General features: G+C 35.0%; 3 protein-coding genes, 2 long non-coding RNA genes and 1 other non-coding gene across 10 annotated transcripts; 4 read left to right on the top strand and 2 right to left on the bottom strand.

Annotated features, from left to right (window-relative positions):
• Positions 1–33,242: 33,242 nt before the first annotated feature.
• On the bottom strand, positions 33,243–35,347 carry LOC145613943 (uncharacterized). The gene is made up of 3 exons (XM_081668975.1): positions 34,714–35,347; positions 33,393–34,573; positions 33,243–33,311 (listed from the first exon to the last, which is right to left on the bottom strand). Exons 1-3 carry the CDS (start codon positions 35,345–35,347, stop codon positions 33,243–33,245), a joined length of 1,884 nt encoding a protein of 627 aa, XP_081525101.1.
• Positions 35,348–52,636: 17,289 nt separating this feature from the next.
• LOC145613941 (uncharacterized) lies at positions 52,637–75,432 on the top strand. The gene is made up of 11 exons (XM_081668974.1): positions 52,637–53,174; positions 54,618–54,685; positions 54,920–54,990; positions 55,244–55,513; positions 55,880–56,040; positions 56,148–56,203; positions 56,481–56,533; positions 56,644–56,773; positions 56,898–57,004; positions 57,130–57,197; positions 74,844–75,432. The coding sequence occupies exons 1-11, from the start codon at positions 52,936–52,938 to the stop codon at positions 75,430–75,432; spliced, it is 1,812 nt and encodes a 603-aa protein (XP_081525100.1). The 5' UTR covers positions 52,637–52,935.
• Positions 75,433–77,326: 1,894 nt separating this feature from the next.
• On the top strand, positions 77,327–85,601 carry LOC145613368 (endo-1,4-beta-xylanase 3-like). Of its 2 annotated transcripts, none has more exons than XM_081668466.1 (10): positions 77,327–77,768; positions 77,868–77,936; positions 79,422–79,774; positions 79,854–80,004; positions 81,460–81,818; positions 81,890–82,040; positions 82,225–82,574; positions 82,805–82,982; positions 83,112–83,648; positions 84,397–85,601. In XM_081668466.1, exons 1-10 carry the CDS (start codon positions 77,703–77,705, stop codon positions 85,501–85,503), a joined length of 3,321 nt encoding a protein of 1,106 aa, XP_081524592.1. In that variant the 5' UTR covers positions 77,327–77,702; the 3' UTR covers positions 85,504–85,601. The 2 variants fall into 2 exon arrangements, with proteins under 2 accessions (XP_081524592.1, XP_081524591.1); XM_081668465.1 differs by having other exon boundaries at positions 81,457–81,818.
• Positions 85,602–109,197: 23,596 nt separating this feature from the next.
• On the top strand, positions 109,198–109,303 carry LOC145615855 (small nucleolar RNA R71). The gene has a single exon (XR_014107433.1). It is a non-coding gene; the product is annotated as a small nucleolar RNA R71 (small nucleolar RNA).
• A 15,350-nt stretch (positions 109,304–124,653) lies between these two features.
• On the bottom strand, positions 124,654–128,051 carry LOC145615477 (uncharacterized). Of its 4 annotated transcripts, XR_014107283.1 has the most exons (8): positions 127,882–128,051; positions 127,550–127,616; positions 127,100–127,204; positions 126,403–126,695; positions 126,049–126,207; positions 125,390–125,522; positions 125,211–125,267; positions 124,654–124,854 (listed from the first exon to the last, which is right to left on the bottom strand). It is a non-coding gene; the product is annotated as an uncharacterized LOC145615477 (long non-coding RNA). The 4 variants fall into 4 exon arrangements; XR_014107284.1 differs by having other exon boundaries at positions 125,390–125,530; positions 127,550–128,051; XR_014107281.1 differs by having other exon boundaries at positions 127,550–128,051.
• A 405-nt stretch (positions 128,052–128,456) lies between these two features.
• LOC145615665 (uncharacterized) lies at positions 128,457–129,329 on the top strand. The gene is made up of 2 exons (XR_014107312.1): positions 128,457–128,596; positions 128,997–129,329. It is a non-coding gene; the product is annotated as an uncharacterized LOC145615665 (long non-coding RNA).
• Positions 129,330–144,179: the final 14,850 nt, after the last annotated feature.

The following is a 144,179-nucleotide window of genomic DNA, read 5'->3' as shown; positions in this document are numbered from 1 at the left end:
CGCTGCACTCTTTTTCCCTTAACCATGGTTTTGTTCCATTGGGTTTTCTCGGTAAGGTTTTTAATGAGGTAGCATCTCAAGCGTATTACGAAGAATGTTGTAGTCTTTTTCCTTTTGTAGACATCTACTTTTGACCTCCTATCCCGACATGAAGTGCTATGGCGATAAATAAAACCATCTTTGTGTTGGATCAACCTGAAGAACGCTTATGGACAAACTGGTTCCGTCACAAGAATGCAAAATGACTAGACTAACCCAAAAAATCAAATGAATTAAGGTCCTAACTAACTAAGCCCGATCATAATTAGGCTCAAGCCCTAGATTAAAACCTAATTATGACGGATTAAAAGGCGCCTAAGTTAAAAAAAAATGTTGTCGCAGAAAAATCCGTGCGCATCTCATTGAGTCGCGCTGGTCTGGCTCGCGCAACTTATTCAGTTGCGCGTGACACCTAGCGCAACCTCTAATGACGCGCTTGCAGAAGATTCAGTATTTCATAAATATATAAAATCGAATCTTGCCATAATACCGCGCGCAAGACGTTCAGTTGGGCTGCCCATAGCAGCACATCTAAATCACTTGCGTTGGGATGTCGCGCCCAACCCATTCTGATGGACCTGACACCTACTGCGGCAGAATACTCAAAACCCTAAACGCATCCATTCCCTTTAAATAGAGGCTTAATTCGAGACTTAAACATACATAAATTATCCCCAAACAATGGCAGAAACTTTGTGATACTTGTGTACTACCAACCCTCTTGTCCTAAACACTCACCCTCTTTAATACTTGTTACTACGGTGGAGGTTCCCGAACAAGAAGGAATCCATAAGTGTTCTAAATGAAGATCTAGCAAGGCCAAGTGGTAGATTCCCGAGCACTTTGATCAATCACCTTTGCTTTTCTTGTTTAAATAACTTTTAATCAATTAATTAGTGTTGTTTAATCACTTTAAACAAACATTTAATTAATTTATTCCACATAGTATCTTGCGTTAAATAAAGAATAGAATTGAATAATTAATTGTTGATTGATCACCTAAGTCAAGGCGAATCTTGTTTATTTATTATATTGCTCTTTTCACGAATATTGATTAAATAAAAATAACGACTTTTGCAATGTAATTCCTACGTGATTGACGCGTGTAAATAAAATCAACTAACTTAGTTTTTAGGTATCACATTTCATATATTATTTGGTGATGAAATTGTGAAAAAGAAAGAGCTAGTAGAGGCCCCACTAGGGCTAGGATAGCGATATCCCCCTAAAGGGGACGTTATCTTGGTACCCTCGCTCCCGAACTCATTTCTTGTATACATAGACCAATTTGGGTATGAGTAAACTTACGATTTGTACTAAATATCCCTTGAACTCTACTTGGGAGAAAGGCATGAACGAGGTTTATGAGTTTTCCTAAAATTCATTGGCGACTCCTTACTTGATTCTTACAAAAAAGCGTAATAGGATCAACTCTAATTCAAGGTTCCTCAAACAATCAAGAATTCAAATCCTAATACACCATAACAAGTGTAAAGTCCTAGGCTTTTAAAGGGCTATGGGCATATAAGGAGAAGGATCCCTTAAGATGGGGACACCCTCCTTACACCTTCACTAGGTTTTTATCCCATAGGCTTTTCCTAATAAGGTTAAACGAGGCACAATCTTCAATATGGACATCTAAGGCAGCATATATGACTATCTGCACATTAACATCATATAATTTTGGATAATGGACATCCAAGGGGTGTTATGAAATATATATATTAATATATGTCCATTATACCTATGTAACCTATTTAGCTTTATTACTTCACTTTGAAACCCCCGTGTAACTCCCTTAACCTTATTATATTCCTTTGTAACTCTTCTCATAATGGTGGCATCTTATTGTCATTAGGAAGTTACAATTCCAATGAGTATATATATTTTGTATGGAAAATGAAATGGATGATCAATATATTCGCACTACATCTTCATCTTTCATTCTTTATTTTCCTCTATTTTATAACAATTATTGTGATGATGATGATTGTAGTGTCAATTATACATCGCTTGATTATTCATGATTTATTGTTATTGCTTGATCACGCCTTTTCTGCAGGTTCAAAAGGAATTTGTACTTGAAATCAAACTTAATAAGATAATTAGCAATTTGATTTAGGTTAATATGATTTTAATTCAAGTGATGGCCAATAATAGATTTATTTGTGCATTAATAATCAACCACTATAGATTAAATATGCTTTAGGATTAATTTATTGTATGTATGTTGATCGGAAAGCGTACATGAATATCATAAGAATAAAGTAGAGGCCTATTTAGGGCGGGTTCAATCTCTTTTAGAATGGATTCATATCATCATCCCAAAATATTATTGTTGTTGTTGTTGTTAATAATAATAATATTATTATTATTATTATTATTATTATTATTATTATTATTATTATTATTATTATTATTATTATTATTATTATTATTATTATTATTATTATTATTATTATTATTATTATTATTATTATTATTATTATATCTCAAAAACAAAAGTCATACAACCTACAATAAATTAGTGGGAAGCCGAGATACAATCTGAGCCCCCACTCCTCTAGCTATAGCAAATCCTACCCTAGTGAAGATATGAGCTGCAGCACGAGCCCCAATGTCTTGCGTCGTCGAGAACCTCTGAATCCGCTTCAGTAACGCAACAGCCTCCTTCTCTAATTCTCCAAGCGAAGAAAAGGAGAAGGGAATGAAACCATATCCAATCGCCCGACATCGAGCTTCATACTTAACCCGCTTCCGATGAGCAGTATCAGCCACAACCCGCCCAGGAATAAAGTCAGATAGCCCTGACTGTGTCAAAGGAAAAGACCCTGTCAAATCAACACAGACATCGCGACCACGATCCCATGAATAAAGTAACATATCCGCAGGTCTGAGGGCCTCGTCGTTCCCTCCAGCCAACCCAATGTCAACCTCTTTTCTCGCTGAAATCCCAGAACGATAGCAAACATCAACAAGGGTATCCCGAACAACATTATGCCGATGTTTAATACCCACAATACCAGCACAAGACACCGCGTGATCACCGAAAATATCTCCAGCAAAAACCCTCGAACAAGCAGAGCATGACGTCGAGATAGTGAACAATGGAACACCCAACCGATAGGACAACACACAGCGATAAGTCTTGGCGTTCATCGTTTGACCTAACCCCGAAATAGGAACCGCCCGAAGTCAAGCAGAGGTGTGATCACCCTGCTGTGATTTCCACAATGCTGATTGTCGAGGAGTTAAAGAATAAGCAGATTCTGCAGAAGCGGTAATATTTGTGAAATACATATCTGCCAATTTCTTCATGAGTTTAGGGGCAGCGACCTCACTTGGATTACTCAAAATGTCAGACTCCACTGTTCCATTAAACAGACACAACGCATCCTCAAAGGCTCGTCCAAGACCAACAATGCTAGTATGTCGAAGAAGCTGTGTCTGCAACCCAGCAGACTGCAACCGAGAAGCAAGAAAAGCATAGTGACGAACATCACCTGCAGAATAAACACCAAGCCCTCCAAACGCAAATGGTAAGGTGGCAAGCCGCCACTGCCAATCACCAAACCCAGGTCCCGAAGCGGTAACAATACGCTCCAAGGAAGATCGAAGAGCTCCATCAAAAGTGCGCTAAGCTACCTCAAAAGTACTAGGAGGACAAGTACGTAATGCAAAGTAGAGTTTTGAAACTCCAGTACATGCCCTAAGTAACAACAGTTCACACTAAGGATCATCTAGCATAGCGACCTAATCCATAAGGACAATGGTCTTGGTCACCCTCTGCATCACAAGCTCACCACTGAAACCAGAATCAGAACTAGCGGGAACTCTAAGCAACCTAACACCACGCAAAGGTCGAGCAATATTAGGCGGAAAGACACCCACCAGCCTGCTTCGAGGGTCTTCCATAGGCCAGAAAACTTCAGTTTTTCCACGTTAAGACATAACCCAGAACGAGGTCCTTCCTCCATAATCAACTGCAGAACTTGCCCCACCACCAAAGTGTCTCCAATAATCGTGCCGTCATCTAAATATCAAGCCTGAAGACATACATCAAAAGTCTCTCTAATTTTACACACTAGGGGTTGTAAAACCAAAGAAAAAAGCAAAGGACCAAGGGGATCACCCTGCTGCACCCCTTGAGATGACCATAAGGTTTGGTCCCCATAGTACAACCTGGCTGGATTAGAATAGCAGAATTCAACCCATCGCGAAATGCCCGGACAACGGCGATGTACCTCACTTAATATGACCGAACGATCAACCAGATTGAAGGCATTTTGAAAATCCACCAACAACATAGATAGACCCACATCAGAACCACGATCCTCAATTAACCGATTCACCGCATGAAGAATTGCCTCACCACCTGAAGAAACCCCAACACCAAATTAAAGGCCATCAAAGTAACTCCCTAAAGACTGACCAACCATAATAGCACCCACCTTCGAAACGAGACGCCGCCAAACCGTACCCACAGCAATAGGACGGATACCACCACCGGGCTTGACAAGTGGCGTAAGAGGAGCACTAGCAATGTACTCTCCTAATTCCATAGGACATCTTCCAGCTAGAAAGAGATTAACCACCCCGATAATAGAGTCAACCAACTCATCTGAGACTGCCACAGCTGCACCACTTAAGCAATCCATAAGATGTTGAGCACGCAAACCATCCCTACTACATGATGTGCCACGAGGGAAGCTCTGAATCCGATCCAAAACAACAGCAGAAGTCGTAACGAGATGAAGGTGATCAATAGGTATATCAGGCAAGGATGGAGCTGGAGATGAAGGGTGCTTGGACTGTAAATCCGCAAGAGTGGCGTCATTATAAGGAGCAACGCCTGAAGAAGAAAGAACCCGAACTGCAGCAGTGTAATGGCCATCGCAAATCTTCCTACGACACTGCTTTATATTACGCTCTTCCAAATCAATGTCCTCATCATCAACCGCCGACAAAGTAGGAGACTCCTCCGCCAAAATTTCCCCCACAAGCTGCAAATTACCACCCGCTACACTCCAAGAACAAATAGCACGGGAAATACTCTCTTCCTGATGCCGACGTCTTACCGAAGACCGAGACTCACGACTACTCCGCGGGCGAAAGATTTTAAGGATGCAAAGAGGTAACACCAACAAAGAGACCCAATTAGAAATGTCATCAGGCTTAGAGATCACCTTATCAAGAGCACCTTTCAGGACCCGAGAAAACCCCAAACGACACTTGGGAGGGATAGACTTAACAGTGCGAAACCCCTTAGAGAATAAACAATCAAGGAGAGCCACATCAAAACCACCGTTATGATCTCGCACCTCACCATCCACATGACCAACTCGAGCAGGAGAAGAAGGAGCTTGCGGCTTGGTGAAATTACAAAGCACAAAACGAACAATACCATCTCCTTCATCAGGGGGTGACACATCCTCATCCCTATCATGACGACACTTAGAACGAAACGTGTGCGTTTTATAGCAAACTCCACATAACCAAATCCCCATACGCCTAAAAGTAACTTCTGCCTCATTATAAACAGCCAAATTAAAAGTAAGAGAATGTCGGGTGATATCTCGCGCACCGATACAACAATGACGATCACTAAGATGCCTAATTAGAGAACGTCGAGTAAGGCCATTTCCACTCCCATCTTGACAACCACTAAGACCCACAAACGGAAAATGAAACTTCACAACGACTCCCGACATAGGCTGCAAATAACCTCCCAAGAGACACTTGGAAACTGCCAATTAAACCCCTATAAAGCTGCCTGAAAACTACACCCAAAACATACCAAAAACACCACCAAAACGCACCAAAACAACTGCCCAAAAATGACCAGAAAAACCAGTCCACAACTAGACTTAAACCAGATCCAAAACGCTTGTAAACTGACCTGAAATACGCCGGAAAATGCACCAGAAACAGACCATAAACTGCACCCAAAAGCAGGCGAAACTAAACCCGAAACTTCCACAAAACACAGCCTAAAACTCGAGCAGTACTAACCTGAATTATGCCACAAAAACGAACATAATTTTGCCAGAAAACCAGCCTGAAAACAGCCCGCAAACAGCCCTCAAAACTGACCCAAAAGCCGCCTGAAATATGCACTAAAATGCTCCAAAAACGCACCCAAAAACACGACTGAAAACAGAGCAGAAACAACTTGAATATTGCCTCAAAAACGACCAGAATGACGCCTGAAACCAGCCCGTAAAAAGCCCTCAAAACAGACCCAAAAGTTGCCTGAACATTGCACCAAAATCGATCAAAAAACCCACCCAAAATCACGACTAAAAACAGAGTAGACCACGCTTGAAGCTGTTGCCGGAAAACCGTTGAAAATGGTCGTTCAACCTCTCAGAAAAAAGCCCCGAAACTGCCTGAATTTCGACGGAAAATAGCAAAGTTGTTGCCTGCTAAGAACTCAGAAAACGCCCTTTGCCTGAGACCTAACACTTCGCCGGAGAAGAAGCCGGAAAATTGACGTGGAAGCCGGTGATGAAGCCTAAAACTACCCAACCCTAATCGCCCCAAACCGAGAGAATTTTTATTATTATTATTATTATTATTATTATTATTATTATTATTATTATTATTATTTAGGATGTTGTTACTTTTATCACAAAAACAAATCAAAAAATTATTTTATACCATCAAAACATTTGAAAGTTTATTTTACCACCCAAAAAAATAAAAAATTGTTATTTACAACATGTTGTTAAAAATCTAACGGAATTTTTAAAATTCTTTGATTTTCGTGCCAAGTACATGGTCTTCAGGGGTTTGGGGGCATTTTGACCTTTGGGTCCAATTTGAGGTCAAAATTGACAAAAAATGATCAGAAAAGCTTCCATTTACATTTTTAAAAATACCTCGATTTACTTGAAACATGTAAAAGGAGGCATTTGCGATCATTTTTTGTCCCGTATGACCTCAAATTGGACCGAAAGGACCAAATTGTCCCCCTAAACATATGAATAACATACTTTGCGCACGAAAATCGAAGAATATTTTTTAAACCGTTAGATTTAACAGTTTTCTTGACAGTAGGTGGTAAAAAATAATTCTCAGAAAAGTTTTTAGTCGTAAAATAAAACTTTTAAAGTTTTGGTGGTAAAAAAAATTTTTTTTGATTTTTTTTCGGTGGTAAAAGTCAAAAAATCCTATTATTTAACATTATTCTGTTTAATTTCAATGCAGGTTCTAATTTATACTGTTTTTATTGGGAATTTGACTATAATTGGATTCAGATGATATTACGACATAAACTATTAGAATACCAATTTCTTTTATTGGGCCAGGCTCTTTTTTAAAGCCTAATCTCGTTTTAACTGGAGTTATTGGATCAAGTGGGCCGGGCTCTATTATAGGGCCGAAATTGCCTATAGTGCCAGGCTCTATATATTAGGCCGAAATCTAGGCTAAGAAACAATTGAATCACTCCCACTATTGTGCCGAGTGGTTCGACTATTGCGCCTAATTCTCCTACAGGGCTAGGTTTTCGTATTAGGCCAGCTGGAATTATTGGACCTACTATTGGGTCAGCCTCTTCTGTTTGGATTCAATCCTTTATAATACAAGACAACTTTATGCATGAAGGGTTACCGCACTCTTAAAGAACTTGGAAAAATGCAATTTTGCTCTTGGAAAGCACGAGTTACAACCACGTCCATGAAATTGAGCTCTAATGGTATGTTGTGTGTATTTTACTATTGTTGAGTCTAGTTGTATTTTACCCAAATCTCTAGTTGTCAATACTCATTAGGCATTATGTAAATACTATGTTGGTCTGGTTCATAGCTTATTTACGTTTTGATAATACTAGTCGTTGTAAGAATTCTCAAAGATAACCTAAACCTTGATATCTTTGCGATAATACTCAAACTTTTAATCAGAGGAGTCAACTTAATTCTCACAAATAATAATAATCATTGAAAAAAATTGTTACCCTCAACCAAAATATACATATTTTCAACGGTCACATTCTATCTCAAAGGCAAAGATTTTAAAGTTGGTTTTACTCCATTTATTTTATCTTCATATCCAATATTTAACCTTAACCATTTGGTCCATAGTGAAAAATAAACTTTCAATATTAACTTGATATTTTAAACTAAAACTTTAGTACTAGATTCTCACTTAAATTAAATTAATTTTAGAAAGCTTATATACTAATTAAAACTTAACTTTTATGGCTTGCTATTACATTTATTTATTGAAATTACTATTTTTATTAACGAAAAATATTGTGTAGAACGGACTCATGTGAGTCCGTTTACTTACAGGCCCGCGCGCGGCCCGTTTTTTAATAGTTCGGCCCGCGCGCGGCCCGTCTATTAAATATCAATGATTTATTGATTTTTTTTAAAAAATAAAAACGTCTTCCAACGTTCCGCCTTTCTCCTCCTTCTTCTTCCCCACGTTTTCTGCAGTTACGCTCCATTACACTCCATTACTCTCAACTTAACTACATTTTCCCTAAAATTTCGCATCACTCCTTCATTTTCTAGCTTATATTTTACTTGGATGTACTTAATTTTTATTTTTTTTTACATAAACCCTAATTTTCGTCTTCCTCAACTACATTAATGGCTGACCTTGCTCCTGTTGATGATTCTCCTTTAAAAGTTTATATGAAACGAACTAAACGATCATCAAAACAGCCTCCGAAGATAGTTGAAATGGCAGAAAGGTTAATAAATTTTTTAGTTATTTTTTGCTTATTCGTTTTTTTTTTTAAAAATTGTCAGTAATTTATTTTTTTTATTCTTGTTCTTGTTTTGTAGGGATGATTCACAGCATCCTAAGAAGCGTGGTCCTAAACAAGGTTCTAAACGAAGTCGATCTGTGAGGTGTGATATTCGAAATAAATTCTTTTAAATTTGGAAAAATATTGTTTGTATATTCAGATGCACGCCAGGTGTTCGATAAAATGTAAATTGTTGTTTTTACTTTGAATATTCTTGTGTAGGATTATGTTATTTTTGATGTAATTACATTTGTTGTAATTTTGATTATTTTGAGGATTGACTATTATATAGTCAGGAATTATATTATTTATATCAGAAATAAGCATTTTATTATATTATCTTTAATTGTATTATTTTATTTTGATAATAGTATATGTTTTTCAGGATTTAGATTTTTTCATCAGAATTTAAGTTCTTGTTGTCTATATTCAAATTACTTCATTAATGAATATTTTATGTTATTTTTGATAATAGTTTATGTTAGTCAGGATTTAGATGATTTCCATCAGACATTAACTTCTTGTTGTCAGTATTTTATTACTTCATTAATGAATAATGTATCTTCAATCAGTATTAAGTTTATTTTGGTCAGAATTTAAGTTAATATTGTCAGGAAAAAGATAAGTAGTCTCATAAATAAGATTGCTTTTATCAGGGATAACATATTATTATCAGGATTAATATAATTTCTTTCGGAAATGAAGATATTATAGTCAGGAAAAAATATAATTTTGCTCAAAAATAATATTATCTAAATTAGGTCTAAGATATGTGTTATTACTTTTCATATTGCTTTCATCAGGTTTAACATTATGCCTGTAAGGAAAAAGATAATTATGCTAAGAAATAAGTTTACTGTTATAAGGGATAACATAATTTTTATCAGGAATAAGTGTGTCTTATTCATCTTTTTTATTTTTCAGTGCTCTTACTGAAGATGATAATTCAGACCTTGAAATTGGTACTAAATCTGGTCCTAGTTATCTTTGTATAATTATGGAAGATTTTAGTGATGAGCAAAAGAAGGATGTTATAGATGGTTTTGGTGGATTGCTTCATATGAATTTGCAGGAAAATATCAGTCATCAGTTGTACAACTATATAGTAACTCATTTTAATCCTCATGCTAGAAATCTTATTGTTGGTAAAAAGGAACATGCAATTCATATTGATAGTTCTGATATTGCTGATGTGTTGGGTATTCCTTTTACTGATATACCTGTGAAAGAGATTTATAAAAATAAGAAATCAATCAATCCTGATGAATATTTGAAGATAGAGTGGAGGAGGTTCTTGGGTTTGGATTTAGAGGATGACTCTGAACAGGGAAATGAAGTTGAAGCACAGAAGCAAAAGAAGAGGAAAACAGTAGAAAAAGCTGTTCATGGTAGGAAGAAGAAGAAGACATATGTCAACCTTATTACTTATAAGATGCTGTTTGAGAAATATAGAGATGGTGGTGCTGATTTTAAAAAGCTGTTTGTTATGTTTGCTGTGTCTACATTCCTGGCTCCAATTGGTGATAAGTCTCCTAATTTTAATATCATCAAGTCTTTAGAAGATGTGCGTTTCATTAAAGCTTTCAACTGGGCTGGTTATGTTATGGACTTCTTATGTGGGTCAATAGCAAATTTTCAAGCCTTTGTTTTGAAAAAAAAGGAAGGAAAGGAGTTGAAAACAAAATCTAAACAAGTAAATGACTGTCTAGTTGCTTTTGTAATTGCATTTTTACAAAAGTTTGAGTTTGGGACAACTTTACATCGCAAGCCGTTTATTTTGAACTGGAGTTGTGAGAGTTTGAATCAGAGGATTAAGTCTGTTGCTGAAAATATGGATTATGGTACTGTGAAACTGTACCCTGCTGCCATACCAAAACAATATGCTGGCAAATCTGAACAGGCTCTTCTTAAAACTTTAAGGCTGGACTGTATTGAATTTAAGATTGAAGACAATGATGAAGATGAATATTTGGATCAAAAAAAGGAACGAAAGAAGGAGGATCAGGTTGTACAATCTACTAGCTTTGAATTGAAGGATATAGATGACAAAGCTAGATATGTAATGTACAAGATTCCTAAAGAGTTTCCTACTGATGCTGAGATTGATAATATGGATATCGACGTAAGTTTAAACTTCCATCTTTTTATTATATTTTTAGATTTTGTGTAATTTGCTTTTATCAGAATCAACATTATAATTTCAGTTAGAAATTAGATTACTATTATCAGCAATAATAAACTGTTAGTCAGGAATATGGTAAATTTTGTCAGGAAATTAAATTAATATATTAAAGTTGTTGATTTGATAATATATTATTATTGTCAGGATTTAACATTATATTATCAGGAATTATGTACTTTCTATCAGAAATTAGCATTTTCTAATATTATCCTTAATTCTAATATTTTATTTGGATTATAGTATATGTTTGTCAGGATTTAAATTCTTTTCATCAGAAATTAAGTTGTACTTGTCAGCAATAAGAAACTATTAGTTAGGAATAAGATTAACACCCTCATAAATTAGATACTATTATCATCAATAAGAAACTATTAGTCAGGAATATGGTAAATTTGGTCAGGAAATGAAATTAATATATTAAGGTTATTGTTGATTTATTTACATTGCTGTAATTTGGTAATTCATTATTATTGTCAGGATTTACTATCATATTATCAGGAATTATATACTTTCTATCAGAAATTAGCATTATCTAATATTATCCTTAAATATATTATTTTATTTTGATTATAGTATCTGTTTGTCAGGATTTAAATTCCTTTCATCAGAAATTAAGTTGTACTTGTCAGGAATAAGAAACTATTAGTCAGGAATAAGATAAACACCCTCAGAAATTAGATTACTATTATCAGCATAAGAATTATGTTATTTTCTTACATTTTACTAATAAGAAACTATTAGTCAGGAATAACAATTATGTTATTTTCTTACATTTTACTTATTCATTTTTTATTTTATTTGTTGATTAGCCTGTGAAGAAGAAAATGATGAAATTCGGTCGAGACTTGAAGATTGTATCAGAGAACCAAATAGACTTTGCTATTGATTTGAAGGATGAAGCAAAATCATATTCCCAAGAATCTCAATCTCAAGGAGAGGATGATTTCTATTCTAATCCTGAATTTTTAGCAAAATTTGATGCAATAGTTGAAGCTGCAATGCAGACTAAAACTTTAGCTACTGATTTGGATCAGTTTGATAAAACAAAACTTAAGTCTGATGCAATTGTAAGTTTGATTACATTTATTATCATTATTTTATACTTAATAAAATCATATTAGATATATATCTGATATTTATTCTTTATTTTGTATAGGTGAATGATGTTATTTCTGATCTTAATTTGCAAAAAGATCTAATTGAAGATGCAGAGCAAAATTTAGAGGATGCAAACCAAGGAAGCAAGGAACCAGAGAATGAGGCATATGATCTTGGTTTGAATATTGTTCAAGGAAGTGATGTTGAAGGCACAACCACAGAACCAGAATTAGTTGAAGGCACAACACCATCAGAAAAAGAGGTGCATTCAGTTAGTAATGAAGGTCTACTTAGTTCCACATCACCTCCAAGAACACCAAAGAAACCCAAGGGACTCAATGAAATTTATTCATCTGCTATGAATGAGAATCAGGCTAGGCTTGTGCAAGAAGGGAGGAGTTTCCTCAAGGGAGATACTTCTTTGCCTAGATTTCATTTAATTACTCATACTCCTCCTACTTCTCAAGATACACCAGTATCCCAAGAAGAAAATGCACAAGTTACTGAAAAAGAAGTTCAAGAAACTTCTGAAAAAGAAAATGATAAAAACAAGGAAGATGACAGCACATCTAAGGTGTAATATTTCTATTTTAACTCAATAATTTATTTTAATAGTTATTGTATTTAACTATCATATTTATATAAATAAATGTGTTTATTATTCTATATTATTGTATTTATTTTTATTTATATTATTCATATGCTTTCAGGTTTTTACTAAATCTGATGATGTTATTCAGTCTAAAGCTACAGAGGAACTTCCTTTAGCTATTTATCAAGGTCATCAGGTAATGGTTTTTGTCAAAAATTATGTATTTTTGTAAGGAATACTGAGTGAATTAGAATAAGATTGAGTAAGTCAGGAATAAAATTGTCATTGTCAGGAATTAAATTACTTTTGTCAGGAATTACATTCTTTATGTTAGGAATTTGATTGAGTTAGTCAGGAATAAACTTGTTGTATTCAGGAATTATATTGAGTTAATCAGGAATTAGATTGAGTTCATCAGGAATAAACTAGTCACTGTTAGTAATTAGATTGTGTTAGTCAGTAATAAACTTGTGGTAGTCAGGAATTAGATTGAGTTATTCAGGAATAAACTTGTCATTGTTAGGAATTAAATTGTGTTAGTCAGGAATAAACTTGTGGTAGTCAGGAAATAGATTGTATTATTCAGGAATAAACTTGTCTTAGTCAGGAATAAACTTGTCATAGTCAGGAAATAGTTTTTGTTAGTCAGGAATAAACTTGTCATAGTTAGGAATTAAACTACTTTTGTTATGATTTATATTATTTAGTATAGATTATTATTGTCATAATTTAGAAGACTTATGTTTGATATATATATATTTTTTCCTTGTAGGAAGCATAACCTCAGCCTAGAGATGCATGTGCAGTTTTAGAATTGCTGAGGAATAAAACTGTTGCTGCTGAATCTATTCCTATTCCTATTGAGTCTATTCCTATTGAGTCTCCTACTGCTACTACTGGTGACATTATTTTAATAGATAAAACTCCTGCTCCTCCTAGTATTGATGATGATGAGTTTATAGTATTAGAAAAACAGTCTCCCAAAACACACATTGAGTTAATTGATGTTGATAGAACTCCTAGTCCTACAGATGTTCCCGGTGAATCTACTATGATACCTGATGATAAATATTCTGGAAAAAGGGAGAAGAGATTTCATGAATTAAGACAAAGGCAGGAGGAGAGATTGCAAGTTAATTTGGTAGCAGTTGGTGATTCAGATTGGGTTCTACCACCTATTCACAAGATTCCTATTCAAAATAAAGATAAGATTGTGTGTAGGAATTTGCAAGAAAACAAGCCTTTGTATCAAAGAAGATTGACTGAACATGAATTATACATGTGTGATTACTTGTTTTTTATGCATTATTTTGAGCAGCTTGAGTTAGATCCTACTGGTGAAAATGAGAGAGTTAAGAGGCGTAACAACAGTCTTTATGTAGAAGATGTAGTTACTGTTATCTGTCAGTTTCCCACTGAAGATCCTGAACACAGTGATCTTATTTTGGTAAAGGAGGAGTTCTGTTCCCTACATCTGTCTAAGTGGGTTAATTCTGCTATTCATGATGCTTGGGCTACTGTGCTCAACATTGAAGAGAGTAAAATAACTGAGAGAGGAGTTTTTCAATATAAAATATTTGTTTTTCAAACTGAAGTTGCTGTAAGTTTTTTTTTTCTTTCTTTACTTCATTCAGAAATAAATTTAATTTATAACATAATGTATTTAATATATTTTTTTGTTTTGCAGAATCTTACATGGAGATACTTAGAAAAGAGGGCGATTTACAGAAAAGAAGTTGATAACATAAAGAAACAGGAGGCAATTTTGAAAACTTTGAAAAATAACCCAGTAGAGTATGCTAAGTTTAAAGATGATTTGGTAAAAATGGATCTTGATTGTCAATTGAAAATACATAAAGGTGAGGAAATTTATGACAGCATTTGCAAGTGGGTTAAGCGTTTTCCATCGATCAACATAGCCGAAGCCGATTTGGTAAATTTTTAACTTTATTTCTTCTTTGTATATTGTATATTCAAGAATAAGCTAAACCTAGTATGATACAAGATTTTATTAGTCATATTTTATATTATTTTAAATTGCTTTTATCAGGAATTAAATTACTTTAATCAGGAATTACTTTATTTATGTTAGGAATTAAACTGTGTTAGTCAGGAATAAAATTGTATAGTAAGGAATTAAATTGTTCTAGTCAGGAATAATATTGTTTTAGCCAGGAATAAAATTGTTTTAGTCAGGAAAAAAATTGTGTTAGTCAGTAATAAAATTCTGTAAGTCAGGAATAAAAATGTTTTACTCAGATATTATGATCTTTTAATCTGATATTTGCTTCTTTTAGTCAGTTAATAAATGTGTTACTTATTGTGTTTTATTTATTTTGTAGCTAATCTTTCCCATTGCGTTCGATAATCATCATACTCAGCTGGTTTTCAATTTCATTGATGGTATTGGTCCAAGAATAGATTGGATAAATAACAGGACTGATATTACTCGAGATAAATTACTTGGAATAGATAGAGTGCTGGTAAGATAATTTTAAATTAAATTTGTGAAAATTATACTTTTAGATTCTTATAAATTTATAATTTATATATTTATAATTACAGATTAGAGCTGTTGGTATTTTTTGAAAAAGCATGAACATCCACAAGGTGACACAAATTTGGAACATTTGGAATGGCATGAACCTAAGTTTGCATGGCAAACAAGCCATGAAAATGAGGATTATGGGCTTTCTACATTAATGTGCATGAAAAATTACAATGGTGTAGTTGAAATATGTAAGTATTTTTTCTCTTTTGTTTTTGCATTTATACCTATTGTTTTTTAGTATTCTTATTTTGTTTTTTATATAAATTTATAGAAGCAAAATCGGAAGATATATAGATGCAATCTTGCTTATGAGATGGCTACTAGAGAAGAGAATTCTTTGCGGAAGAAATTGTGGAATGATTGCATTGAGTTTTCAATTAACAAGCACAAAATTTGGAAAGCTCAACCTGCAAGAAAGAAGCTAGAGGCCCAATATGAGAAAGCAAAGGAAGCCATTCGAAGGGAAAAAGAGAGGCAGTGGAAGTTGAGGCAAAAACAACTAGAAAAAGAGCAGCAGCAATTTGAAATTGATCAACAACTTCAGCAAAATGAAGACGAAAATTAGACTTTTTTTTTTAAACAATTAATTTTGTATAGATATTAGTTTTTTTAAACAAAATGTATATATATATATATTTTTTGTAGTCAGATATTAGTTTTCTTTTGTATAGATACTTATAAATTTTGTTTATATATGTTTATATTTTCTATTAAATTTGTTTTCTTTAATAATTCCAATTTTTAATGTTGTATATGTCTGAAATTAAATTACTTTCATCGGTAATAAAAACGATTTATTTGATCAGGGATTAAAAGCATTATATCAAGTAATAAATTATATCAAGTAATAAAATGAAGAATATGTTTCTCATAAATTAAATTACTCTTCTCAGGAATTACATTATTTATGTTAGCAATTAAATTCTTTTGGTGAAGAATAAAATTTTGTTAGTCAGGAATAAACTTGAGTTAGTCAGGAATAAACTTAATTTAGTCAGGAATAAACTTGAGTTAGTCAGGAATAAGATTTTTTAAGTCAGGAATAAACTTGAGTTAGTCAGGAATAAACTTGAGTTAGTCAGGAATAAGATTTTTTAAGTCAGGAATGATATTGTGTTAGTCAGTAATAAAATTAGTTTACTTAAGAATAAGATTCTGGAAGTCAGGAATTAACACTCGGTAGTCAGAAATTAAAATGTAATAGTCAGTAATAAACTTGAGTTAGTCAGCAATAAGATTTTTTAAATCAGGAATGAAATTGTGTAAATCAGGAATAAAATAAGTTTAGCCAGGAAAAAGATTTTGGCTGTCAGGAATAAACTTCAGTTAGTCAGCAATAAGATTTTTTAAGTCAGTAATAAAGTAAGGTTAGTCAGGAATAACATTAATCTAATCAGAAAACAATATAATTTTTTTCAGAAGTAATAAAACTATATCAAATCTCCAAATGCCAAAATATAGTATTGTTTACAATTATCTTGAATAATAAAATAAAAAATTTGAAGATTGGCCTCATGATAGAAGAAGGCAGCAATAGGGATGAATTAAATGAGTTGTGGATTAGGAGTTATTGTTCCAAACTCATTTGGATCTCTTGTTGCTGTTCTTCTTCTTTCAAAATGTCCTCTAATTCTTTTGTTCTTCTTTGGCCTTCCCTTTGTTTTTGGTTGTTTTGGATCTTTTACTGTATTTCTTCTTTCTTCTTCTTCATCAAGTTCACGAATTTTTTCTTTATTTGTTTGGAACACTTTCCTTACAGATTTGTACATTTGTTCCAAAGCATCATCACATATTTTTGATGCTTCTTCATTCCCTTGACATATTGTCACAAGGTTGTAAAAATTCTTTGTTATTGATTGCCTCCAAGGAGTGTTTATTAATGAATGATCTGTAGTTGAATTTCCTAATCAAAAAAAAAAAAAAAAATAGATTACTACATTTTTGTTAGTAATAAGACAATTTTACTCAGAAAAGAATGCAGCTCATGAATAATGATATAATTTTTTGCTTAAATAATATTATAATATCAGAAATAAAATTATTTATATCATGAAAAGTGTAAGAAAAGTCAGCAACGAGCTATGCCATAATATTTTTCTTTTCTGTTTCAGCCATAAGTTTTCTGACAAAATTGATTTTATTTTTGTGTACTTTGATATTATTCCTGATAAATTTTATTTGTCAGAAGAAATATCAAATTTTTCAAAAAGAAAAATTATGTTGTTGAAATTGATACAAATCTGAAAAACTAATTTATTGCATTTCTGAAAAAAGTCATACAAAACTGAATAAAGTAATTTATTCATCATTGAAAAGTCATTCTAATGTAGAAAAAGTAATTTATTGCATCATTAAAAAGTCATTCTAATTTGACTGAGGTTATATATTTTTCTGTTAAATTACAGATTAATTATTGATGTTCATACATAACTCTTTTCTATTTAAAGGCTGTTCTAAATTAATTTTTTTCTATTAAAAGAGTTATATTATAACAACCTCTATTGTGTTCTATAAAAGGTGCATTCTTGTAACAATAACTTATATTTTTCTTCATCTAATCAATCATCAAAATAATGGCTGATTTCTACGCAAATAAGGAGAAGTGTACTATTATTGTCAAACCAATTGATCGCATTAGTATGGTAAATGTATTACATTAAGTTTTAAATTTATAAAATTGTTTTGTGTTTTAGTAAAGATTTAATGATATCATTTTTTTTTTATTTTATAAAGATTGGAAGTTTTTTCTTCTTAAATTCAAGAATTTTGTTAGAGTCTTTGCTGGGAAGAATGGCAGAGAAGATAGATTTTGGGAAGTAAGAGTCATAAGCATACCAGAAGATACAGGTTGTGGTGGTATGTTGATTGATCGTGAATGGGAAAACTTTGTAGCTGCGAACAACATAGTTGTTGGAGACAGACTTGATGTTTACCATGATCATTATTCCATTTTTATTAGAATTTTTAATGTTGATGGTACTAAAAGGCTTCCTAATGAAGCAGGAAGTGGTACCAATGTATAAGTTTTTTAATATTAAGTTTATGTTTGTAATAAATCTGATTTTATATCAGAAATAATAATATATGTATCAAATATTATAATATTTTTTTCTTGAATAATAATATTGGTATAACATTATAATATGTTGTTCACTGTTCATTATGTTCAGGAATTAGATTATTTTTTTCATTTATTAGATTTGTTTTGTCGGGAATTAAATTCTGTATGTCAGGTATTAAATTTTTTTGATTACATAGGAATTAGATTGTATATTTCAGGAATAAAAATGTTTCAATCAGAAATTAGTTATTATAAATTAGAAAGGATCAGGAATAAGATTAAGTTTGTCATTTTTAAGATTTCTTTGGTTAGGAGTTAAACTATGTATGTCAGGTATTATAAATTTTAATCAGGAATTAATTTGAATATATCAGGAATTAGATTGTATACTTCAGAAATAAACTTGTTTCAATCAGGAATAATATTATCTTTTTCATGTATTATATTTTTCAGATCAGACATTAAGTTTTCATCTATGTCAGCAAATTATTTATGACAGTAATTAAAATATTTAGCTCAGGAATAAAGATATTTTTATTTTATACTAAATAAACAAGTAATAAATTTTAAAATAACAAAGTATGTACGTACCTGATTCATTCCGATCCCAAATGTTTGATTTAGCAAGCTTGGTCCAACGTTTCAGAATGTATCACTCTGGTATAGCATGTATGCTGTACATTTGCATTATCTTGATAATGTGAAAGCACATCAATCCAGGCTCTGTGAAGCACATCCAAGAACACATAAACTCATTGTTTTGAGTGTAATATATGACTTGATAGGTGTGCATATAATCTTCATCAAGAGAAACATCAAAAAATTTGACATATTGCATTGAAGTGGCTTTTTCTCTTGCATATGCTGCAAGACTTGTTTCAAATTCCAGCCTAAAATCCTTGTATAAGTTTAGAGTATAAACTTCAGCTGCATGTTTTAATATCTTTGTTGTTGTTCTTGGTCTCTCAGTAGTACATCTGAAGTTGTCACTCTTTTCAGTGCTTCTCCATCTTTTCACAGTAGCCTCAAAAATGTGAAAGAACTCCAAAAGCTTTGTGGTTTTGTTGGCCTTAAATAAAATTGCTCTGTTTGTTACAACTACCCTTTGAGATGAAAGAATTCCAGCTGAGAAAATATCCTTGCTCAATGATGTGCACCATTTATCTCGTAGACCGTATAACCTATCAAGCCATTCTTTTTTCTCTAGCCCATGTTTTTGAACCATCTTGTGCCAACAATCTTCAAAGTCAGATTCAGAATCACATCCACTTAAGAATTTGTGAAACATATTTTTGAATTCAGGATTGGTTTTTAGAGTTCCAAAGTGTGACACAAAATTCTTTTGCAAATGCCATAGACATAGCCTATGTCTTGAATTTGGATAAACCTGCAACAAAAATTAAATTACTGTAGTCAGCAATATGACTATTATAATCAGAAGTTAAAAACATTTAGTCAGGAATTACATAAATTATGTAAGACATTTGTATATTTTTCTCAGGCATAACAATATTAGAGTTAGAAATTAGCAATATGATTATTATAATCAGGAATTAAAAACATTTAGTCAGGAATTAAATACTTTTAGTCAGGAATTAGATAACTTATGTAAGACATATGTATATTTTTCTCAGGCATAACAATATTAGAGTTAGAAATTAGCAATATGATTATTATAATCAGGAATTAAAAACATTTAGTCAGGAATTAAATAATTTTAGTCAGGAATTAGATAATTTATGTAAGACATTATGTATATTTTTCTCAGGCATAATAATATTAGAGTTAGAAATTTGAAAAATGATTATTATATTCAGGAATTAAAAACATTTAGTCAAGAATTATATGATTTTAGTCAGGAATTAGATAATTTATGTAAGACATTATGTGTATTTTTCTCAGGCATAATAATATTAGAGTTAGAAATTTGCAATATGATTATTATAATCAGGAATTACAAACATTCACTCAGGAATTAAACTATTTCAGTCAGGAATTAGATAAATTATGTAAGACATTTGTATATTTTTATCAGGCATAACAATATTAGAGTTAGAAATTAGCATATTTTAGTCAGATAATAGATAATTTAAATCAGGTATAAATATCTTTAAGTCAGTAATTAAATATTTTTAGACTTTTTATTTAAACTTAAAATCAATATATTTAAAATCAACATATTAGTCAGATTATCAGTCAAATTAATCTTCCACTGTAATTCTGCCATTTGGGCCCCAATAAACGGCTAAAAAACAGTTACTTTTTTCCTTTTATAAATCATTTCCTTTATAATTCAATTTTGCATCTTAACTTCAATTTCTTCATAAATTACACATATTTGAGCTCAATTGTAACTGTACAAGCAACAAAGAAAAACTTATTCTAGAGTTTTATAAATCACTCATTTCGTTTCAGGTAAACTCTTTTTCTACAAAAATAATTTTAAAATTTTTTCTCTGAATATTTATTGGATCTTGTTTTTATGTGTTGTTATTTATTTATTGTTGGAATTGTTGTTTCAGAAATGGAGGAGAATAAGGTGATTATCAGATTTAAGTATTTGAGTGTTGTAATTGATATTGAATATGAGATTGGGAAAAATAACTTGCAAGATACAGCAATTGCATTTGAAGATCAACTTCGTGATATGGATGATCCAATAGAAGGATCAATTGACCTTCTGTACCCTGTATTTCAGTATATTTATAAGGGGAAGTATAGGACATTAGAGGATGATGGTGATGTATTCAAGATGATTAGGAGGTTACCTAATCAGAATATATATAACATACATGTGGGGAGCACAGATGACCCTAGTTTTTGGCTGAATGTTTCATTGAGTACAGGATGATGCAAAATGGGACTTGGCCACCCCCTGGTTATCCTCATTATGGTGCCCAACCACCACAATGAACAGGTCTGCATGTCTAAGATGTGAATAAATTATGTTTTGTTGAATATTGTTGCATAAACTAACATCTTTTATATGTTACTGTAGGTTACAAGGTGTCTTAGAATAAGTCATCACCCACAAACAAGATGAAATGCATATCAGGAATATATTTATTTTAATCAGGAATTAGCATATTTTGTTCTGATTTTAGATAAATTATGAAAGGTATTAGTATATTTTGGTCAGGAATTAACAGTCTTATAGTTCACTTGGAGTTTTGGATGAGGACTAAAAAAATGTAATAATCAGAATTGTACTTGAGGTACTGGATAAGGACCAAAAAAATGTAATAATAATAAAAAGTAATATTTACTCATACATTTTGCATGTTTTTGTACTTTGGTATATTCTCTCTCCTAAAACAAACTTTTTTTCAATATTCCTCAAAAATGCAAAACAATTCTCAGTCTTCTACTTCATCAAACGATCCTCAATATTTCTCAAATATGCAAAACAATTCTCAGTCTTCTACCTCATCAAACGATCCAGAAGAAAATGCAATTGATAACTTTGAAAAAAAATTAAATGATCTGTTGGATAGAAGAGATAGAGTGAAGAATGGACTGATGAAGCTCTATGAAAAAGTTGAAAAGAATGAAATCGAAGAACTAAGCAAGAGAAAGAGAGCACAAAAGATATGGCAGGAAATACAAAACAAAAAGCAGAAAGAAGAAGATCAACACAAGAAGGAAGAGAAAGAACAAAAAGAAGATCAAAAGAAAAAACAAGTTTAATATCTGAAGAAGAACAACAAGAAGATTATGATTTTAGGGTTTTTTTCTTTATCTTTTTTTTCTGTTAATTTCTAATCACAATCAATCAATCAATCAATCAATCAATCAAAGCCTTAATCCCAAAAGTGGGGTCGGCTAACATGAACCAAATTTGATTATTCCGTGTAGTCATCAACATAAATCTTTCTCCTCCATCCCTTACGATCCAAAACTTCATCCTCACGTAAATCCATGCACTTCATATCCTTCCTCACTCCTTCCAACCAAGTCATCTTTTATCATTAAAATATATGGAAAATATGATATGCTTTTATTTTTATGTTTCTGCATTTGCTGTTTTTATTATCAAAAGCTTTATTCAGATATGGTTTAAAATGATATGGTTTTGTTGGTTTTTATTCAGATACTGATTTTTTTTTGTATTAATAATTTTTCATCAGGAATTATATTATTTTAATCAGGAATTTAATTTAATTTGTTATATACTCCATATTTATTTCAGAAATAAAATAAATTATCACAATCAGGAATAAGAATATTTTACTCAGTAATTATAACATTTTGCTCAGAAATTATATGGAAAATATGATATGCTTTTATTTTTATGTTTCTGCATTTGCTGTTTTTATTATCAAAAGCTTTATTCAGATATGGTTTAAAATGATATGGTTTTGTTGGTTTTTATTCAGATACTGATTTTTTTTTGTATTAATAATTTTTCATCAGGAATTATATTATTTTAATCAGGAATTTAATTTAATTTGTTATATACTCCATATTTATTTCAGAAATAAAATAAATTATCACAATCAGGAATAAGAATATTTTACTCAGTAATTATAACATTTTGCTCAGAAATTAACTTGGAATTAAATTTAATACATTTTTAATTAGTAATGACTTAATTACGATCAGGTATTAGAATACTTATATCAGGATTAAGGATCTTGCTATCATGAATAAGATTCTGTCAATCAATATTAAATAATTTGAACTTATTAATATATCTTAGTCAGGTATTGCCTTTATTTTATCATAATTAATATATTTTTGATCAGGAATTATATTACATTAAATTATGAACATGAAACATATATTATTAGTCAAGAATTAAACAGATATTTATTAGGAATTATATAATTTCTGTCAGGTATTGATCTATTTTTATCAATTATTAAGTTATTCTAATCAAGAAACAATATATTATGAAGACAAATTCTTACCTCTGGTATGGCGTTACTCATTGCAAGATCCTGATCAGTGAAGATTGATTTTGGTTCGATTCCACACATCGACTTTTTGAAAATTTTAAGAAGCCAAACAAATGTGTCAGTCTTTTCGTCACTTATGAATGCACATCCAAACATTGTTGTTCTCCAATGACAGTTTATACCAACAAATGGTGCACATATCAACCCATATTTGTTGGTTCTGTATGTTGTATCGAAGATTAAAACATCACCATAGGCTTTGAAATCTTCAAGCATTTGAGAGTCACGCCAAAAATAGCTCACCACATTGTTTTCTTCTCCAAATTTCAGTCTATAAAAGAATGAAGGATCATTATCTGCTCTCTCTTGAAGGGTATCCAATACATTCTGCATGTCTCCACCTTCAACCATACTCATTTTCACCCTTGATACATAGTTAAGGTGGTCTCTCTTAGTATGACCTACACATTCTTCTCCTCCAGCTTCATTGGTGATATAATTGTAAGCATCCATTAGTTTGATACCACTTTCAACCATGCTCTTAATTAGTTCACCCATTGGTGCTGATATTTGCCTTTCTGATCTTAGATGATGACGTTGAACTGCTATAACCAATTCATGATTATGCTCCAACTCATGTGTAACAGCTTCGAAATTTCCTTCTTTGGTTTTCTTGAAACGAATATGAGCTTTGCATACAGTTCTTGTCTCATTTACCTCCCTATCTTTTCTCTTTTTTTCATCAGTTTTACCCAACATGGGTATTTCCACTGAATTTTGTTCTCCTGCCATCTTCATTTTACCCTTTGTATGCCCTTCTTTAGAACATCTAAAATAAAACTCATACAATTTATCATTATTATCTCTTCTCTTTGTTGATTTTCTGACACTGAAACCAACAGACCTTGAATGAGCTTTGTATAAAACATATCCCTCATTGTAGTCTGATACAGTATATCCTGCTAGACATTTACTTATGTTTTCATCCTTGTCATATTTGTAATAATCTGCAACAAAAGTATATATGAATCATATCATAATTTATTTTTGTCAGGAAATACAATATTATACACAGTAAATAAATATTTTTTAAATTTATAATACTTAAGAATTATCATGTATTAGTCAGGAATTACATTATTTAAATCAGGAATTACTAAATACTAGTCAGGAAATAAATAATCTCAGTCTGAAATAATATTGGTCAGGAAAGACTAGTCAGGAAATAAATAATCTCAGTCTGAAATAATATTGGTCAGGAAATAAATAATCTCAGTCTGAAATAATATTTATCTTTAATCAGGAAACAGATAATATTGGTCAGGAATAAAATTATATCAGTCAGAAATAATAATATTTGTATCTGATTATAATATGTTGTTCATTATTTTTTCAGCAATTAGATTATTTATGTCATTTATTAGTTTTGTTTTGTCAGGAATTAAATTCTGTATGTCAGGTATTAAAATATTTTGATTAGGAATTAATTTGAATATATCAGGAATTAGATTGTATATTTCAGGAATAAAATTGTTTCAATCAGAAATTAAATTGAAACAATTTTATTAATCTAATTTCAGTCACAAAAAATAGTCAAAATATTACTCAAAAAAAAGTCAAAAAGTTGTTCGAATCAGAAATTAGATTATAATAGTCAGGAATAAAGTTATATAAGTCAGGAATATAGATAATAAATTACTTAGGATATAAATGATATGGTCAGGTTTAAGATAAAAATAGTCAGTTAGATTATTGCATACAAGAATTAGAATTTAATAACTCATGACCTTCCCTCTTCCCTTTTCAAAAAACACGTAAAATCATTTACCAGACATAAAATTAATTGAATAAAATGAAATGAATTTACTAGAAAAGAGGTTATTTATAAATGAAAAGACATATTTGAAAAGGCATGACCTTCCCTCTTCCAAAACACTGCATCAATTCACATTCTAAACATTATATATAAAAAACCATAGTGTACAACAAACTATATTCAGAAAAAAAAAATCCATATAAAACTATAAATTGCTTCACTTAGAAATTTTAATTAATTTTATAAGAATATAACTACTGCTATTACAGAAGGTATATTTTTTTCGTATTATGATTATACCTTTGTTAGTGTTGTTTAATTGAGTTTTGTTATGATTTATGTTTTTATTTTGTTTTGTTTAGATGGCTAATCAAATTCCACACCCAATTGATGCGTTAGAAGATGCACATCCAGCACTAGCAATTGAAGAGATATTGTGCATGCATATTTTCTCTAGGTGCACCTTCAAAGCCCAGGGTATGACTAACTGTACGTGTAAATATTATAATGAATTATGGTATTATAAATATTGGATTCCAGAAACAGTAAGAAGAAATCATAATTCAAATGAATGGTGGGTTGCATATGACATTATGAGGCATAATGGTTATGGGTTTCATAATGGCATGGTGCAAGACTGGGCTGAATTTCTGAATGGATTACGTTTAGTTTTTGCTGAAGAAGAAGCCAGCAAAAGAAAGAGAAAAAGAGAAGAGGCAAGCCATCCATGCAGAGAGGCAAAAAGAATTAAAATTGAGGAAGATGATATCAGTAACTTATTTTCAATGTTTTGTACTTTATTATAACTAAATAACATTTCAGTAATATGTAAATTTTGGAAATTTAGTTGATGTTATTTTATTTTTGGAAATTTAGTTGATGTTATTTTATTTTTTATTTTAGTTGATGATATCAGTAGCTTATTTTCAATGTTTTTTGAAATTTATTATACTCAGGAATTAGCATATCTTAAACAAGAATTAGATTTTTTAGATCAGGTATTATGATATATTATTCAGGAATAAAATTAACTCAGTCAGGTTTAAGATAATATTAGTCAGGAAACAGATAATAATAGTCAGGAATTGTAATACCAATATTATGTGCAGTAATTAGCATATGTTAGTCAGGAATTAGATAGTTCTTGTCAGAAAATAGATATGGATAGTCAGCTTAAGGATAATAATATTTAGATACATTATAACTCAGTCAGGTTTAAGATAATATTAGTCAGAAAATAGATAATAATACTCAGGAATTGTAATATCAATATTTAGATACAGTAATTAAATGTTTTAAAATTTATAATACTCAGGAATTAGCATATGTTAGTCAGGAATTAGATAGTTCTTGTCAAAAAATAGATATGGATAGTCAGTTTTAGGATAATAATATTCACATATATTATAACTCAGTCAGGTTTAAGATAATATTAGTCAGAAAATAGATAATAATAGTCAGGAATTGTAATATCAATATTAGATACAGTAATTAAATGTTTTAAAATTTATAATACTCAGGAATTAGCATATATTAGTCAGGAATAAAATAGTGCTGGTCAGAAAATAGATATTGATAGTTAGTTTTAGGATAATAATATTCAGATATATTATAGCACACAGGAATTTGATTTTAAAATAATGATAGTCAGGTTTAAAATAAAATTAGTCAGGAAATAAATTATGATAGTCAGGAATTGAAAAGAAAAGAAATAAAATTAGTCAGGAAATAAATAATGATCGTCAGGTTTAAAATAATGATAGTCAGTTTTAAAATAATAATAGTCAGATTTAAAATAATAATAGTCAGGCAGGGATACTAGATTTTTTAATGCAGTTAGAAATATATTGAAATTTTCAGGAATTAGATTATTTTCACTAATTTTGTTTAGGAAATACGTTCTATTAATCAGGAATTATATTATCTGCAATTACATCAATAAATTATAGAGTATACTTTTACAGAACATTTAATTATCAGTATACCTATTATACTTGCAGCATCTTCATCTCTTTCTGCATCATCTCTTTCTTCATTTATATTTTCTTCTAAAATAACATTATCTGCTGCATTCATCATTAGTGTTAGTATATTTGAATTTCACTCTAAAATTATCAAAAAAATGGATTCAAATGAAAATTAATTTTCTGCGACAATTGTAGTTACACATTAAAATAGCTTTGCATGCAAATCATAAGTTGAAATTAAATTCGATCGAATACTAGAGTAGACTTGATTTCAAAATGATTAGTTGAAATAAAATGTAATTGAAAATAAATTAGGCCTGATTTCAAATTATAAGTCGAAATTAACTACGATCTGAAATTCGATTGGCATTAATTGCAAATAATAAGTAGAAATTAACTCGAATTTAAATACGATCTGATATTAAATCGAAATTTAATACGATCTTATATTAAATCGAAATTTAATACGATCTGAAATTCAATTTGGCTTGCATGCGAATTATAAGTTGAAATTCATATTTCAAAATCACTATGATACAATCTGAAATCATGCGAATTATAAGTCGAAATCAATATTATATGAAATTTGAAATTACATGCAATCAAAATTATGAACTAAATTGTACCTTTTTCAGCAGTAATTGAGCTAGAAATTGATTCTATAGGTGAATCAGAATCTCCTTCAATCATCATCCTATTGTTTGATTTCTCCATGTTTTTATGAAATTTGCAGATTTGATTTCTATGAAATTTGCAGATTTGAATTCTATGAAATTTGGGGAAATGAAGTGGTTGAATTTCAGTGAATGACGGCACTCGAAATTTTATGAAAATGATTAAAATGATAAAAACGAAAAATTCAGACAATTTATAAAATGGCGCGCGGGCTTTGGTCGGGTTGATCAGGCCCGCACCTTTTTAATTAATGAGCCCGGACTCACGTGAGTCCAGTCTCACGCAAAACGTTTTGTTTTATTAATCAAAACTTATTTAATAACTTATTCTATTTTGCTAATTTTAAATTATTTTTACTGAATAGTCACTACTCTTCTTAAACATTATTTTATATACATGGATGACAATAGGACTTTGGAGCTCTAACGTAAGAAATTTTTTTTGTTTGTTTAGAGAAAGTTAAAACTCGTATATATAAGTTGTTGATGTAGCTAAGAAATTGCATGAGAAAAAAATAAATGGACACTCATCTATGTCTTATAACTTATGCATGAAAGAATTACAAACTTCTAAATATCTTCTATTTGTGACGAGAAATTATTAATTATGCATGCTATATCTTTTCCTATAATCCTATGTGGCGAGTCACACAAGTATTGTGGTAAAAAATATCACTAAATTTTGAAGAGATGAAAAACTACAATGTTTAATAAATTTTTAATAAATTTTTGTTAGGAAATAAAGACAATTAAGGGATAATGTAGATATCTTTCTTAAGCTTTAATGGAGGAGATTAATCTCGGAGCATGCTGCAAGCCTTCAATGGATAGATTAGATAAATGGAATGGAGAAAAAAGAATGTACGCAAAGGAGCACCAGAAGCTAACAAAACCCCGGAAAATGAGGAAGAGCATAAATATGATATTGAGAAATTGTGGTGTTCAGGGAAAGCAAGAATAAAGTATCCAAAGAGGAAGTGAAGGTTGGACAGATTTTCACATGCAAAGGGTAAATATGAAAAATCAGTAAAATTAGAGGTAGTGAGGTAATAGTGCCAAATTTCATTGTTCCTAATGAACTGAAATTATAGGGCCTTACTAAGCACAATGATTTGAATTGCATTTTTTTTTTATAAAGTATAAAGTTCTTAGAAGTTAGATTGTATAATCATCTCTCTATGGATTCAACCCTACTTATCCTGATGAAGAACCCTACTGAACTGGAACCTCTCATAACTAAAGCCAGTCAGCTCCGCAAGTCAATGCTTGAGAGACAAGAGGGAGGTAAGGGAATCCCCTTACTCCCAAGTTTGCTTGAAAGATTAATTTAAGTGATTGTTTGTCTGGCAAAAAATGTAGACTTAGGGTTTCATAATTTCTCTAAGTATCTAGAGTACCACACAGGTATTTTCGTCCGTACGACTATGTATAAGTGGATCTTAAGCCGAATTAGTGCTAACTCACATTGTATTGCTTCGGAAGAAGTTTTTATTATTAAGACTATTGTTGATCGAATCTACAATGTATTTTGTTTTTTGGTGATATATTTTTGTGTTGGAAGTTTTGATTTCTTAAGAATTATTTGCATTATAAAGTGTCGTTTGGCTATATTTTATCAACGAACTCCTATTTCTTGTAAAAAAAAAACAAAACAAAAAAACAAAAAAAGCAAATGCAGTGGGTGGGAGCTCAAAGTTACAAGGTGAGGGCCACCAACTCCACCAAGCTTACTTGGATCTTAATATATAGGTATTGATTATTATAATATAATCTTGTCATAATTAATATGTGTATTATCTAGAACAAAGTATAATTAGTGACATCTATATTACTTCATATGCTCCACAAATATTGCAATAATGATGAAATTACGCATCCTAAAGTACATTTTATATGTTAAATATCTATAATTATATAAGAGCAAAAATTATAAAAAAAATTAATATTGTGAAAGTATTTTACGAGACGAATCTAACAAGACCCTGCATAACTATATTTTACTTTACATATAAATCATAATATGTGGTCAAACAAGTATGATGAATAGTGTAAAAGTCTAATTGTTTCAATATTACTAGAATGGAGGAAGTATATTTAAAGGCGTTTATAAAAACGTCCATGTACCACGTAGATCCTTTTAAATAACACTACGTCACATTACAAGCAATTCATTAAGCCACATCACCTACCTATAGAGAATATTTCAAACTCAACTTTGAGCTCATTGTGATCATGCTTTTAGGCATGGTGGCGTCTAAAGGGAAGAAAGCTAGAGATAAAAGAGTCGCCAATAAATTTTAGGAACTTGTAAACTGTTCAAGGGTGTGAAGGTTACACCCCATTCACGATTACGAAGATCACTAACTCCATAGTGGTCCAGAATCATGATTGGATGTTCGTGGATGATAATACGAATCCAACGTAAAATAGATTGAACCCTCCCTAAATTGGCCTCTACTTAATTCTTATGATATTGATGTGCGCTTTTTTATCTACATACATCCATCAAATTAATCCTAAGTATATCTAATCTACATTGGTTGATTATTAATGCACAATGAAATCTATTATTGGTGATAACTTGAATTAAACAATATTAAGCCTAAATCAATTATTAATTATCTTATTAGGCGTGATTTTAAGTACAAATTCCCTTTAAACCTGCAGCAAGGGGCGTGATCAAGCAATAAAATAAATATCATATAATCAAGTAACATAATAATAGACACAACAATCATCATCATAATAATGCCAGCAAAACATTATTAGTAATATACTAGGCATGATACTAAACTGATTAATAACAAATCCTAGCATGTCACTAATAATAAAGACCAAAGCTTTAATTTAGCCTAAACATGATACTAAAAACAATGATATTAGAAAAATTAGTTAACACCCTACACATGATACTAGGAATCAAAATCAACATCCTAACATGATACTGGTCTGGGAAGTAAAATATACCCTTACATGATATTAGGAATTAAAATAAGATTCTTAGTATGATTTCTATGTCAAAAGAATAAAGAAATCGAATTACTCACTTTGATGCCTCGTATCTCTTTCCATCAAAAGAATACACACGTTATTAAACTTCAAAAAAGATTAAATCAAATAAAAAAATCAAACAAGAACTGAAATATAGATTTGGGACCTAACCCTCATAGAATCAACCTTTCACGTTGAGGTTAAAGGCAACTTGCGAGCTTAGCTAGGAGTATGCAAATTTCGTGAAGGACGTATGGAGTTTGATTATTTAGGAGAGTATCAAGGATGTGTGTTTGGGATGTGTTTAGGCTAGGCAAAGAACATAAGGAAGAAAGAGATAAATTAATAGAGAGGGGTGTAGCTTGAAAAAAACCAAATCCAGTGATGAGTACCTTTCACATCTTTTATTTATCGAGACTGGTGAAGAGTCTTGTGAATCTCTCTTAATTCCTAAACATTTCTAACACTTCCTTAAACTAGGGTAGCCAACGCGCGCGTTGCGCGCGAAGTAGCTAGCCATTGCGACCTAATTTTTCTTGTCTTATTTTTGCACTTCACATGAAAAAATAACAAATTGGTGAAGGAATATATCTCTATACATTGCTTAGGCATTGTTTATTTGTTTGTAGTCGTAAATTGAATGATACGTGTGAAATAACTCATATATTAAATTAAAATCTCTACTCGTATTTATTGTTTGATGTATATAGTGATTCACTTAATTGGAATTAATCTCTTGGCAAAGTTTTTATTCAATTGGAATTAATGTACAGAATTTGAAAAGAATTACAGTTAATTGTAAGAGTTAAGCACACAATTAGGTACTCAATTCTTTAAAATTTCACCTTTTAGGTACTCAATTCTTTTTACTTTGCTTTTGGGTACTGAGTTAAGAATTCAATCCAAAAAAATTAAATCAGCCAAAGAATTGAGTACCTTGGGTTAAAGAATTTAGTACCCTTGGTTAAGTATGTGGGCCCCACCCGTTTTAAAAATTCGCGGGTCAACCCATGTTTTTTATTTGCAACGATTAGCATATGATGAGGATTTTTAAGTCAAAATACTACCTAAATTTTATTTAATTTTGAGGGGAAAGTGCAGTGACTGCTGTCTTAGATAAACAAAAGAAAGTATACTCGTACTGTATAGTACTTCGTATGAGTTTATTGATTACAAATGGTAATACTGTAAAAGTAACTCCACATCTCATAAACATGGTTTATTTAAGTTGAGATCATTCCTTGACAGGTATACCTTCTAAGCAATCATTTACAAATTCAATTTCAATCATTATATGTTGTCACCTGAATCATTTACATATTTCTACAGACTTTCCCCAAATAATAAGAGACCGAAGTTGATGTCAGATGGTACAGTAGAGGCACTTCACACTTTCATAACCATTCATTTGCGAGTTGATTAAGCATCACATTATAGATGCTTCAATGTCGTTAGTGCTAGTTTAATGAAAAAAATGTACTTGTTCATCACAAAGTTGATCGTTCCTTGGGCAGCACGCTCCAATAAAACATTCTTGGCCTCTACTGCAATTCCTTCAGGCTATTATAAAGAATAATAAAATTGTTCAATAACGGCAAGTTTAACAGGAATGATTGGGAAGGGGGAAGGCATGAAAGTGTACGATTGAAGTTAAGTATTTGACAGTAAAGGATCTTAAAGTATGTACCTCTTCTGGAAACCATACTCTAGGCTGCGTACTACCCTCTAAGACTACAAGGACAAATGCAGCAGTAGATACTCCAACTGATCTGTGAACAAGTAAGACACTAACGGTGAAGCAAAATTTTTTAGGAAAAGTGCCTTAAACATCCTTAACATCTGAACTCTTAAGCTGGAAATACAATATTGCAAGTATTAGGTGAAAAGTATTCCAAAACAACAGCAAAGATGACGGCTAGAAGGTTCCTGGTAGATACAGCATAAGTCCTTAACTAAATTCATCACCAGGTAGTATTCCATCAATACTAAGAACATCATACCAAAAGTAGGGTCCTACCTTCTTACATGGATTGCGTCTCAGAATAAATTTCCACTCCCAGTATATAGTTCTATTTTCTTTAACAGCATATTGATTTATGTCAAAGTATCCTACACCTTTATTAGAAAGCATTATTAGGACACTGCAAAAGTCCATAAAATATTCTGAAATATCTGTTTTTAAAATCCAAAAGATTCAAGCAATGCTGCTTCTAGGAATATTTACATAAAGTGCAGCAAGCGATAAAACACAACCATCAAGTCAAGCAAGCAGCTGCTTCTTCTCGCAAGCCTGAGCAGCTAATTGAACCTCGTCAACAAAGATTTAATACTTCCCTCCAAACTCCAACAGAGTAATCAAATATAAATTGTATATCCTCGTCAACGGAAAGGCACATTTTCTTTGATGAAATAACGAAGTCCTAAAAGGTTTTTGTAGAAAAAAAAAATAAAAATAAAAACAGAAACAGAAGGGTTGCTGCTCTGCCTTGATGCTGGTACTTCAACTCTGCTACAAAACCAGAGACAAATTTGTGAGAATTACAAGTGCATATCAAATCCTTGTTATATTTTTTCTAATTTTTGTTGTTACTAGCTTGAGTGTGTGGGGTGTACCTTCATAGTCTTGTAATGGTTTCAGTTGTAGTAGTTGCTTCAGAATTAGGCTTCCTTTTGTTTCCAGTTTGCTACAGCATTGAAAATGTAATGAGAAATTGAAATTGAATGAAAAAAAAATATAAAATTAACTATAATTGAGCTTTACATACCCATGACTGTCTCTGAAATCCATTTGGGTAGGTGTATACACCAATACCTCTTTCATGCATAGGCACATAAGCTTGAGATTCTTGTGTTGGGACATGTTGCCTTGGTGTTGAGGAACTTCCTCCCTGACTTTGACTTTGAGACTCTTGTGTTGGGATATGCTGCCTTGGTTCTCCAGTTTGTGTGCTCCTCTGACTAGGCTGTTTTGGTGGCCTTATACAAGTTGTCTTCTTGTGACCAGCTTCTCCACAGTTGCTGCATTTGTGGACAACACCCTTCTTGCCTAGCTTGATTCCCTCTGCTTCTCCCATGGAAGGCCTTCTCTTTGTAGTGGGTCTGTGGTTCACTTTCTTCAACATAGGGGGAATGATGGGAACTTGTGATGTTTGAGGCCATTCATCTGGTCCATTAAGAGGCTCTAATGGACATTGGTAAGCCTTTAAGTAAGTGTCTTTAGTGAACCAATGGAAAACATAATGCTCAGGTTGCTCCATGGCTTTCCAAATTGCTGTGACAGCATGGTGGCAAGGAACACCACTAATTTGCCAAGCATTGCAGCTACAAGTCCTCTCTAGCAAGCTCACCACATACCTTGTTTGAGTTCCCCCTTCCCTGACTCCATATGAGAAATGACCATCCCAATATGCAACCCAACCCCTTGCATCAATCTTAACTTTCTCAAGTTTCTTCTGAATTCTAGGGCAGATTGCAATGTCTTTGCCTTGTATGAAGTTCCTTTTTTTGTGCATCCTCTCCATCAATCCCTCTCTAATGTCTTCAAGCATAGTAATAATAGGTTTATGCCTTGATGCTAATATATATGCATTAAAGACCTCATTCATATTATTGTCTATGCTATCACATTGTGATTGTGGGGTGAAGAAAGCTCTCACCCACTTCACATAATTCCTTTTCCTCAAGTCTTGGGCAGCCTTTGTATTGATCTCAAAGAAGAGCTCCATGTTTGCCTCAAATTCATTATCTGTTGTGCTCTTTGCAATCTTCCAAAATCCTCTCCTATATTGCAGCCCACCCCCAAAGACAGTCCTGAAGTTGCAGTACACATGCCTTGCACAACATCTAGTTTCAGCTCTAGGGAAGATAAGTGAAATAGCCTTTAAAAGTCCCTTTTGCTGGTCAGACATGATAGTGTATCCAAAGCCATCAATAGTGCCCAAGTCATCTGCCAAAATTTCCAGAAACCAACACATGAATCAGTGTCTTCCACCTCCACTAATGCCCATGCAATGGGATACATTTGGTTGTTCCCATCTCTGCCTACAGCCACCAACAGTTGGCCACCAAAAGGCCCTTTCAAAAAACAGCCATCAATCCCAAAGAAGGGTCTACATCCTGCTAAAAAACCATTCCTGATTGCATCAAAACAGACATACATTCTTTCAAATTTGCCAAGGCCCATTTTGAACTTCACAGTGTTCTTAGGATTAGACCTAAGAATTTTAGCCGCATACCTGTGCAACAAAGAGTACTGCTCCTCATACTCACCTATAATCAGTTCTTGAGCCTTTCTTCTAGCCTTAAGAGCCATCCACATGCTGATTTTCACACCCCACTCAGTCCAAATAGTATCCACAATTTCCTGACATTTCAAATATGGATTCACCTTGAACTTGTTGTGATATGTTTTTGCAACCCAAGATGCCCTGATTTTTTTAACCTTTGGCTGCCTACCACATGAATGCTTAGGTATCAAGGTTTTCACCACCATAGTCTCATTTGCATTCTTTTTTGAAGCCCAAATGTACCAAGGGCAGCCCTTATCAAAAGATTTGCACTTAGCACCCATCCTATCCTTAGCATTTCTAGTATACACCACATCCCTCCCTTGACTAACACAGTAGTTAGTGATTGCATTTCTGAACTCCTTAGCATCCTCAAATTGCTGCCCCAATGTGAAATGCTTTCCATCATCATTTCTCAAATTCACACTTTGCATATGCTTAGAGTGTGTAACCCCCTTCTTCCTTTATGCCTTAGGAGGTGTCGCTATGAGATTGCCACAATACTCCTCATCTTGGTTTTCAGCAGGGCTACCAGGGCAGTCATCATCACTGTCACTTCCAGAACTCTCATCACCAAAACATTTCTCAGATGACCTATCCTTAAGCCTTAAGATGGACTCTGTTTCAGCAACAAGGTCTTTCTCTGCTTGCTGACTACTAGAAATCTGTTCCCTAGCAGTTATCACCTCCACATCTTCATTATCACTCCCTTCATCATCATAATCAATGTCATCCACCACTGTCATCTCTCCCACCCTAGGATTAGATATTTCTAATAATGAAGTGAAACTCCCCCTACCATTAAGTTCATCCTCACTTTCTTCTTCATGTTCAACAAACACATCCATAACCCTATACATGTGGAGTAAACTCAAAAACTTCACAAAAGTGGCATCATCATAACTTAAAAACCTCATTCCTTCATCCATCCTTTTCACCGGATCACAATAGTGTAACTTACAAATGTCACCATATCCAAGCGAGTCAATCATGTTCTTAAAATAAGAGGCATTCACATCATTAGGCAGTTCATCAAATATCTTAGTAGTCCCACCAACATAAACAACGGTAGGAGTCTCTTCCCATGACCCTCCACAGTGTACAATTATAGACATAGGAATGTCTTCCATCTACAACCATTATGCATAAAATTAACACAATACATAAGTACGAAAAACATAAATTTAAACTACTAACAACATATTTATATCCAAAATATTTTCATTTCATTCATTGTCAAATATTTACAAAATGATCATGTTAATGAAGATGACATAGTGACCTTAATGCATAACAACAACACTAAAGCACAATGTCATCCAAAAGAATGTGACTTCACATCATTAGTCACCTAAACACAATCAATAGTGACCTACCTAAATACATGTTAGGATCAAAATACATCATACCTCACCTGAAGGCTGAAGTTACTGAGAGAAAGCCAAGAACGACCCAAACAAACCCGGACAGTTTGAAATTTACCCGTTTAACATTACTTTGTACTGATTTTCTATTATAATTCTCTTTAAGAAAACTGAATTTTACTGAAGTGAACTTATTTTTACTGAACTGAAATTATTTTTACTTAATATTATTTTTTTAAGGTGAAGAGAACAGGGCCTTACATAGATATTAAAATTGCATTTTGTACTCATTATATTTTCCTAAACAAACGTGCAGCATTTATGTGTAGTATTTATAATCTATTGAAATCTACTCCATATGCATTCAATCAATGCCAAATTTAACATCCTAAGATACATCCAACTTTGCTAAATTGAGCTAAGCTTGATTATATAAGTTGAAGAAAAATATGTGCAAAAATCCAGCCAACCATTATATTGAGTAATCATTGAACTATAGACCCCTTCAAATAACCATATATTTGTACCATCTATACAAAATAACCATCAGAACGATATACAATACAAGAAAAAGGAGTAGTTAAGGAATGTTGTTCAGAGACGAATTTCGAACATCCTGTACTTGTATAATGAGATTTTTCATCTTACATATATATGCCTAGTTAATTATACGATCAAACATAATTTCAGAGCATGCATTTCAACAATGGATATTACGAAACGTCAAAATCAAACAATCACAATAATTCCTCGATCATCAATTTGTTAAAAAAAAACCCCAAAATTCGAAAACCCCAGGTCGCGAATTACATCATCAAATGGGAAAAAAAAATCCAAAATTTATATCAAATTCACAACATAAATGATGAGAAATTGAGCTTACCTCAAAAAAATGGCGGTTTTGGTGTCGTTTTCACCAGATTCGAGCACAAAGAAAGCTTAAAGTGTCATTGTTCTTCAAGAATGAAGTGCGCAGCAAAGTTCCAGAAAAGAGAAAAAAAATAACTCGCAAAAAGGGGAATAAAGAAATAGAAACGAAAAAAACATGGGTTGACCCGCGAATTTTTAAATCAGGTGGGGCCCACATACTTAACCAAGGGTACTAAATTCTTTAACCCAAGGTACTCAATTCTTTGACTGATTTAATTTTTTTGGATTGAATTCTTAACTTAGTACCCAAAAGCAAAGTAAAAAGAATTGAGTACCTAAAAGGTGAAATTTTAAAGAATTGAGTACCTAATTGTGTGCTTAACTCTAATTGTAAATGGGAATAATTATTGCAAACTCTTTTAAGAAGTATTTTAAGCTTCCTATGACGGATGTTGCGCAATAAATTTGATATAACCTCCATTGAGAAGATTAAAAGTTATTCATAATCATCATCTTTATTGCCAGTTAATCATTACTTTTGATTATCTGATTAGAGAAAATGTTATGAGTGATATAGATTAAATTTGCATCCTTGTGAACATTAGTCTAACATTTTTAGCAACTGATATGTGTAGTAAATAATACAGTAGTTTTAAATCAACTATCTAGAAGGATTAGTGCTGTCAAATTTCAAACCGAAACCGTTTAACTGCCCGAAACCGACGGACCCAAATGAGAACCGAACCGATTAAAAATCGATTTTTTTGAAACCAAAAACCGACCCGAACCGTATTTTAGTAAACCCGAAACCAAATCGACCCGAATAATGTTAACCGTATAAGAACCGAACCCGTTAACAAACCGAACCAAATATAAACCGAGCTGAAAGAAAACCGAACCAAAAAAGAACCGAATCGTATCTAACCCGAAACCAATTCCAACCCGAAACCGTTTAAACTGGCAAAAAAACCGTTTACACCGGACCGTTAGCAAACTGCTACCCGTTTGCACCGAACCATTTAAAAACCGAACTGGTTATAAACCGAACCGTTTATGAACCAAACCGCTTCTAAATCGAACCGTTTACAAACTTTTTTATATAATTAAATGGATTTTTTTTTTTGACGGGAATATAATTAAATGGATTAAATATTTTTTTCAAAATAGCAAGGCAAATAATTCATTAAGGTCTTAAGGATAATCAGTGTTCACAAACAAGAGCAAAACAAGCCTCAGGTAGGGGTGTTCAAATCCGGGTACCCGAGTTTTCGGGCACCCGAAAAAGCGGGTACCCAGATCTTCGGGTAGTTCAAAAGTCGGCCCATGTCCCGACCCGAGAAAACCGGGTACATGGGGTACCTGAGTTTATCAAATCCATTCTACCAAGATTACAATTAATTAAAACAAAATTATAAAAATAATACTAACAGGAAGACCAGCAACAATTACAAAGCCATATAATCCAAAAATCCAAAAAATTGAAGGATCTTGTAATATTTTATCATACTTTATCATAGGCAAACCACATTAACAATTAATAATGAACATCTTCCTTAAAACTCATAGCTAAACTGGACCCATCTCAAACCATGAAAACATCTAAATTAACATTACAACTTGCAGTCATCGTCATGTGCTTTTTTGCGGCGAGATCTTGTACTCGCGCAGTCACCGGCTTGCCGTTGCGGTAGGATATCCGTCGGACGTCATTTGACTATGTGAGTAAGGGAACGAGGGATGATTGTGGTCGACGGCAAAACTATAATGATTTTGGGGGTTTCAAAACTAGAAGAAATTCGCTTGTCTGTCAAAGAATACACAAGAAATGAAGTAAAATTAGAGAGAGAGAGAGAGAGAGGAACAGCAAGAGAGGAAGAGAGAGAGAGAGGAACAGCAAGGGCGCGGCGGAGAGAGAGAGAGAGAGAGAGAGGAAGATTGATAAGTGATAACCCTAATTCCAAATTGGGCTTCAAAAGGGTTTCATGTAAATCTAACCACTGATTTTTTAATCTATGGTTTAGATTGGTGATCTGTGTGTGTTGTGGGAGAAAGAATCTGACCATTGATTTTTTTAATCTATGGTTGAGAGTGGTGATCCGTGTGTGTTGTGGGAGAAAGAATCTAACCATTGATTTTTTAATCTATGGTTGAGAGTGGTGATCCGTGTGTGTTTGTGTGTTGTACATTCATCTACAAAAATATTATTCCCTCAATTCTTTAGTATTTTTTTGCCCCATTTGATCGGGATCAATGTCCAAGACACGTATGAAAACATCTACTAGTATATCTTTATTTTCATACACGTAAAAATTATAAAAACGTTATATTAATAAAATGTATAAATAGATAAATTTAAAAAGATCACTAATGAGTCTATAACTTTGTACTAATATATACGAATAACGATGATACGAATATTTAACTATGAGATGGTTAGATGTCATGTGTTAATAATTTGTACATATGATCGATTGAACTAATCAATATTACCTTGTTAATTAGTCATTAGTGTTTTCTTTCATTATACAAATCAAAGCACTTTGTAATATCTTCATAATTTCATGAAAATATATAATGATAAACGAGTCATAATTATCAGTCTTGTTGACTAATCAAGTATCGAATTACCAAATTGCAAATTTCCATTTCACAAGAAGTCAAGAACTCATCAAATCATGATTATGATACTATGCGTAGTATATAAATGATTAAATAAGAAGCATATGATAACCTAATTGTAAAACAATAATACATTAATACACTAACTCTTATAATCTACTTCGTAATAAACTAGTAAAATCAGTATGACTAAACTTGAAACAGAACATAATATGTATTTATAAAATCAATGAGAATTTGTTTATAATATGATGCCTAAATAAGAAATGATTCGTGACTTGCCGACTTTATATAAAACTTGTGAACGCAAAAGGTTAGCAAGTACTATCAAATTTCAATCCAAAACCATTTAACTGCCCGAATCCAAACAACTCGATAAACAATTTATTTTTTGAAACCGAAAACCGACCCGAACCGTAATTTAGTAAACTTGAAATGGAACCGATATGAATAACGTTAAAGTGGTTAAACCATCGAAGAACCGAACCAGTTATAAACTAAACCGAAAAAGAACCGAGCCAGTTAAAAACTGAACCGAAAAAGATCCGAACCAGTTGTAAACTGAACCAAAAAAGAACCGAACTGTTTCTAACCCGAAACCGTTTCCAACCCGAAACTGTTTGAACCGGGATAAAAACTGTTTACACCGCACCGTTAACAAACCGCAACCCGCCTGCACCGAACTGTTTACTACCCGGACTGTTTACAACCCGAACCGAATTAAAACCGCTTAAGAATAAACCGAAACCGAATCGAACCGATAACTACTTAAACCGAACCAAAACCGACCCGTGAGAAAATTAAACCGATTTCAAACCGACCCGATTAACTATCGAACCGATTTCAAACCGAACCGAAACCGAACTGTCAAACCGTTTTGACAGTGCTAAGAAGGATTGTACTTTTACATAAGAATTAGAAAGTACAAGTATTATGAAGTACATTATACTAAAGAAGCTCACAGGACATCCGAGAAACCCATAGACACTGAAGTGTCTAAATTTTGAAATTAGTTTTATCTTACACTGAAGTGCTCATATGCTAAAATAATGATCCTTATAAGTTCCATAGTGGAATGTTCTTAATGATAGTCATGTTTTAAATCTATGGACTTTGCTTCACGAAATAGTCTTTTGAGCTCCGTTCAAAAAATAAAGAAAGTCTTGTGACCAATTGAACTAATTAGTTCTAGTGATTACTCATTAGTTCAATAGACATAATGAGATTTAAAAGAAGCGCATCAGCTCACAATACTTAAAAACAAAAAACCAAAAAATAAAAAATAAAAATTAAAAAAACAACAAAAACATATACAAATTTTGCAATCAAAACTTACATATTCTGATATTTTTTTTAAAAAAGAACAAAATCAAAGGATAACAAAAAAGAACAGCATCAAACTGATCAATCTCCGATGACCCACCTCCTAGAAACTCCGGCCGCCCTCTTCCACCGCCTTACTCTCTCCTCTCTCGAGGCTTTCCTGCCCCCTTCCTCTACGTGCCCATTTCTAGCTCGTTGACCGCGAAAAGGTCCTCACCATTTCTTCTTTTTTTTGCTATATGTTGGATTATTTCTTAGTATTGTCAACTTTTTTTTGCCCCAATTTGGTTTTTATTGTTTTTGATTTTGAAATTTTGGGAAGATAGTAGACGTGGGATTTAGTATTACAATGGAGATGGTGAACAAAGATGTAGAAGAGAGAGAGTTAAAAAATCTCAAAGAGTAACAGAGATGGAGAGGAGGAGAGAGAAATCTCAAAATTCATTAATGAGTAAGGAAATGTAGACAACTAAAACGTGTTAGAAAAGTTGGAGTACAAAATTACAAATGAGGGTAAGAAGGTAAAAAGACATTTTGAAGGGCAAAAAGGTCTGTGCACTATTCATAAGAACAATCTTCCACTTTTTATAAGGTAGGGATATTTTGATCAAAAATACTTCATTTCGTGTCCTCATTATAAAAACGTCTAAACCAATTTATTTAGGTCCATAATTTGGATCTAATAATTGTGTAGTTGGATGAGGCTTAAAAAGTGATTTCCAACGATATATTATAAGCCCAAATTCGAGTTATAAATAAGAAGTTATGGCAAAAATACTAAGTTGTGCCCAAACTGAGCATTACCTACGACCCAATGATCACGTGGAGGGTCCATTAACCTTAACCTCATTCCTAAACCAATTAGGATTTATTACAAGTATCTAGAATCTTGTAGAAGGTAGTTTTCAATCCTAAACCCATTAGGATTTATTATTAGCTTCTAGAATCCTCTAGAAGGTTCTAATTTATCTTGTGTTTTAAAGATAAAGACTAAAGAATTTTACATCGGATAAAACACTTGTTTTTAATGATTTTATATTTGATAAAATTAGAATACGTACGGAAATATGATTAATTAAGCCAATTTGATTGGAAGTCGGATCCTATCTTTTGACAATATCGCTAAGCGATAGAAATATCGTGTCGCGGTAAGCCTATCGCGATCGTGATAAAATCTATTTTACTCCGTGTCAGACTTTGACTCTTTTCTGATCTTTTGACCCTTTTTTTTACTTATATATAAATTGAGGTCGTTTCACCCTGTTTTCAATCATCAACAAGCTTGATCACCAACAATCATCTAATCCTCTCTATAAGCTAAAAGCTTCTTCTCTCTCTTTCTTAGCCTTGGCCTAGCCTAAACATATCTAAACACATCCTTTGATATTTTTATAAATATATACCATACGTCCTTTGCGAGACTTGAATACTCCAAGCCTTTCTCGAAGTTGCCTTCGACCTCGATGTGAAAGGTTGATAGTTTTGAGGGTTTGGTCCCAAATCCATATTTCAATTCATACTTGATTTATTTGCTTTAATTATTATTTCTTTAAGTTTACTAATGTGTGTATTGTTTTGATAGAAAGAAATACAAGACATCAAAGTAATTAATTCGATTACTTAATTATTCTTTTGATATACAAATCATGCCTAGAATATTATTTTAATTCTTAGTATCATGTTAGGATGTTTCTATGATTTCTTGTATCATGTTGGGATGTCTTTATGATTTCTAGTATCAAAATATAATGTCTTTTTGATTTCTATTATCATGTTGATTTCTAATATCGATCATGTCTAGGCTAAAGCTTTGATCTTTATTATAAGTGACATGCTAGAATTTGTTATTAATCCGTTTAGTATCATGCCTAGGATCTTGCTAATATATATTATGCTTTAACGAATTGTTATGATGATTGTTGTGTCGATTATTATACATTGCTAGATCATTTATGATTTATTGTTATTTCTTAATCACGTCCTTTCTTTCAGGTTTAAAGGGGATTTGTACTTGAAATCACGTCTAATAAGATAATTAATAATTTGATTTAGGCTTAATATGATTTAATTTAAGTGATCGCCAATAATAGAATTATATGTGCATTAATAATCAACCAACGTAAATTAAATATACTTAGGATTTATTTGAAGAATGTATGTTGATTAGAAAGCACAAATGAATATCATAAGAATTAAGTATAGGCTAATTTAGGGCGAGTTCAATCTCATTTACGTTGAATTCGTACCATCATCCCCGAATATCCAGTCATGGTTCCAGAAAACTTTAGAGTTAGTGAACTCCGTGATTGTAAATGGGGTGTAACCTTTACACCCGTAGACGGTTTACAAGGTCCTAAAACTTGTTGGCGACTCACTTATCTCTAGCTTCCTTCCTTTTGGACTCCACCATGCATGATTACAATGGGGCTGAAAGTTGAGTGTTGAAAAATTCCCCACAAGAGGTATTGTTGATGATCGTTGGTGAATGAAAAGGGGGTGAAACGACTTCTATATATAAGAAAAAAGAGGGTTGAAGGATAAAAAAAGAGTCAGAATTCAAATCAAAATACAGGTTTCATTGTGTCGCGATGGATAACAGTTTTAGTTGTTTTTGTTTTTGTCATCACTTTTGATCCAGAAAGAGAAAGAAGATAAATAATATATTGTTGGAGATATATGAAAGTCTAATTTCCAACCCAATTAGAACAAAATTGATATCTTTTGCAGAGTAAAAGATATGATCAAAATAGTGGAACGGTGTCAGTTTTAGATAGAGTTTGGTATTCCGTTCATATCTTTTTCGTTATAGTTCGGAATTGGGATTAGAATATATCATTGGAAAGATAATTTCAAGAACTATCCATCATCTAATAGTAGGATAAAAATTATGAGAACAAGGATTATCAAAAGAGGAATTATATTCAATTTCAAAATCTTTGACCTTTATCTTTCGTAAAGGATAGATTAAAATATCTTAGAGAATTCTAGGAGTTCCTAATGAATCATAATTGGTTTTGGATTAAGATTAAGGTATTTGGACCCTCACATGATCATTAGGTCATAGGTAAGGTGGACTTAGGTTCGGTTTGGGCCTGGTTTAGTATTTTGACCATAACATATTCGTTTTAAGTCGGATTTTGGCTTATAATATATCGTTGAAATTTTGTTTTAAAGTCATATCCAACGAAACAATAATTGGACCAGGATTATGGACCAAAATAAACTAGTTTGGACGTTTATAAGGTTTGGACACGAAATGAATGATTTTGACTTAAAATTCTTTATGAAAGGCTAGAAAAGGTTAAGCTTGAAGGAAACTTCACGAGACTTTCCAACTCTTCACCGAACTCAATAATCAAAGACGTGAAAGGTACTCATCACTGGGTTTGATTTTTTGGGAGACACAATGATGTGTATTCCATAGCATCAATAGAGTTTATTTAGTATCAAAATATTTTTAGTTGATTTTTTTTGTTGAGTCTTCTATTAATCGCGAGATTGAGTAACTTCAATCTGAAAGTTATGCGTGATTAGTAGGATTAGGAGTTTATCTTGATAAATTATCTTAATTTAAGGTTTTTAGGATTTTATTTTCCTAGTATAAGATCAAGATAATAATTTAAGATAGGATCAGTTTTTAGGATTTTTATCTTTTATTTTCCTATTTGACAAAGGATTATTGCCTATAAATATTCTCTTTGTCAATGAATAAATTCAGTTTTGTGTTTTGAGTTAATCATGTAGCGTTGCTATCATGGTACGTCCATTTCTCATAAGGTTGAGGCCGAGTGAAATTCTTGTAGTCGAGGCTATCAAAGTTTTCACCCAACAATCGCTATTACCTATTCAATTAATTCTTCACAATAAAATATTTAGAACCTCACTAGTGTTTTAGCATACGCAAACACATCACACAATCTAGTGTCTACACTACCCAACATCTCTTTATGCCACATCATCACTAAATTAACTTTAATCGTTACACCACGTCACCCAAGCAACCCGCATTACTTCATATAAATTTATAAGGTTAAGGGGATTCGAACATTGCACCAAACCACTTATAACAAAGTAGACTATTTAACCATCTTTGCCCAATATCAAGCATGTTATAAATATGAAAAAGAAATGTACATAAGAGCAAACCACATGATATAATTATTAAAAAAACATATTCTATAATGTCGATTTTATATTTCAAAATCCCTTAAAAAACCCCAATTGCACGATTACAAAAGTAGCAACTTGGCACCGCCCGAGCTACTCACTAGTGATTATATGAAAAGATGTATAATTCTATCCATGTGTAATTGACTAGATATATTACAGGTGAAGGTGTCAAAAGGATCAATAGGATGGAGTTTGGGTTGACCATGAATCCATTAAGGGTCAAGTCATAACCGGTTAAGGATACTCTTTTGACACGCCTTAGAATAGGTCAGATAAATATAAGACCAAATGATTTTGGGCCATGTTGGTTTTAGCTCGGCTAATTTTAATTCAATGATGAGATGATCATAAATGCAACGGTTAAAGAAGGGCTAATGCAAAGACTTTTTTATGATCGTTACAATAATTAAGCCCAATGCAACATATTTTACTCTTATAAGTCCTATGCTTCAAACATGAAATTTGATTGCATTTTATTTATGATTGTTCCAGTATTCATCGAATAATTGTAGCTAATTTGGAGTAACTTTTGACGTTTTTGGGATAACTTTAAATCTAATATGATTTTAATGTTAATAAGCAGTTATAAGTTTCAGTAAATATACTATATTTTTCAATACACATCATACCCCACCTAAAAACGCTACTCCCAAACCCTATACCCAACCTCATAAACCACCCTAAATGTATTTGTGGGTGGGGGAAGGGGATTCAGGGTTGGACGGGACGTTTTTGATCGGGGGAAATATTTTACTTTCCTTCTTCTAACATTTTCTATTCATATGTCAAATCACGAGCCACTTTCCTCTTCCTCTATTTCTGAAACAAAGCCCCAAAGGGAGCTATTAAATTTCATTTATAGCATCAGCAGAACAAATAGAAACAACCTGAGGAGGGAAATTCATCTCCCACGAATTACAACCTACAGCCCAAGGTAAACAATGAGCTAATTCATGTGCAGCTCTATTTCCCTCCCTTCCCACAAAACTCCAACGCACACTCTCAAACATACTGCTCAAATGATAAACATCATCAAGAATCAAATGCAAACTACTTCTACCCTTCTCATGTGATGAAATTGCATTAACAAGGCTAAGGCAATCACTCTCTACTACTACCTTGCGAAAACCCGCATTGACAGCTAGTCTAACCCCAAGGAAAAGTGCTTTGGCTTCAGCCATTTCTGGTATCCAACGATCCTCCACCATCCAGGATGCAGCAAGAAGGGGCTCACCTCTGTCATCACGCACCAATGCACCAGCACAACTCCCTAACCCCTCACACGTACCCCCATCGACATTAAGCTTTACCCACCCTTCATCAGGGGCCTTCCAGTGCTTCTTCTGATTTCTACCCACCCCCACCTTGCTGTCATCTTCCCCATTTAGCTCTTGCATTAGCTTATACACATACTCCATTGATCGAATTGGGTCACATTCTTCCTTCTCAAAAATCCATCGATTCCTCGCATCCCAAATCTTCCAGCAGATAGTGAGAAAAAAACCATGCTCCTTTGAAGCCAACCGAGTCAAACACGAAGCCACCATGTCCCCAAAATTACAGAAGATCCCTTGAACATCACCCCCCAACTAACTAGCACCCACATTAGCCGAGCAATTATGCAGTCTCTCAAACAATGGAGCTCTGTCTCCACACCAGCTTGACACAAAGAGCAGACCGCATCCCTCCCTGGTATTCTCTTGCTCAGCCCCACTAAGGTAGGTAATGCCCCTCTACACGCCCTCCACACAAACAATTTAACCCGAGGCAGAGTGTTTGCGTGCCAAATTTTATTCCAGAAGCTAGCTCCACCAGAGGTAGAAGCCACATTACCCACATCATAATCACCAAAAGTCGCCCTATAAGCTGAACGCACCGAATATTCCCCATTCTTCTCGAGATCCCAACAAATGGAGTCGGGCGGAAGACGGCAACTAATCAGAATACTGAGAATACACTCACATTCAAAAGGCAAAAAGAGCTCCTTGACCTTTCCTATATTCCACGAGGAGGTAGGTAAATGAATTAAATCACAAACACGAAGCTCCTCCGCTGCATTGCCCTTAGGAGATATTATCCTTCGAGATTTAGTATTTGGGATCCAAGGGCTCTTCCATACAGATATGTTCAACCCATCCCCAACACACCACCTCAAACCTCGATTCACAACCCACTTAGCCCCCAAATTCCACGCCAAGTATAACTTGGTAAATTACCAAGCTCCGACTCAAGATAATCCCCATGAGCAAAGTATCGAGCCTTAAAAATTCGAGCCATCAAACTCTCAGGATGCTGTAAAATACGCCAGGCCTGCATACCAAGAAGGGCTAAATTAAAAGCTTTAAAATCACGAAACCCCAACCCTCCTACAGCCTTAGGCTCACAAAGCTTCTTCCACGCAACCCAATGGATTTTCCGTTCACCCTTCTTTTGACCCCACCAAAAATTAGCCACTAACGAACGCAATTCATCACAAAAAGATGAGGGAAATTTAAACACACTCATCGCATAGGTCGGAATAGATTGGGCAACTGCCTTAATCAAAACTTCACGACCCCCTTTAGAAAGAAATCCCCCCTTCCACCCTTGAAGCCGTTTGCACAACTTCACACGAACCCCTCTAGTAAGAGCTCTCTTGGACCTACCAATAACCGTCGGCAATCCCAAATATTTATCATGAACCTCCACCACATTCACTCCAAGTAATTCAGCTAGCTCCACCCTTCTCTGATCCGGCACTCTTTTGCTAAAGGAAACGGTAGTTTTGCCAAGACTCACCATCTGACCAGAAGCCATCTCATAAGTCTGCAATATTTCTTGGATAATATTCACCTCCTCCGCATTAGCTTTAGAGAAAATCACACTACCAAAGAACAAATGTGACACAACTGGGGCAGTAGGAGCAACCTTAATCCCATGAATCTGACCCATACCAACTGCATTATTCAGAAGATCCGACAAAGCCTCAGCACACAAAATAAAAAGATATGGGGAAAGGGGATCACCTTGCCGTAAACACCTAGATGGAGTAAACTCCCCCAAAGGTGCACCATTTATCAAAACTGAGAACGAGACAGTCGACACACAATGTAGCACACAATTCACCCAATTCTCAGCAAATCCCATTTTTTCCATAACCGCTCTTAGAAAATCCCACTCCACCCTATCATATGCTTCCAGAGCCATCGAACCACTCTCACTATTTGAATTTTTCATATGATGAAACAATTCAAACGCCACTATATATTGTCAGTGATTAGCCTCCCCGGAATAAATGCACTTTGATTAACAGAAGTAATATCAGAAAGAAAGACTTTCAAACGATTGGCAAGCACCTTAGTAATCAATTTGTACACCACATTGCAGAGACTAATTGGCCTAAAATCCGTCATACTCTCCGGATCTTTTTTCTTGGGGATTAACACTATGAAAGATTTATTAATAAATTCCGGGGTCACAGCACCATTAAGCACATTAAGAACCAAAGTAGTCACAGAAGGGCCAACAATATGCCAATAAGTTTGAAAGAATAGGGGACACATACCATCCAGACCCGGGGCCTTCAAAGGGTGCATCTGTTTGAGAGCCATTACCACCTTTTCCTTCGAATAAGTAGCACAAAGACCTTCATTCATTTCATCCGTCACCCTACGATCAATCCCAGCCAAAGCTTCATCAAAACTAGAAGGCATCGAAGAAATGAACAAGGTCCGAAAATAATCTGTAGCAACTCCTTGGACCTCCTCCACCTCTGAATGTCGCACACCATCATCAGACACAAGCGAAGAGATCCTATTTTTGCTCCGACGCTGCGAGGATTTTCGATGAAAATAGCTCGAATTGCGGTCTCCTACCTCCAACCATAATGCCCGAGATCTCTGTCTCCAATAAATCTCCTCTTGGTGCAAAAGGTCGTTATCTCTCGCACCACCCTCCTCCTCTCTCTAACCCGAGCCTCGCTCCGCCCACCCTTGTTTAACACCCCTAATCGCTTCCTTTTTTTCCGAATCTCCTTGAAGATTTTTCCAAATTCCCTATTACTCCAAAACCGAAGCTCAGCCGCACAAGCTTCCAGTTTCTGCTCAAGCAACGCACCCCCAAGCTGCCACGATTGCGAAATCACCTCCTCATATCCCTCGCACTCGGAACAAAGTTGTTCGAATCGAAAAATTTTCTCATCCACCCTTCTATTGTCCCCTTCCTGCTCATCAAGCACAACTTTAATTGGAGCATGGTCCGACCATTCTCGTTCCAAATTAAACACCTTACTCCGAGAAAAAATATTCATCCAACTCTGATTATCATATTATTTTGCTTAATGTTAATTCAATTGTTTTGGGTTTTGATTTTGTAGTATAAAGATTATATTTTTCGTATCAAAATCATGTTTTTGATGTTTAAACTAATAATATCTTATTATAATTGTTATAATTTTCAGATTTTACGAATTCTAAAACCTAGGGTTTTAATTTAGTGACATTGTAATTTTAGGGTTCTTATGACTAATTAATTTGGGGCTTTTGTTCCTATTGGATTTCTATTGTTTAATTAAGCTAAAAACATGTTTTTAATGAAGTTTTAAGAAGTTTTAATCAAAGTTATATTGCTGGAAATTTGTTTAAGCATTAATTTGTGATTATTGGTTGTTTTCTAGGAGATGATTATTTCCTAGGAGACTTTTAGTTGATTAAAAGTGGCATAAAGGATTGTTTACATGAGGTACATACATGTCTACTTCGTTGTAAGTAGTATCATGTTTAGGTACCAAAAAGAAAGAACTTAGTTTCATGATTAGAGAACAGTTGGATGGAAATTGTTTGGTTATACATTTAATTAATTCATATACTTATATTTATGAGACATGTTTTGGTGAATTTGTTATGTTTGTATGGAATTATGGATGCAAGCATGTCTAATTATATTGGATTAATTGTTTGTATGGAATGTTGATACAAACATGTTTTTATTAGATTGGTTTATAAACCATATTTTGAATATTGAAGGATTGGAATTATATGGTTTGAGTGGAATGAATTTATTAATTATTCCACAAGGTTATTATTATTTTATTTATTACTCAAAGCCTGTTCTCATTGATTGAACTAAACTGAACTGAATTAAACTGAACTGAATTGAACTGAAATGAATATTTTATAAGAGAAGGAAATTAGGAGTTGAATTGAACTGAGCTGAACTGAACTAAATTTCAACGTAAGAGATGAACAGGCCCTCAATCATGACTTGTTAGTATGTTGAGTTAAGGTGGATTAAGCCGAATAGCTAAGTGGGTGACTATGTTCAACAATTTTGGACAATTTGAAAGTTTAATGGAATTAAATGTCACTGTGATGTGATCACCATTGTCCTAAATAAGATCAAAAGTATGTATAGTAGTCTTCTTGAATGAGTCAACTATTAATTAAATTTGTAATCATGTAAAGTGAAACATGGATGAGCAATAAAACTCTGTAAAGCGTGCACTTCTAGAGTATTGACAATTATGGGTTGGGGTACATGGTGGTAGCCCGTGGCTTTTCGAGGCTTGTTTGATCAACATGTCCTCTTTTCTTTTGGTATTTGCATTTTTATTTTATTATGAAAGTTAGATGGGATCATAGACTAACTTTGTGAGAATGGAGTCGCGCCCATTCTTGCATTGCGCTAAACTTTTATTTTAAATGGTCATTTGGGACCAAAATGATTTGGTGGATTGGACAACCTCGTCTATTGCTTACTCGAAATTAAATTAATCAATTAAATATAAAGTGTCAAGTGTTTGGAATTGGTCAGAATGTATGTTGAGTCAATTGAATTGTTTAAGTGTGGAGTCTTGATTAATGAATTCGTATTGTATGTTTATTTACTTTAATTAGTTGAACATGCTAGGTTTTGTGCGTTGCAGCTTGTATGTACTCAGCTTTGCTGATTGCGTGCTTTTGTGTGTGTTTTGTTTTGGTCAGGACCTTCGCCTTTCAATGACCTTGTGATGATCCAATTATTACACTTGTATTATTGGGGAGTAATATCGCACAGGTTAGCTTGATGATGTGAAGTTCGGGATTTGACAAACGTATTGTCAAGGGATTGGTGTGATTGAGAGTATTTGATTCTTGTGTTGAACTTATTTATGCTTTTCTATTTCCTTTATGTTTTAAATTTTGATTATTGGTTTGGTTTTTAATAAGGGCCTTAAATGGTTCCAATTTGTAAGCTTTGACTTATTCGTTTTCTAAACTATGTTATTTTTAAAGACTTATGTTTGGTGTTCCGTTGCGATACTTTGATAAAGCCTTAATGTTTTAACACGTGGCGGTAACATGCCAATGGTTCTCCACTATTTTAATTAAACTAAGTGATCTGAAAAAGGGAGAATTATTGGGGTATTACAAAGGGCGTTTCCGATAGGGGGAAAGGGTGTCGGGGATAAGGGAAGCATGAATAGGGAAAGGGGAGGGGTGGGGTGTTGTGGGTGGGGGAAAGGGACGGGGTAGGGTCATCGATGTCGTAGGAGGTAGGTGGTTGCCGACCGCAGGGGGAGGGGAGCTGAGTGGGTGGGGGTGGGGCTGGCTAGGATTTTTTTAGTTTATTTGATATACTTCGTAATATTTGATTGTTAATTGAAATAAAAGTTTTTTTTATTATAATTAATCAAAAAATAAATCTTGAATAATTTTTTTTTTAAAAAAAGATCAACCTCATAATGACACGTGTTATATATTTTACTTTAGGGTTCGTTTGACATTGTTGTGGTTTTCCGTTTTTTGGCTTTTTTTTTAAAAAAAAAAAGTATGTGATATATGTCACATAACTAATCAGAATTTATTTAAACTTATTAAAATCATGATAATTTTGAAAACTGATAATAGAAAAGTGGAAACACTTTTTTCTTGTTTTTTAATTTTTGGTTTTTAGTTTTCAAAAAGTAGAAAAATGAAAACTAAAAATGATGTCAAGCAAGCCCTTAACAACTTATTTTAAGAAATTTTGACTAATAAATTTTGAGAAATCATCTTATAAACAGACTTATTTTATGTTAATCGAAAAGTTAACTTATTTTGAGGTAACCACTCAAAGATTTATTTATTGTTGACAAAGTTTTCCCAAGATTTAACATTCAATCAAATTAACTACGAGTTAAAAAAATTCAAGACAAATTATTAATCACCTAAATTCTATGAACAACTAGAACTGTCACTAGAGCACAAAACTATACTAGTTAATTTCATTTATGAGCTTTCTGAAATATTTTGCTGCCATTATAAAAAAATTAAAAATATTAGTAACGAAATGGGAAGCACGGCCACCGGCTAACGGTCCAACTCTAACAGCTTTGACAAAAACCGCCAAAAAAAAGTTGCGTGTCATGACTCACGACTCTGCTTTTCTAGAATCCCGACAGTCGAAAATACACCATTTTCTATTTTCCACTGCTTTGTTTTCCTTCTTCTTACATTTTCTATTCATTCGTCAAATCACAAGCAACTTTCCTCTTCCTCTATTTCTGGACTTAGTCTATAATATTTTATTAATTAATCTACTATTATCCTAATGTGGGTCCACTTTCCACATTCTCTGTTTCTGCCCTGCTCCTTTAAAAGTCAATATCTTTTCTTCTTACATTTACTCCCACCCTTTAAATCATTGGTTAAATATAAATTATTGATGTTGAATATACAATGAAACTAAGGGAAGATTCCAGTGTTGTGAAAAACAGGGGAATGAACATGAAGAAACAGAGGAAATCAATGTCTTTGCCTAGATTTGGGTGTTTGAGATTGGATGATGAATCTAAAACTGTTGATAGGAAGAATCTGAATGATGGAAGTATTGATATACTGTCAACTGTTGATGATTTTGATCGTGATCGTCGTCTTCCGACTCATTTAATCGTTATGGTTAATGGTATTATTGGCAGGTTAGTTGGTCCATTTCATAATCACAGTATTTTGTTTGTTAAGTATTCAATTCATGTTATTAATGACTTTCGATTGAGATGTGATACTATTGTTATGATTAGGAATTAATAATCACGTGTACTATTTTGGGATGTTAAGATGTATTTGATCATTTGATGGATTATATTTTAAGTTACTACCGACATCTTTAACTTAGATGTAACAGTAGTTTGCTGATATTTTTAGAGTTGATAGTGGTATATGTTATGGCGGATGGTAGTGATTTGATGTCGAATGCAATCTATTGTTAGATTTAGTAGGGTATGTAATCAGGCCCCGAATAAGATTTTTATTTAATTTTTTTTTTTTTTAGAGGGGAGTGTTTTTTTTTACTACCTCCGTCTCCTTTTGATATAAATTTCAGTCCCAAAATGTTCACCCATTTGTTTTTTCCAACAACCATTAATATTAAATTTTTACTAAAATTTCCTCTAATTTGCAACAATAGTTGTGCAAATTTAACTTTCCCATGAAAATTTTGCTTTCCCATGTACTTTTATTACTTTCTCTCTATACTTTTTTGCATACCCAATGTCATTTTACTTTTTCAATGTACTTTAACTATTCTTATTTGTGTTTATTAATTCCCGTGAAAAATGCCTATAAGGGACTATCAAAAAAGGACGGAGGGAGTAGTAATTTTTTAGAGCGATGGAGTACAACTTGTACAAACACATGTTTGGATTAGTAGGTAATGAATTTTAACAAGAGGTTTCGGAATTGAGCGGGAACATTTGTTGAGTGAGATTTCTTCCGTTTGTATGCCAATGCATTTCGGCTTGAATTTGGATTAGTCAAAGTTTAGTAGGTTTTAGAATTATATAGGTGAGGTACCCTTAACAGCATAAAAAAGGTAAACAAGTACTTAGATTAGTTGATATTACTAAAAATAGAATTTGGGTGAGTTGTTTATTAGTTCAATTACTTCAATACTTCAATTTTCATCTAATGCTAAGCTGATCATCGAGAACTAGTTAGATGTTTCCCTCTCATGGATGTTTGTTTTATAGACAAATCACAAAAAAAAATTATTTTATTTTTTCCCAGATTTAAACAATGCAGTCATAATGGAGTGAAGTATGAGTGTTACTAGCTAGTAAATCTAAATTCTATAGTATCACTCCATAATTTTGTGCATGCTGTTACAAGTGTCATCGATCACTTACATTGCTTACAACTAAAATTAGACATTCTCGCGCATTTGAGGTATGTGATGATTGAGGGAGATTGGTGATCATGAAATTGTTATACCGCCTTATACTTATGCTGTATCCTTTAATGTTTTACTTTCTATTGTACACTCTTTTTGAGATTCTTTTAACAGTGTGGAACTTATTGAATCTCTAATCTTATGTGGTTTTTAATTTGATCTTAACTCAAATACCTGTATGTGATCCATGCAGTGCAGAGGATTGGAGATATGCTGCAAAGCAGTTTCTGAGGGCTTACCCCGAAGAAGTTATAGTTCACTGTAAGAAATGAATGTCGAACTTCTATTAGGAGTTAGTTTGATGCATTTGCAATCTGTCTCACCATTTTACAGTTTATCTTATGCTATTATATCCTGTATTCCCTTACTTCTATTTAGGTCGTCCCAATACAATAAGCTCTTATATAGTTTTAATAAGTTAAATTAAACTTTGAAGTTCTCAATTTTAATGGATTAGTCCTCGTTATTGTTTGCAAATATGCAATTAATGTACAGGCAGTGAAAGAAATACTTCAACCTTAACATTTGATGGAATTGATGTGATGGGTGAACGACTAGCAGATGAGGTTGGTGATGCTTTTCAAATGAGTCGATCATTTGTGTTTTTAACCTATTCTTACATAATGATCCCTTTCTTGGTTGAGAGGTAAAATTGTTTTACCTTGCATATGCAATCAATAATGACTATCCTGATTTTGCATACGCATCAAACTGCCATTACACGATAAACATATTGTGGACTAACTTAAAGCTCTTTACTCAAAAAGTTGGACTTCAGTTTTGTGCTGAAATAAGACCTCTTGACACTGCTGATTTCAGGTGATATCAGTCATACAGCGCTATCCACATCTACGCAAAATTTCATTCATAGGTCATTCTTTAGGTGGTATGATTGCAAGATATGCAATTGCCCTGCTTTATGGGGATAACTATTTGAATAGACTATTAAAAGTAAATGGAGTAACTGGAAGCAATGGGAGTGAAAAAGTATTGCAACAACAAGATTATATTGGTAAGATTGCTGGTCTGGAGCCTGTAAATTTTATAACATTTGCAACGCCTCATCTTGGTTCAAGGGGACACAATCAGGTAATCGGTCTGAATTTATTTTTTCCTTTTGCCTCAATTTTTGCTATCAGGATTCACATCTCTAGTCTCTACCCTCTCCATTTCTTGTGTAACTTAGCTATGCGTTTTGAAATTTTACTTAAAAACAGTCCTGCTTGGCATTTAGATATTCATTGTAATGGCCAAGTATGTATTATATATCTATATGTCTTGAGTAATTTTAATGTCACATTTATTGTAATTGTTGAGCTTTAGATCTTTGGTTGCTGCCAAAAGAATTCCTGTAGTTTTAAGTAACTTTTTAAGCTTATAATTATCATTTCATTCTTAAAATTATTATGCCTTGAATTGTTCTTCTTGGATGACCTGTTTTACCACCATTTCCAGGTTCCAATGTTTTTTGGCTTCCGCACATTAGAATTAATAGCACGCCAAACATCATGGTTTCTTGGAAGAACAGGAAGGCATCTGTTTTTGACCGACAAAGATAAGGAAAAACCCCCTCTTCTTCTTAGGATGGCAAATGATTGTGAGGGTCTTCCATTCATGTAAAGCTTCCTATTCTTTTTCTTCGTTCTGTTCTCAGACCTATAGTAAATTTTATCATCTGTTATTGACTTGGTTACTTTTACTGATAAATTTAATGTTCTCTCAGCTCTGCATTAAAATCTTTCAATCGCCGTGTTGCCTATGCAAATATGCGCTTTGACAGTATCTTTTATGTGATATTCTTCTTTTAAGTTGTACTCCCTCCATTTTATAGGAAATTTTGAGTTGTTCCTTTGATCCAATAAAGTGCGTTTGTATTATTGTGTGTGTGTGTGTGTGTGTATATATATATATATATTGACAAGACTTTGGACTATTTTCAAAAGTACTTTAAAAGCATGTAAACTTTAGACATAATGGATCAATGTCTAAGCATCAGTGATTATCATAGTCGTGAGACAACTACTGATTCCTTTGAAGGCCTTAACTATATCTAAAGAGCTTGTTGGATGGTGCACATCTTCAATCCGGCTTGAAAATGAGCTCCCGAAGGTAAGATTTTAACACTGAAAATTTCAATCCATGAAAGTCTTATACATCAAATAATTATTAGTCATTGTTTCTGAATTATTACATTCTAACCAAGCCTTTATTTCTTGCAGAGGCGACATATCCTGAGAAATGACAAGTATCGGCACATAGCAAATGTGGAGACAGGTGTAGTTTCTTACAATCAACGAGCCTCTACTATGGAGTCCATATTGAATGGGTGGAAAAGATTAAGAACTCGAGGTTTGTTGCTTTATGTTCAAATATATTCAGCATTTGTTACCAAGTCAATCATTTTATTAATACTTGCACTCAAGCAGATTCCTGCTTCATTACTTAATATACATTCTTTTCGGTGACTTTGCAGAAATGATGGAAGAAATGATCAAGGGACTAACCGCCGTTAGCTGGGAAAGAGTTGATGTTAAATTTGGTGGTGGTAAACATCGGTTCGTTGCTCATAATTCAATTCAGGCAAGCTTTATATTGTCTTTCTTTTAAATAGTGTATGGAGTACCTAGAAGATTTTTTTCGAAAATTTTAAAAATGGTTTTGTTTAATCATTGTTTCTCACGTAAACATGTAATCATATTTTGCAGGTGCAACATTATTGGATGCATTCATCTGGAGCTGATGTTATAAAACACATGATTGACAATTTTGTCCTGTAGTCCTTGTAGAAATTATAATTAGCCTAATCCAAAAACTTTGGAAAAAAAAAGGTGTGGATTCAAAGTGTATATAGAGAATTAGAGATAGCAACAGTACCAATTTGGGGTCTCATTATTGTGAATTATATTTTGGTCTCTGCCAAAATGTACATAATTCATATTTATGAACAATTAAGTATATGAACAATTCCCTTCAAAAAAATAAATAAATAAAGTATATGAACAATTTAAAAAGCCAATAAAAGTTGGAAAACATACAAAATTTATCTAGGGAAGCTCATGCACTTCTTTGAGTATTTACTAGTCTTATATATAAGCGGTGCATACGTCAATTTTGAAAATGAATAATTTCTTTCCAATGCCACAATAATAACTATAAATAAATATAAATTCGCATAATTGACATGATAAAATACTATGTTAGTCTAGACAAACTACTATAAGAGGGGGGTGAATGAATTGTAGTGAGTTCTAGAAAGGTTAAAGGAACTTTAAAACACGCAACGAGATTCACGAAAAAACCTTTCAAGGCCCAACTGGAATTAAAACCTTGACCCTCTACGGAATTTCACAATTCAACCTTTTCACTATATAGGGAACACTTCTAGTTATAAACTATTATACTGGCGGAACCAAAAAATTATCTTAGAGAGGCTAAGCTTTTGATACATATTAATTTTCTCACAAGCCCAAATTATTTTGGATACAGCGCGTTTTTTGTGCGGCTAGCCGCACAGTGCCAGCAAGGTGCCACGTCACCCCTCTAGTAACTCCTTAACTAACCCCTCCAGTAACCCCACTTAAATAACCTCCTAAGTAACCCCCCAAGTAACCCCTAGTAACTTCTTCAAGTAACCCCACTTAAGTAACCCATCTAGTAACCCCTTAAGTAACCCCCGACCTAGTAACCCCCCAAGTAACCCCTAGTAACCTCTTCAAGTAACCCCACTTAAGTAACCCATCTAGTAACCCCTTAAGTAATCCCCAACCTACCCATCTAGTAACCCTTTAAGTAACATGGCCGACCCTTATGGTGTGCACGGTGAGCTGTTGCTCAGGGTCCAAAATCTAATGGGTCCCCAAACTCTTGAATTTGACTATTTTGTTGCAAATATATTAAACTAGATGAAGCTCGTGCGATGCACGGTTTGTTTGATTTTTTTATTTTTATTTTTATTTATGAGCTAAAATTTGTTACATATTTAGATAAAATTCCTAATATTAAAAGATAATATTTAATATTTAATTAATTTAAACTTAAAATCTCATTCGCCAATTTTGCTTACGTGGCATTTGAATTATTTATTCTAAAAGAAATTAATAATCTCTTATTTAATTGGCTACTACTAAGATTTATAATTCTACATGGCGCACTAAGAAAATTGGATCCTACGTGGCTCTCTAATAACTCGGGAAAAAAATCCCCTTTATATATATATATATATATATATATATATATATATATATATATATATATTAGATTGCAAAGAATTTTGGTCAAATCCTACTACGTATATGTTTCTTGGTCAAATCCTATGATGATTCAAATAATTATTTTTATTTATTTTTTTTTTTTTTAATAATAAAAAGTCATCAATACATTTAATTAACTAAAAAAATTTTGTGTTCTTGCCTTTTTTCCAATACTCTTTATCAAACAACTAATTGTAATTATTTAAGATTACCAAGGTAATTACACGACATGGGTCTAATTTTGTATATTGTGTATCTTTAATATAGAATATAAATAAATTAAAGGGCCTATATTTTTCTAAATTGCACAGGGCCTTCATATTTATTGGGACGACCCTGTTAAGTAACCCCCGACCTAGTAACCCTTGACCCACCACCACCCTTAAAACGCCACTAGCCCCACCCCCAATACGCCATGCCACCACCACTATACACCAAACCCACAAACAAACATAGATCCAACCGAACCCACAACCAAATCGTTAAAAAAAAAATTAAATCGAACAAATACCTTTAAAATTAACAATGGCATCGAATGTCACTTCAACTATGGCTAAAAAGGCCAAATTCGACCATGAAAACTCTAGAAATAGAGTTTTTATGGCCGAATTTGGCCTTAAAACCTTTTAGTTGTTTTTTCGACGACAGAGTACGAGGAGCTCACGGAGTACGACGACGGGTTGGTGGAGGACAGGCGTTCTTCCTTTGTAATTGCAGGTAGTTTGTTTTGCAAGTATACTGTCCTTTTTTGGGGAAAGGAGGAGAGAGAAAGAGGAGATAGCTTGGGGAAGGAGGTGATATGGGTGGGCTAGCTAATAGGAGAAGAAGAAATTAAAAGAGGAGATAAAAAGAGGAGATAGAGAAGAGAGAGAAGAAGAATTTAAAAATTATATTGTGGCTGGCCGTACGGTGTATAAAACTTTATATTTTGGATATAGCAAGAGGATAATTTTGAATTTTTTTTTAAAAAATCTATTTCTTATATATTACACTGCATACAGAAATTCCAAAGCTTAATACTTATAAGAAAAATGAAAATTCATTTATAAATCTTAAACTCCGGCCAATAACTAATCTCTTAAATTTCAAAGCTTAATACAAAGAAAAATGAAAATTCATCTCTATATCTTAAAGCCCAATAACTTAAAACTTATGGTGATTAATACACATGGAATGATTTGAGTAGTTAAATAAGCAAACTACCGTAAGAAGGCCAAAAAAAAAACAAAAAACAAAAAACTACAAGCAGGATTCGCTCATCCAATCAATAATATTTGCAAGCTTCTCTTTGAAAAGACCAAAAACCAAGCTACAAATGACAATTAGTAATGACTTGCAAAACTAAAATTAAGCCAAGGGGGCCTCCCCCATCATCCCTTGGGCTCCTTTTGGATAGAGCGGTTGTTCGTTAGTTCCGCCCATGAAATACAAAAACCTTTCTCACAAGTTTTGAACTTACTACTCGATAGGACCCAATCCTAGCTACCTAGCCTAAGTCAACAAATTAAGTTTCACTCTGCACTCCCAGAACACTACTCATCTGATTTCTCACTAGAATGAAGCTCCCTCACTGTGTAATCTCAAATTACAAACAAATTATCTCGAATTCCCACACCCCAAAAAACCAATTACAACACAAAGACTCACTTCTAATATATAATTGGAAAGCTACACATGAAACCCAAAATCAAATTGATAAAGTTTTACCAGACAAACTTACACTTAATTGCTCGATAGGGATTTCACACGTAAACTTACACTTTGCTTTGAAAACCTTCCTTTTTGTTTATAAAGAGGATCACTAGACAAAGTAGGTTTTGTAAGGAAATGATAAGCTTATGATTAAAACAGAGTTTTCATAATTATCACATCAAAACATAGATGTGGTAAAATTGATTTTGCTTCTAGAAAACCTTTGACAAAACAAAAATATGAAAAATATATAATCAAATAAAACTAATTTTATAAAATAATACCAAAGTAAATTTTTTTCATTAACTAGAGATTTTCTTTACTAACTATCCAAATTAATTTGTTTGCCAAACTTTATCTGATTTCTAATAAGTCTAATGCATAACAGACAATTATATGTTTAGATCAATCTTAAATAACCAACTTATTTTTTGTTCAAAATCATCAAAGTCTTCTAGTTTATCTTCATCGGATTGGTAATTTGAGCTCTCTAAATTGTGCACTAGAGCTTGAGATCGCGTTCCTACTAGGAACCACAATCCAGGTCGTAGTAACCTGATGTCTTTAATTAATTTCTTCTTCAACATCTTGATGGAACTTGCAAACCAAGTTCATTTGAAACTTGCTATCATCTTCGCAGACCAAGCTTCACTTAGCTTGTTGTCTTCTTTGCAAACCAAGCTTCACTCAGCTTGTACTCTTCTTCACAGTCCAAGCTTCACTTGTCAGCTTGATGTCATGCTTCTGTTCCATCCAGCTTTGTTCTAAGAACCTTCTTCTAGAACAAATCTTCAAATCTTACTTGACATCCTTAGTTTCTCTTGACTCTCTTTGTTCCAGACCTTACTCAAACTCCCTAAGTCTTCTCATCCTGCAAACATTAAAACACTAGAGAGTTTTATTAGCTAGAAGTTTGCTCAATCATAATATCATCATCAACTAGCCTTACTCATCTGACGAAGTAACTCTTGTAAACTAACCAAGTAACCCATATAATGCTAACGAAGTAAACCCATGATCACTAAGGCCAGCCACATATAAGAATTTGTAAATTGAATATACTTTGAAATTTTGTGGCTTAAATTAATGCAGTTTATAACTTGATTTTTCTTTAATTTTTTGTATAATGCAATATCAATGGGATTTAATATTTAGTTGGTAAGTAAGATAACTATCAGAATATCCAATGATTAATTGAAAACTAATGAAGGGTCTTTTTCTTCTATTATATATTATATAAGCCAAGAAGGAGGTTGTGATGTCCCCCTACAATTACAAAAATATCATTGGTCAATTATCATTTAACACTATATTGGATTAGGGCATTTTTTAACAATCATTTATTCAATAACTTGAAGGATTGTTTTTGAAAATAACACCACAAATTTTAGAAAAATTTGATTATAACACCACATTTTCTAAGACTTTAACTAAAACACCACAAAAAATCAAAAAGTTTGATTCCACCACCATCTAACAATTTTTTGGATGGAATCCGTTAAAGGGACCCACAGTGAACACGTGTCAATAAAAAATTTGTTTTAAAAAATTAAAAACAAAAAATTAAAAAGAAAAACAACACAAACCCTAACCCAACCTAGCCCACCACCAGAACCACTTGCCCCAGCGGCCGACAACCCAAACACACTCACTGGAACCTCCTGACCCACTAAAATCGTCGGAACCTTCTGACCCCACCAAAATGCCAGCTCCACCATCTTCTCCCCTCCCCGAAAACCACTCTAGCAGCCTCCACAACCGCCTCACGCACCGCACCAACGGAAAGCAGCCGTCGAACCTACCTTACACACCGCACTGTGACCCCAATTAACTTATGCACTCTCTCCGTCCTTGAATCGACAAATTTGGGTTTAAGATTTGTCGATTCCGGTCATTTTACGTGTGGAGGTGGTGGCTAGGGTGGTTCTCGGGGAGGGAGAAATGGGTAGGATCGAGTTTTCGGTGGTTGCAGCGGCTACTTTCTATTGGTGGGTTGGTGCCGATGCATGAGGTGGTTAGGGGCTGGGGTGGTTTTCGAGAAGGGGGAAGGTGGTGGAGCCGGCGGTTTTGGTGGGGTCAGGATGTTCCGGCGGCTAGGCAGGTGGTTCTGGTGGTGGGGCTGGGTTGGGTTAGAATTTAGGGGTTTTTTTAATTTTTTATTTATTTAATTTTTTAAACAAATCGTCGAGTGACACATGTCTATAGTGAGCCCCACTAACAGATTCCATCCGAGAATCCGTTAGGTGGTGGTGAAATCAAATTTTTTTTGATTTTTTTGTGGTGTTATAATAAAATTTTGAGATTTTGTGGGTTATTTTTTGTAAAATTTGTGGTGTTATTTTCAAAAAATCCTAACTAGAAATATTTTTTTATAAACCAATAGATAGGGGGGGGGGTCAATGACATCAAATTGTCAACAATTAAAGTTTTAATTTAAATTTTGGAAAATTTAATATTAGAACACTATTATAAAGTTACTATATCAATCAAACATAATTTTTGGCATTAATTAAAAACAAAATTAGTGATCAAAATAACAATGCTAATCAATATTTAAAAGTATGCAAAATGAAAATCATTGTCATGAATACGTCAATCAATCTCTATATGCATCATTAATAAAATATTTGGATACTGATTAATAATAATAATAATAATAATAATAATAATAATAATAATAATAATAATAATAATAATAATTGGTACTTTTCCTCCTAGTACTTTTGAGGTGGCTCACCGCACTTTTGACAAGGCTCTTGGAGCATATCGTTACTGCTTCGGGGCATGCGTTTGGCGATTGGCAATGGCGGCTTGCCACCTTACTATTTGCGTTTGGCGGACTTGGAGTTTATTCCGCAGGTGATGTTCGTCATTATGTCTTTCTTGCCTCTCGGTTACAGTCTGCTGGGTTGCAAACAAAGCTTCTACGGCATGCTGGCGTTGTTGGCCTTGGTCGAGCCTTCGCGGATGCGTTGCTTCTGTAGATTGGAATGGTTGAGTCTGAAATTTTGAGTAATCCTAGTGAGGTCCCTGCCTTAAACTCATGAAGAAATTGGCAGATATATATTTCACAAAGGTTACCGCTTCACCAGAATCCGCGTTCTCTTTGGCTCCTCGACAATCGGCATTGTGGAAATCGCAGCAAGGAGTTCACACCTCTGCTTGGATTCAAGCAGTCCCTATTTCTAGGTTGGGTCAGATAATGAACGCCATGACATACCGATGTGTGCTGTGCTACCGGATGGGTGTTCCATTGTTCTCTGTTTCAACGCTTCGCTCTGCTTGTTCTCGGGTTTTTACTGGGGATATTTTCGGCGACCATGCGGTGTCGTGTGCTGGTATAGTGGGTATTTAACATCGGCATAATGTTGTTCGGGATACCCTTGTTGATATTTGCTATAGATTTAGGATTGCAGCAAGAAAGGAGGTTGACATAAGATTGTCTGGAGGGAATGACGGGGCCCTCAGACCAGCCGATGTGTTATTTTATTCATGGGATCGTGGTCGTGATGTATGTGTCGACTTCACAGGGTCTTCTCCTTTGACACAAACAAGGCTATCTGACTTTGTTCCTAGAGGAGTTGTGGTTGATGCGGCTCATTGGAAGCAGGTTAAGTATGAACTTGTTGTCGGGCGATGGATACAGTTTCATTCCCTTCTCCTTTTCTTCACTTGGGGAATTAGAGAAGAAGACGGTTGCATTGCTGAAGCGGGTTCAAGGTTCTCGACGACGCAAAACATTGAGGCTCGTGTTGCAGCTCATATCTTCACTAGGGTTGGCTTTGCTATAGCTAGAGGAGTGGTGGCCCAGATTGTATCTCGGCTTCCCACTAATTTATTGTAGGTTGTATGACTTTTGTTTTTGAGATATAATAATAATAATAATAACAACAACAACAACAACAACAATAACAACAACAACAACAACAACTACAACAATAATAATAGTAATGAATTTTTGACTTTTACCACCTCCAAATAACCACTTATTAACTTTTACCACCTCCATAAAATAAAGTTTTATTTTACTTCCAACAAATTTTCCAAAAATTAGATTTCACCACCAACTAACGGATTCCGCCCATGAATCTGTTTGTAGGACCCACCTTTTTGGCGTTTCTTCTTCACCTCCCCTGATCTTCCATGTCAAGTAGTCGGGAACGGAATCAAGTCACCTTGGTAGGTCGAAATTTTTTGTGGGGCTAGGGAGGTGTCGGAATTTAGTGTGGGCTAAGGAGGTGGTCGGAATTAGGTGGTGGCTAGGAAGGGGGTCGAAATTTTGTGGTAGTTAGGATTTTAGGAGTGGTCGAAATTCAGTAGGAGGGGATTGTATGGGTGGTCGGAATATGGTGGCTAGGGTTTTGGGGTCGAAAATTGGTGGAAGCTAAGGGGAGTCAGAATCCATTTTGGTGTCGAAATCTAGTGGGGCTCGGAAATCGGCAGGACGGTAAGGAAGGGGGGTGTCGGAGCTAGGGCTAGGGATGGGGCTGAGGTACACATGGGTTGTGCTGGCTTGGGCCCCTGGTAACAACGATGGGCGGGGAGCTAATACCGGTGGTGAGGCTAGGAGCTGGTCCGGCGGTGGCTAGGACCCGGTTGGTGGCTGGGTTGCTTTTTTTTTCTTTTTTTTTTTTATTATTTTCTATTTTCTTAAAAATATTTACCTAATAATATGGTGATACGTGTACATGGTAGGCCCCACTAATGGATTTATGGACGGAATCCGTTAGTTGGGGTTGGTTGGAGATAAAAGCCAATTTTAATTTTTGAATGTGGTGGTAAATAAATTTTTCTGAAGGTGGTAAAAGCCAATAAGTGATTATTGGTAGGTGGTAAAAGTCAAAATTACCTAATAATAATAGTAGTAGTAGTAGTAGTAATAGTAATAACAAAAATAATAATAACAATAACAATAACAGTAACAATAACAATAACAACAACAACAACAACAACAACAACAACAACAACAACAACAACAACAACAACAATAATAACAACAACAACAACAATAACAATAATAATAATAACAACAATAACAATAACAATAACAATAATAATAACAACAATACAATAATAATAACAAACAATAATAACAATAATAACAATAATAATAACAATAACAATAACAATAACAATAATAATAACAACAACAATAATAATAATAATAAAAAATAATAATAATAATAATAATAATAATAATAATAATAATAATAATAATAAATAACTATAATTATTTTAGCTTTGCTACACATTCTGTGCCTACTAAGCCCTACTTTGCTCTATTCTGCTCTGCTTTGCTCTGTTCAAAAATTCAAAACAATATGGTCTACATCGGCAAACCTATAAATTTACTATTTATCTCTTGGGAAACAAATATTGTTTCTCATTTTGAAAAATTGGAGTGACTTCCTTACATTTAAGGAGTAACTTCAATTTATTTTCTATTTAACTTTATTAAGTTTTTTCCCTTATACTCTGCATTCTATAACTCTGTATTTAAGTCTAAATTACATAAATAATTTTACGCTATTATACATTAATCACGCACGCATCACGTGCATATAAGCTACTCCCTTTTCATTTTATTATACTTGCTCCATTTTTCTTTTGCGGTCGTAACAATATTTTACTACTTTTCTGTCCATTAGTGGTCCTGTCATATCTTATTTTTATATTTTGTCTCCTCTACGGTTGTAATCAATTTTGCTTTTTAAATTTTTTATATTTTTCAATTAACCTCACTTTCATCATATTTTATTATTTTTCTAAAACTTCGTGCATGGAGAATTTAATAAATACGGAGGCTGTAGTATAGAGCTTTTTTTTTTTTTTTTAATTAAAGGAAGGAGTGATATATTATTTTTATTTATTTTATAGAGAGGAGAAATATTTTATTTTGTACACGGTATAGTGCAGAGATACTGTTTCAAATAAATACAACAAAATCTAAAAATTAAAAATCACGGTGATTGTGTGGAGATATGACAAGAATTAATGGTGTCACGTCAATAAAAAAAGAAAAGGAAAGATTCAGAGAGAGATTCTTACAGTTGGCAGTATTTTGTTGTCTAATTCGAAATTCTAGGATCTAACAAATGTAAAAGAAAGAAAGATGGGAAAAACACAGTAAAATCTTAAGATAGCGTGAATAGTGAGGTAAAAATATCATTCTTAATCCATTCACTCAATCACAAAATCAACCTCACGATGGCGTGTAGAAAGGGGAGAAATCAGAATCAACTCTCTCCAAAATTGTGTTAACTAAATTTGCAGAAGATTGTAGGCTTATACTCGTAGCTGCCTACTTGGTGTAATCAATAGGGGATTGTGACGGTGCCATACTGTCATTTGTGCTTGTTAACCACTTGTAAGTGCAACATTTGAGAAGAGGAATGTTTAAGGTGTTTAAATTTAAAGAGTGGGATTAGTGGTGGTAATTAGGGGGAAATGATATTGGAATTGATTTTGGCCACTCATTAATAGTGTTTCTTCTACTGAACTGAGCTGAATTGAACTGAATTTAGTTAAACTGAATTTTTTATGAGAGAAAGAAATTAGAAACCGAACTAAATTAAACTAAACTAAACTGAAATTAAGCTGAAATTAAGCCAAACTTTGCTTTGCAAAGAAAGGAGCAAGACATTGTCAATGCAATGTTATTTTTTACTATGAATACGGAGCAATTTTAAACGATGAAGGATTATGGTTGAGAAAATTTCGTCGAGTTTAACTGTAATTTATTTAAATTTGTTTTGATTTTGTTGTTGTTATAATTGACATGTATTGTGCACACCTGAATTAGCAAAAATAATTTATTTTTTTTTTGAATTATGATATTTGATATTTATGTATTTATTTGGAGAGTCCGAACCCATAACGAGCAATTCCTGGAATCGCCACTGACTAAAAAAATTCATTTAATAGTATAACTTTTTGGAGGAGAAAGTTTTTTTTTTCTTTATTTCAAGATTTCTTAAAGCATTTTCACCTTGTAGGAGTAAACTTTAGAAATTGTTGAAAATTGAGAGTGTCGATTTTCTGTCTATGGTGTTAAGCATAATAAGTTGCTAAATTTTTTCTTTTTTAATTTTTTTATAGATAAGGAGAAAGACCCTGATCATATCTCAACCCTCATAGTTTTTTAATAAGTTGCTAAAAATTACAATAAATGAAAGTGAAAGACTAAAAGTAAGAGCAATGTTTCTAAAATAACCCGAAAAGAAAATTAAGACATTTTAAAAAAAGTCGAAACAAAAAAAATTTAGTTAGACATGGTGAGAGTATAAAGTACATGCAATATGAAATAAAATAACCCAAAAATTCAAATGGTTGGCCATATTACTATAATCTCTCTTTCTCAAAATTTCAACCATGATAACGATGCTCTCAAATTTCTCATAAAATCTTGTGTGGCAAGACAACTTTTGGTGGCAGAAGTCTTTAGTTGAAGGCTCATTGAACGAGGTTTTGTCAAAAAGTTTATTAATCAAAGTATTTTTCCCATTTAAGGCTTTGGTTTTCAATAGATGCTTTCTGCTCTTCTCTTTTTGCCTTCCCACGTTTCATCCAAATACCCTTCAGTTTACTCCCTCAATCCCCTGCCATTCAATCACTCATTTCTCAATTTCACCCCACTTCTCATTATCATTAACTCAAAACACTTTTTTTTTTTATTTTATTGGTCTTTCATTCATTATCTTAAATGGGTTTTCCTCAAAATCATGTATTTCTCATCACAAACACACTTCTACTCTTCTCTTTGCTCTTCTTCTTAGCTTCAACATTCACTCAACTACAACAACATTCATTCCTTGCTCAAGGTAAGCTAATTAAACTACATACCTCGGCCCGAGTTTCGTTGTCACATATTTAATTACAATATCAATGTGACAACTGACTTCGGACCGACCCCTTCTTTCAATTGAATCTTATTGTCCACATTTTTCACTTTAACATATCAACCTTTCTTGCATTTGTAACAGGCTTGTCGATTCCCCAACAAAATGTGGCACTAAAGGTAAATAAAGTTCAAAACTTTCCCACATTTAACTCAAAATAGTACAAAATTAATGGTGTAATTAACATGAATTAATTTCCAGGAGGAAAAAGAAAGATTGATAGGAAGAGCATTGATAGGATCAAGCCCACCAAAATGCCAAGGAAGATGCAACAATTGCGGACATTGTGAAGCAATTCAAGTTCCAATAGTACCTCAAAAAGGTTTTCCAAGAAGCCATTTTATGCATTCAACTCCAACAATTGCATATTCAAGAGGAGATGGATTGTCTAACTATAAACCTATGAAATGGAAATGCAAGTGTGGAAATACTATTTTTAACCCTTAATTAATATTATTCATAAATTTGAATCTTTTTGTAAATACATTATTTTTCCTCATTTAGTAATCTTATTGCTGTCCTTCATTTTTATTACCTATTTATAGAATGTTTCTGCAATGTAATTAAGGTTTTGACAACTTGTTACAATTGTATTTCATCTAAAAGATTTATTAAGTGTGAGCTTTTGTAGTAAGCATGGTCCATTTTCTTCCAAATAAAAATATTTATAATATAGTTTGACAAAGTATTTCTAGCCTATTATAATTACTACTTATAGAATATTTGTGCATTGTAATTAAAGTTTGACAACCCGACATTGTTGTATTTTATCAGAAAAGATGATTATTTTCAAGCTTTGTTTTTAATAAATTTGGTCTTTTAACCTTTTCTTCCTTAGTCAAATAAGATAGTTTGACAATTTTGTAATATTGTAGTTATTACTCCGTACTTTGTTTTAGTACTGTAGTTTATTGCTGTCCTCCATACTCTATTTATTAATTCCCTATTAAAAAGGAATGTTTTTGAAACTTTAATTAAATTTTGACAACCTTTTATCAATGTATCACCCCAAAGGATTAAGGATAATTGTGTTTGAATTTTAGATACAATATGTTTTTTTAGAGAAAACTGGCCTAACTTCTTATATATTTTTCCTTTTTAAAAAAATATTTGAATTATTATTATTTCATTGATAAGCTAGCTATCCTTTTTTATTTCCTAAACAGTAAAATTAAAAACATTTTTACAAATTGGTTTTAGTTTAATAATTTTTAAAAATGTTAAGTTATGGTTGTGTTTGTATGTGAAGATTAGTTGGTTTGGTAGGATGGATGTCAGAAAAGGGAGCAGGTGGTGGTGGTGTCGTATACAAGTTGTGAAAATTGAATGAAAGCTTACAAAATCTGTGAACTACAATAACAGATCGAGTTTACAAACCATTTCCTCGAACTATGTGTAAACTACTAAACTGCAAACGTGTTGTAGTATAATCCTCTAGGCTACTGCTACGGAGTATATTTAAAATTTTTAATGCTGTAAATTTGGTAAATTTATTTTCTACTTACGTACGTTAATTTTTAGGATAAGATAAGAATTAAACAATTTTTGTAAAATGATGCTTTCTCTATTTCATTTCAGTTGCCAACGTTTGCAAATGCATACTCTAATCCTCAATATTTTTAATAATTAGAATTGTAGAAATTATTATTAAAACTAGAAAAAATTAGAAATAATAATTCCAACTTTCATCAATTTTGCTACAATAATCCTAACTTTGGATTATTCTAAAATAATCCGAACTTTGGGTGGTCTTTATTTTTTTCAATCAGAAACTGATCAACATAAGTCAATGACTTATTATATCAGGTCATTTGACACGTGTTAAGCCCTAATTGTCCAAATTTAAAAATAAAAAAATAAAAATAAAAAAACCCCAAAAATCATCAATCACCAATAAGCCTCCCCTTCCCCTACCGGCCCACCCTGACCACCACATCGCTGCCCAGCCTGCCACCGCTTTGTCGCCGGCCAGCTGCGTGAAGTAACCTCCACCACCCCGAAACCCCAAATCCACCAACAACACCCCTCCCCACTGCCCAAAACTCCATATCGATCCTCCCACCACTCCGAAACCCCTAAGCGGCAGGTTTTCGATGGTGGGAGAGGTGGTTTTAAGCAGCGAGTGGGAGTAGGAGAGGTGTTTTTGGGGGTTTTCATGAGTGAGAAAGGTGATTATAAGCAATGATTTTCGAGACCGAAGAGTGGGACACCGGCGCAGGGGGAAGGGAACTAGCGCCGTCATTAGGGCTGGTGGTTGTTAATTTTGGTTGGTGGTTGTAGGGGTTTGCTGGTGACTGGGATTTTGGAGTTTGGTTGTTTTATTATTTATTTTTATTTTTTTAAAAATTGTTTTAGCCAATTCAAATGTGACACGTGTCACTTTTAAAAAATATCATTTAACCGGTCACCGGTTTTTGGGATTGAAAAAAATGAAGACCAAGAGTTCGGATAATTCCAGAATAATCCAAAGTTGGGATTATTGTCGCAAAATTGATGAAAGTTGGGATTATTATTTCTAATTTTTCCTTAAATCTAAGGGCCTGTTCACATTTACTGAACTGGGCTGAATTGAACTAAACTGATTGGAGCTGAACTGAGCTGAAATGAATATTTTATAAGAGAAGGAAAGTAAGAGCTAATTTGAGCTGAACTGAACTGATTTGAGCTGAACTGAACTGAACTGAAAGTAAAGTGAAATGAGTAGGCCCTAAAAGGATGCAATGTCCATGAATATGTGTTTGTTCTTAAATACTCCATCTTTTTTTAAATACTTGCTCTATTTTCTTATTTGGAAAGCTTTTACAATATTTAATTAATTTCTCTCACAAAGTGAACCTAACAATATTAATTCCATATTCTCTCCCCTTCAATTCTCTCCACTACTTTTGGTTTTTTTTTTTTTTAAAATTTTTTTTTTCCACCTACCCCACTACCTCCATATTTTATTATTTTCTCCAATTTCTCCTAAAACTTGGCGTATGGAGAAATGAAGCAATTATTTAAAAATGGAGGGAGTATAAGTCACAAAATTAATTGAAAGTAGGAAATTTTAGATTTTAACACCACACAAAAACCCAAAAATGGTTTTTAACAACCCCAATAAAAAAAAATTATTTTAACACCAGACAAATTTCCAAAAAATGAGTATTACCACGACTTAACGGTTTCCGTCCAAAAATTTCGTTAAGTGTGGTCCACAGTGACACGTGTCACCATTTTATTTGCTTAAAAAAAATTATTTTTTTTAAAAAAATAAAAAACCTAAAGCTACCCCAGCCACCACCACCGCCCTCCCCCCAACCCACCACTGCCCTCCCTGAACCCACCATCGCCAACGCACCCGCACCCCCAACACACCTAAACCTCCCCTTCCCTTTTCCCGCAACCGTGTCGCCCCCAAAAACCACCGAAACCCAAACCCTCCTTCCCCAATACGGCCACAAATCGGACCACAAATGGCTAAAATCGGCCGATTTTGGGGCTTGGTGGCCTTAACCAGCCAATTTTGGCCTTTTAAGGCCGGATTCGTGACCGTTTTGGGGAACGAGGGTTTTGGATTTGGTGGTTTTTGGGGCCAAAAATGTTGTGGGAAAGGGAGGGGGGGGGGGGGAGAGTTCCGGTGGGTTAGGGGAGGGGATGCGCCGACAATGGTGGGTTCGGGGAGGGCAGTGATAGGTTGTGGTGGGGCGGTGGTGGCTGGGGGAGTTTTAGGTTTTTTATTTTTAAATTTTTTTTCTTTGTTGGCTAATAATAAAGCGACACGTGGCTATATGGGCCCACTTAACTGATTCCGTTTAGGAATCTGTTAAGTGGTGGTAATACCCTTTTTTTCGAAAATTTGTCTGGTGTCAAAGTTTTTCCGGGGTGTTAAAATCTAAAATTTCCTTTAAAGTAATGTACTTGTAGTGATTTAATTTCTTACAATCACGAAATAATTTTTTTATAATCTTGTACTCTGAATAGAAAAAATGCGACTTACGTAAATATTGTCAGAGTCAAACCATATAAACGGTGGAATACGGACTAATAAACAACACCGATGAAAATAAAAATTGGAAAATTTAGAATAATTTACACATTCATCAATGATTATGTTAGTTGTGCTTAATAATACTCCATATAAGCCCCCGTTCTCTTCACCTTATTTTGCTGAACTGAAATTAATTTTAATGAAACAAAATTATATTTGTTGAACTTAAATTATTTTTACTGAACTGAAATTATTTTTGCTGAACTGAAATTATTTTTTTTTACTGATTTTCTATTATAATTCTTCTTTAATAAAACTGAATTTTACTGAACTGAACTGAACTTATTTTTACTGAACTGAAATTATTTTTACCGAACTGAATTTATTTTTACTGAACTGAAATTATTTATACTTAATTTTTTTAAGGTGAAGAGAACAGGGCCTAACTCTTAATAACTTATTTATTATAATTATTCAATATAAACATGGTCTGGAAATATAATGGAGAGATTTACAGGAGTTAGACCTGTTCTCTTCAGATTATTTTCAGTTCAATTTCGTTCCTAATATCTTCCTCTCATAAAATATTCAGTTCAGTTAATCAGCTAAGGCTTTAGACAGTTAGACCTGCATATAATGTGGTGATTAAGATATCAGCAAAACTTATCATGGTAATCCGTGTTGCACGTCACCACGTGATCTCTAATACTTCCTCCGTTCTATTAATATTGCAACAAGGAAGAAATTACATATCCCAATGCACATTTTATATGCTAAATATCTATAATTGTGTAAGAGTAAAAATTATAAAAACTTAATATTGTGAAAGTATTTTATGAGACGAATCCAACAAAATCCCACATGACTATATTTTGTTTAACGTATAAATCATAATTATATAGTCAAACAAGAGTGATGAATAGTGAAAAAAGTCCATTGTTGCAATATTAACAGAACGGAGGAAGTATTTGTTATAGCACTGCTAGATAATAAATCTGGACTCCATCCTATGTTAATATGTACTCCATCATAATGTGGCGATTAAGATGTCAGCAAAACTTATCTTTTTTGTTTTTTTTTTGCTATTCAAAAAAAAAAAAAAAAAAAAATCATTTTTCAAATATCACAGGTTGAAGCCCTCAAAAAAATATAAAATAATATCACAGGTTGAACCTGAATATAAAGAGTGCAGTGTCAATGGGCCTGGGCTCAGGCTATGCTGGGTTGTGTGTAGTGCCTTATGGGCCTGTTCTTGCGAGGCCATGTATGGAATTTGTTTTACAGGGTGCTTCGTACACCCAACTAATCCAAAGTTAGTTTTTGCTTTTTATTTAATGATTAAATGAAAAATAATCATCAAAATGAAAACAAAATATCGTGTACGGTGCATCCGGATGTATATAACAATCTCTCGGCCATGTTGTTATACAAGCCGAGAGGAGACTATATGCCCAACTCAAATTCATAATCGGATCCGTTTCTAACGTCTGCACACAGTCACACTTGATGAGTTGATGGCAGAGGTCCAACTACTAGTAACTAGTAAGTCAGGTAACTCACGTGAATCTCTCTCAATTCGTTATCCTGTCTTCTTTCTTCTTTCTTCTTTCTCGCGCGTTTTTCTAATCCTAGCAGAACCAAAATTTGAAGTGTTTCAGCCTCCAAATAGTCATGTTTCCTATTTGATTCTTCTTCGGTAACTTCTCTTTTTCTTCTCTTCTACATTTTGTTCTTCTTTAAGTTTTTCAATTACGAGTATTTAGTTTTTAGATTTAGTCTCATGCTGCTTCAAATTTTGAAGTGGCCAAATTGCTTTTATACTCTATCATACCTCGTCACATGAAGTACCTTCGGGTTTAACGTGTAGATGTAAATATGTAATGTGGACCTCCTTGTAGTTTGTATATTGTATCCTTAGTTAATAATATGGTCAATATAATGCTATGTGAGTTAATGTGATATAAAATTACTCAATGTAACACTAATCTTATCCAAAATTAATTGCCTTCCTCCTAAATCTTTGTTCATGTCATGATGTCTTTAAGGCCTATTTGGTACCAAAAATGCAAACATAGAAGTTATTTGAGGACTGAATTCTATATATTTTCCTCTGACTCAAGCGCGGTTTTAAGATCACAGAACATAAAGATTGTGTTTGGTTGATTTGGAGGAAAAAAAATATTTTGAACTTAGAGAGAAAAGAGATAGAGAGGATAGGAGAGGAGAGGAGAGGAGGAAGGGATATGATTTGTTTTGTTTAATTTACTTGAATTTTGTCCAAAGAACAACTATGTTAAAGTGTGAAAACCAAACATAACAAGTGTTTTTTCTTGCATTCTCTTTCACTCTTCTTTACTTGAGAACAACATGAACAAATTAAAATTTGCATAAGTTTTGATGTTGGAGGTTTTTTTATATTTATTTGTACAATGAAAATTTTGTGTATACTATTAAGAATTAGCGAATGATGCCTCTTGCATTACAGGATTGGGTGATTTGGGTCACAGTATATTGGCATTGTGTATCTGAGCTTGTGTTTACAAAAAAAAAGTGGAAAGAGATACCGAGTCTGACAGTCTTATCCTGTGAACTTACCTGATGTTTAAAAGGTCACCAATTAGGAACCCGAAGACTAGAGGCTTCAGGGTACAACATGTAGTCCAAACATGTCTGCTGATTGTTTTCGGTATCTGGATAGTATATGAGCTTAAGCTCCTCCTTGTCAATGTTAAGAGTAGAAAGACTGGTCTAATCTCTTTTGATGTTTCGGAGAATAAGCCAAAGTACATGCCTAATAAGCAATCAAAGCTGACCAGAAAAATCCTTATTCGAGTTGAAACTGTAGTTGCCAGTTTTCAAAGTGATAAGGATGAAGAGAAAGAAAGGAGCTATGAGAAAAATAAGGACGAGAAGTGGGATGATGGAGAAACGGAGAAAGCAGAAATGAAGATGGAAATGTTGAATTATGATATTGGTGAAGAGGCTGAGACAGCGAATCACAAGAATGGAATCTATACAGCAGAGGATATAAAACAACAGCCAGAATTGTCATTTGCAAGAGGAAGGGATGAATTCGAGTCTTTTGAGTATTCAGAATCAGCTGTTGACCAAGATGGAAAAGATGATACCTTCGAGCTGGAAGTCTGGGAAGAAACCAACAGAATAAAAAACATTCCTCAAGAGGAAGCTGATCAGTGATAGAATGGAAGTAATTTGGTAATTACGACATTCTGCCTTCCTTTGTTCCTGATTTGCTAATATATTCGTGCTTGTTATCCAATAGGATTCAGTCTCATTAGAAACTATGGAGTTTTAATAGTTCAGGAAAGTGAATGACTAATTAAGTATATAGCATATCCTAAAGATTTCTAATAAAATGTATATACAGTACATCATATATATATTAAGTCATTCAGTAGAAACTCCTACTGACTATATGTCTATGAAATCTGTGTTTCACACTTGTTACAATAATCATTTCGACAACTGAAAATGGAAAGAAATCATGGTACCATTTGACTGTCGATTACTGTTTTTAAGTTTACGTTTTCTCCTTTTATGTGATTGGTGTTTGTAGATTATGATCTTTATGCTTTTTTCTGATCTTGATATGTTACTCTATAATTGTAGTTTCTACTGATAAAATTTCATTCATTCTTGAACTGTTTTGCTTGTAGTCTGCAAGCTTCTTGTTGTTTTGCAATTAACAGGACTAACTGTAACAGTCATCTTGGTGGTCATTCTTAAGAATCTTAACGTAAGGGTCATTTCTCAAGTCTTAAAAGCATTTTGGTTTGTTTCAGTTGTTTGTTCTATCTTCAATATAATACGCACTGATTCTTAGCCTCCTAATTTGATGGTCTATGCTGCTGTGCATGATTATCTATATCGTCAAGCACAAAAGCCAGTGATCTCACCTTCAGCATTCAGAGAAATTATAAAGTTTTTCTTCCTTCTCATATTTTGGCATATAATTTCCCTACAAGGAAGCCATGCATATTATTAGGTGAAGAAACAGAACACTTAAGCTGCTGTCATTCAGGATAGATGCTTGAGAAACAGCTAATAGCTAATCGACTGCCATAGCCTATCAAAAAGTCGCGCACACAACTGCATTTTGATATTAGTAGCTGTCCAGTATAAAACATCTTTACATTATGATTTAAAGCGAGGAATCTGGATAAGTATTCAATCCATTTAACCAAATATCAAAAATTACAATTGTGACTAGACCAACTTCCTTGTTAGATTCAGTAAACTGTCTGGATCAGTCTGGTAGTCAACCGAATATGTCTAGGCTGTCATATTCATGTAAATAACCAAATTTCCTAGTGACCCAAAATGCAAGTACTGCCATTGCAATATCTTATTCATGTTTTCTCGAATCAATTGAGGGAAATGCCAAAATGCTAACTTTCCTATCTTTTTGTTAGCTACTTTTATACATCAGTAAAAGACATCAGTAAGAGCTACTATAATGAATTCTTCAGGGTGCTCTCTTTATGATCTAAGTTACACTCTTATACTTTGTTGCCATATGCATAGAACCTAGTACGGCACGTGTTGACAGACACACAATAGCATAGCATACATTGCACACATGCATATTTCAGCACTAGTTTGGCATTCTCTCAAACACACACATAAGGAATGTCTGATTTAACGAAGCTGTAAGTGGATATTGAAGTTCAAAGGTCAGATCAATGGTCATAGTTGGCTCAATAGTCTGCTCTACCATTTTTCACGTTGGGATGTTTTAATCTATCATTACCAGGACCACCGGCTGTCGGATGATCAGAATTGCACATAATATTTTTTTTATCATAAGTTCATCCGCGGAAGGACCACAACTTGACCATTAACAATCACAATACAGTTACAAATAACAGCTTAACAACATATAAATACCCTATATTCAATGAAAAACCCAACTTACCTAACATTTAAAGTCAAGTTTAGAATCAATACACATAAATTAAAGATAAGGTTAGTATAACTTAAGGTGGAAGACTACACAAGAAAAGAATCAAGTGGGAGTAACGCAACTCTTCCATTCCAATTCAAGCATACACCTATTTCCTATTTCCTATATCCTATGTCCCCTATACAACCAAATCTCAAATATAGATTGCACTTCGCCATCCCCCTTATATCGCCTCGTGTTTTACCAATGCCAAATTATTTTACCCCGGTTTTAAACTACCGCAACCCTCCTCCTTTACCCAAACTCGCAATACATAGGTTGATTTAGACTTAATCAAGGGCAATGTATAGAACTGTTATAAAAATTTCCGACAACCGAAAACAAAAACACCCTTTAAAAACCCCAAAAGAGGAATTGAAGGGTTTGATTGGAAGATTAGATTAGTTGGTCCCGCGCTTTTCTTAGACTTCACTTGAACTTAACATCCTAATTTACTTTTCTCACAAAAAACATAAACAAAACCTTCGAGTTTTCTCTTCTATAAATGAGGAAATTCAAACGTTTATGCTTCCCACGTCGATTCCAGAACTCAAGAATCAAACATCAACTGGTTTAATTTTACTCTTATTTGGTCAAATACTTAATATTTATACATATTTAATAATTTTTCTGATTTTAATTTGTTTAATTTATTATTTGAATTTTGTAGGAATTCGAAGAGAATATGGAAAACCCACAAAGGAGCAACAGTTGTAACAGCAATGATGTTGTTGATGAGGTTATTCATTTCATCATTTGTTTTATTTTATTATTTTATATGTTTAGGTTTCCTTTATTTTTCAGTGTATGCTTTTTGTTGGCATTGATTTAGCAATGGCTTAATCTGGACAAGAATAATTTGTTTTATACTTGTTTGATCATCACTAGAATCATTCCCTTTGTTCTGTAGATTGGTTTACATTTTGTATTTTTCAATTTTTTCACGAGGCTTAAGAAAAGTGGATTTAGTAATTTATACTCCTTACTATACTAATTTGGGACAAAAAATATGGAGTATTGTATTAATTATCTTAGTCTTCTTGGATTGTTGTGTATTTTGCTCGTTATTGTTTATGTCACTTCTTTTTCCAAGGAAAGATTTAAAATAGGGACACCCAAAAAAGAAAACAAGAACTATATTATGAAATGGAGGGAGGATTATTTTTGCTCATTTCCGTCGTTAGTTTAATGAAACAGCTTGACCAACTGTTGCATTTATGTAATAGTACTCATTTATAACCATATCAACTCTTCATCAAATATACTTCTGCTTCCTTCATTTATCTTTATAGCTTTTCAGCTCCATCTGCTATAATAAGCTATTGTTTAGTAACTGTTTTGGCTGAATTTTTGCTATTTTTACAAGTAATTCTCCTATGCATTTTTCCTTGATTCATTTTGATTTCATACTTCGTCAGTGTTGATAGATATGGTATATATCTGGCTTTTTTGGAGCAACTGCTGTTAATAAGGATTATTAGTGATCACTGATCAGGCTATTTACTAGTCATCTGTGCATACTAAAACATTACTATATTTGAAGAAAGTAAAGAAGAAAACGTGGCGCAATCAGAATGACAATCACGCCAACTATACAGTTTGTGCTTATGCTGTATGCAGAGCTCACATACCTCACAAAATTTGTTTCTGCTGTTAAACCATGACATACTGCTGCTGTGGATTAGTTATTAGATTTCTTCATACTATTTTTTTTGGGAGAAACATCCTTGTATATTTATACGAGGAGTCATATCATGCATAAGTTCATTTGATGGAATCAGTATCTGATTTTGTTGCACAGACTCTTTTATTTCTCTCAGATTCTAGGAATATTTTTCTGTCTTCACAGTCTCACTTCAATTTCATTATTTTTACAATCGTTTGCAATTTAATGGTAATAAGATGTCATTTAAAATATTCAATTCATCAGAATTCTTAATGTGGCTTTGTTGCAGCAACAATACTACATTGGCTTAAGTGCTTAACAGACCTTATTCACAGGTTCTGGAGGTGTTTCCGTTGAATTATTTTTTCTAATTCTGTGGACGGAATGCTAAATAATTATATATAGAAAAGCTATCTCATTTCCAACTCAAAATCCCTACTACATAAAAGTTTTGCCTGAAAGTTTGTTTGTTTGATCAAGTAAAGAAAATAGCAAATGCTAAATGATTATAGAAATAATTTTGAACTGTGTCTGATAGACTTTTGCATCTCGTTACAGAAAAGGTTAGTGAATATGGGCGGTACAAGCAGTACTTTTGCTGAAAAAGTCATACTGAGCCATGATTTCACCCAAAGCCTCAACTCATGGTGCCCTAATGGTTGTGAAGCATCTATAGTGCTACCTGAGTCAGGATATACTGAAGGAACATCAGAAAGTTATGCTTTGGTTACAAATAGGAAAGAGTGCTGGCAGGGATTGGAGCAAGATATAACAAGTAGAGTTTCTCTAGATACAACATATAGAGTTTCTGCTTGTGTTGGAGTGTCTGGAAGTCGTGAGTTGTCTACTGTTCAAGCCACACTGAAGCTAGAGTATAACAAATCGGACACCAAATATTTATTCATTGAAAAGTGAGTTTTTCCTCACCCCTCTATTTCACTCTTTTTATTCCCTGGGAAAATCTGATTTATATGTTGGTGACTGGCACAGGATTCCAGTATCAAAGGGGAAATGGGAAAAGTTGGAAGGGACTTTTCAGCTCTCATCAATGCCTGATCGTGTTGTGTTCTATCTGGAAGGGCCTCATCCTGGTGAAGACCTGCTCATCAAATCCGTGGTCATTTCTTGTTCCAGCCCCACGGTATGTGATTTCATTATGGCATTTACGGTGTGGTTGGATTGAAGGAAATGGAGGGAAAAGAAGGGAAGGGAAGGGAAGGGAAGGGAAATGGAGAGATGGAGTATCTTTCATTTGGATAGAAAATGAGGAAGGAAGGGAATTGGAGGGGAGAGAAATGGAGGGATTAAATTGTAGGAAATTAATCCTTCCAATAGAGGAGAGATTTGGAAGGAAAACTTACCATTCTTCCCTCCCCTCCCTTTCCCTCCCCTCCTCTTCTCCTCCTCCCCTTCTTTTCCCTCCTCTTTCTTTATCCAAACACACTGTTACACTTTATTTGGATAGAAGGAAATGGAAGGAAAATAAGGGAAGAGAAAGGAAGGGGGACAAACTCTCTTGTTTGGGTAAAGGATTGGGGGAAGGAAGAGAAAGGAGAGGGAGGGATCCATTTTCCCTCTCTCTTTAACAAGTTTAATCCCTCCAAATTTGGAGGGAAAATGGAGCTCATCACCTCCCCCTCCCTTTCTTTTCCCTTCCCTTCCTCTTCTCTCACTCCCCTTCCTTATTTTTACTATCCAAACAAAGAGTTAATTTTTATCTTCTATTTTGGTAAGTAATTAAGCGATATATTAACTAACAAAAAATATGTACAAGATTCACATTAAAATGTCAAAACTACAAAACAAACAATATACATAACAGCCATAAATAAGAATTCTTGATCTCAGCAGTCATTCATGATCAGAAGGAATTATATTGTGACATATAGTTATAATTGATAAAGATCATGTTTTATAGCCATTGACTAATTTATTCAATCAAAAGCGAAGTGGAACAGTTTAAAATCATAAGCTGATTTTTTTAACTTATGGGACATTAGCATAATAACAGATCTAGTGAATGATGGTTCATTTAATTATCAGTTGTTAACCTTATGATAAGGGCAATAAATAAATGGAAGACTACGTGGTCCTCTAAATCTAATTTGTGAATGATCTTGATAATATAGTTATGTGTTTATACTTTAGTTCCAATAAACTTATCATGTCTATTAGTTATTATTGTACACTAATTGTAAACTAATTGTGCCATATCAAACTTTGTAATAACTCAGTGATATAATCTTTAGGCCTATAAACTACTGCTCTTAATGCTTTTTGGCTATTATATTTGTACTCTTTATTAACTTTGTGAAGTAAACTGAGTTCCCTCGTTTTTTTCATCAATATGAATCTTTAGTCTTTTGAACAGTGATGCTCACAAGAACTTTGAATAGAAGTCTTTGAGATGTCTAAGCATGATAATTGTGTGCACATTACATACCTTTTCATTTCCCCCTTTAAATTTCTTACTGTTCTTTAAAGGTAAATTCTAACTTTAGGATTTTGGGAATAAAATTAATTGGTGCAACTGATATTTGATAACAGAAATATTAAGCTACTTCTGATAAACATTGTTGTTTTTCTGTGGCAGAAGATGAACGGAAATATGGGTGACACAATGACTGAACTTCCTGAAAACATTATACGGAATCACAACTTTTCTCAAGGCTTGGATTGGTGGCACCCCAATTCTTGTGATGCATCTGTAGTGTCACCTGAGTCTGGTAATACTGAAGGAATGTCAACAAAATTGAGTGGTGGCTATGCAAGAGTTATAAATAGGAAAGAGTGCTGGCATGGATTGGAACAAGATATAACGAGCCTTGTCGCTCCAGGATGTACATATAAAATTTCTGCACAAGTTAGTTTGTCGGGAACTCAATCTTCTAACATTCAAGCCACGCTAAAACTAGAGTACAAAGAATCTGACACCAAGTATTTAAAAATTGAAAGGTAATCATTAGTATTCTACTCAAAATTTATATTCATTTAAATTTTCTAATTTGTACATTTATCTGGTGTAGGATTTCGGCATCAAATGAGAAATGGGAAACTCTGCAAGGAACTTTCGTTCTTGAAACAGCTCCTAATCGAGTTGTGATTTATCTTGAAGGACCTAATTCTGGCATAGACTTGCTTGTAAAATCAGTAACAATTTCCTGTTTGAGCCCCATGGTATGTAATTGTACTTTCATTCTCAATACTGGTTTGTACTGATGTGGATGATTATGTCAAGTTAGTTTCTTATTATGCTGTAATTGCTTTACGTTATGCTTGCTGGCATGTATTTCCATTTTTATGCTATAAAATTTGAGATTTCGATAATAAATTTAATTTTTATGTTTTGAATATTTGACAGAATGTGAGCAGATGTGGGGATGATGAAGATGAGGATATAATTCTAAATCCTACATTTGAAGATGGACTCAATAACTGGTCAGGAAGGGGATGCAAAATTGTGTTACACGACTCTATGGCAGATGGAAAGATTAAACCACAGTCTGGCAAGGTTTTTGCTGCAGCAACAGAACGAACACAATTTTGGAACGGAATTCAACAAGATATTACACCTAGAGTCAAGAGAAAGTTAGCTTATGAGGTTACTGCTGTTGTTCGGATTTATGGTAACAACGTTTCTAGCGCTGATGTCCGAGCTACGCTCTGGATTCAGACACCAGGTAAACGTGAGCAGTACGTTGGCATCTCAAAGTAAGTTCCTTTTACTTGTACATTTTTTATACTTTCTGTGCATTCTACCTATCATTTATAAATGTTACTACTTACTATCATTTAGTTTACTATAAAAGTATAAAGATACCCAAGCTTGGAGCAGTAGTATATTTTCATCATGTTATGCTAGTAATCTTGATGTTATGATCGTATTCAAATGCAGTGATTTTTTACTCATTTACTTAGCTTGAAGAATTTGCTGTTTATAGTGTGCAGGCAACAGACAAAGATTGGGCTCAGCTACAAGGAAAATTTCTTATCAATGGCTCTCCATCAAGTGTTGTCGTCTATTTGGAAGGACCGCCTCCTGGTACTGACATCCTCCTTAACAGTTTTATCGTAAAACATGCACCCAAAACTCCTCCATCTCTTCCACCAATTATTCAGGTCAGTACTGTTTTAAAATATGCACCCAAAACTCTTTTACTTAATACTTGTGAGTTGGAGTATTGAACTTAGATTTTTTGGAGTAATTTACTTCATTGCTGAAGCATTTTGTGACAATTTTTTCAACAGAATGCTTCTTTTGGAGTGAACATTATCCAAAACAGCGAACTTAGTGATGGTACCAATGGCTGGTTTCCTCTAGGCAATTGCACATTAAGTGTGCGAAGTGGTTCACCGCATATTCTTCCTCCAATGGCTGCTGATTCTCTAGGACCACATGAGCCACTAAGTGGTCGTTACATACTTGTGACTAATCGCACACAAAACTGGATGGGTCCTGCTCAGATGATAACTGAAAAGCTGGAGCTTTTTCTCACATATCAGGTTTCTGCTTGGGTTAAGATTGGATCTACTGCTTCTGGACCACAAAATGTCAACATTGCACTGAGTGTGGATGGTCAGTGGGTCAACGGGGGCCAAGTTGAAATCGGTGATGACAGATGGCATGAAATTGGTGGTTCTTTTAGGATTGAGAAGCAACCATCAAAGGTCATGGTTTATATTCAGGGCCCTGTGTCTGGAGTTGACTTGATGCTTGGAAGCCTTCAGATTTTCGCTGTTGATCGACAAGCTAGATTCAAACAATTGAGAAGGCAAACTGATAAGGTACCTCCCAATGATTTATGTCTTTTGAAATCCAACATATAAAATCAACTTTCGCCTGATGACTCTTAAGGAATCCATGCTTTTTGTAAATGAACTAAGGTGGTCAGATATACACGAGTAACATGACTTTCCAATTGGAGATAATGAGATGAATTGACTGTTTTCTACTTCATGATGATTAAGACGCACAGAGAGCATAATGTGCCTATTCCATCTAGTCCATTACTCCAACATCATAAGTTCAAAAGCTAATAATCGTAAAAAAAAAAAAAAATTAAAAAACTAAAATAAAAAATTGACTTGATTAGACGCGGATAAATGCTTAACTATTTCATTGCCTTCTTTTATCTTGACAATGTAATTTTTATATATATATATATATATATATATATATATATATATATACATGTATATATATATACATGTATATATATACATGTATATATATACATGTATATATACATGTATATATATATACATACATATATACATATATACATGTACATGTATATATATACATGTATATATATATACATATACATGTATATATATACATGTATATGTACACATGTATATGTACATATATATATATATATATATATATATATATATATATATATATATATATATAGTATGTTGATTTTAATCTTATATTTCTCAACAAGCAAAAAAAAAAAAAAAAAACTGCTCCAAAGCCTTTAATACCAAACGATTTTTAAGTTTCATTCTGTTCTGTTCTGTTTTTCAGATACGTAAACGTGAAGTAGTCTTGAAATTCTCGGGAGACAGCACATTTGGCAACTTTGTGAAAGTCAGACAAACAAAGAACAGCTTCCCCTTTGGCTCCTGCATCAGCAGGACGAACATAGACAATGAAGACTTTGTGTCCTTCTTCCTGGAAAACTTTAACTGGGCAGTGTTTGGAAATGAACTTAAGTGGTATTGGACTGAAGCACAACAAGGGAATCTCAACTACAAGGATGCTGATGAAATGTTAGATTTATGCCAAAAGAACAACATTGAAGCTCGAGGGCATTGTATCTTCTGGGAAGTAGAGGGAACAGTTCAGTCATGGGTAAAGTCCCTCAGCAAAAACGATCTAATGACAGCTGTCCAAAACCGCCTTACAAGTCTTCTCACTCGCTACAAGGGGAAGTTCCGGCACTATGATGTCAATAATGAGATGTTGCATGGATCATTTTACCAGGATCATCTAGGTAAAGACATTAGAGCCAACATGTTTAAGACAGCAAACAAACTAGACCCATCTGCCCTTTTATTTGTCAATGATTACCATGTAGAAGATGGAAATGATCCAAGGTCAAGCCCCGAGAGATACATTGAGCAAGTGTTAAATTTGCAAGAGCAAGGTGCACCAGTAGGGGGTGTGGGAATTCAAGGACATATTGATAGTCCTGTTGGCTCAATTGTCTGTTCTGCCCTTGATAAGTTGGGCATTCTCGGCCTTCCAATATGGTTCACAGAACTTGATGTATCTTCAATTAACGAGTTTATAAGAGCAGATGATTTGGAAGTCATGCTTCGGGAGGCTTTTGCTCATCCAGCAGTGGAAGGAGTTATGTTATGGGGGTTCTGGGAACTTTTTATGAGCAGGGAGAACTCACACCTTGTGAATGCTGAAGGCGATATCAATGAAGCTGGTAAGAGGTATCTCAAGCTCAAGCGTGAATGGTTGACTCGTGCTCATGGTCATATTGATGATGAAGGACAGTTTAGCTTTACAGGCTTCCATGGGACTTATGAAGTGGATATTGTTTGTTTTGATAAGAAAGTCACCAAAACATTTGTGGTTGACAAGGGTAATTCACCTCTGGTGATTCCTATCAACTTGTGAATCAAGATTGCTGGGATTGTATCAATATCAAGGAAGAATGGCAATATTAAGAACTTAAGGCTTATTATTCATTTGCAAGTTGATTTCTTGTTATTTCAGATGTTTTGTCATTGTTTCCATTATTTTTCAATTCTTATCTCAAAAAAAAAAAAAAAAAAAGTAATAAGGTGTTGCAAGTAATCAAATCAATAAAATAATGTTATTATTGTGGGTGAAATTCAATTATTTTGAGTTGATGCATAAACCCTTCAAATGTCAATTATGATCTCCAACTAGAAATCCGGTAAAACTATTACTAATTCCATTTTTATTTGTTGGTCCAATTATTTGACATTTTGACATGTATAGAGATTTCAATGTAAAAAAAAACTAATATTTTAATGAATTTTTAATAATTCAAAATACAAATCACGTGGGAGTTTGTATATCTTCAGGAGAAATTAAGGTTACTCTCTACGAGAAAGTTGAAATTTAACAACATATTTAAGCAACTTGCATGCTAAAAAGCTACACATACTCCCAATGTATGTGGGAGCCACATACATTATTGTATGGCAGCATTACATTGGTTGTTTTGATGGGGCCCAAAATCCACTTGTTTTTAAATTTCATACAAATTTAAATGAAATTTCCGATTAACCTAAGGTTTGAATTTCAAAATAGTTGTCATTTTCAATGCAGTTAATTTAACATTTAAAAAAAAAAAAAATCATTTTTGCAACTCGATGAACAACATTCAAGAGAAAGGGCGAAATGGGAGATGATGGAAATTGAAAAAAAAAAAAAAGAAACCTTGAATCTGCTGCATTATAGTTACAAAAACTTTAATTTATATCCACCGCAAAGATTATTCGGTTTAATTGAACAAAATAATTGTTGTTTATATGAGATATTAAGAAATTTTGAGTTAAATAAGTTTCCGAATTTTCGATTTGGGGTGTTCAAATAGGATATATTCCAATTAACAATGTAAGCGTGTATATATTATTTGCAGATTATATTGTGTGAATATTTTGCTACTTAATTGACTTATTCTTCCTCTATTAATCGTCTTCAATTTTGAAATGGGCATGTTTGCAGAATATACCCATTTTCAATTGAAGTAGTGAACTCTTCCTATTGATTTCAAATTGATTTGGATTTTTTGTTGGAATACTATAATTGTTAAAAGCACACAAGTAACTGAAGGCATATTGATTAATAAATAATTAGGAGATTTGAAGGCCGACAACAGCAATGGTTGAAAATGGTCTTAGGTCGTCGACAATGGCGGAAAACCCCCAAAATATTCGAACAATGTTGTTTGAAATATTTTTAGTAACACAGGAAACTATATTTGGTAAGCACAAATCTGAAAACAACACAACAATTCATAATATAATTTTTAGTAACATAGAAAAATATATTTGGTAAGCACATATCAATTCCGAGTTACGTGATTCCTTAAAAGCGATGTTTCTCCCTTATAATTTTTTTTGTTGTTACTAGAGCTGTCAAAAACCGACCCGAACTGGTGAATTCGAACCGTTTCGAACTGTTCCGAAAAGGAACCGAACCGCTATGAACCTGTTATTTTAAAACCGTAAACCAACCCGACCCGATTTTTTTAAAACCTGAAACTGAACCGATCCAAATGTTTGAGAACCGTTAATGAACCGTACCCGTTATCAAGCCGAACTGATACAACCCGAAACCGAGAACAACCCGAACCGAGTACTTTCGAACCCGATAGCAACCCGACCCATTGTAAACCGAAACCGATTAAACCCGACAAAAACCTGATAAACCCAAATCGTTTACAACCTGTAACTTAAAGCCGAACACTATATTATATTAAAAAAAATCTGAATCAAAAGCTAACTCTAGATTTGTTATTATTATTTGATCCTGAAAATCTTTATACAGAAAAAGGGACTTAATTAAAGCTAAACAACTAATTAATACTCCATATGATCTATTGGAATAACTAATTATAGAATGTTGAGGATATACTAGGATATATACGTTAACGTAACCCGTTTAAAACTGGCAAAACTAGTTGTCAAACCGACTATGTTCAACTCGAGCCAATTATGACCTGAACCGATTACAACCCAACCCGATTAGGACCCGATATGTTTTGACCCAAAACCCGCTTTAAACTGACAAACACTGTTTTTAAACCGGCCGACTTTAACCCGAACCGATTATGACCTAAACCAATTATAACCCGACCCGATTAGAATCCGACCCGAAAAGAAACTGTAATAAAAATAAACCTAACCGAACCGACCCGAAATTATTTAAAACCGATCCGAACTGACACGATAATAATTTCAACCCGTTAAAAACCGATCCGTTGTAAACCGAAAACCGATAAACCGAACCACAAAACCGATTGACACCCCTAGTTGTTACCTTTACAGTGATCTTGTGTAATTATTTTTTTTGGTAATTATAGCTACCAAATGTTACAAAATGGTATTTATAATTTTAAAGTGGCATTGATTTTGTATAATTGTATTTGTTTAGAATAAATTCATGTTTTGAGGAAAAAAGGCCGCCCTATCAAGTCCTTTGAGAATTAGATAATGTGAGAAAGACACAATCAATCAAAATTAATAAGAAATCAAGGTGAAAAAGTAAAGATAATCAAGTAAATAATTATTTTTCTTCATTTGTTCATTAAGCTAGTACATTAATTAGTAACCGATTATATGTTAGAGGAAAATGTAGAATATCTAACTTGCTTTTATGAGAATAGGGAATGTTGATTCATGGAATCAGTTGTAAAGAATATGGATAATTTAGCACAGATGATTTTTTAGCAATTGAAATAATCATTTAGTGTGATAGGTGCTATGGGCCTATATGCACTCAAACAATTAAAGAGCGTTTACTTGTCAAATGAACTTTCTATGTTATGGAGTATTAAATTGTAATAAATGTATCATTTCTTCTCAAATTCTTACTAGACTAGCATCACGATATGATAAATTCCTTTGAAAAAGTAATCATTGGTTTGTATTTCATGCTATATAAAAAATTTAACTTAAGAGTCTTCATTTGTATATACTATATAGCCCTTATTGATATGCGACACATCTTTTGAATAATAGTAAAAGATGGTATAGTTTATCAGTACTATAATCTATTTCCCTTGGAAATAGTTTTTAACTTGAACCCTTATTAGTCAACTTAGATCGATATTGTAAGCTTATTCTGAGCTCATAAAGCAAAGTAGGTCATAATTTTATTGTTTTCTTACAGTAGTTGTTATTATGATGATTTTCATTGTTGTTGTGATGATTTTTCTTCTTCTTCATCTTCTTCTTCATCATCTTATTATTATTATTATTATTATTATTATTATTATTATTATTATTATTATTATTATTATTATTATTATTATTATTTTTAATATTATTGTTATTATTATTAGTATCAAACCCTTGAATAAGCAGCGCACAGTGTTGAAACAGAGAATAAAGGAACACCTAGGCGGTAGCACAATACACATTGATGAGTCCTTGCGTTCATCGTCTGACCCAACCCTAAAATAGGAACCGCCCGAAGCCAAGCAGAGGGGTGATCTAGGAGTTAAGGGTGGAGGCGTTGCATTTCACAAGCGGCGATGTAGCCCAAGATGTTGACCTAGGAGTTTGGGGTCAAGTGCCACACGCCTAGGCCATACCCTTGAAGGATAGCCTTTATTGCGTCGTGTAGAGGGAAGCGAAGACCAACCAAGAAAGCCACCTCATAGCAGTCAAAATAATTGTTGGCATTTTTCTGGTCATCTTTTCAGGCAATGGTGCCTAGTTCAGGCAGCACCCGGATGTCATATCCCTCACCAAGAGGGCGCTTTATTTTGAAGTCATCCAGACCCTTCTCCACATTCGCCCTGTCCTTGGCAGATACATGGATTTTAAAAGGGCCCGCCTCCTTGCTCCATTTTTTACACTCCTTTACCTCGCTATTTTCTAGCGGCGATAGAGAGTCATCGCTGCTCTCCACAGAGTTGGACCTAGAGGTAACCTCACCCCCGCCTCTCCTGGCGGCGGCTTCCTCTTCATTTACGGAGCAAGAAATAGAGGCGGCCTCCTCACCGTCTTCTTATTTTGACTCATTGAGAATCCCATCAGTTGGGGTCGAGGGTGCACCCGAAGGAGATCCTCCCTCCTCTTCAGTCAGGGTCAACACCTCAGTTGTTTCCTTCTCAGGCGGCACACCTTTTGTGCCTTCTTCTTTATACTCCGGATTTGGGGTCGTCCACATTGTCTGAGCCATAGTGTCCTGCACAGACACAGAGACAGTCAGATTCGGGGAAGTATAAGGATGATCCAAACCCCTGAAAACGACACCCCCAGTCCTAGACTCAGCCATGCCAGGAGACCGACTGACTACTGACCTAGGTCGTGCCGTGTGTGTTGATGGTGAATCCATTTATTAAATGTTATATACACAAATGGAAAAAATAGACAAAAGAGCTGAGAGGGGGAGATATGGTACCTTAAAATATTTGTTTCTAGAAATATGTCAAGCGCTGACCGGTTGTAAGGCCTATCAGGCGGGCAGAAGATCAAGCAGATGTTTGTGAATGGTGAATGACACAAACGGTTGTCAGACTCTCTCTCTCTAGAAATTTCATTGACTGTCTCTCTCTACACTTTTTGGAAACGTCCAAAAAGGGGGTGGGGGAACCCTATTTATAGAGGGATAAATTCAGGGGCATCCTAGTAATTTCCCCACAAGGTGAACAGTTAAAACTGATTCAAAATTGATTGAGTGACAAGTGTCACAGATGCCACGTGGCACGCCACGTCACACATGTGAGGGGCAAATGATTTGGGTAAAATACCCAGGCCTCGTGGCCCTATTAGGAGATAACACGTGTCACCCTAAGAGAGGTTCAAAGTTGACCTACCCTCATTCGACACGTGGCACTCCCAATAACTTGGAAAAATGACGGCCTTCAGGTCCCGAAATCCTAAGAAAGCCGCAAAGCGGTGCAACCCATTAATCCTAAGTTTTTGTGACCAAGTCCAGGGCAAAAATCCCAAGGACCCTATAAATAGGGAGATTTTCCCATTTTGGGGGCACACTCATTTATTAGAAACACTCATTTCTCTCACATTAGAGAAACCACCTGATTTCGGAATCCAAGAAGATATCGCTTCTTTTCACATTCTCCGTACACATTCTAACTTGATCGTCGGAGGTGGAACTCCCACCACTCAGAGTCTCCGTTGTTTTGCAAGTACAGGTGTCGGAATCCAGTCTTGGTGACGTAACCTAACTCTCCAGATTGACACAGAAAACCCCGAAACAAACACAATGTATCATATTTTTTTATACATTTTTCTCTATTCTTTATTGATAAATATATGTTTACAATTTTCAATTGATGGTACAATATGCTTGGAAATGGTCGAGCTTAATCAAAACTCATGTTTGGGGATCATAAAAATTGGTAGGAGTTCATTTTTCAAATCTCACCTTAAATTATCTCAAGATTCTACCTCTGATATTTCTATTAACCTCAAGAAAAATCTCTACCTCTTAAGAATTGATTCTTCATTAAATTTACCTTCACTTTCATGTTTAGTAGCTGTTGTTGAGCAAGTATGAGCCATGAAAGTGTTTTTTGGAAAAAAAAAATTAGAAACATTCAAGACTACAAGGGCGGCTTAAATTAGAGAAGAGTGGTGGAAATATATCAAAGATTGCTTCTGCACAGTATTTCAGTAAACAATTTGCTTTGTAAATTAAATATAATCTTGTTAGGAATGAAATGTAATCAATTGTTGTTTATTTGTAGTAGGGTAATATATGACACATTTGCCATATATTCAGAACAAGAGGCTTGTGGTTATTTGGAGATTTCTCTGTATGTCATCGAAGAAAGAGTAGGTAGAAATTTTCATAATTTCATAAACGAACTTCAATCAAAGCAAATTGAAAAGCAGTTTGATGATCTATTGTCCACATTGGAAAGCGTCATCAATTGGATTAGTCCAAGAAAGAGACCAAAATTGCAAGTTTGGATTGAGGAGTTCGAAAATGTTTACAAATTACTGAAGGAGTTGTGTCACTTTTTAACCAGCTAATGAGTTTGAAAAGGATAAAATTTTTTCTTCATTGAAAGTTCAGTTTCTTTGATATTCAAGTGTTATTGCTAATCTTATAAATTGTATTTATCTACATATTGAAGACATGTTATTTGCAACACCATAAGTATACTATCTACGTAGGTTTGGTTGTTATTTTTTTTATGTTTTTTTTCTGCTAACAATCAACATAAGACTCAACCAACTTTATTATTTGATCATCTATTTCTTTGGTCGGTCGGTCATCAAATCTATTTCATAAAGTTTCTAGATACTTTGAAAGAGAATTTGATTAAACGCGAAATAAATACTAATGCTTTTATTTCTTTCATATTTAAATATTTTACTTACGAAATATAAACCACTATTGTAGATTAAATTTTTTTACATTTGTTTACAAAGGTTGTCATACGAGTTAATAAAGTGTTTCCTTTCATACCGGGACGCCACTTTATTTTTTTTAAAAAAATTAAAACATGATTAATTATTTAGTATGACAAATATATTACAAAAATCATGGGTAATATAACATCTACTCCATATCGATACACATAATTCAATGTGTCATCGATATGTAGTACTCGTATAATATATATTTATGTAGTTTAACGTAATTTGTTAATTTTAAAAATTAAAAAATAATTTTTTTTTTCAATGTTACGTTGTTTGGACCCACATATAATGTTAATCATTGTCTAACTAACTTATATGTATAACTTATTGGATAATAGAGCCAATATTTGTGATATAAATAAAAGGAATAATACATTTTCACTCACTTAGAGCTCATTGGCAAGCTGATGGAGGATGAGCAAGCAGCTCATATGCTACTAAGCTCACTCCACTCGGGCTATGTTGAAAATTAGCTTGGCAAGAAAATCAAAGCCTTTTGATCGGATCGAGGTGGTGAATACTTGACCCATGAATTCAATGACCATCGGAATGAACACGGTATACTTTCAGAACTGACACCTCCAGGAACTCCGCAATGGAATGGAGTATCCGAAAGGAGAACTCGAACCTTGTTAGACATGATACGATTAACAATGGGTGTTAGCGATCTTCCTATCTCTTTCTGGGGACACACACTTCTAACCGCGGCACTAACACTGAACTGCGCTCCGTCAAAAGCCGTAGAAAAGACTCTATATGAATTATGGACGAAAAAACCTCCAAAGTTGTCTTTTCTCAAGATTTGGGGTTGCGAAGCATATGTCAAAAGGTTAATTTCTAACAAACTTCACCCTAAATCAGACAAGTGATTCTTTTTCGGATATCCAAAAGAAACCAAGGGGTATTACTTCTACAACAAATCCGAGAACAAAGTGTTTGTTGCTCGTGATGGTGTCTTTTTGGAGAAGGAACATCTTTCCAAAATGACAAGTGGGAGGAAAATCAAACTCAACAAAGTTTGAGAGGACGAGCAACAAGGTCAAACTGACAATCAAATATCTCCAGAAGCAACTGTTGGTATTGGTTACAATTAAACCAACAATGTGCAAAGTCAAAATGACAATGCAAATGCTTAGTCCATTACCCTACGTAGGTCGCAACGGCCAAGATCTCAACCAGATAGATGTCCCGGTGTTGTATTGACCGAGGATCAAGACATCCTAATAGTGGATGGAGATGAGCTAGAGACATACAAGCAAGCTATGACGAGCCCCGACTTTGCAAAATGGCGAGAGGCCATGCATGAAATCCGAGATGGACTCCATGTTTGAAAATCAAGTATGGAATTTGGTTGATTTACCCGAAAGTTACACACCTATCGGATGTAAATGGATTTTCAAATTGAAAACCGACAAAGATGGAAATGTATTCATTTACAAAGCTAGACTGGTAGCAAAAGGTTACAGGCAAATTCACGGTGTTAAATATGATGAAACCTTTTCTCTAGTTGCAATGCTTAGGTCCGTCTAGATTATCCTAGCGATTGCTACATATTACGATCACGAAATATGGCAAATGGACGTCAAAACCGCCTTCCTAAATGGAATTTCGGATGAAACTGTGTACATGATTGTAGGCGTCGTTCGAAGTGCGTCTACGTTAAAGCATGTTGTGAATATGCTTGGCACTCATAGGAAGTGGGAATTGACATATACGATTAGGGACACGATTAGGGACAAGGAAAGTAGGGAGCCGCCAACAAGTTTTTAAGGAACTTGTAAACCGTTCATGGATCATAAAAGGCAACCACGAAAAGGGACAACGAAAGGCAACGACGATTGATCCGTGAAGGTTACACCCCATTCATAATCCAAGATTACTAACTCCATATGGTTCGAAACCACCAAAGGAGGATCGGAGATGATGGTACAAAGTGAGTCATGGAGTCACATTCGCCCGTATTGGCCTTTACTCGATTCTTATTGTGAAAAGTAATCATGTGACCTCAAAGGCATACAAACAAAGATTCAATTTGCTCCAAACTATTATTAAGCTAAATTGGTTGAATATTAATGCAACATCTAATTCTAAAATAGTAGTGATCACTTGATTAAACAACAAGATTAAAAAGGAACCTAAATCGGTTGTCCAAATTATCTTATTAGGCGTGATTTTCAATTACATATTCTCTTTAACATGCAATGTGGTGATCATAATAACAATAGAATAAACATTAAGATTGGAAGCAATTTAACAATAATAACGTTAGTCAAATCAAATCATAACCCTAATCATGATATTAGCAATAAGAATAAAATAAGAGTAATTAAGTGATTAATTACTCACTTTTCACGTTTCCTTGAATTGCTAAATCATGAATAAACTGTTAGTAACTTCAATGAAAATAAATCAAATGGAAATTAAAGTAAATAAAAAGTAGAGTTGATTTGGTCCAAACCCTCAGTTAATTATACCTTTCATGCCTTGGTTTAAGTATAGAACTTCGGGTTAAGTATGGACTTCTTGGAGTGCTTAGGGGAAGAATGGTGTAATTAGAAATATAGGTTTAAGGCTTAGAATATGAGAGAGAGAGAGAGAAGAGAATGATTTTTGGTGTAAAAGAGAGGAAGAGAGAATGATTTGGTGATCAAGTTTGTTGATGATTGAAAAAAGGGAGATATGACCTCTATTTATAGGGAAAAAAGAGGGTCGAAGAATCAAGAAAAGATCGAGTTCGAATCGGAATAAAACTCTTGCGATAGACAGCAGTTTTTGCGGTTTTTGTTTTTATCATATCTTTTGATCTAGAAATTGGAATAAGATAAATAAGATATAGTTGGAAATATCTTGAAGTCTACTTTCTAACCCAATTAGATTCAGATTAAAATATTTTGTAAAATAAAAGATATAGCCGAAATAGTGAGACGGTGTCAGTTTTGGATAGAGTTTCGTATTTCTTTTATATCTTTTTCGTTATAGCTCGGAATTAATATTATAATATATCATTGGAAAGATAATTTCAAGAGCTATCCAAACATATAAGATTTAGATAAAAACAATGAAGCACGAAAATAATATCTGACTATCTTTGAACGTCTTTCAATTCGAATAGAATTAGGACTTTCAAAAAGAAAAGTTTTATTCAATTTCAAACTCTTTTATCTTATCTTTTCAAAAAGGATAATTAAGATATTTTAGAAACTTATAGAAGTTTCTAATTAATCCTCATTGTATTAGGAGTGGGATTTAAGCCTTTGGACCCTCCACATGATCATTGGGTCGTAGGTAAGGTGGGCTTAGGTTCGATTTAGACTCAGTTTAGTATTTTGGCCATAACATATTCGTTATAACTCGGATTTGGGCTTATAATATATCGTTGGAAAGATCTTTACTAGCCCCATCCAAATATTAAATCATTGGACTCATATTATGGACCAAAATAACCTGGTCTAAACGTTTTATAAAAAGAACACGAAATGAATGATTTTAATGGACATGAAATGAATTATTTTGGGTTTAAAGGCACGAAAAGGGAAAAATAAGTTATGGTTTGGTGAAATGGGTTAGGAATTGGATTGGTTTATGATATGCATTGGGAATGAACATGGATTTAAGCACTCCAAAGATTACATACTCAACCCGACTAATAATGGCGGTGAAAGGTTGTTCATCATCGGGTTTGGTTTTGGGGAGACATTTTTAGGTGCGTACAATGATACATCGTCAAGGTTTTGTCAACCAAAACAATGATGGGAAGGTATGCAAGCTTAAAAAGTCCATTTATGGTTTAAAGCAAGCAAACAGAAGTTGGAATATAATCCACGAGTCGATGAAGCCATCAATAAGTTTGGTTTATCAATAATCCAAATGAGTTTTGTGTTTACAAGAAGGTCAGTGGGAGTGACATCGCTTTCCTAGTCTTATATATTGATGACATACGGCTCATTGGAAACATCATTCCGATCCTAGAGTCTATAAAGGCCTGGCTTGGAAATTGTTTTTCAATGAAAGACTTAGGAGACACCCAAATACATATTAGGCATCAAGAACTACAGGGATAGATCTAAGAGGATGATTGAATTGAGCCAAAGTACTTACAAGCTTTCTGTGTTATGAGAATTTTTCGATTTTTCGCAGTATTCTTTCGATTCTAGTTGTGAAAGATATTTCCAAAATTTCTTACGTGTAAAAATCCTATGTTTTTGACGCAATACGGATAGTCTATCCAATGCGGACCTTTTTATGCATATGCCACAATGTTAATCAAAATTACGCACATGAATATTTAGAACTTTTCGAGTCTCATCCATTCATTCTAAATTATTGCCAAAATAAATTTTAGGAATTAAAATAGAAATCCTCCTCAGCAGAGTCGCCAAAAACTGTAGGGAATATTTCAAGCATCCCATACTTGAGCCCCACTATGATCATAAATTCAAGTATGGTGGCGTCCAAAGGGAAAGAAACAAGAGCAAAAGGGTAGCCAACAAGTTTTAGGAATAAACTTGTAAACCGTTCACATGTTGTAGGTTACACCCCTTCACGATCCTAGAGATCGCTAAATCCATAGTGGCCTAGAACCATGACCGAATATTCGGGGATGAAGGTACGAATCCAACCTAAAAGAGATTGAACCCGCACTAAAATAGGCTTCTACTTTATTTTTCTCATATTTATGTGGGATTTTTGACTAACATACAATCATAAGGTTAACCCTAAACCTGTTTAATCTACATTGGTTGATTTTTAATTCACATATAAATCTATTATTGGCGATCACTTGCATTAAAATCATATTAGCCTAAACCAAATTATTAATTATCTTATTAGGCGTGTTTTCAAGTACAAATTCCTTTTAAACCTGCAGAAAAGGGCATAATCAAGTAATAATAATAATATATATCAAGCAACATAATATTATTGACACAACAATCATCATCATAATAATCTCATCAAAGAATAATATTAATAGCAAGATCTTAGGCATGATGTTAACAAGATTAACAACAAATTCTAGCATGTCACTAAACAATAAAGATTAAAGCTTTATCCCTAACATGATATACGAAGTAAGAAATAGGAAGCACCCTAAACATGATACTAGAAAGAAATAAAGAATATCCTAAAACGACACTAGGAATTTATAAAATATAACACTACTAAAAATTAAGGTTTTTGCGACCGCCTCAAACGGTCGCTGAAAATAGCTAAAAATTCTCTGTTGAAAATAATTGCGACCGTCTACAATCGTAACTTGACAGTCGTAATTTACGTGGTCGCAAAAAAACATAATTACGACTGTTTGACGGTCGCAGATTTATTGCGACCGTCTATATTATTTGCGACGACTGGATTTAAAACAGTCGCAAATATTAATATTTGCGACCATTTGAATATCGGTCGCAAATCCGTCAAATAGCGACGGCCTAAAGCGGTCGCTAAAAATTTTTAAAAAATTAAAAATAAATGCAGGTAGTACCGCAGTACTACCTGTACTTCACAAGTTAGGCCCACCGCCACAGTTTCGCACCCAAACCAACCTCGCCCACCACGACTTCCCACCCAAATAACCTCCACCCACCGCCGCTCACAATACACACCTTTCACAACCTCTACCCTCCACCACCGCCCACCCAAAACAACCCTTAAACCTAAAAAAACTTTGCAATTTATCAAAAAAAATTACACCCTAAAAAATAAACCCGCAATCAAACTCAAAATCAACAAAAATACACAATCACCAACATATTTTACGAGAATAACCCACAAAAATTAGGCCCTAAAAAAACCCACTAATATCACAAAAAAAAAACCACAAAATTCACAGAAGTTTGACCCTAAAAAAACCCTACAAAGTTGACGAAAATTCAAAGAAAACCAACGAGAACTTAAAATCAAGGAAAATTGGCTTAAAATAATACAAACTATCAACGGTATGCGTAAAAATAATACGAACTCAACTATTTACTATTAGCGGTACCACCTTGTATACTATATGTGCAAAATAGTACGCAAGTCACCAAAAACGTATTTTGAGTAATATCTCGTCTATATTTATTACTAGTATTTTATTAATTATTTTTTTTCGAAATAAATATTGTATTAATAATTTCCTTTACAATCAAATTAATAATGCATTTAGATAAAAAAAAAATTAATAATGAATGCCCCACCCCATTGTTAGGTTTTTTTTTTAATTGTCAATGTATATTTAAATAATTTATTTCAAAATACATGTAGTGATTATTTCTACTACTAGTCTACTACACAATAGTAAATAGGTATTTTTGATTTAATTAGTTTCAAAAATTGTTTTAAAAATCCAAAAAATTCCATACATTATTTTGGTTGGTGAATGTGGGAAAATTTCAGATATTTTGAAACTAATTATATCAACATAATAATAAGGCATTGAAATACCCTATTTACTATTGTGTGACGTAGAAATTACTATATGTATTATGAAAAAAAAATCCTAACAAAAGGGTGGGGCATTATTAATTTGGATTGTAAAGAAAATTGTTAACATAATACTATATATGTATTTTGAAAAGAAAATAGAAAATTAACATTAAAAACTATAATTAATTGCAAAGATAGACGGAATATTCATCGAAATACATTTTCGAAGATTGGCGTACTATTTTGCTCATATAGTATAAAAGGTGGTACCACTAATAACATATAGTTGAGTATGTATTATTTTGCACACACCGTTGATAGTTGGTATTATTTTAAGCCAATTTTCCTAAAAATCAAACCAAAATTCTATGAAATTCGAACAAAAAAAAGAACAAATTAGAACAAAATCAACAAAAACTCAAAATAAAACCAAAAACAAAGGAATTCGAACAGAAACTTAAACAAAAATTGATAACAAAATAAAACAAACATGGAAATTCGAACGGAATACAATATAAAACCACAAAAATAAAAAATAAACAAAAACAAAATTTTCAGAAAAATAAACATACTTTTCATAATATATCTTCCTTTTAGGTTTATATGGTCAAATTCGACCAAGAAAACTCTAGATCTAGAATTTTTATGGTTGAATTTGACCATAAACACCAAACTTCGTGTGTTGCTTTTAACGGTGGGCTTTGCTTGTGACGGTGGTTGCTCAATTTGTTCATGGAAATTTGTTCATGGTGACTTAAAATCAGTCGCAAATTTCAATTTTTGCGACCATTTTTTAGACGGTCGTAAATAAACGGTCACAATTTGACCGAATTCTAGTAGTGTAAACATGCTTTCTAAAAGAAATAGAGTAATTGAATTACTCACTTTGAAGCCTTGTACCTCTTTCTATCAAAAGAATACACAAGTTAGTAAACTTCAATAAAGTATTAAATTAAACAATTAAGCTAAATAAATTAAATAAGGATTTCGGACCAAACCCTCAGAAATTGTCAACCTTTCACGTCTGAGGTGAAGACAACTTCGAGCTTGGCTAGGTGTGTTAGTGTCTCGTGATGGATGTATTAGGGGTGAGCTAACCGGGTACCCGGTCGAAATTTTAGGATCCGGACTTGGAATTGGTTGGACCCGGGTCCTAAATTTCGGAACCGGAATTAAAATTGGCTCAACTGGATGGAATTGGAACCATCGGGTACTGGTTCCGGTTCCGGGTACCCACTTATGGATATAATTGTTAAAATATAATACAAATTATAATTCTTATTTTAGTTAGGTTCATTTTTAGCATTTAATACATATATTTATATATGCATAAGCTATTTGTATTTATGTTAGGTATTAATTATACTTTTTATTGGATACATTCAACATATTTTTATTATTTAAAATTTATTTAGTTTATCATATTTTGGGTAACTGGGTACCTAACCGGTTCCGGGTCCAAAAAGTTAAGAATTGGAATTGGAATTAGTTATAATCGGGTCCTACCCGAAATTGGAACCACCGGGTCCAATTTTGGTACCGGACCCGCCGGTTCCTAACCGGTTCCGGTTCCAATTCCGGGTACCCGGAATTTTTGCTCACCCCTAGGATGTATGATGCATTTTGAAAAGGCTAAGCTTAGAAATCAAGGGAGAGAAAGAAAAAATAAGCTTTAGCTTAAAGAGAGAAGAGATGATTGGTGATTGTTGGTGATCAAGCTTGTTGATGATTGAAAACAAAGAATAACGACCCTATTTATAGAGAAAAATCATCCAAAAATGATCAGAATAGAGTCGAATTCAACTCGGAGTAAAACTGATTCTGTTGCGACACTTCATCGCGTCGCGACAGACCATCGAAGGCTGACGCGGGTGAATCAGAGCCATCGTGCATCGACAGGTTTGTCGCGCTACGTCATAGTGTATTGCGTCACATCAGGGTGCCTCGTGTTATGTCAGGGAGCATCGTGCTGCGTTGTTTGTAATGTGCTTGAATCCAAGTTAGAGCTTTTTCTGCTCGTTCATTTGCGCTCGATCAAATTGCCTCTTAGTGTACCTGCATCTATATTCTAGGACCATAGGACTTTGCTGATGTTCTTCTTAGGGTTTACCTAAGGCTTGGTGTTATTTAACATTGTGATTTCCTTGACTTGAGGTTGACTCAATGTGTTTGATATGTGTATAGACTCAACTTGATGTGATATGACACGACATGACTTAATGTACATGACTCGTGTGTGCATTGTAATATGTTTTTGCAATTGAAAATGCAAAAAAGCAAAAATTTTTCGTCATTTTTTTAGAGGGCACCGGCTTTCTCCCAAAAAAGAAAGACATGAAAAGAAAGAAGTAAAGTGTTTGAGTGTTTGTGGTGCATGTTGAATGAGCGTAGTCAAATGTATGCGTCGATGTTGTTTCTCATGGTGCAAGGATTGTAGCATCCTAGGCTATCTCAATTGTTGACTTGATGATGAAAGTATTTACGCACCTTAGGCACAGAAGCTAAGTACTTCAAACTTTGTGATGCAATGATGATTGTGATAATGAGTGATTCTGATACGTCAAGGCATGCTTCAACGTTATGTTAAGATTTCATGAAAAATGTTTCCTAAGGGAAGGTTTATTTGGTCATGAATTTTGTGATGTGTGTGAAAGTGACACTAAAGTTAGGCTGCAAAGGCTAAGCGTGTGGAAATATTATTTTTTGAAAAGAGCCAAATGATGGTGACTCTCAGGCTAAATAGGCTAATGATGTAGGGATCAAGCCCCCAAGTCTAGCTCTAAAAGGATAGGGATGAGCATTGGAGATCCCTTAATATGATCATGATATGAGTGTAAATGTGAATGCATTTTATTATGGTCGCACCTCAATGTGAGGTTGCCTACGTATCCGTTAGGAATCAGGCCGAACGTAACTTTAGCCGATCCTTGCACAATTGTGTGTACACAGTACACCTCAAAGAGGTCTCTGAAGGGTTATAACGTGGTTAGGCTATTGGATGAAGAAGAAGGGGATAAAGGTTCAAAAACCCTAAATAAGCCCCATAACCCAAGATGTGCAACCTTGCTTTTGAATCTTTGTATTTGTATGCTTGAGGTTTCTCACTTTTGAACTCTCTTTTATTTATATTTTTGCCCTCTCTCTCTCTCTTTTATTTTTCTTTTTGGCTTTTGCATTTTTTTATTTGATACGTGTGGGCTATCCTGGTCACGCGGTCGATAAGAGACGCAATCTGAGACGTGTTCATGTTAAAGACATGTTCATATCAATGACATTGGAACACTTGCCCTTTTGCACACTTGTATTCCTATTGGATTTTTTTTGAAATTTTGTAACATCACTCAAGCTTTTGTATTTGGAGATTGCATATATTGCACACCATCCCATCCCAAAGTTAGGTAGATATGTGTTGATCGGAACAAAACTCGATAGACAACAATCTTTGCGGTTTTTGTTTTTATCATATCTTTTGATCCAAAAATTGGAATAAGATAAATAAGATGTCGTTGAAAAACTCTTGAAGTATACTTTTTAAACCAATTGGAATCAAATAAAAATATTTTGTAGAATAAAAGATATAACCAAAATAGTGAGACGGTGTCAGTTTTGGATAGAGTTTTGTATTTCAATCATATCTTTTTCGTTATAGCTCGGAATTAATATTATAATATATCATTGGAAAGATAATTTCAAGAGAAATCCAATCATATAAGAATTAGATAAAAAAGTGAGGCACGAAAATAATTTCTGACTATCTTTGAACGTCTTTCAATTCCAATTGAATTACTAGAGGAGTTTTATTCCATTTCAAACTCTTTAATCTTATCTTTTCAAAAAGGATAATTAAGATCTATTAGAAGCTTATAGAAGCTTCCAATTAATCCTAATTGGATTAGGAGTGGGATTAAATCCTTTGGACCCTCCACATGATCATTGGGTCGTAGGTAAGGTGGGCTTAGGTTCGGTTTGGACTCAGTATAGTATTTTAGCCATAACTTATTAATTATAACTCGGATTTGGGCTTATAATATATCGTTGGAAATCTCTTTCCAAGCCCCATCGAACTATCCAATAATTGGACCCATATTATGGACCAAAATAAAATGGTCCAAACGTTTTATAAAAAGGACGCGAAATGAATGATTTTTATGGACACGAAATGAATTATTTAGGGTTTAAAGGCACGAAAAGAGGAAAATAAGTTATATTTTGGTGAAATGGGCTAGGAATTTGATTGGTTTATGAAATTTATTGAATGGAACATGGATTTAAGCACTCTAAAGATTACATACTCAACCCGACCAATAATGGCGGTGAAAGGTTGTTCATCATCAGGTTTGGTTTTGGGGAGACATTTTTAGGTGTCTACAGAAGCCCCCACTTTGACTGAGTTTGTAGAAACGTTAGTTTCGAAAACGATAGTCAAAGTAGTCGATAGGGACGGAGAATGATTTAAGACGTTCTGCGATCCTAAATCACTCTGTATACGCCGATACCTGCAGAAAAATGTTAGTTCTATAGATAAAAGAGTAAAGGGATAGAATGTGTATCTGACACCAGTGTATCGGTGACGAATATGCTCGATGGTATCTGAAACTAGTGTATCAAAGACAAATGAATTTGGTAGTTTTCTATGGTTGAAGAAATCCACCAGATGATGTTGTTGAGATGCTTTCCATGCCTGAGGAAAGCCGACTGATGAGTTTGGTAGCTTTATATGCTTGAAGAAATCTACCGGATGATACTTTCCATGCTTGAGGAAAGTCGACATATGAATTTGGCGGCTTTCTATGCTTGAAGAAATTCACTGGATAATACTTTCCATGCTTGAGGAAAGTCGACAGATGATTTTGGCAGGTTTCTATGCTTGAAGAAATCCACCGGATGACACTTTCCATGCTTGAGGAAAGATTTGTCTGATGATGAGATTGCAAGTCTCCGTATATCAAGAACCTTGCGCCGTGAAATGATGGTGGTTCGATTTTCCCCAAATGTGGGCTGTAGATGGTTCGCTTGTCCCCGAACGTGGGCTGTAGATGGTTCGCTTGTCCCCGAACGTGGGCTGTAGATGGTCCGCTTGTCCCCGAACGTGGGCTGTAGGTGATCCGCTTGTCCCCGGACGTGGGCTGTAGATGGTCCGCTTGTCCCCGGACGTGGGCTATAATTGAGACCTGCAAAATAAAATTTGCCAAGGGACTCGTATAGACTATGATTGACTTGACCAACTGACTTGACCAAGTTTGACTTGACACGACATGAAATGACATGTGTATGTCTTGTGAGTGTGTATAGTTTGAGTGTGTGTGTGTGTGTATATGTATGATTCGAGTGTGTGTGCAGATACAAGAAAACAAAGATGCAAAAGCAAAAATTTTCCGTCATTTTTGTCATGAGTGGAGGGTACCGACTTTCTCCCGAAAAAGAAAGACATGAAAAAAGTTTTATTTTCGAACTTCCCTCGATGAGAAAATTTTGAAAAAGTTTTTGAATTTCCCCAAAAGAAAAGTTATGTAAAAAGGGAAAAAGTTTTGAACTTCTTCGTTGAGCAAGACGAAATGAATCGCATGAATTTTCTTCTTGTCAGATTGAACTGCTCGTCTTGAGTATAATGTATGCATGATGTATGTTCTTAGGCCAGAAGGCTACGAATAATTACATTATGTGACACGATAGATGACTGAACTTAGGTCATGGAGCTTAGCATCATATATGGTGTAAAAAATGATCTTTAACGTTACTTAGGTCTGGAAGCTAATCATGTATATAGATGAAGTGATCGATGAGTATCAAATAATGAATGTTACTTAGGTCAAGAAGCTAAGCACGATATGCGATGTATGAAACAATGAACATTGCTTAGGTCTAGAAGCTAAGCAAGTATACAATGTTTCTTCTAATGAATGTTGTCTTGAAAGAAGATGACATGCACAGTGTTGAAATAAGATTTCATGATAAAGGGTTCTTAAAGGGAAGGATGATATGGCTATGTATGTGTGAGTGAAGTGTGCGAAAGTGATACTACGGTTGGCTGCAAAGGCTATGGTGATAGAAATAGATGAGAGAAGAGTCGAGATGGTAACTCTTTTAGGCTGGGGAAGCTAAATGATGTGGGTTCAAGCCCCCAAGTCTAGCTCTAAATGGGTAGGGATAAGCATTGGATATTCTTTGACTCGCATGCATAGATATGAATATGAATGTGGCTGCACCTCAATGTGAGGTTGCCTACGTATCCGTTAGGAATTAGGCCGAACGTAGCTCTAACCGAACTACGCACAAGTACATGTACATCTCAAAGAGGTCTTTTGAGGGTTGTAATGTGGTTAAGCTGATGGTTTAAGGAAGAAAACGGTAAAAAAGGCTCAAGACCCGAGAGAAGCCCCCAAGATATGCAATTGTGTATTTGAAAATTTTGAATTCGCAAGTTTTTATTTTTATTTATTTATTTATTTGTTTAGTTCTTTTGAATCAATGTAGGCAATCCCGGATCATGTGGTCCATCACTCACTTAGCATCATGTTTCTCAGGCAAGGTACCAAGCACTCGATGAGAGACGCAATTCGAGACGTGTTCATATCAAAGACATTGGAACACTTGCCTTTAGACATTTTTATTTTTAACTTGTTTTTGAGTGTTACACAAATTGCACACCTTCCCATCCCAGGTTAGGTGAATGTGGGTTGAAGAAATAAAGGTCAAACACTAGGCGAGGCTCAAAGTGGTTGACGAAGAAATGGATATGTGATTCAAAATGGTTTAAGGGGAATGACAGGGTTGCAAAGGTGCCTCAAATCATTGGTGTACCTTGTGTTTAGTTCGGCGATTTTTTTTTATTTTTTTTTGTATGAAAATTGCTATGATCGAGATATAAAGGAATAATGCTCATATTATTGATGGAAATGGCATAGAGACATAAGGATAAGGAGAACCTATGCTAGACTTATTAGGGGAAAGGGTAGAAACAAAAGAAGGAAAAAAACATGAAATCTTGTATGGAAACTTGTCTTGTGCTTCGTCTTCATGGATGCTTATGAATTACTTGTTACCTCCTAAAGGGACAAGAAATTTGCAATTGCTGATGCTTTGATTGGAAGAAAAGAAGGAAGGAATGACGTTCCCCTTATTCTTGCAACTCTTGCCTAGTGATTCGTGAATGCATTGACTCAATACTCGGATTGGAAAGAAAGAGTATATGAAAGAATTTTCAAAACCAATGGGAAATACTCCACTCATTCCTATAACGACGGAAAACGACGCATGCATGGTCCTAGTATACGATCATAAGCAATATAGTGCATTACTCGAAGACAAAGTATGTGCAACGACTCAACATGTATGATTAGGTGAGTTTATAAGACTCATGGCATGATTGCATGACTAGACATGAGGATGTTGTGAAAAACAAAGGACCTAAGGACCAAATAGCACGGAAGACTAAAAGACAAACTAACTTGATTAATTTTGTCCAATTTTAACGTTTATGCTATTTACTAGGCGAAAATGGTCCATTGGCAATCGTTAGTCATAAATAAGATCAACCACAATCAACGACAAAGAACACATGTTAAGGTTAGCACAAAAAATCACAAGAAACTAGAGCGAGTGGAATTCTAGAAGAGTTAGGACTCATGGGTATAAATAAATAAATAAAAATGAATATCTATAATCCTATGTTATACGAGTTGACACGGATTAAAGGACTTAGCTAAGACTAGCTTGACACGAAAAGATATGTAAAAAAAAAAAAAGAAAGAAAGTTGACGCTAAAAAGACACCTAAAACTGGACAGACTGTAGTATATCGCTTATAACTTTTTTTGTGACTCTGATTGTGACGAACTAACTCCAAATAAAAGATAAAACTCGGGGCTACAGATCCATAGGTGGCACGACACGTAACTCTTTCTAGAACTCCGGCTATGACCAAAACAAGTTGACTCTTATGCAGGATACGGGAATAAAAATCCGAGTTGACTTAAAATAAATAAAAAAATTTATGACTCGACTCTAATAAAAAAAAAAGGTTTGATAAGAGAAAAAAAAAGAGAAGAAAAAATAAAATAAAAATATGCACACATAAGCACATTGTCACGAATGAGGCAATGAAGTTCGCAACCTAAAGTCAAGATCTATGTTCCACTATGGTCAAGCTTATTTGGGTGTCAAAGGGTACCATGGCTAAGAGTTTGGACGCGTTAGCAAGGCAGCCTCCCTTGAGGGTGTATGCCAACGGGCGGCTACGCGAGTTCGTGATGAAATCGAACTCGACTCCATGGTTTGGGTGGATTTAAAAATTCGGATAAATCCTTATTGCCATGAGTGTTTTTGGGTTGATAGAGCTTAAATCCCCCGGGCTAGCCACGTACGTGTAGAACACATATTATTGTGGAAAAATAGGTAAGCTAAAATGCATATGCAAATGTGACAATGCCAATTAAATCGAAGGAATACAATTCAAGAATCTTTCAAGCCTCATCCACTCATCTCAATTAATTACCGATCACGCAAATCGATAAATAACCAAGAATCCTCCCCATTGGAGTCGCCAAATTGTAGGCGTCGTTCGAAGTGCGTCTACATTAAAGCATGTGGTGAATATAATTGTCACTCATAGGAAGTGGGAATTGACATATACGATAGGGACAACAATTAGGGACAAGGAAAGTAGGAAGCCGCCAACAAGTTTTTAAGGAACTTGTAAACCGCTCACGGATCATTTGAGGCAACCACGATTATGGGACAACGATAGGCAACAACGATTGCCCGTTAAGGTTACACCCCATTCATAATCCATGAGATTGCTAACTCCATATTGTTCGAAACCACGAAAGAAGGATCGGGGATGATGGTACGAAGTGAGTCATGGAGTCACGATCTCCCGCATTGGCCTCTACTCGATTCTTATTGTGAAAAGTATTCATGTGATCTCAAAGGCATACAAACAAAGGTTCAATTTGCTCCAAACTATTATTATGCTAAATTGGTTGAATATTAATGCACACATTATTCTAAATTTAGTGATCACTTGATTAAATAACGAGATTAAAGGAACTTAAACCGGTTGTCCAAATTATCTTATTAGTCGTGATTTTTAATTACATATTCCCTTTAAACATGCAATATGGTGATCATAAATAATAATAGAATAAACATTAATATTGGAAGCAATTCAACAATAAATCTTTACTCAAATCAAATTATAATCCTAATCATGATATTAGCAACAAGAATTATAATAAGAGTAATTAAGTGATTAATTACTCACTTTCTGCGTTTCCTCGAATTGCTACATCATGAATAAACTGTTAGTAACTTCAATAAAAATATAAATCAAATGGAAATTAAATTAAATAAAAGGTAGAGTTGATTTGGTCCAAACCCACAGTTAATTATACCATTCACGCCTTGGTTTAAGGACGGAACCTCAGGTTAAATATGGACTCCTTGGAGTGCTTAAGGAAAGTATTATATGGAAGAATAAGGAGGCTAGAAATTAGGTTAAAGAAAGAGAGAGAATGATTTTCGGTGTAGGGAGAGACAGAATGATTTTTGGTGTTGAAGAGAGGAAAAGAGACTGATTTGATGATCAAGCTTGTTGATGATTGAAAAAGGTGTGAGATGACCTCTATTTATAGTGGAAAAAGAAGGGTCGAAGAATTAAGATAAGATCCGAATTTAATCGGAACAAAACTCGATAGACAACAATCTTTGCGATTTTTGTTTTTATCATATCTTTTGATCCAGAAATCGGAATAAGATAAATAAGATATCGTTGGAAAGCTCTTGAAGTCTACTTTTTAACCCAATTAGAATCAGATAAAAATATTTTGTATAATAAAATATATAACCGAAATAGTGAGACGGTTTCAGTTTTGGATAGAGTTTCGTATTTCAATCATATCTTTTTCGTTATAGCTCGGAATTAATATTATAATATATCATTGGAAAGATAATTTCAAGAGATATCCAATCATATAATAATTAGATAAAAACAGTGAGGCACGAAAATAATTTCTGACTATCTTTGAACGTCTTTCAATTCGAATTGAATTATTAGAGGAGTTTTATTCCATTTCAAACTCTTATATTTTATCTTTTCAAAAAGGATAATTAAGATCTTTTAGAAGCTTATAGAAGCTTCCAATTAATACTAGTTGGATTAGGAGTGGGATTAAATCCTTTGGACCCTCCACATGATCGTTGGGTCGTAGGTAAGGTGGGCTTAGGTTCGGTTTGGACTCAGTATAGTATTTTAGCCATAACTTATTCGTTATAACTCGGATTTGGGCTTATAATATATCGTTGGAAAGCTCTTTCCAAGCACCATCCAACTATTCAAAAATTGGACCCATATTATGGACCAAAATAAACTGGTCCAAACGTTTTATAAAAAGGACACGAGATGAATGATTTTTATGGACACGAAATGAATTATTTTGGGTTTATAGGCACGAAAAGAGGAAAATAAGTTATCGTTTGGTGAAATGGGCTAGGAATTTGATTGGTTTATGAAATGTATTGAATGTAACATGGATTTAAGCACTCTAAAGATTACATACTCAACCCGACCAATAATGGCGGTGAAAGGTTGTTCATCATCAGGTTTGGCTTTGGGGAGACATTTTTAGGTGTCTACACTCGTAGATTCTCTTTGTCCTTCTTGCCAATGTCGATAGCATCTCACCACATCCTCAATTATGTCAACTACCTCTTCTTCCGTCCTATTCATTATAGGACAACCGGCTCCTCCATCTAGGCACGACTTGCCTTGAGCACTCAAACCTCCATAGAAAATTTGTATCACTTGATAGGTAGGAATCCCATAATGTGGACACTCTCTTTGGTACTCCTTGTACCTCTCCCATGCTTCATATAGATTCTCGTTAGGCCTTTGTTTGAATCCTTGAATCAATGCACTAGCCTCCGCCGTCTTCTTTTGTGGGTAAAAGCGAGACAAGAAAGCTCTTTTGACATCACCCCACATCCTAAGTGAGTTGGGCTTAACCTCTTTATCCAACCAATCTAAGGCACGACTAATAAGAGAAAAGGGAAACAAATTTAGCCGAATGAACTCTTCAGAAATGTCGTTCACCTTAATAGTATTACAATACTTCTCAAATTCCTTTAGGTGATTCCACGGGCTCTCACTCTTGGCTCCACTAAATTGCCTCAGTTCTATCAAAGTAATCATGGCCGGTCTTATCTCAAAATTGTTCGCCGGTGTTGTAGGTGGAGCAATGCCGCTCTCAAACCTATAAGCACCGGGAATTCCCAACTCCCTCAATGCTACTCTTGGATTCTTTCCCATGCCTTGCTCTTGCTCTTCTTCCTCAAACTCTTCTTCACTTGAGGAACCTAGGCTCAAAGATCAGTTGGCTATTCTTCTTCGTGAAAGAGTTCTTTCAATTTCCGGATCCAAAGGAACTAAGGGCCTATCTCGAGTCCTACTATGCATGCAAAAACTCAAAAGAAATTGTTGGTAACACGGCTACATGTGTAGCCTAAAAGAAAGAAATAAAATCTTTTTGTGCTTTTGAAATAGATGGAATAGACTCAACAACAATACACAATCACGACACCATTCCCCGGCAACGACGCCATTTTTGATCGAGGGTCGAAGCTAGGTCGTTGAGGCTAACCCCCACCCATGGTCAAAACAATATTTATAAACACTCAACACACCCCTACACAAGTATAACGATAAGTCGAGGGTCGAACCCAAAGGAATGGTGGGCTATTGTCTATTGTCTATGGTCAAGCTATTCCAAAGTCTAGAGATAGGGTGTGAATTCTATACTAGGACAAACACGACAAATAAACGAGAAGAAATCAAATGTAATAAGCACAAGGGATAAGATCCACATGTAGTCATAATGGAACCAACTAATTGGGAGGTTAAATTGGCTAAGTCAAACAGTGTGAGGGAAGATCAATCATGCAACCAAAAGAGCATATCAAGCTATTCTCTTAGAAGTCTAACTAGCGTCAACTACGATAAACTCTAGCTAGGAAACATCACAAGACACCTCAATCGAGTAAATGTAAGCCACAAATCAATGGTCTGTATCAATGTGAACTTACAATTTAATCTAGTGCAACCATCAAAGTTGGCCAATCTTCAATCAATCACACACATGCACATGATCATCAACCAAATTTAATCACATTATCAACTCCATCAATTATCCCCAATTACCACTAATCAATTACTCATACATGCTTCACCATTACCCTAGCAAGTAATCTACTCACTAGCCATTGAAATTAAGATCAAAACAACACTAATCAACAAATTCATCATGATCAAATCAAACAATCTAAAATCAATACAAAATCAATCAAACTTCAAACAAACTTGAACAATCAATTAAACAAATGAAATCAAAATAAATATCAAACTATAAATTGAATTAAAGAAAAGGAATCCTTACAAACTTGATCAAAAATCAAAAGCAATGTAGAAATATTCAATCATCAACAATACACCTATGAACTTCTCTTACTAAAAACCTAGAGTTTCTCTCTCTCTAAAAAGTTCTCTCTCTAAAAAATAGAAGGAAAGGCTATAAATAGAAAAATACAAAAGAAGAGTTAGTTAGATCGTCATAAAAGAAACCCGGAAGGTGCGGTCGCATCAAGGAAGAGGCGCGGCCGCGGGAAAAAGGGTATGGAACAGAGACCCAGGGGGGCGCTCCCGCGCCACCCCCTGGCGCGCCCGCGCCACCCAGGTGCGCGGCCGCACCACCTGCATGCGCGGCCGCACCTGGCAACAGGGCACTCCCCCTCTTTCTTCATCCTAGCTCATCCTCGTGCGCTCGTCTTGGTGATGATGATGAACACTAAGGTGGGCAGTCTACAAATGGATATTTTTGTGGGTTCATGGCAAAGATGATGCCCCCACCGCATGCGTGCACCGATCTCTTGACTTGCTCCTTGCGTCCCTTCAAACTTTAAGCTCCAAAAGATGAACATGAGGCATCCGAATTGATGAGAAATATGAGAGGAAGGCTCGGGAATCCTTGGAGACACGATCATAACCTGAAAAACAAACGAAAACAAGCAAGTAAAAGGGAAAAAAGAACAAATAAACAAAGAAATGCACAAAACAAGAAAACTAACTAAGGAAAGCACAAACTAAAGAAATAAAGAACAAAACTAAGGAAAACTAAGAAAAAGAGCTATAAAATAGCATGAAAATCATCCTAAAAGAAGCCAAATGAGTGCCATAAATGACACTCATCAGAGAACATCTCATCTCGGAATCCACCTAAATTTCTGCACATTCTTACATTCTTCTACGTGTACTAACTTGACCGTCAGAGGCGGAGCTCTAACCACCCGAAGTCTTCGTTGGTTTGCAGGTACAGGCCGCATCGGATCAATCTTCGAGCTGTAACTCTCCCGAGGGACAAAAATTACCCGTCTGTGGGGAGAGTACCTCAAAGATGGTTCAAGAGTCTGTATCGATTCCTGATCGCAACAATCCTCAACCGGTTATTCAGCCGAGTAATCCCAACAATCCTCAGTCGGAGGTCTTTACAAACCATGAGGATGACGACCAGGTCGAAACATATGTGGCCAAAGATGGGTCATTCATTTCCAGATACATCCGTTCCAAAGAACAACTGGACACAATACTAGACATGCAGGTCCAAGCAGGCCCTCTAGGCAGCCAGAAGGGGAAACCGAGACGGCGAGAGGATCAGCCCCAGTCACCCGGACGTGTAGGAGTTTATAGATACTATAATGCGGAAAACATGAATCATATTCATAAAGCACCTAATCCCAAGAATCGCATTCAAAACACACAAGACACATAATCATACCTTTGATGTGTGAATTCCACGAAGCTATTTGACAGGCAAATTAGGGAGAGAATAGAGCCCCTAGCGTTGCTCCTCTACTTAGTCCACGAGCTTTGAATTAGCCGTCCACCAATACTAGATTGGTCGAGTGATTAAGGAAAACCGCGATCACCAACTTTAACGGACAAGGACCGACCACCAATAACCACCACTACCACGAACCACCATACTGGCGCCAAGGAAGAGAGAGAGATGTTCGGGAGAAGCTAGTTTTGTGTTTGCTAATTAGAGTTTCAACTTAACAATAAAAATGTTCTATCGAATAACCTAGGCACCTAGTCTACTTATAATCATATTATAATTAGACTAGGTTAGGAAGCCCGAAAACTCTCTAAACCCTCCTCATGGCCGGCCACTATCGAGGATGACGCCCATCATGAGCCTCGTCCTCTCGCGCTCGATCTAGGCCCTTTGTGTGAACTTATAGGATCTCTGTCCAGTTGGGCTTTGGCCTATTTTACTAGTCAAAATCGTTAGTACCTCTAGCTATGATAAAACGACGACCCAAATGTCCGAACTTAATTATCTCCATAATTCGATCCATTTATATATCTAGTAATTGCACAAGACGAACACATAAATCCTTCAATCTCCCACTTGTCTGAGACAAGTGTGTGTAGGGAATATTTCAAGCATTATGACCCCAAACTTGAACCCCACTGTGATCATACACTAAAGTATGGTGGCGTTCCAAAGGGAAAGAAAAGAGAGCAAAAGAGTCGCCAACAAGTTTTAGGAACTTGTAAACCCAAAAGATAATCCAAAAGGACCATCAACTCCATAAGGTCTTGAACCAAACAGGGTTCGGGGATGAGGGTACGAATCCAATCTACAAAAGAAAGGACCCGCCCTATAAAATAGGCCTCTACTTTGTTCTGCTCGTATTCATGTACGCTTTTCGAATAACATACAAACATTATATTAAACCTACCCTGTTTATCTATGTTGGTTGGATATTAATGCACAAATAATTCTATTATTGGCGATCACTTGTATTAAAATCATATTAGCCTAAGCCAAATTAATAATTATCTTATTAAGCGTGATTTCAAGTACAAATTCCCTTTAACATGCATAAAAGGTGTGATCAAGCAATAACAATAAAAATATAATCAAGCAACATAAATAATAATCATCAGTAATAATAATCATAATATAATGATAATCATGACAAGGTATAATAAAGCTTAAATAATAGCAAGATCCTGGGCTTGATACTAACAAGATTAATAACAAACCCTAGCATGTCACTAAACAATAAAGATCAAAGCTTTAAACCTAACATGGTACTAACATGCTAACATGATATTAGAAAAGAATAAAAAGCATCTTAAACATGATACTAGAAAGCATAAAATAACATCCTAACATGATACTAGAAATATTAAACATCCTAACATGATACTAGGAATCATAAAACAATAATAAACATGCTTTCTACATTGTGAAAGAAATAGAGAGTATGCTAATCTACTTACTTTGACGCCTCGTACCTCTTTCTAATAACAAAAATACACAAGTTAGTAAACTTCAATGAAAATAATATAGAATAATTAAAGAATTAAATTAAATAATTTAAAGAAAGAGTTAAAAAATTTAGACTGGATTTGGGACCAAACCCTCAGAAAATATTAAACCTTTCACGTCTAGGGCGAAGGCAACTTCGAATTTGGCTAGGTGTTTCAAGATCCTGAGAATGCGGAATTGTGTTTTAAAAAAAAAAGGTAGTTTAGAAAGAGAGAGAGAGAAAGAATTAAGTAATTCTTGATGAGAGTTGATTGTAGATGAGAATTGATGAATAAAAACAGAGGTCGAGGACCCTATTTATAAGAAAATAGTCCGGAAAATCATAGAATTTGATAAGGAATAAAACTACACGCTGTTGCCAGAAAACTAGACCTATCGCCAGACATTTATCTTGTCGCGAGGCGACAGGCTTGTCGTTTCGCGACAAGACAATTTTTTGCGGATTTTGTTTTTATCATATCTGTTGATACAGAAGTCCAAATAAGTCATATAACATGTCTTTGGAAAGCTCTTGAAGTCTAATTTCTAATGAAATTAGAATCAGATTAAAATCTTTTGTAGATAAAAATATATGGCCGAAATAGTGAAAGGGTGTCAGTTTTGGATAGAGTTTCGTATTCCTTTAATATCTTTTTCGTTATAGCTCGGAATTAATATTATAATATATCATTGGAAAGATAATTTCAATATCTATCCAACCATATAAAATTTGGATAAAAAATATGAGGCACGAAAATAATATCTGACTATCTTTGAACATCTTTAAATCCGAATAGAATTAGGAAAGTTTTAAACAAGGAAAGTTTATATTCAAATCAAATTCCATAATCTTATCTTTTCAAAAAAGGATAATTAAGATATTTTAGAAACTTATAGAAGATTCTAATCAATCCTAATTAGTTTAGGAATAGGATTAAACCTTTGGACCCTCCTCATGATCATTGGGTCGTAGGTAAAATCCGGTTTGGGCCCAGTTTAGTATTTTGGCTATAACTTCCTCATTATTCATCGGAATTGGGCTTATAATATATCGTTGGAAAGGTCTTTTAAAGCCCCATCCAACTACACCATTATTGGACCCTTATCACGGACCAAACTAAACTGGATTGGACGTTTTTATAAAATAGAGTGGGTTTTCGAAAACAGAGAGAAGAGAATTTTTGATAAAACTAAACCGCAACACTTGACTTTCCACACTTTCACCTCATTCGATTATGATTCGACGCGAAAGGTATTCATCACTGGATTTGGTTTTGGGGAGACACAAATGGGTGTCTACAGAAGCCCCCACTTTGACTGAGTTTGGAGAAACTTAGGTTTCGAAAACAAAAGTCAAAGTATCGATAGGGACGGAGAATGATTCAGAATGTTCTGCGATCCCAAATCATTCTTGTAACACCGATACCTGCAAACAATGTTAGTTAAACAGATAAAAGAGTTAAGAAACGCGTATCTTGCACCGTCGAGCACACATCTCTGGAGGTAACCAATTTGTTGTATTTCGTTTTGACGACCTTCTACAAGCTAGAGAACGCCATCTTTGAAGGTAATATTGCGTCGTCATCTTCAACACTTCTTGGTGACAATCCTCCACAGTATCTCGGGAACATCGTCGAAAATAATTGTACGTCGTCATCTTCAGGGTTGTGGCAGTACGTCGCCACGGCAGTGCGTCGCCGCTATAGACAATCTCTTCTTTATCTTGAGGGACCGTCGAAGGTGACCATATCTCGCCATCTTCAGAATTTGTGACAACTCTCCACGTCCTAGGGAACATTGTCTATCATTGCTGCTACATCTCGAGCTTTTCCTTAAATCATGGTGACAACTTTCCCAATCATAGCGAAATGTCATCGAAAACCGCCTCATCACGAACCGCTTTTCTCAAATATAGGTGACAACTTCCACAATCTTAGCGAATGTCGTCGAAGACCGCCTCATCACGAACCGCTCTTCTCAAATATAGGTGACAACTTCCACAATCTTAGCGAATGTCTTCTAAGACCGCCCATCTCGTGCTATCTTCTCAAATCTTGATGACAACTTCCACAATCTTAGTGAAGGTCGTCGAAGATCGCCCATCTCGTGCTATCTTCTCAAATCAAGTGATAACCTTCACAATCTTAGCGAAAGCTATCAAAGACCGCTTCATCTTGAATCGTTCTTCTCAAATATAATAATAACCTCCCCAATCATAGTGAAAGCTATTGAAGGTCTCTTCATCTTGAACCGTCCTTCTCAAATCCAAGTGAGACCCTTTAAATTTTAAAGCCCCCCCCTGTTGAAAGCTTCGTCTTCTTGAATCTTCAAATCTTCTTCCATCCTAGGAAATCGTTGTGAATCGTTACTTCGGTGCTTGCGATGAGCCAATGCTTAGGCACTTTAAGCTAAGTGAGACGATCTTTTGTCAGGTCGATCACTCATTGTGATTGTAATCGAGTCGATCACTAAATCATGTCAAATTGCTTAGAGGGGCTAACTGGCGTACCAAGGAACCCAAACTTCTGCACTAGGTCCATATGACCACATCATGAAGCCACGTGACCTGTCGCCACACCAGCGCAAGCCGAAAGTGCTTGTCGCCGCAATATCGCTCTGTCGCCAAGCGACAACCTTGTCGTTTGGCGACAGATTTCTTTTTCAATTCTGCTGCTGCTGTTCATTGCCTGGTTTCGCTCCAAACTTTCAATTTGGTCGTTTCCTTACAACCAAATTCTCTCAAATCTTTTACAAATTAAGGCTCTTCATAATTTTGCTCAAACTTCTCTCATCTTGAAAGAATCTCATATATCTATATTTGCGATTTTTCGAAAAAATCCGGAAATATTCTTGCTCGCTGGAATGTACCTGCATTTATATTTCAGACTATAGGACTTTGCTAATCTTTTATTATCTTAGGGTTGACCTAAGGCTTAGTGTTGTTTGACTCATTAATTTGACATGACTCGACTCAAAGCGTTTGACACATGTGGCTTGACATGACTCAAGGTGTGAACTTTGACTTAATGATGACTCAACTACGTGTGACTCATGTGTGCACTCGACTCGATGTGTACATGACTCAAAAACAAAAATTTTCCGTCATTTTTGTGGAGGGTACCGACTTTCTCCCGAAAAAGAAAGACGCGAAAAAGAATCGAAGTGTTTAATGGTGCATGTTGAATGAGCTTAATCAAGTATATGCATTTGATACTATCCCTCAAGGTGCAAGGATTAATTCCTCCTAAACTATCTTAGTTGACTCGATTATGAAAGTATTAAGGTAACTTAGGCGCGGAGGCTAAGTACTTCATACTTCTTGATGCAATGATGATTATGAGTGATGAGTGATGTGTGATATGATAAAGCAAGCTTCAACATTATGTTAAGACTTCATGACAAAGGGTTCCTAATTGGAAGTCTATTTGGTCATGTATCTGTGATGTGTGTGAAAGTGACACTAAAGTTAGGCTGCAAAGGCTAAGTGTATGGAAAATTATTATTTGATAAGAGTCAAATAATGGTGACTCTTAGGCTAGGTAGGCTACTGATGTAAGGATCAAGCCCCCAAGTCTAGCTCTAAGTAAATAGGGATGAGCATTGGAGATCCCTTGATATGATCATGGTGTAAGTGTGTGAATGTGAATATGAATGCATTTTTATTATGGCCGCACCCCAATGTGAGGTTGCCTACGTATCCTTTAGGAATCAGGCCAAACACAGCTCTTGCCGAACCTCGCACAAGTGTGTGTATACCTCAAAAAGGTCTTTTTAAGGGTTGTAACGTGGTTAGGCTAAAGGTTGAAGAAGAAGGGGATAAAGGCTCAAGACCCTAGATAAGCCCCCAAGGTGTGCAACCTTGCTTTTGAATCTTTGTATTTTTATGCTTGAGGTTTCTCATTTTTGAGCTCTATTTCCTTTTTTTTTGTTTATTTTTTGCTCTTCTTTTTTTTCGCTTTTGCATTTTTTTTTTATAAGTGTGGGCAATCCCGATCATGCGGTCCATCACTCACTTGGCATTCATGTTTCTCAGGCACGTACCGAGCACTCGATAAGAGACGCAATCTGAGACATGTTCTTATCAAAGATATTTTCATATCAAAGACATTGGAACACTTGCCCTTTTGTACACTTTTATTTATTTTTTTTGTATTATATTTTTTTTATTTTGAGATCATTCAAGCTTTTCATATTTGTAAATTGCATAAGTTACACACCATCCCATCCCAAGGTGAGGTAGATGTGGGTTGAAGAAAGAAAGGTCTATCGTTAGACGAGGCTCAAAGTGTTTTATCAAAAAAGGATTGTACATTTGAAGTGTAAAAGGTAAAAGTGATAAGATATGGCTATAAGAGGTGCCTCAAATCATTGGTATACCTTGTGCTTAGTTCGACCTTGATTTTTTTTTTTATTTTTTTTTTTTTGACAATGCAATGCAATGATCATATGCAAGAAAATAAAATGCTCATTTTATTAAAAGGAAAAAAGTAAATGAAAGTCCTACAAAGTAAAAACTAGGGGAAAATGAAAGGTGCCTATGCTAGACTTATTGGGGAAAAGAATAAAAAAGAAATAGAAAAAAGAGGTCACGAAATCTTGTCGTTGAAGCCCGCCTCTTGTCTTGTGCTTTATCATCACTCGGTTTTCTTGCCGACTGGAGGTATAGGAAGCTTGTTATTGTCGATCAAATATTGGATGGCCTCCTTTAGCTTCCAACAGCTCTCAGTAGTATGACCCCTACCTTGATGGTACTTGCAATGTGCATCTGGATTCCAACTAGGCAATCTCTTTTCAGGTGCGGGATCTTGAATAGGTCCAATGGGAGTAATGAGCCCCTTAGTGTGGAATCGATCGAAGGCAACATCATAGCTCATCCCAATAGGGGTGAATTCTTTCCTTAATTCTTTCTTAGATTCTTGGTTATTCATGGCTAAGACTTCATTGAGGTCAAAGGTACTAACATTGTTACTAGAGTGGGTGCTTTCAGAAGAAGAAGGATTGTCGTTCTTCTTTCCTTTCCAGCCACTATGGTTACTATTGTTAGTAGCTTTTTGTTTTGCAAGGTCATCTTCAATCTCTATGCCTATGTCGTAGACTGCCTTGAAAGTGTTCAAGTTGTGTTGATATCTCAAATGCTTCGAATACTTCTCTTGTAAATTCTTGATAAACAACCTCACAGACTCCTTCTCAGTAGGGACTTCAATCATATTAGCGGAAGTTTCCCTCCACTTGTTGAAGAAGGAAGTGAAACTTTCATTTTCTTTTTGTCTTAGCATCTCAAGCTGTCTATGGTCAGTTTCAACTTGAATGTTACATTTATATCTATTGATGAAAGCATTTTTTATTTCTTCCCAATTAGAGGTCTTCTCTTTGTCATGAGAAAAGTACCATTGTTGACACGCAGTTTCTAATGATAAAGAGAATACAGAATGAAATGCCTTCTTATCCATTCCCTTAATATTCATTAGGTTTCAAAAGCTCTTAAATGAAAATAAGGGTTGTCCATAGGCTTGAATTTAGGGATGTCGTTGGGATTGAACTTCTGCGGGAGAAGGTCCTTATCCACCGAGACCCTTTGTGAGCTAATCCCTTGGAATCTAAAGTCGTTGGACAGCTTGCCCAAGCTTTCCTGGATTAGGTCCATTTGTTGTTGTCTCGCAGGGTCATTCATTTGCAGAGTTAAGTTTTTCAATGTCTCAGCCAAGTTGGCTACCTCTCCCTTGACTTCATTAAGCTCTTCTTGACTAGCCATTATCTTCTTAGCTTTCCTTTTCCTACTAACCGGTTTGTCAAAAAGTAAGATTTGAACGAAAGTGTTGTCCTTGATTAAACGCCCTTCCCTTCTTGTCCACGCGCTGTAAGTTAAACCATATTTGTTTTAATACTCGACTCTAATTGACTTGACTTTATGGTTTAAAATTAAAAATAAGAAGCAAAAATAGGGTATATATTTTAGGGGAAGGTTTAATGAATTTTTAAATTGGAGGATTAATACCCGACTTACCCCCCTAACAAAAATGACGGAAAACACGCATGCAAGACTCTCTAGACATGGTCATAGTGTGACAAACATGATATGTGTGTGCTTTATGAATGTGTGTGAGTGACATGCTTTGACTCTAGTGTATGACCATTGGACTTTAAGTGCCTAGACTCAATTAAAGACTTGGACGTGGTTTGAACCATTAATAAATCGGTAAACTGATTAGTAGACTGTTTAATTAGACTCGTCGTGGTGACTCGAGCAAGAAACTGGACTGTCGCTAAAACGACAGGACTGTCGCCACTGTTTAAAGCCTGTCGCCAGGCGACAGACACTAAACAGAGGCGCCACAGCCTAAATTTCTGTGCCATTGCTGGAACATCAATCTGGACTGTTTCCAGTAATTTTACTCTAGGTGAACATGCCTAAAGTCGTACTAAGTCAAGTTGATTAATTTATTAGCCTTTAATTAATTCAAAATTAATTAATTGATTAATTAGACAAAGTCCTTTTAGTCATTAGTCAATTTATTTAATCTTATCCACAAGTCAAACAAACGGTTAACACATATATAGTATGCACAACAAGGATGCACAAGTAGTTCATATAGTCACAAAATGATGCAATGAGTTTGCAACCTAACCATGGCTCTAGTTCTCTAAAGTTCAAGGATATGGGTTAATTCAAAAAGGGTCCATGGTTATGAGTCCGTATGCATTGCACACAAGCCTAACCGTGAGGGTTGGTGCGAATGGACGGGACCCCGCGAGTTCGTGATGAAATCGAACTCGACTCCATGGTTTGGTGGATTCACAAACTTGCATGTACCCGTTGTTGCACATATAGTGGATTCAATTGGGCAGATGAAGCGTGAACCCCCAGAGGGTTATGTCCATATGTAGAACACATATGGGTTCAGAAAAGTGAGAAAAGAACTCAATCAATAAGTAGAATCGAGCCAACAGTACTAGAAATGGTCAAAACAAGAAGGCAAATCCCTGGCTCGGTATTGGAAGAACTTGGCGCCAGACTACAGGACTGTCGCCGCAAAAGAACCTCTGTCGCCAGGCGACAGAAGCTCTTTACAGGCGACAAGCCCTGTTTTCTAGACGCTAGTTCCTACATGCCTTGGCAGGTACCTGTGTTCTTAGAATTTTCCAGATTTCGCAGCGTTTTTTCGATTCTAGTCGTGAAAGATATTTCTCAAATTTCCTACGTGTAAAAATCCTATGTTTTGACTCATTGGTCTCCCCCAATAAGAACCTTTTAATGCATATGACAATAATGTTAATCAAATTACGCACATGAAATACTTAGAATTTTTCGAGTCTCATCCGCTCATTCTAAATAATTGCCAAAATAAATTTCAGGAATATAAATAGAAATCCTCCCCAGTGGAGTCGCCAAAAACTGTAGGGAATATTTCAAGCATTATGACCCCAAACTTGAACCCCACTGTGATCATACACTAAAGTATGGTGGCGTTCCAAAGGGAAAGAAAAGAGAGCAAAAGAGTCGCCAACAAGTTTTAGGAACTTGTAAACCCAAAAGATAATCCAAAAGGACCATCAACTCCATAAGGTCTTGAACCAAACAGGGTTCGGGATGAGGGTACGAATCCAATCTACAAAAGAAAGGACCCGCCCTATAAAATAGGCATCTACTTTGTTCTGCTCGTATTCATGTACGCTTTTCGAATAACATACAAACATTATATTAAACCTACCCTGTTTATCTATGTTGGTTGGATATTAATGCACAAATAATTCTATTATTGGCGATCACTTGTATTAAAATCATATTAGCCTAAGCCAAATTAATAATTATCTTATTAAGCGTGATTTCAAGTACAAATTCCCTTTAACATGCATAAAAGGTGTGATCAAGCAATAACAATAAAAATATAATCAAGCAACATAAATAATAATCATCAGTAATAATAATCATAATATAATGATAATCATGACAAGGTATAATAAAGCTTAAATAATAGCAAGATCCTGGGCTTGATACTAACAAGATTAATAACAAACCCTAGCATGTCACTAAACAATAAAGATCAAAGCTTTAAACCTAACATGGTACTAACATGCTAACATGATATTAGAAAAGAATAAAAAGCATCTTAAACATGATACTAGAAAGCATAAAATAACATCCTAACATGATACTAGAAATATTAAACATCCTAACATGATACTAGGAATCATAAAACAATAATAAAGATGCTTTCTACATTGTGAAAGAAATAGAGAGTAAGCTAATCTACTTACTTTGACGCCTCGTACCTCTTTCTAATAACAAAAATACACAAGTTAGTAAACTTCAATGAAAATAATATAGAATAATTAAAGAATTAAATTAAATAATTGAAAGAAAGAGTTAAAAAATTTAGACTGGATTTGGGACCAAACCCTCAGAAAATATTAAACCTTTCACGTCTAGGGCGAAGGCAACTTCGAATTTGGCTAGGTGTTTCAAGATCCTGAGAATGCGGAATTGTGTTTTAAAAAAAAAGGTAGTTTAGAAAGAGAGAGAGAGAAAGAATTAAGTAATTCTTGATGAGAGTTGATTGTAGATGAGAATTGATGAATAAAAACAGAGGTCGAGGACCCTATTTATAAGAAAATAGTCCGGAAAATCATAGAATTTGATAAGGAATAAAACTACACGCTGTTGCCAGAAAACTAGACCTATCGCCAGACATTTATCTTGTCGCGAGGCGACAGGCTTGTCGTTTCGCGACAAGACAATTTTTTGCGGATTTTGTTTTTATCATATCTGTTGATACAGAAGTCCAAATAAGTCATATAACATGTCTTTGGAAAGCTCTTGAAGTCTAATTTCTAATGAAATTAGAATCAGATTAAAATCTTTTGTAGATAAAAATATATGGCCGAAATAGTGAAAGGGTGTCAGTTTTGGATAGAGTTTCGTATTCCTTTAATATCTTTTTCGTTATAGCTCGGAATTAATATTATAATATATCATTGGAAAGATGATTTCAATATCTATCCAACCATATAATATTTGGATAAAAAATATGAGGCACGAAAATAATATCTGACTATCTTTGAACATCTTTAAATCCGAATAGAATTAGGAAAGTTTTAAACAAGGAAAGTTTATATTCAAATCAAATTCCATAATCTTATCTTTTCAAAAAAGGATAATTAAGATATTTTAGAAACTTATAGAAGATTCTAATCAATCCTAATTAGTTTAGGAATAGGATTAAACCTTTGGACCCTCCTCATGATCATTGGGTCGTAGGTAAAATCCGGTTTGGGCCCAGTTTAGTATTTTGGCTATAACTTCCTCATTATTCATCGGAATTGGGCTTATAATATATCGTTGGAAAGGTCTTTTAAAGCCCCATCCAACTACACCATTATTGGACCCTTATCACGGACCAAACTAAACTGGATTGGACGTTTTTATAAAATAGAGTGGGTTTTCGAAAACAGAGAGAAGAGAATTTTTAATAAAACTAAACCGCAACACTTGACTTTCCACACTTTCACCTCATTCGATTATGATTCGACGCGAAAGGTATTCATCACTGGATTTGGTTTTGGGGAGACACAAATGGGTGTCTACAGTGTGCAATATTCAAATTCTTTAAGTCAATGTGTCGATTTGATAATATGATTGCATCACATGTCGATATCATATTAATCTACAAATCGTTTCTTGAAATCTGAGTTTGAATTACAAAACCAAATGGTAATGCATTTGAACACGGCCACGTATCTTATGAATTCTCCCTCTTCAAGCGGCCATGACACATTTTCTAATTTAATAGGTAGACTCAATCGAATCTTATGGCAACAAGGATCCCACTCAACTTTTGAAATAACCAGAAAACACCCTTTATAATCTCCAGTTACGGGCAGACGTTTGAGTGTACCACATTCATAACATCCATTGAATGAAATCAATGTTCCACTCATGTCAAAGGAATCCACTAATATATCCAGAAGCTCTATACTTATACTTTAAAGTAGGTCATTAGTTCGATCATGCATCATTCATGTATATCCAAGTGATTAACCGAGTATCACTATGCTCCTATAGCCCATGAAACTGCGCTATCCAACCAATCTTACATGCCAATCCATTTATTGAAATCACTTGTGTTCACTTTAATGATTTTGAACTAGGAATTTAAATAATATATGAATTTTGTTCACCTATGGGGTTTCACTCACCAGGTCATCAACCTGATGAGCCTATCAATTCATAATTATTTTGGAAATTTTATTTAATTTACAATACCATAATTAAATAAGAGAAATAATAAGTTTTGTTTTAAACATAATTCTGCAAATTGATGCATTTCATATGTAATATGTTTTCTCAAAACATACACAACTTAAATTACATAACTTGCTTCAATCCAAGACTTTCATATGACTTTCATACCTTAGTCTATGGAAGGGGTTTAGTGATTTCTCACTAATAATAAAACATTGCAGAACATGACCTCCCGCTGGTCAATGATCTCATAACTGAGGTGATATCTCATATCTATTAGTTTGGATTTGTGATGTGACCCTAGCTCCTTTGTTATGTGCAAAGGCATTCTCTTAGTCACATGACAATTTGATCCAAAATCCCTCTTTCACTAGTAGAAAATTACATTTTCCCACCGGTTCAAAACCCCCCTATGCCACCGGTTTTGAATCGTTGGGCATTCAGGGGGATGGCAATACTCCTCTAAAAAGACACCGGTTTAAAACCGGTGGCAATAACCATTCTTGGGGTTTTTTTTAAGGGGTTATTGGCACCGGAACCTGTTCAAAACCGTACCGGTGCCTATAATGACTAAACAAATGTTTTTTTTTTGCATTTTTTTTTTTTGCATTTTTTTTTTTTTGCATTTTTTTCACTTAAATTGATAAATAAACACTAACATATATATAAACTTACATATTTTCATAAAAAAAATGTTGTAATATTACAATTTTTTTCTACAAAATTAAAATAAATTACAAGGTTACAAACATATGCAGCTACACAGTAGCAGAAGTGCAGAACAACAACACATAAGGAGCAGCACAGAAGCAGCCCCATATCTTAGTAAAACAAATTGAACTTCTTAGATGAAATTCTAGAACCTGCAAATCAAGAAAGCAATAGGGATTGAGATTAGTTAATGAATTTTATATAATTTAAAAACGCGAATCTTAACAAATAGAATAAGACAAGTTTTTAATACAAGAGGATCAAAGTTCCTTGCTGGGCCACCTGCAGTGGTAGCCTCGGCAGGGCAGCTGCAGCTGCAGCCTTGCTAGGCCACCTACAGCAGCAGCAGCCTCGGCAGGGCAGCAGTAGCTGCAGCCTTGCCAGGCCAACTACATCTAATGCCACTTATAGTTCTAATATTCAATGCATCATTCACAAGAAAACAACCATAAAAAATGAAAAAATATAAGGATGAATGCAACAAAGGGAGAACTACAAGTCCATGTACCTCAGTCAGATTAAAAAGACCACAAGCTTGATAATTTATGTCTAGCAATGATGCTTCCTGCCATAACAAAAGCAAGTTGTCACACAAATAGAGAAAAAAAAGAAAAAGTAAAGAAAAAAAGAAGAAGAAGAGATATCTACTATACATCTAATAAATTATGATTTCACATGTACACACACCTGCTTGCATTAAAACCAGAGAGAAGATATATCTTATCTGGTGAAATTCAACCCATAGCGTCCGATTAAGGCATGAGTGATCTCATCAAAAATAGGCTCCTTTATCTTCTCAACTGCAGTCTCCTCATTTTTCCTGTAGTTCTACAACATTTAGAGAGCAAGAAAGTGGAGCAAGGTGAAAACGCACAACTTTAACCACACAAACCAGAAGTGATCATATTACATGATTTCAAAATGTCCACGGGCCAAGTACCATCAATTTGAGTGTTATGGTAACTTTATAAGAGCAACATATTAGAATTGAAAATATACATGGTGAAAAATTTACCAGCACAGGAAAAACATACATGCATTCCATAGAGAACCTGGTGAGACAACCCAACCTCAAGAAACAAACAAACTTATGCAGATTACATATTTACAAGGATTGCATATTTAGTATATTCAAGATGGTTATCATGATAAATCATTAGGTGACATGGACAAATATTTAAGTTACATGCTAAGACAAGGAAATCAAGCCAATTTGAGGAACAACATACTGAGGAATTCCTCATATGAGATTACTAAAATAAATCCATGTATGTTCAACACAAAATAACATCTTCCAAAGAAAGAATTATACAAAACAACTAATCAATAATGCTTCAAACGCCCACCTTATAGCTTTGGGAGGAATCAAAGAACCTCAGTAATAAGTCACTTGCACGACTTTCGGTGCTAACAGCAAAAGCCCGATGTTTCCCTGGCCCAAGGCTTCTTCTCTCACTGAACAGCCCCATTGAAAAGCCCACAACACTAGCAGATGCCCGAGGAACCTGAACCATTCAGAAGAAAATAACATAACTAGTATCATAAGCCCTTATTAAGAGATGGGAACACATATCAGAAAGAAGACAAATAAGCACTGAAATGTAATAATTTGGATATTATTAATGGTACATGTCATCCAAGATTAAAAAGAGTATTGAAAAAAAAAGGTGATTTAAAGTCAAAAAGGACTAAGTCACTACCTGAGTTGCTTTGATTGTATACACATCAGGGTGGTAATCATCATTTAATAGATTTGGATATTTTTCTCGAATCCTATTTCAAGATCATAAGGTTCCTCTTCTCCCTTGACAATCAAAACTCCGCCCTTTACCTTTCCCTTCCATGGAGATGTCCATTCAAGAAGCCAAGCAGGAACATTATCCAAAGATAATTTACGTTCTTTTGCATTTGCTATGAGTGTTTGCAGTGAAGTGGCTAGCCTATCCATTTCCCTTATTCGTTTCTTAGTAGGGGCTCTTGTTCCATGCCTTGCCTATAAATTGGATGCAGATTAATTTTGAATAATGACTAATTTAATATATTGTAGATATCTTTACAGCTAACAAACATGAGTAAGAGAAAGCTAATGAGTACAAGAATAAAAAAAAGTAATTAATAAAAAATTGGTCAAAACAAGGGGACATTGCAAGTTCATCCAAACTTCATACACTTGGATTGAAGACCAGTCAAAGAAATAATTATGAACCCAGCAAAGTTTCACATCTCAAAATGACATGCCATTCCCACAATTACTCTTGCATATTAAACAATTATACATTAAATTGTTTTGGAACACGATTGGTACACTAAGCATTATTCAAAGCCAAGACAGTAGCCATAAGAGTCAAATAGGAAGAAAGTAAACATCAATTCTAAACCAAACAAAACTTTTAGAACCTGAAATTACGCGTGGTCACATTCCATAAACACTATGATCATGGCCATAAACACCGCGAATGCTCAAATTCTAGCAGCACGACAAGCATTTGGGGTGATTGTGCCCTGACATTCAACAACAGTACATTACTCTTTCTCTTCAATAACCGAACTATCTTAAAGAACCCATTTTTGCAGCTCTAAACAAATTTTCCCACATAAATTATATCAACAAATTGACAAAACAACATCAAATATCGAGATTTTTCATCCAAATATCATAATAATAGCAACTAAAACAATCAAAGAGACAACAATCAATAATTATAAAGGTTCAAACTGATTAATTTCATGAAATAAATCCATACAAAACCAAAATCTCCAACAAAAATTGCAAATAAAAAAACCCAAAATTATGAGAAAAAGATAAAACCCATTAAACAGAAACAAGAATTAAACATCAAGGAGTACCTCTTTTCAATTGAGCCTGATTCGTATTACAGAGTACCTCCATGCCTCACCCTTTAATCGCAATCCTCTACAAATTAGCACAAAAATAATCAATAAATCGGCAAAAATTGAAATTTAAACATCAAGTTACAGAATACAAAAAAAAAAATGCAAGATTAATTGTGAAATTTCACAAAAACTGAATGAAAAAGGAGATAAATTGCATAAATTGAATGAAAATTGTTTCAAAAAACCCTAGCCATCGATGGATTTTCTTGCGGCGCAGTTATGGAGAAAGAGATTGAAGGAGAGAGAAAAGGAAAGGGAAAGCGGCGGTGGCTTCGAGATCTGACCGGCGGTGGCTTCATGCATGTGAGTGCGAGTTTGAGGAGGCAAGGGAGAATACGAGAGAGAAGCATATAGATGGCAGCGACGATGATGGTTGTTGAGAAGCAGAGAGATCTAGCTAGTTGAGGAGAGAGAAGCAGAGGAGAAAGAAGAGAGAGAGAGAGTAGATGAAGAGGCTAGGGTTTAGAAGTGCAATGAAGAGAACAAAGAAGAAGCTAAGAGTAGGGCTGGCAAAAACTGACCCGACCCGAACCCGATCTGAAAAAAGCGGGTTAGGGTTGAGATTTTCAACCCGAAAACTTAAATGGGTCGACACGAACCCGAACCCGAAATTAAATGGGTTAGGTTAAGGTTGAAAACCCCAACCCGAAAACGACCCACTTAACCCGAAAAAAAAAAATCAGGTCAATGTCAGGTCGGGTCAACGCGAACCCGACCTGATAATCCGAAATAATTTAAGTTACAAAAATAAATAAATCGTAAAAACCATCTAAATTTCTAAAGCCCAGCCCAATTCACTAATGAGGCTTTCATATATATTATCAAAACCCTAAAAATCTTATTCATTCCCCTCATTTCATTCCTTCAGCCGTTTTAGAACTTCTCTCTCTTCAATTTTCTCTCTCCTCAAAAACTCTAAAATCCATTCACCATTTTTGAATCCGACTACTCCACCATTGTTGAATTCGAGGTTTTCTACTATCTTCTCACTCTCATACGGTATTTAACTATTTTTTCATGCTTCTTCTTGATAATATATGAATTTATGCGAATAGATCTTGTTATTTTACAAGTATACAAATTATACTTGTTAATTTATGAATTTATACGAGTTGATCTTGCTAGTTTATGTATTTTTGTTGTTTAATTATTTATAATTTATGTATTTATGCGAATTCGTATTGCTAGTTTATGTATTTTTGTTGTTTATTTTTAATAATTTATGAATTTATGTGTTCTTAAGTGTTAATTTTCATCGTGTTATATTCGAAATTGCTCAAGAATTTCCTTTATTTCTTGTGACTGAAATGCATGTTATAACATGAGGTTTAATTGTTCATTATTCTAATTTATGAAAACGCATGATATGAAATTTAATTGCTCTTTGTACTGTTGGCAGGAAGTAATGTCCAACCATGTTCAATTGGAAATGCTTTGTCAATTATGAAGCTTGAGTGAGTGGAGAACAAGAATGATACGCCCTGTCGCCCCATATGTCACCCGATCTTGATCCAATTGAAAGCCCTATTGCATCCTCTAATCTTATTTGAGAACTAGAATATATGAACTTGTGTTTTGAATTGTAATTTGTTTAGTACACTCTTGGTTTGTAATTGATAATTAGGCACCTTACTTAGACTATGCGTTTTATTTTGGACTATTTGTTATGATTGAAGCACTAAATGTTTGAACCTTTGCTCTTGTTTGTTTGAAAAAATGACGGTTTGAAAAATTTAGGTGGTTTGAAACTTTGAAAAATTAGGTTGTTCATTTGTTCAGGTCATTTTCAGGTTAACATAACCTTATTAAAACCCAAACAAAAATTCAGGTCAAATAAGGTCATTTTCAGGTTGACCCGAACCTGAAAAAATCAGGTTTAGGTTGAGGTTTTCAACCCGAAATGTTAAATGGATCAGGTTCAGGTCAGGGTGTAGCTGACCCGAAATCAGCTGACCCGAACACGAACCCGACCCGACCTGATCCGATTGCCAGCCCTAGCTAAGAGGCGCGTTTTTTTTTGGTAACAAAGCCACCGGTTCAAAACCGGTGAGATTAACATTTTCCCTACTGGTTCGGTTGAACCGGTGGCAATACTCTTCCCTCAAAATCCCGCCAATTTTTTCCCTTTTTTTCCCACCGGTTTTTTAAACCGGTGGCCATTGCTCGGTGCCAATTACCATTTTTCAACTAGTGTTAACCACTTTTACTACAACGGCTAAATACACATATTCTGACATTGAGTATGCAACAGCACTCTGCTTTGAACTCTTTAAGCTTACTGTCCTTTCTCCATCCAGACATAAATATGCATCTAGATCAATATCTAGAATTATCTTGCCTGTTTGGAAAACTTGCATCCGTATAACCTTTTGATAACTTGTTTTTTTTTGCCACTTTAAACTACAAACATTCCTTTTAGTCCTTCTTAAGTACTCAAGGACTTGCTCTAAGTAGCTTTTTGCATGCTAATCTTGAATTTGCTCGAAATCTACTACATATGCAACATCTTACTTATACATATCATGGCACATAAAATGGACCCTTTTGCAAAAGCATAAGGTACACCATCCTTACAACTCAACTCTATTAGCTTTTAAGGCACTGAGTTTTACTGAGCGTAGTTCCATGAGACCTGGGAAGACATCCTCTCTTAGAGTCTTGCATCTTGAACTTGTAAAGAATCTTATCAACATAAGTCTCTTGAATAAGTCCAATCATTCTTCAAGATTCACTTCGTGGATTTTGATTCCCAATATGCATTCAACATCTCCTAAGTCTCTCATATAGAAATAATCTTTCTAACCACTGCTTGACTTATTCAAGCATTGATATGTCATTTCATATGAACTATATGTCAACTACATACAAGACTGAAAAGATCAATTGCTCCCACTAAACTTCTTGTCTCTACAAGATTCCCTTTCGTTCTACTAAGGAAATCAAACTGTTTGATTGCCTAATCAAAATGAATGTTTCAACTCCCTGATGCTTACTTCAATCCATAAATGAATTTCTGAAGTTTGCAAAACTTTCTAGGACTTTTTGGATTTCAAAACTTTTAGGTTGTATCATATACATACTATCTATCAAGAACATTTCATGAAGGTGATTTTTTTTATCTCCATAACTAAAATAATCCGAATAGGCTTACACAATTAATAGGTTTGACCCCATTTGTAAGACTATCATGGACTAACACATCTTTATAGACATGGAGTCCATTCTGGATTTCATGGCTTTAAGCCACTTCCTGAGTTGGCACTTGTCCAAAGCTTGCTTGTATGTACGGGTTCCAACCATTCCAATAGGAAAATTTTAGAATCCACCTTTTACTAGAATTCCAACAAACTGTTTTTTTTTTTTATCCTAAGTAACCTACGATAGGTATGAGCGACAATAGAATTATTCTCTTCAACTCTTTGAAGCTTTTCATTCTAGTAGGATGATAGAAGCCTCGCTAGTTGAATTAGCTTGCTTCGACACATGTTTTATCAAATTAGCTGACTTCATGCGCCCTCGTCTCTAATGTAGTGTTACCCACATCCATTTGTTGCTCGTCTTGAATCTCATCGAGATTTAACTTTACTCCCCTTGGTTTTGTAGGAAGAGATTTCTTTCTGTAAAGACATTATCCCGAGCAACAAACATTTTGTTTTTTACGCGATTGTAGGAATAATACCTCTGATTTAGGGTCTATTATGTCATCTTTGTAAACATTTTACATTGATTTCATAACCCTAAATTTTGTTTAGAAAAGATAGCTTTGGAACATTTCAAGTCCATAACTCTTAAGACATCGTTTCTACTGCTTTGGTTAAGTTTCTGTTTAGTATATTAGCAATTGTTGTTGTTCTAATGCATATCCTCAAAACGATATTTGTAAATCATTCAAATCTTAGATCAAACCATGGCAAGCAAAGTTTGATTCCTACTTACAACATACATTTTAATTGTAGTGTTCCTGGATTGTGAATTAATTCAACAAATCCGTTAGATGATCATTCCTTTTGAGTTAAATATTTATCACAACAACCATATTGTGGTGTTTATTATTCATCTCAAATTGATTTTACATATGATTTTGGAATTTTGAACATTTCAATGATTCTGGCTTTTACTTCATTAAGTAATTATCGATATATTTACTTAAATCGTTAATAAAAGCAATGAAATAGTTAAATGTATGAGTTCCAAAAAGGTCATTTTAACTCCTTTACCCTTTCAACTGAAAGGCAAATCGGTCATCTTACCTTGTCTAGCATGACTTCTAATTCTCAAGTGATTCATAATCATGTAAGAATAAGAGTCCATCCAATTGAACTTTGGATGTGCAAATGGTTTAGGTGACCTAACCTTACTTTGTTATAAGTAAGTGTACTTTGAATCATCTAATATTACTTTTGTGATTTACTTATATCAATGTTATAAAACCAAATTGACTCGTATCTAGCAAAATGAAAACAATTTATTACCTTGGTCATGGATCAACACTTGTCCAAGCCAAGTAAACCAAATTAGTATTTAAACAAAAAACTGAAATATTGTCTCATCAAAAACTGGAAATTGTTCTAAAATCATAATAAATTGATCAGAAAATAAAACTATGAAGCTATGTCAGGCCACTCAAACACTCCTAGTGCACCTTCAAGCTCCATTTCCATGCTAGCCTTACTTGTTTAGAGTTCCTACGCAACATTATCAATGCTAAGCACTGCAACTTGGTATCACATACCTAAGTGAAAGTTAAAATGTTTATAACATAGTACCTAAGGTTGATGCTCCATTCTTCTTGATGAAGTCAAGGTATTTCTGGCAATTGCGCTTCCGATACCCCTTGTTCTTGCAGTAAAAGCATTCACTTTCACTTGCAGCCTTGGGTTTTGGAGTCGCCTTAGGATTTTCAGGAGCCTTGGCAACTTGCTTGCCCTTGCTCTTGGCACTAGCCTTTTGCCCCTTTTTCTTGAACCCTTTTCCTTTTTGAACCATGAGAACCTCTTTCTTAGGTTCCTTAGGGATTTTCTTTTTAGCACTCACCAACATTGCTACAACTAATTCATAATCTTTGTAGCATCAGTCATGTTAAAGTTCATGATAAACTGGTTGAAACTTTCTGGAAGAGAGTGGAGAATGATGTTTGTTGCCATCTCATCATTGTATGGGTGCCCCAGTTTATCCATATTTTGAATAAGGCCGATCATTTTAAAAACATGATCATGAACTGTGGTACCCTACTCCATCCTACAATCCAGAATCTCACGATGGAGCTCATACCTTTCAACTCTAGCTTGTTTCTTAAACAAAGCTTTGAGTTCTTACATGATTGTGTACGCACCCTGGTCCTCAAAGCGTTTTTGAAGACTAGGCTCCATGGTAGCAATCATTAAGCAAGTGACAGGCGTAGCTCTATCATGAGCTTCCATGTACTTCTTGACTTCTGCCGCAGTTGGATTTTCTGACAGAGGTCCTGGAAATGGGGTGTCCATGACATCCTCTTTACCTTCTGATTTCTAAACAAGCCTTAGCATTCTTTCCCAAATGGAAAAGTTCTCTCCTGTCAATCTATCCTTCTCAAGGAATGGTCGAAGATTGTAAACGTTGTAGTCATTGTGATTACGGCTACCCATCTATGTCAAAATAAGTAAAAGTTTAATAATTGTGTTTAATTAAAATTAAAGTACCATAAGCGAATTAATTAGGTAACTTTAAAACACTTTATTCAATAATTACATGATCCCAATTGAATTTTGAGTGATTCCAAGACCCTTTATTTGTGCAATAATTGACCGGACCTTGGCCCTACAATCAACCATTACATTTTCAAGGTGAGTAAACTCTTTATTGATTACAACTCTTGTAACTCTTGGTTAAATAATTAACCATCACATGTTTAATTATTTCCCTCTTCAAGGTTCTAAACTCTTTAGGTAACCTTGTTGAGCACAACCAATTAAAATTGTAAAACTTGATTTACCCCAAGTCACCCAAGATATAAAATGACACCTAGCTTTGGCATGACTAATCATAAATATCAAAAATTTGTCGGGTTTTTAATTGGAAAAGCATCCTCAATATTACTGGGACCTAGATTTATTATGTTGTGATTATTTAGTGAGCTCTAGCGCATTATCAATCAACATAAATAAAATCTAACATGCATAATCTACTAATGCATAAAACAAAGCATGACATAGTATGACCCCTTAGTCTTAAGAAAATTAGAAATGAAAATGCTCCCACTTGAATCATCATGAATCTCCATCCACCTTGCTCCTTTGGGCCTTTACTTCATGGGCATCTTTGGACAAAAACTATTTAAATAAAAGTTACAAAAATACTTAACGGTACGCAGACCGTATTAAGATTACAAAAATACTTCACGATCCGCATATCGTATTTTAGAATCTATGGGCCATACTAGTCTATATATAGCAACATAATATCATAATTTATAAAAGTGCCATATAATAGATCACTCAACATTCTTGTCAAAACTACAACATCGAATGTTCATAATTAAGACAACGCATTTCCTTAAATATCTTATATTTTATTCATAATTAGATAATATCATATACTTCCTCCGTTTTCTTTTACTTGCAACACTTCCCTAAAAAGGAAATGTCATAATACTTGCAACACACTATAAAAGGAAAGTTACTTTAAAGAAAAACTATACTATATCCCTTATTTAAAGCACATGTCACACTAAACTACACTTCTAACAACCACTCATCCTATTTTAAAGTTTATTATATTATGTAAATCCCACATTTCTTAATTACCGCGCTAAAGAGTGTGTTGCATCTAAAAGAAAATGGAGGAAGTATTATTCAAGACGGGTTATAAAATTTCATATATTTAATTTAGTCATTAGATAGAATCAAATCATATTTTAATCTAAAAACATAAATCATATTTAATGTTCAATGATTATCCTAACTAATTTAGGATATTCTATTCTAATTACTAGCCAATCAAATGATTTTAAAATCAATTATATCCTAATCTAATTATGGGATAATCACATTATTTAAATCAATTATTATCCTTTTTGGAATATGCTCAGAATATCCTGATCAATCTTATTTAAAATTAACCACTATAATTATAGATAATTACCAATTTAACAACTTTAAATATGGATAATATCAAATACAACAACTTTTAAATATTTGATTTTATCCCAAAATAAAAGATTTTATCCAAAATAAAACAGATTTTATCCCAAAACAATTTCTAATTATCTAGAAATAATTTTCAAAAATGGATTTTTTTTTGAAAACCAAAAGCCACCATCGCCGACCAACGTGGTTGGCTAGCCGAGGCTAACCACAGTGGCTGGCTGCCATGACAGCAGCTACTGCCGCAAGGGCAGCAATGTGACAGCAGCTTCTGCTGGGGCTAAAGGCCACCGTGGTTGGCAGTTTATAGGTAATATAATGCGAAAAACATGAATCATATTCATAAAGAACCTAATCGCAAGAATCGCATTCATAACATACAAGACACATAATCGTACCTTTGATGCGTATATTCCACGAAGCTATTCGACAGACAAATTAGGGAGAGAATAGAGCCCCAAGCGTTGCTCCTCTACTTAGTCCACGAGCTTTGAACGAGCCGTCCAGAATACTAGATTGGTCGAGTGATTGAGGAAAACCGCGATCACCACCTTTAACGGACAATGACTGACCACCACGAACCACCACATTGGCGCCAAGGAGAAGAGAGAGTCGTGAGAGAAAGAGATAGAGATGTTTGAGAGAAGCTGGTTTCGTGTTTTCTAATTAGGGTTTCATCTTAACAGTAAAACTATTGTATCGAATAACCTAAACACCTAGTCTACTTATAATCATATTATAATTAGACTAGGTTAGGAAGCCCGAAACCTCTCCAAACTCTCCTCATGGTCGGCCACTATAGGGGATGAGGCCCATCATAGGCCTCGTCCTCTCGTGCTCGATCTAGGCCCTTTGGGTGACCTTATAGGATCCGTCCAATTGGGCTTTGGCCTATTTTACTAGTCCAAAGATCGTTAGTACCTCTAGCTAAGATAAAAGAACGACCCAAATGTCCGAACTTAATTTTCTCCATAATTCGATCCATTTATACATCTAGTAATTGCACACGACGAAGATATAAATCCTTCAGGGCAAACTCATGAAATTCTTAACCAGTTTCAAGGGTGAAATCAAGGATTTGATCAACAAAAATAAGGCTGGCTCTAGCAAGGGTTAGTCGGCAAAGAAGAACTCTTCAGCCGAGAGGAGAAAGCTGGTCAAGGACAGGCAGCCAACTCCACACCTCAAGGAGAAGGCAGTCGCAAAACTTGACAGGATTAAAATCCTTTTGCCTCAAAAGGGTCTAGTGAGAAACCCCCAACAGGACAAGGCGGGTGTTAGTAAAAAATTAGCTTCTGACGCTCGACACCTCATTGAGCAAAGAAGAAGCCAGCAGCTGTCTGAGTCAGCCTCTACTTTGAGCTTTCCAGACAACTTCAAGGAAACTTCTGTAAGGAACTCACAATACTTACATGAGAGCTATACAGGCGGTCAGTCCGTCCATACTGGTCCTCAAATGATTGGGTCAGTCCCGTATGTGCCTCAAGCGCCATGTGGGCAATATGGCCTTCAATACATGCAGCCGGCCTACTATGGAGGTCAGCCAGCATACAACAATGTCCAGCCAATTGACTGGAAGCTCTGTCTTCTCTGACTTGGTGAACAACCTTCTGCGTTCACCAGGAATATAACCGAGGCGGCACAACCGGCCACGGTAAAGAATGTGTTGGTTGGTACTAATGATGGTACCACCAACCTTGAGGACCACCTCATGGCATACACCAACCTCACGTATCTACAGGGGTTGGATGATGTTACGTTGTGTCGCTGTTTCCCGGCTACATTGATGGGCATCGCCCAACAATGGTTTGGCAATTTGTTAGCCGGCTCTATTGACAGCTTCAGGAATCTTGCCTTCTTGTTTGCTTCCAACTTCTCGATGAACATCCCTGCGAAGAAAAAACAAGTCTTGACTTAAGCACCATTAAGCAGGGATAGAGAGAAGGACTTCACTCCTATGTCAGACGGTTCAATCTGATAACAATTCAGATTCAAGGGCTGTTTGACGAGGTAGCCTTCACAGATTTCTTCAAGGGTCTAAAAAACGGGTTGACCTTTAAGTTTGAACTCGGTAGAAAGGGGGCATTCACCATACAGGCGGAGTTGAGGGAGGCGGAAAGCTATATCCAAGCAACTGACCTCTGCTCGCCAAACCACCAGTCGGACTCTAAAAAGTTTGACAAGCAAAAAGATATATAGTCGGTCTTCTCAGTCGGCTAAGAAACAAGAAGAGAGCAAGAAGAGAAAAGAATTTTGGGCGGATAATGACCCTGACCAGACGTCCCAGAAGAAAGAGAAGGAGTTCTAACCGTACGTTCCCAAGTACGAGTTTAACAAAGACTCCAACTCCATCATCATGGAGATCAAGGACCAGCTGACTCTTGAGAAGACGAATCCTACGAAGAGTTCTGTCCAGTCACGGAACAAAAATAAATTCAACCAATACCATGCATGAGGAGGTTGGCCATGACACCAACGACTGCTTCAATCTTCAGCGGGCGTTGGATCGTCTAGCTAACAAGGGGATGTTGAAGTCCTACATCTCCAAGTCCAAAGGGACTAATAAAAAGAATCCGGGGCAACCGTCTAGGACTCCCCAACCTACCAGTAGTGCGGACACTGATCAAGATCCAATCTACACCAAAGCAGGCGGATATTCAGGCGGTGGCCAGACCATTCGAGGCACCAAGGACCATCTAAAAAAGATGGCCAAGGCTGCTGATGATGGGCAGACGTCTGCCAACGATCCCTTCCCAGACGTTCTAATTACCGAGAAGGATCGGGGCCGCGTCCGTCGCCCGCATGACGACCCGATTGTCATTGAATGTAAGGTTTCCAATCAACTGGTTGGTCGAATCCTTATTGACACCGGAATCTTCTCGGACATCATCAGCTACAAGTGCTTGCAAAAGCTTAAGTACAAGCCCAGCAACATGTACTCTGTTACCCATCCCCTAGTTGGCTTTGGGGGTGGAATGGTGTACCCAGTCGGTATGATTGACTTACCTATCCGGCTGGGAGAAAAAGGAGAAGGGCGGCACCTAGTCGTCAAGTTCTTGGTAGTTCAGAAGTTGACCACTTATAACATCATTTTGGGCCGTCCAACTCTGAACGAATCCAAAGCTGTCATTATTCCTGCCCTCATGCTCCTGAAATATAAGAGGGATGACGGCTCTGTTAGCTCCCTAAATGGGGATCAAAAAGACGGCACAGGAGTGTTATCTCTCAGCCGTTAAGTCCACTGTGACCTCAGACGGTCAATGACAAGGTCAAGGACAGGAGCCAATAGACCTTGACGAAGTCAAGGATCCCAACTCCGCCCCATCAACAGCCGGAAAGAAAAGAAAAGCTGATAAGCTGGTGGAGGTAAAAAAAGAAAAGAAATAGCAATCACTGATCGGAGAGTGGTCAGATGAGCTCCGCCCCCAGCCAGCTAAAGAGCACATTGATCTCGCTCTAGATAATAGTCGTCCAGAGCATATTGTTAAGGTGGGGACGGTTGCTTATTCTAAGTTGGGTGTAGACGTTCACCTTCTGCTTAAAGAATTCAAGGGCGTTTTTAACTTTGAAGTGGAAGAGATGTCAGGCGTCAGCCATGATCTGACTGTCCACAAACTCGTCGTGGATCCAAAAAAGAAACCCATCTGGCAAAAGAAAAGAAATCACGGAGAGGAATGAAGTCAGGCGGCAGCTGCCGAAGTTAAAAAGTTGTTAGACGTTGGGTTCATTCGACCATGTAACTTCCTTGATAGTGTTGCGAACGTTGTGCCTGTAAAGAAGCCGCATGGTACCTGGCGCATGTGTGTTGACTACACAAACCTCAACAAGGCATGTCCAAAGGACAGTTATCCGTTTCCAAAGATCGACAGCCTAGTCGACTCTACAACCGGTCATGCCATAATGAGTTTCATGGATGCCTACTCCAGCTTCCATCAGATACCCCTGTGGAAAAAGATCAAGAGAAGACGACTGTAGGAAATATTTCAAGCATTATCCAAAGCTTGAACCCCACTTTGATCATAACTTAAGTACGGTGGCTTCCAAAGGGAAGGAAGCTAGAGCAAAAGAGTCACCAAAAAGTTTTAGGAACTTGTAAATCGTTCACAGGGTGAAGGTTACACCCCTTAACGATCCATGAGATCGTCAAGTCCAAAAGGTATGGAACCAGTCAGGGTTCGGGGATGAGGGTACGAATCCAATCTAAAAGAGAAAGGACCCGCCCAATAAAATAGGCCTCTACTTTATTCAACTCGTATTCATGTGCACTTTCTGACTAACATGCAATCATTAGATTAACCCTAAACCTATTTAATTTATTTTGGTTGAATATTAATGCACAAATAAAACTATTATTGGCGATCACTTGAATAAAAATCATATTAGCCTAAACCAAATTATTAATTATATTATTAGGCGTGATTTCAAGTACAATTTCCTTTTAACATGCATACAAGGCGTGATCCAACAATAACAACATATATAATGTATCAAGCAACATGATATCAATCATCATCATAACAATCTCAATCTCAATAAAGCTTAAAATTAATAACAAGATCCTAGGCATGATACTAACAAAATTAATAACAAATCCTAGGATGTCACTAAACATGTAAAGATCAAAGCTTTAAACCTAACATGATACTAACATGATATTAGAAAAGAGAAAGCATAAGAAGCAACCCTAAACATGATACTAGAAAGCAATAAATTCATCCTAACATGATACTAGGAATTAAACGAATATAAGCATGCTTTCTACATTGAAATAAATAGGGAGTAAGCAAATTACTTACTTTGATTCCTCGTACCTCTTTTTAATAATAAAATACACGTGTTAGTAAACATAAAAAAATATAATAAATCAAAGAATTTAAAGAATTAAAAGAAAGAGTTAAAAAGTTTAGACTGGATTTGGGACCAAACCCTCAGATGGTATCAACCTTTCACGTCTGGGGCGAAGGCAACTTCGAACTTGGCTAGATGTGTCGAGATCTTGCGAATGCGGTATTATGTTTGCAAAAGGGGTTGGCTTAGAAAGAGAGAGAGAGAGAGAATCAAGTAATGCTTGATGAGAGTTGATGGTTGTAGACGGTGGTCCAAGGACCCTATTTATAGAGAAATAGTCCAGAATTGATAGAAAAGAGTTAGAGTTTGAAAAAGAATAAAACTGCATCCCGTCGCCAAGCGACGAACCTGTCGTTTGGCGGTGCAATCAGGATCCATGCGTTTCCCACATAGAATCAACTTCCTGATATAATTCAGTCGTAGAATCCTTGTTAGGGGTAAAATCGTCTTTTCACATAAACACTTTTATTGTTCCAAGTAAAACTCTAAAACATAATTATCAATCCTAATTCCATTAGGATTTAAGAGAACCTTCTAGATAGTTCTAGAAGACTATAATCAATCCTAATAGCTTTAGGAATGATAATTGACAATAGGCCCCCCTCTAGGTCATTGGGCCGCATGTAAGAATCAAACCGGGCCCAATTCAGTATTTTGGCTATAACTTCCTCAATATTCATCGGACTTGGGCTTATAATATATCGTTGGAAAGTTCTTTTCGAACCCAATCCAACTACACCATTATTGGACCCTTATCGTGGACCAAATAAAATTGGACTGGCTATTTTCATAAAATAGAGTAGGTTTTCGAAAACAGAAAGAAGGATTTTTGATAAAAACCAACCGCAACACTAGACTTTTCACACTTTCACTTCATTCGATTATGGTTTGACACAAAAGTTATTCATCACTGGGTTTGGTTTTGGGGAGACACAAATGGGTGTCTACAGAAGCCCCCACTTTGACTGAGTTTGGAGAAACTTAGGTTTCGAAAACAAAAGTTAAAGAATCGATAGGGACGAATAATGATTCAGAACGTTCTGCGATCCCAAATCATTCTTGTAACGTCGATACCTGCAAACTAGCGTTAGTTAAATAGATAAAGAGAGTTAAGAAACGCGTATCTTGCATCGTCGAGCACACGTCTTTGTGGTAACCGATTTGTTGTTGCATTTTGTTTTGACGACCTTCCACAAGCTAGGGAATGCCATCCCGCTGTTGTTGATGTTCACGCGTCTCTGAACAAAGAGCTTTTTGACGATTTTCCTCAAGCTAGGGGATACCGCCTGAAGACTGCTACGCCTGTAACTGCCTCCAATTTCCGCTGTGATAGTCTTTTGCAAGCTAGAGAATACTATCGAAGATTGCTTCGCCTGAAACGATCTTTTACCGCTTTGCGACCATCTTCCGAAAGCTAGATAACATGATCGAAGATAACCTCGCCTTAAGCCATCCTCAGTTGTTTGTGACAACTCTCCACAAGATAGGGAAGACTGTCGAAGATTTTTTCGCCTGAAACGATCCTCAATTCTTTTGTGATAATATTCCGAAGAAAATTATCGAAGATCTCCGCTTGTCGATCCTTCTTTCTGCTTGAATTTTGCTATTGTAGATATTTGATGAAATTGTTGCTTAGCCAGTACGTCGGCGTTTTTGCTATTTGTGAACCATTACGTCGCTGCATGTGATGAGCCAATGCTTAGGCGCTTTAAGTGAAGTGAGACGATCATTTATCAGGTCGATCACTTTCCGTGATTGTAATCGAGCTGATTACTAAATCATATAAAATTGCTTATATGGGCTAACTGGCGTACCAAGGAACCCAAACTGCTGCAAGAGGTCCACATAACCATATTATGGGGCCACACTCTTCGTCGCCGCACCAGCGCCTGCTGAACGTACTGTCGCCGCGCTTTAAGCTTGTCGCTAGACGACAGGCCTGTCACCAAAAGACGATCTCGTCGTCTGGCGCTGAAATCGAGGTTTTAAATAAAACCCGATTCTTTCTTCCTTTTCGTTGCTGTTGCTGTTCTACTTCGTGTTTTGCTCCGAAACTTTAATTCGTTAGTTCTTGCTCATTTCTCATTCAAATTCGCTCAAACTTCTTGCAAATCAAAGCTTATTTCATCTAGTTTCCTGATCTAAGTTTTCTTCAAACTCACCTCGATTTTTGCTAAATTTGCGTATGTTTGTTCACGAATTTTCCAGAAATTCAAAATTAATTTTGCTTAATTTGCTTTGTTTGTCAAATTTTACGCCATGAAATTGCTTGATTATGTTTATATATTGCCTTGGGAGTGTTTTGAGACTTGTTTGACTCAATTTGGTGAAGAAACAAACAATTTACCATTGTTGGGTTTCTTGAGCTCGTGAGAACAATGTAGCCTGTTCTTCGTGTTTTTGCTAGCCAATTGTGTACAATTTGTCACAATAATTGTCATAGTATTGCAAGAAATTGTTTAGAAACGCCATTTATGCTTGAATTGAATTTATGCTCTATTTTAGTACTACGTACTCTGTTTTTGACGAACATAATATCATGCGGCTAGGCGAACCTTAGATACTATAGAACCTTAATTCTTGTTATTCTGCATAATATAGCATGGCTAGACAACCTGGTTTTGGTTCATGGTCTAGAGACACTCGACGGGAGCACGAGCCCGTCAGCGAGGACCCGTCCACTACTCTAGGGGAGTTCCCAGAGAGGGATGGACGCACTTTGTATTTCGCTCTTGAGCACCACATCTCGGAGCGTGTTTGACGCGGGATCGCTGGCGGGAGGACTCGTAGTAACGGCTTTGGCAACGATACCATCGACTCTTTGTACGAGGCCTACTTCCGCGATCATGAGGAGTTGCGCCTGCTATGGGAATCCTGCAGGCTGGTTCCCCAATTCAGGGCTACTCAGGCCATGTATTCCTTTGAGTCGAGCCATCGCGTGGTTCAAGCTTTGGTGGAGTTCTTTTGGGACACCACCAACACTTTCCACTTTCCTTGGGGCGAGATGACTGTTACTCCTACTGACTTCAGTCTTATCTTGGGACTAGAGTTTCGTTCTGCTGCGTTGCCATTTGATGGCACGATCACCGTCTTTTCTCCAACGATCGAGGAGCTGTTGGGTCCGATTACTATTCGGGATCGTGCTGAGGCTGATCTGACATGCCTTAGTTCTCGGTGCATTCGCCGGTCTACCCTGGTGATGGCCTTCCAGGACGAGGCTACCACTTGTGAGCAGCGGGTGTGCATTTTTGTCCTCATTTTGCTGTCGGAGACTTTTCTCCTGATAGAGGTAGTCGAGTACTCTTCTACTACCTTCCCGCTCTCCGCGACCTTCATCTGGTCGGGACTTGTGACTGGGCCAGCTTGCCTATGCTGATTTCTTGCTGGGTTTGCGGAGCTTCTGCCGTCATACGACATTCACTGGAGACGTTGCACTCTCCAGCTTTTGGAGAATCGTAGAGGTATATATTATCTCTTTTAAAAGTTAGCTCTAAATTCATATTAGCATTGGTTAACTCCTGGTTGTCTTTGTAGATTTGGTTCTACGAGTACTTTCCCTCGCTTGAGCCGGCGAGACCTTCGCCTCGCGAGCTCCCTGTTGGCGCCTGTTGGGGAGGTCGTATCAGCGATTAGGCTGCCACTGGTCGTCCTTACTCTACCGCCTCGACACATGTTCGACAAGGCGAGGCTGACAGATATGTCAGAGAGGACACCTGCTGGTGCTCCTTGGCGATCTTATGCCCGTCCAGGGCAGAGTTACGAGGAGGATCTGTTGCCCTTGTTAGCTTTGGAACCTACTGTGTCAGAGGAGGCGGCGGTATGCATTAGTCCTTTTGTTTTTGCCTTTGCTAGCTAGCCCCCAAGTAGATTTTAATTACTTGGATTTATTTTTTCTAAGCTGCACCCGCGGAGTTTGTTCCTCCTCGGATGTCCATCAGCTACCAGGGAGTGTATGGCCCTGTAGAGGAGATGATTGATCTGGCTCCTAAGGGGAGCGCTTTGTGGAGCGGTCCATTCCTCGTCACCAGACTCGGGTGAGTTATACGCTTATTGCTTATTTTTATATTTGTCTTGTATTGTTACTAACTTTGTTCTTTGACAATTTACCCGGGAGGTGGTGATGGCCATGGCGAGATGCATAGAAGCATTTTGCAGTCAGTTGGTGAGGATGAGGAACCGAGCCACCTGTCGTCGCGACGACGTTGCTGCGGAGATATCTCTTTTCCTTTATTTCGCATTGTTTATCCTCGTATTTTCCTTGTATCAGACTTGATTTAATTTTGCAAGGAGAGCCTATTCCTTCACCCCGTACTCGGACGAGGCCCGAGGCTAGGAGAGAGCCGTCCAGGTCTGGCTCGAGGCGTCGCCGCACTTCTTCTGGTGGCCGAGGTGGCCGTGCTGATGCCGCTCCTAAAGAGACATTAGAGGCTTCAGGCTCTTCATCCGAGGGTGCGCGTACTGAGCCGATAGGCCAAGGAGGCGCGACGTCGGCTCTTTCGATGGGTGGTGGGACGTACGAGGTTGGCTCGTCGTCGCAGCAGCCACAGCAGCCTCGACCTTTGCAGATTGAGTACCAGGGTGAGCCTGGGTGGGATGGCCCTGAATTGAGGTTT

This window comes from Chenopodium album, chromosome 25 (assembly GCF_948465745.1).
Source record: "Chenopodium album chromosome 25, dcCheAlbu1.1, whole genome shotgun sequence".
In the NCBI taxonomy this organism is placed as follows: domain Eukaryota; kingdom Viridiplantae; phylum Streptophyta; class Magnoliopsida; order Caryophyllales; family Amaranthaceae; genus Chenopodium; species Chenopodium album.
The sequence above is the reverse complement of the archived record's forward strand: the minus strand, read 5'-3'. Positions and strand labels throughout refer to the sequence as shown.

What these genes read in the sequence shown, in the direction of transcription:
- LOC145613368 (XM_081668465.1), top strand. Translation starts at nt 77,703, where the DNA reads ATGAGGAAATTCAAACGTTTATGCTTCCCACGTCGATTCCAGAACTCA. An exon ending in AAGTATTTAAAAATTGAAAG is followed by an intron (nt 81,819 to 81,889) that starts GTAATCATTAGT and finishes TATCTGGTGTAG; the next exon opens with GATTTCGGCATCAAATGAGA. An exon ending in TTTCCTGTTTGAGCCCCATG is followed by an intron (nt 82,041 to 82,224) that starts GTATGTAATTGT and finishes AATATTTGACAG; the next exon opens with AATGTGAGCAGATGTGGGGA.
- LOC145613941 (XM_081668974.1), top strand. Translation starts at nt 52,936, where the DNA reads ATGAAACTAAGGGAAGATTCCAGTGTTGTGAAAAACAGGGGAATGAAC. An exon ending in GTTAATGGTATTATTGGCAG is followed by an intron (nt 53,175 to 54,617) that starts GTTAGTTGGTCC and finishes TGATCCATGCAG; the next exon opens with TGCAGAGGATTGGAGATATG. An exon ending in GTTCAAGGGGACACAATCAG is followed by an intron (nt 55,514 to 55,879) that starts GTAATCGGTCTG and finishes CACCATTTCCAG; the next exon opens with GTTCCAATGTTTTTTGGCTT.
- LOC145613943 (XM_081668975.1), bottom strand. Translation starts at nt 35,347, where the DNA reads ATGCAAAGTGTGAATTTGAGAAATGATGATGGAAAGCATTTCACATTG. An exon ending in CTTCTTTGGGATTGATGGCT is followed by an intron (nt 34,574 to 34,713) that starts GTTTTTTGAAAG and finishes AAATTTTGGCAG; the next exon opens with ATGACTTGGGCACTATTGAT. An exon ending in GATTTCAGAGACAGTCATGG is followed by an intron (nt 33,312 to 33,392) that starts GTATGTAAAGCT and finishes TCAATGCTGTAG; the next exon opens with CAAACTGGAAACAAAAGGAA.